The sequence below is a fragment of the Hibiscus syriacus genome, unplaced genomic scaffold, assembly GCF_006381635.1.
Source record: "Hibiscus syriacus cultivar Baekdansim isolate YM2019G1 unplaced genomic scaffold, ASM638163v2 tig00001349_pilon, whole genome shotgun sequence".
Lineage (NCBI taxonomy): Eukaryota > Viridiplantae > Streptophyta > Magnoliopsida > Malvales > Malvaceae > Hibiscus > Hibiscus syriacus.
Window position 1 is genome coordinate 770,655 of NW_024061867.1, and position 138,160 is coordinate 908,814.

The following is a 138,160-nucleotide window of genomic DNA, read 5'->3' on the forward strand; positions in this document are numbered from 1 at the left end:
AGGCCGAAGACTTTGTGATGAGATGAACCCTTCAGTTAACTTGATAAAAATGATTATAATGATAAGTTGTCCCTCTAAAGTAATTGGTTAAACGCCCCGGCTTTATGGATTCAGCTAGCCAGATAACGGTAAATTAAATCGAATTTATCTAAGCATAAAGTTTCGGTAAAATGGACTAAGGGAATTAAGGAACACCTGTTATAGTCAATTTCACACGAGCACTCAAGAATTTCATTTTTAGACCGATATTTTTGCACTGCCTTCGTTAGAGGAGCCTACAAAGCTTGAACAAATGGAAGATTTCAGAGGACCGAAATAAAAGGTCTTGTAATTGATCATGCTAGTTGCGTTATTTTGTCCGCACCCAATTGAAATACCAAAGCATATTTCGATATTTAAAAAAAATGACATTTTGGGTTACCAAAACCTTAGAAAGGAGGCTAACCTAAAGCCAACTCATCCATTTGAACATTTGTCAAAGATTTGTAAATCTGAAAGCATTAAAAGAGCTCTTGATTCCTTTGATATTTTTTGAACTCACATTTACAATTTGATTCAATTACGAACAATATTTTACAACATTTTTATCACGTCTCTCTCCTAAAACAAGAAAAAGGAGAAAAACATTTTCAAGCAGAACAGTCTCAGATATGAAAGGTCTGTAAAGCCAAAGCTCGTGAAGTAAATGGGGCACGATCCATTCCAAGGACCTGATTGACAGACAAAGCACGAGACTCCATCCAGAAGATAACACATAAATCATTCATATTGCATGCATCTTAAACATACTTAGGTGCATCACATTAATCATTTTAGCATACACGTTTTTACAGCTTTTAGAGTCAAGTTTTGACTTCAGGATGAAGGATACTCGATTCTCAAGCGCCTTCAAAGAAGGATGGTGGTTGATTAACTCGGCAGTAAGAAGCTACACCTCAACCGACTTGACATCTTAGAACCAATTTCAGATAGGTTCGAGAACCAGTTCAAAACAAATCCAGTTCGCACACAAACTCAACCATGAGTAGTATGTTTCCAGTTAACACTTTCAAGCCAGATTTCAATTCCACGACGGAAGATATCCGGCTCACAAAATTTGGCGAAAGGGGCCATCATTCATTTAAAGGAAATTTACAGCACAACTTAAGTAAAGAAAAGTTGTCTGTCAACAAACAACTTTCCAATTTCATTCAGAGTCTATTTCAACTTCGCAGCGAAGAAAATTGGACTCCAGACAACGCAAGTTCAACTTCACGACGAAGGGACCGCTGGTTGTCAATAAACAATTTTCCACTTCTAGAGCCAATTTCAACTTCACAACGAAGGATATTGGACTCCAGACAACGCAAGTTCAACTTCAAGACGAAGGGACCGCTGGTTGTCAATAAATAACTTCCCAATTTCAGAGCCAATTTCAACTTCACAGCGAATGTTATTGGACTCCAGACAACGCATGTTCAACTTCATGACGAAGGGACCGCTGGTTGTCAACAAATAACTTCTCAATTTCAGAGCTAATTTCAACTTCACAGCGAAGGATATTGGATTCCATACAACGCATGTTCAACTTCACGACGAAGGGACCGCTGGTTGTCAACAAACAAATTCTCAATTTCAGAGCCAATTTCAACTTCACAACGAAGGATATTGGACTCCAGACAACGCAAGTTCAACTTTACGACGAAGGGACCGCTGGTTGTCAATAAACATTTTCCCAATATCAGAGCCAATTTCAACTTCACAGCGAAGGATATTGGACTCCAGACAACGCATGTTCAACTTCACGACGAAGGGACCGCTGGTTGTCAACAAACAACTTCTCAATTTCAGAGCCAATTTCAACTTCACAACGAAGGATATTGGACTCCAGACAACGCAAGTTCAACTTCACGACGAAGGGACCGCTGGTTGTCAACAAACAACTTCTCAATTTCAGAGCCAATTTCAACTTCACAGCAAAGGATATTGGACTCCAGACAACGCAAGTTCAACTTCACGACTAAGGGACCGCTGGTTGTCAATAAATAATTTCCCAATTTCAGAGTCAATTTCAACTTCATAGCAAAGGATATTGGACTCAAGACAACGCAAGTTCAACTTCACGACGAAGGGACCGCTGGTTGTCAATAAACAACTTTCAACTTCACGACGAAGGATATTCAACTCGAGAAGGCTATCTGCCAAAGACCCTCGAGTTCGATTACACTCAGCTTCGAGTGCACATCATTTACAGCATAGCTCAAGGCTAAGAGGGTTATCTGTCACCAAAAGACCTTTGAGTTTGACTACGCTCAGCTCTAAGGCACATCATTTGCAGCATAACTTAAGTCGAGAAGGGTTATCTTCCAACCAAAGACCTTTGAGTTCGACTACGCTCAGCTCCAAGGTACATCATTTGCAGCATAGCTCAAGGCAAGAAGGGCTATTTGCCAACCAAAGACCTTCGAGTTTGACTACGCTCAGCTCCGAGGCACATCATTTGCAGCATAGCTTAAGTTGAGAAGGGCTATCTGCCAACCAAAGACCTGACGAGTTCGATTTCATTCAGCTCGATGACAGCGATAAATTGCTTTCTGGAAGAATTTTCAAGCCGAAATCTTTAAACCGAGAAGAAGACAAAGGCCCAATTCCAGGAAGCTCAATCACATTTGAGAACACCAGACAAAAACTGGTTGTCTTTTTCGTCTTTGCCCTATTCTTGCTAACACAAGAATGTGCAAAGAGGGGCAGCTGTAGACACCCGTTTTTGACTGGACTTAAAAAATATATTATATTATTATTATTATTATTATAATTACTTATTATTATTATTATATTATTAATACTATTAATATTATTTTTGCAGGTTTATTTCAACAACAAACTATCCCACCACTACTCCAACTAACCCACTAAATCCCTAAAAACCCGGCTAGTGCAACCCCGATAAATTCAACCGAAAATGGGACTCTGGGGACCCCTTTCTCTAAATGCGCACCACCCATAGTCTCTTGTAAACTAGGAACAACAAAAAACCACCACTTTGCCAAGCAATTTTTAGATTATAATTTTCTTATATATTCTTCACGTATTTGTTGAAACAGGGGAGGAAAGAGAGGAAAAGGAGGAAAATGAGCTAATTGCTCTCCACGGTTTCTTTCCAAATTTTCTGTAGTCAAGTCGGATTCATTTCCTTTTCCTCAAGAGCTTTGAAGACAAGATATCGAAATGTGATCCAGTTGCCTTTTTTTCTTTGGTTTGATCCAATTTTTCGTTGCTCCTGGAGCTTGACAGAGGCGGTAGCGTTCCACAGTCATCCAGCGACCGTAAGCATCCTAGATGATCGACTGTGGAGTTTGTTCACCATGTTCGACCGTAAGCTCAGAACTCTCTCACCGCGAAGAAGAGTCGCTCAACTCCTCCAAGAGAAACCTCACCTGAACCAATATCGCCACCATCTGCCTCGAGCTTCTTTCCAACTCGCATCACCGCATCAACTCTACAGCCATCAACTGCTCATTCACCTTGAAACGTGTTGGTGTTCACACGATTTCTGAACTTGAAGCAACGAAGTAGAGGGGAGAACAGCAGAAGAAACAAATACATTAACTTCGTGATTTGGCCCACCATTACAAGTCAAAATCTCTCCACTATATTTTCTTTGCCTTTCTAATCTTTCCACACATTCTTGAATACACGTGGAGAGACCTGGCGCAAGCATAATGTGGAAAGTGTCACTAAGTGCATTATTACAGGATTAATTGATTTAATTTAATTATTTATTTTTTTGATTTTAATGGTTAAATTATATGTTTTAATTTCTATTTGATATTTATTTTATTTTATTACCTAACATTTTTTTGACTTTTTCAGTAGTAATTTCAATCGATCAAAGGTAAGCAATTCGAATTTAATTTTTAAATTTCGATTTAAATTTTAATTTTTTCGCAATTAAGACAACCGAAAAATTAATTGGTACCGAAAGGGCAGTTCAAGGGTGCTAATCATTCCTTGACTGTAACCGACTCCCGAACCCGACACATTTCTGGTAAAATGCAGATCAGGTAAAAAATTGAGGTATCCGATCAACCGGTTTTATTCTTAAAATGAATGATCGGTGGCGACTCTAACCCATTCATTTCAAGTCGAAGCCCAAGTCTGGATCCAACCGAAAGACAGTTCCGACACATCCCGTTACAGAAAAACTAAAAAAATGTCCTCCTTTCTCTATTATTTATCACTTTCCCTTTAATTCCTTTTAGTCTATTCGTTTTCACAAGAAAAACCCCATGTTCTTCAAACTTCTTACTCTCAAAAGGTTGGACCTTTTAACAGTTTAATCCCTGTTCTCTAATGTAAGTTACTTTCACTTTTTGGGTTTTTCTTCCCATGAAAAGGAGCAAATGTTTTAGCTATGTCTGCTTAGTTTTTGAAGGAAGTTGTAGTTCTTCTTTCAACTTGGTTTAACTTTCTCTTGTATGGCAATGGCTTTAGCTTTTGTCTGTTTCTTTCTTTATTTTTCTTAATCATGTGAGTAAATCGTTCCTTGGGGTAGTGATTTTGATCACGATTGGTGTTAAAGATATATAATGAGTTGCTGAGGTTGAGACCTGGTTTTCAGTTCCCATCCTGCTTTATTTCTTTAACATGAAGCTTATCCTCCTTACTGTTTGGTAAGCAGTAAATTAGCTCGCATTTTTATCTTTTCCTTTCAATTTATGAGCTTGATATTTCATCTTTTTTTTTTGTTCTCTCTCTCTCTCCATTGTTTTCTCATGTTGGTTGCTTGTAGATTATTGGTTCTTCATTTTCCTCTCATGATTTTGTGGCTGTTTACTGTTTTCTCTTTGTATCTCTTTACTCTTAGTTGCGGCTCAATTTCATGAGCTATGCGTGTGTGAAATTCGATTTATATGAATATGAACCGTGGGGAAACAAGTTCTTCATTGACATATTATGATCTTTCATATATATTGTTCTTTCTGTCTTTTCATGTCGTATCCAAGATCCATATGGCTTTTAACTGTTCAGTTGTCACAATTGGAGTTTCACAGGCGCTTTTCTGCTATTCTAGCCTTTGCAATTTGCATGGAGTGTTGATCTGAAGGCAAATTCAAGTATATGTTATTCGAGGTAAATGCATGGATCGAAGGGATGCTATGGCGTTATCGGGCTCTGCATATTACTATATTCAACAACGAGGAATAACTGGATCCGGGACAGGAACACAGACCGGAGTACATGAATCACCGGGCATTCATCCGTTATCGAGTCCTAATGTTCAATACCAATCAAGTATTAATGCCACTACTATTGGAACAACCTTACCCGTAGAAACTTTGTCGGGAATGTCTCCTCATAGTGTCAATGTAGGCATGTCTCCTACGGTGCCGGAGCTGTCCTGCGACACATTGAAACGTAAAAGAGGAAGACCTCGGAAGTATGGACCCGATGCAACTGTTTCACTAGCACTGACTCCTGCATCAGCTACTCATCCTGGAACGATAACTCCAATCCAAAAACGGGGAAGAGGGCGGCCGCCGGGTACCGGAAGGAAGCAGCAATTGTCTTCCCTCTGTAAGTTATTTTCCCATATGTTTGTAGCGTTTAACATTGCATGCTCAGCCTTATATTTAAATAGGAATATGCCTAGAGCTGACGAGAGTTTCGGATTTTAAATAACTCTACGAGTGACACCGACATATATGTTCAAATGTGGAAGTCTTCATAACTAACAATTCATCAATTTCTGCAATCTAAAGATCAATAACATGTTATATCTTGTCACGGCTTGCAGTTTATCTCTGTTTCTCAGTGCTTGATTCTAACATGTTTTGTTCTTGCTATGTGAATGATGTTGCGATCATTAAATTGTTTTGCCAGGTGAATTGCTGTCTGGTTCAGCTGGGATGGGTTTTACTCCACATGTCATCACCATTGCGATAGGAGAAGTATGCGATTTTCTTTTATTAATTACGCCTCAGACTCTACCCTCTAAACTAAATATACAAGAAACTAGGATTCTCTACGCCTAGCATTCCTTGCTATTATTCTTCATGGCTTTCTTTGTAATAAAACGTTGCTGTCTATTTGGCTGTGCATGAGTGTATTAAGTTTTGTTTCGGTTTTCGTTGTTTCTCTAATGAATAGTAGATGTTTCGTCTCGAATCGATACTTTTTGAGGTATGAATTGTTTGAATGTGCTACTACATTTATCAGTAGGTTATCTTATAATGGAAGAAAGTTCTTTGTTCTTGTGAATTACTTTTAACTTTCCCTGCAGGATATTGCGACAAAATTGATGTCATTTTCACAGCAAGGGCCAAGAGAAGTATGCTTTTTGTCAGCCAATGGTGCCGTCTCAACTGTTACTCTTCGTCAACCTTCATCGGCGGGTGGCACCGTTACATATGAGGTTTGGCACTTGACAACCAGACTCTTGCTTTGTTTTATGACAGATATGTGTCCAATATTGTCTAACTGGTCTGTACTTTTCGTTAATTCTGTTTAACAAACTTCTCATTTCTGATACGTTAACCTTAATTCCTCTGAAATTCTTGTCCTGATGCATATCTTTATTTAAGAACATATTTTTTTCTCCTGTCCATTTTGATTTCTATAGGGACGATTCGAGATATTATGTTTGTCGGGGTCTTACCTGTTGTCAAACAATAGTGGCTCTCGCAATCGAACTGGTGGTCTTAGTATTTCTCTTGCTAGTCCTGATGGCCGTGTCATTGGTGGTGGTATCGGAGGGATGCTAATCGCAGCAAGTCCAGTTCAGGTAACTCTTTGATCTGTGACTGGTATCTATGGTCTGAAACAGTAGGAAGCCATGGTAACTCCATTTCGAAGTTTAAATCATATAAACTTGAACTTGAAACTGGTGATTGTGGGGAGCTTTATCTGGGATGGCTCAAAGACAGAGAGCAAGAAAGGGGGAGGTCAAGAAGGTCTAAAGGGCTCAGATGATCAGATCGTCGACAATGTAGTATCTCCACCCGGCATTTCACCGAACCAAAATCTGACTCCGACTTCGGCTGCAGGGGTGTGGCCGGGGCCACGATCGATGGATATGTGTAACAATAGCCGTGTCGACATCGATCTAATGCGTGGATGATGAAGACGACGACTCTTTTCCGTAATAGTTTCACGAGCAATGTAGATGGTTTGCCGTTGATTGTGGGATATGTTCGTAACAATAGCCATGTTGACATTTATGTTGGTGTTTTCCTCTAGTAATTTTGTTAGGGCACTCGGAATCCAAATTGCAGTTGTGGGGTAGAGTTTTGACAAAGATGAGATATTAAAATAAGATGAATTAAAAATTGTTCTCAAACTACTTCAAATTTACAAAATGACCCATTAAAAGTTTTTTTTATCTAAAGTTTAAAGATTAAAATAAAAATTATACTTTTTTATTAACATGGCATCGTTAAATTAATGACAGTTAGAATTGTTCATGAACGGTTAACCACTAATGGTTCGATTGTAGGTTAACATGTAGTTAATCTATTACAATTATTTAAAAAAAACACACAATATAAGGTTTTAAAGTTTCATAATTCATATTACAAAAAATATAGCACTTAAGACATTTAAGTTGGTATAAGTATGTACATCTTCTAATATCTTAGTACCTAACAATATACACATAATTATATTAGTGTAAGTATATTTTTGTATTTTCAAAGAAATAAAAAGCTAAAAATAATATATATATATATATTAAGTTTTTTTGTATAAATTTTTATTAAAAATATATAAATTATAAATATTAGAAAAATATGTATTAAGTTACCTTTGAAAGGATATAGTTTTGTACTTAACCCATATTAATAAAAAAAAATCAAGTCGGGCAATAATAATAACTATGTATATTAGTTTTATCATTAATCACTCAACGAAGACATGTTTAAAATTTTATATTAAACACTTATGGTCCAACATGTTGATTTCAAATTGTGAAAGAGGACATATCTTTGATACTCAAAATCAACATATTTGGTTGTAGTTTTTTTAAATCGTTTAAGTTTTTTCAAGTATTTAAATATAAAATTTAAATATACATTTATTAAGTGATCGAAGATAAAATTAATATACATGCGTTGTCGTTATCATTAACTCGATTAGTACTCGTATAAATATGTATCTTTGACAGTTATCGGTCGATCATATCATTATGTTAATAGAAAACAAATCTTATACAACGTACTCGTATCCTACGTAACATAAAATACTATTATTTCGAAAAATAATTGAAACAGACCTGAAAAAAAAAACCTTTTGTCATGGGTAATTTTTACCAGTAAAATAACCGATAATGAGATGTATATTATTTGTAAAATAAATTAATAAAAAATAGTTTCCAATGACAATGTTTCAGCATTTAAGGAAGGAATGATTTGATTAAGTTTAAGAAGCTAGACTTGTCCATTACCAGGAAACTTCACCTGCCCTTCATGAACTCTTCAATGTATAATGCCTTTTTGACTCAAATGCCGCCCGAGACCAATCAGCATAAGAAAATGCCGAGTGTTGCGTAGAAGGCGAAGTTTACACGACATACACGTGTTCACGGCCAGTGTCGGCCAATACGCCGGCAATCCTAACCCTCAACAGCTTCCAAGAAGGCGGAGATGGCGGCGGCTCATCGAAATGCGACAATCAATTTCACTCGGATGATGAACCTGTGGTGGCACTCTCAACGGGATGGTTGGGCCAGAGCCAGTCGTTGCGATAAATTTATTAACATCAACGGGAATGGAAACAGCGTGAGGGCGTTGGTGGTCGATGAATGTGACTCTCAAGTAGGGTGCGATGATGAGCATGCTTATCAACCACCGTGCCGTAATAACAGCGTAGATGGCTCGAAAGCCGTGTGGACGGCTTTGGGAGTGCCGGAAAACGAGCAGGGTGAACTAGATGTTACTTGGTCTGATGCCCAAGTAATCAATCTCGCCGTATTGAATAAATATCCCCATCAACTATTAGAATAAAGCTTTCATTATATTTCAGAAACACTCCTGCATAAAGGCAAATACATTTCTCCTCCTAATGCACATGAATATGATAATATAGTGGACTCGAATTTGATATCTCAAAATTTTCAAAGCATCTACCATTAATGCGAAATTTGGTTATATTAGTGTTAAGTCTAACGTAGTCGATGAATGTGATTCCACGATTGGCTGCGACGATGTACATAGTTACCAACCTCCATGAGGTAACAGCATCGTCGATGCCTCTAATGCGGTCCGGGAAGCCTTGGGAGAGTCCGAAGATCAGCGGGGTGGATGAACATTCACTATTCAGATGCATGATTGATTGTCGACATATATATTTTACCTGTGTTTAAAGCAAAGTGAATAAGGATATATTAGAGTTTATAGCAGACAATATAGGAACAATTTCTTGCATTTAATTCCAAGCCTTACAGATCTGATTCTTAGCATATATATATAACACCACAGAAAACAGATCAGGCTTTACAACCATAGCTGGACTACTAGAATCCAAAACTTACAATTGCATGAAAACAAATCCCCGTTACCTTTTTTACAACATACTATCTGTCATTGCCGGCAATCGACGGAAAAAGTTAATCGGCGCCGCCGGTGTCTTCTGGCGAAACTTGGGATGTCTCATAAAGTAAAATCCAGCTAGAAGAGAAAACACCTGGAAAGGTGTCACATACATTACAATGGCTGCTGCAAGGCAGAATATCATAAATATGGTTGTAGCACGAGGATCCCGCCAACTTAAGAGTGCCTGAAGACGCTCGCCTTGACTAGCTATGTCGCCCACAACACTCTGAATTTTCCCTGCCACACTCCTTAAACGATCGTATCTCATCCGAACTAGATTCACGCTCTTTGTTGCAGGAAAGGTCTCGAATTCTTCATCTAGTTCGTCAGGAGAAACTGCATCCGCGCACGAGAGAGTTGTGTCCATGTGGGGAGGGTACCTTGGCCGAAAATGATATCTCCATGCCCCTATCATAAACATGTATAGGAAAACTGTAGGTAAAATCATGTCCGGGAAACAAACTAGCATTACAAATAGAAGATGCACCAGCACTGTTGTAACAGGGTTCTTCCACTTGCAAACATCACCAAACCAATTTCCGACTGCGAACAATCCCGAGAAAACCGATGTCAGGCGCAAGAAGTTTGCCTTGCTGCGCCTCATGCTCCAAAGATGAGCTTTAGTATCAGACATGTATTCAATTACTTCCCTCTTGAGAGGTGGTTCAGCACGACCGAGCCGAGCCGCAACGATATTCACAGCCTGATATCGCAACATGTCCTGCTGCATCACAGTCAATGGCTTTTTGTAGTGCATCTTTGGCAAAAGGGGTCGTGAGTATTGAAGCATCATATTAAGCATCGATGTCGATGAGAACCGTATTGCCAAATGAAGTTCACCCATTTTCATGACACCAGAAGATTTAAGAACCAGCAGGGGGTAACTATGTGTGTAAACACGACCAGTTTCCAGAGTTGATATACGAATCCGGACCTTTCCGATTTCAATATCCTTGTTTCCATTCGAACCACCTATCTGACTGTTATCAAAGACTCCCACAGTGAGAACGGTGGCAGTATCATGAACTTCCCATGTATACTGCTCGTTGTACTTCGGGTTCAGGCTATTTACTATGGTTCTAGTTCGAACCCACTTGTGGCCATACTTCGCCACACAGTACGTATCCGAGATGCCTCTCCCGTCCCTTGTTTTCTTTGGCTGCAGCCTATCAGCATTCAAAATTCCAAGTTCCAGAACACCAATTGGTGATTTCCAGAGTTGCTTTGCCGTTGGCCGGAGATCACTGCTATACTGTGTTGACTCATCAAGCACGTGATATCCTCCATCAAGACAAGCAGAAACATGAAGCCTACTATGAAATTTATCCTTCTTTGCACGATCCTTATCCATTGCATCCGGTAAAGATTTCTCCAGGCTGTACCACTGAGGATGGATAACTCGGTCATCGGTACGCCTGCCAACAGAGCTCAATGGTACAACGATCATTCCCATGGTCTCATCCTTATTAGGTCCGACACGATCTTCGACCGAGTAAATTAGATGATCTTCAAAGGGTTCTGAAGCAACAAACATGGACTGCTCGTTCCAGACTGGATTCGAGTTTCGAGTTTGAACTGATTTTGTCTTCCAAGTCTGGTTACCAATCTGAACCTTAACAGATACATCAGGGAACCTGCCCTTGTCAGATGGAACAAGGTCTTGTGCCTCGATGACATTAACTCGGACATACCACAATCTTGGAGAGTGATAAACTTTTGAACGGAGATATGATGAGTCAATTGAAGTGGTATCACCAGGAGCAAAGGCATCCGAGTGCAAGGCTTCTGGAAAAGCTTCATCAGCCTGTGTGCCATACCAAACGGCAAGCATCAGTTCTCCTTTATTTTTCTCTCCTTTCTTGTCTTCGAGCCGATACCATTCCGGCGCCAATGGACTATCCGGTGGAACCCTCGCCGGAACCTCATGGAGATCGAATCGAACGATCCCAACAGAATCATCTTTCACTAAATCCTTATCCTTGAGAAGAACTTCCAACACAGATGACTGCTGCGTTTCCCTTGAAAAGGCAAACACTTGATTCCACTCGGGACTTTTGTTCATCACATAATGCTTTGTTTTTCCTTTGTAGTTTCCAACTTTTACTTCAACATATGGATCGAGGCTGCCTGTCATATCTTTTGCAGGAAGATCTCGGGCTTTCACCACTCGTACAAAAAGGAACCTCATCTGTTCAACAAGGTCATATGTGCTCGGCCTCGTTGGCTTGTCTCCTCGTACGACTCTGCCTCCGACAATTCGTCCTCCTCCTAGGACCGGACTAGTCTCTTTAAGAGCATAATCAGCCGGTTGCGATGATGAACCGGAGACCATGTGAACAACTTTAGCTGCCTGAGGTTCAGATTTCATCTCATGTACTCCATAATTCATTTGTTGATGCTGGGGTGGTACGGGGGGAGAATTCTGCTTTTGCTGCGAGTTGTTTGCATTCGGAAGACTATGAAATGTATGGCGTTTATCAGTTTTCTCCTCAGGAAATGAAATAGGGATATCCAAAAACGATTCCATGGCAGGAAGTGGATTCGACGGTTTGATTGAAGGGTCATCGGTTAAAAACACTTTCAAACCAAGCTCGCCATTTGCACGGGAGAAAATGGTTCGTTTCTCAAGAGGGTAGTGCAAAACGACGGCATCGGAGTATGGTACGAAAGATGTTCCGGTGAGGCGGACCTTCCCGAGACAGGCTTTCGAGTTGTTTGCTCTGTTATGGCTGTGAACATAAGCTTCGAGATGGAGCTTGATCAAGTTGTTCGGGTCCGAGATGTTGAAATAGAAACTCTCGTTCCACACCGGATTCAGATCGTTCTCTTTAACAGTGGTGCGGAATCTCTGGTCGTCGAAATGAAGCTCCACGAATGGATTGGATGACCCTTGCCCATCTCTGGCTATAAGGTCATGGGCGCCAACCACTTCGACCCCTAACTTGAAACTACCCATGCTTTATCTTGAAAATGGAATAAGAAGTAGAAAACTAATGGTTCAACAACGACGAAACGTGCATCATGTAAAGAAATTGAATTCCCAGGTCCAATTCTGGAAAAACTAGAGCTATAACATTCCACAGAGAAAAAAGTTGGAAATAATTCTATAAAAAAAAACTCTGAAACTAAAGCCAGATTCTCTGAGGATAACAAAGGAAATTAAAGAAACGGAAACCAACCTTTGATATTGAGGTTGAAAGCTTCGGTTAGGAAAAATGAAACAAAGGTTGAAGATTAATTATGAGCTGCTCAGGAATTTAGGTGAGAATGCGATCGGATATAAACAATTAGTTGACTGAAAGGAGTCTTCGGGGAAGAGTAAAATGGTAACGAAAATGAAAAAAACAAGAGAGGAACAAGAGAGGGAAAGTTGAAGGTTTATTTTATTGATTTTTATAATCAGTTTCAATTTGCTCTCTGTTTCAGTTTGTTTTCTCTATTTGGCCGTTGTAATCGTATAACTTACGGTAAATCATCTATTTAGTCGTTTATTTATTATTTTTAGGGTAAATTAATGAACAGTCCCTTTTTTATCTGATTAGTTTTGATTATCGATTCAAAAATTAAATATGTTTGCTCTCTTACGTTATCGATTTATTCGATTTTAGTTCCTTAATCGTTAACTCTCGTTAACCTTTTAACTGGAGTGTTATGTGAAAAGAAAAAATCCACGTGTAAGAAAAATAAAAAAAAAATCTTTTGTTAACGGGTTAACGATGGGTTAACGGAAGTTAATGAATGATGGATTAAAATTGAACATATCGATAATGTAAGGACCAAACACACTTAATTTTTAAACCAATAATCAAAATTGATCAGATCGAAAACATAAAAAACTATTTGCATATTTACCCTTATTTTTATTTTTATTTTAATCATTTAATTATTTCTTTTAAATTGTATCTAACGTTTTATTTTATTTATATTTTAATCACCTGTAAAAGGACGATATTAATGTGAGATGACATAATACCTTTTATATATTTTTTAATTTCCACATCTGTTCTCTTTTATTGATAATATCGTAATATATTTTAAATGATTATAGTCAAAATATGGTTTATCCTAACGAAAGATGCAACGAGCAAAGTCATGATGTTTAGTGATCGATTGAAAGAGATCGCTGATTAAAACTTTTAAATTCTCATATATTTTAGATATTTTATTTATATTTTTTTATTAATAATTTATTTTTATCACTTAAAATTCTATAAATTTATTCTCTTAAAATATTATAAATTCACTTTTAACATAAATCTTCGCATCTATCTTTGGTGTTTTCGTGTTGGTCTTTAAACTTGTGTTGATAGGAGTTACTATGCTTGAGAGTTAAGTATGTTTAAATATTAAGAGTTAAATTTTTAGAGTTATGATTAAATTATAATAATGTGTAAAAGTTAAATACAAAATTATTATAATGTTAATATTATATACCATCACTTCACTCATTATTTTTTAGTTTAATCATTGGTATTTGATATATTGATCGATTAATTTGAGTCAAATTTTATAAAAAAATTATTATGTGGTCACTCATTATTTCTTAACAATAGATGATCAACTTATAGTTTCTTATAGTGGAAAGATGGAAATAAAAACATCTTATAATCATGGGATTATCTATGTAGTTTACCCTTGACTAAAAATATAAGTCCAACATGACTTTTGGATTGGATAAGCCGAAACATTTTATGGGACCGTTAGGCTAATTGGCTGGTGAGGTTTACAGTTTCGGAGCCAACCAAATTTGATTATTATTTTTAATTAATCACTGATATCCGATTTATTGACTGATTAATTTAGTTCGGGTACTGCATAGACGAGTACGATTTTCCCAACCCAGTTTGCTCTATTGACAAATATCATAATTTGAACCATTGACCTTACTTAAGAGACCTAATACCTAATTCCACTGGACTATTTGATTGTTGGCATCAGATATATATTTGTATATAAAATAGTTATCTGCATCACATGTCCTCAAAGTATAAATCTCATTTCAAATTAATCCCTAAACTTTTAAATGTTTGAACTTCATCCCTAAACTATAACTATTATTCTAAATTAATCCTCAAACGTTTGAACATTTCAATTTCATTCCCAAACTATAATCTGCATTCTAAATTGGTCCCCAAACTTTTTGAACATTCCAATCTCATCCTGAACTATAAGTGTATACTAATCACATCCCTTGTCAATAAAATCGTTAGGCCAAGTTATATTTGTATATGTTTTAAAAAACATAATTTAGGTTACACTATTGTTGAAACTGATTAGAAATTTGGATGAATTTAGGGATGAAGGTAAAATATTCAAAAAGTTGCAGGACCGATTTAGAAATAGGGCCATAGTTTAGGGTTTAAATTAGAATATTCAAAAGTTTAAGGACTAATTTAGAATAAAAGTCATAGTCTAGGGATAAAACTAGAATATTCAAAAGCTTAAGGAATGATTTAAAATAAAAAGTATAGTTTATAGACATATGATGCAGTTAACTCTATAAATATAATAAAAAATTTAATCAGTATAATATTATTAAAATCATAATATTAAAATTTGAACTAGATTCATTTTTGAAAGGATCAAACATCTAATCTTATTAAACTAATTTATAGTTATTGTTTTACTTATTTTTTATAAAGCAAAAATTTTAATTGAATTCTAAATGTAAAGGTCGGTAATATAATCATATTTATATATCCACATCAAATATATAATTAGTATATTTATATATGTGTGAAAGGAAACCTAAATTAACTAATTAGGGTAGGAAACATCAAAATATTTTAATAAGTGGACTAATTCATGTAAAATTTACAATAATATGAATTTGATAGAATAAAGACTACACGCAATCAAGATTGGAAATATAATAAATAATATATCAATTCACTTTATTTTGATTATTTGGAAAAGATTTTTTTTTAAAATAAAGTTTTTTTAATAATATTTATAACATTATTTTTAAAAATATTTTTAAAAAGTCATGTTTACTTTATTAATAAAGAAGCCTACTTCTCATCAAGTCAACTTTATTAACATATAATTAACTTTTGTAAAATATAAGGATAAAATCAAAATTATATGTTAATTTTTGTTAAATGTGTAATACTATCCATAATATTTTGATTTTTTGTAATTATATATATATGAAATTTCTATTTTATTTAATATTTAAATTTATTTTTAAAACAAAAATAATAAACTCAAAATTAACATTTTGTGTATTAAAATAAATTAAAATCAAAACTATAAATATAATAACGTTAAATAAATATTGTAGATCACATTATATATCTAACTAATTTTTTATATAATTTTAATATTTATCCAAAATAATTGTTAATTAATAAAATATGGTTTATGGCACTTACGTAACTTCACTTGTTGAGCTTATCCCAAACCCTAATTTCTAATTAATAAAACGAAGCAAGAATGCGATGGAAAAGAAAATTCAGATGTCTTTGTCTGAAATTTCCATGCAGTTTAGTAATTGACTAATAATCATTTTTTATTGTTAGTCTCCATCCATTGAAAATTTTGCCAATATACACCCATTTTAGAGGTCAATTTATGTACACTGATTAAACACCAATTTAAACTTAGTTATTTTTTAGAATAAAATAGATATTAATATAATATATATTTAATGTGAATGATCATTGGTATCGTAAATTATTATACTAATACAATTAACTACCACAGTAATATTAACGGGAAATATTATATCATATATACTTACAGTCATGCTGAGTCGTCACTCTTAAAATTTAAAATTATTTTAAAAAAATAAATTTCAATTATTTATTACCGAACGATGATTTCTTAAAAAAAATTAAAGAGCAAGATTTTCTTCGTTGCATGGTATGAAAACCAACACATAATTTCTCTTCCCAAGCAACTGATCGTTACAATAATATTGTACCTTTATGGTATACATGTATAGGTCATATGATGGGGCACGGGTGAGGAGTAAGATGCTTTATGCAAGCTCCAAGGACAAATTCAAGAGACAATTGGACGGGATTCAGGCCGAGTTGCAGGCGACCGATCCGAGTGAGATGAGCTTCGACATCATCAAATCCCGAGCTCTTTAATTCCTTCATGCAATAATCTTCATTGATTCTGACATACTATAACATCCCAAGTAATATCTATAGTTCAAATGGTGTGATCTGAAGGTAGGAATCCCCTGTTTCTGAATGCTGCTTTCAAAATCCTAGTATTTGAATACAATACTGTCTTCAATGGCTGAACTAATTAAAGAGATTTGGTTCTGTATCTGTCTATTGCTTCCTGTTGTTTAGTTTTTTCCAATATTCAGTCTCCCATGTCTCCACTGGCTTAGTTATTTTCTCTTTTGCGTCGAGAGACGCTTGAATCACTTGAGGTTCGTATGGGGGAGGCAATGTACATGGAAGTTTATCACTCGGAGACTTCACCATCGACTGCACCATGAAGTCCTTCCATAAGCCTTTCTTGGAGCAGGCTGCCGTTTCGGCGCAGACCCTTTGAGCTTTCGGAGGTATCGTTGGTTTAAATTTCAAGAGTTTTGAGTATTCGTTCAACATATGGAACATGTAGTCGTACACATATCGCCAGCATCTCTTCGATATATTCGCTTCCCGCTTTCCCTATGGTCTGTGCCTGCAAGTTCATGGGGTTGAAAGGGTTTCTTTGCTGCGAATACGTGTTTTCAATTAATGCGAATACATACCTCGCGAGTATGATCATTGCCCCAATCAACTGCAAACTTAAGATCTCTGCATTTGTTCTTGCGGTGGACCGGCCAGAAATGTCTCATCGGCACGAGGCTTCTCTAGAAGAAATCGTAGTACCTAGGCTTTACCATCAAGGTCACACTATCGCATGCCAATATGTATTATTCACTCACAGACCATGTCGCTCCCTCTATATAAATCTTATATCTTGATAACCATGGCACCACAGCAAAGTTCAAAATCCCATTAGACTCAAAATCGTAATCTAGTTCTCTAACAATGAGAAAGAAAAGGTTTTCATAATTCATATACCTATGGGTGCATTGATCTTCCAATTTAGATTGCTGGAAACCATGTCCGATTTCTTTACGCCAATCCTGTTTATAAACCCGAACATTCCAGTCGTTTTTATCTGAAAGGTTGCATTTCATAAGGTCTACCCTATCTGCAGCAACGTGGGGGTTACCCTTCCAGAAGGCATAAGGCTCCCTCTCTTCCCACTTGATCTTCTCCCTCCCTTGCTTTATGGCCCTCAACATTTGTTCCCATGGCAGTATCTTAACCTCTGCCCTGCCACAACAAAGTATACTAAATACAATTAACAAGCTAATTGCAGTATACTTTTGGCAATATCATGGATGGATAGGAAATTTCAAATTCTCGGATAATTTAGATTTTTTATATATTTTTATTGATAATCTGGATAACGTTTAGCAGAATTTACCATCCCCAGAAAGTCCAGTCAGGGAACACAATGTCCAGAGCCGCCTTCTCTCCGCAGTAATGAAACACCGGTGGCGGCAGCGATGGAGCAGTGGGTCCTTTATAGTCTCTTTTTATGATCCAAGTCCTGTCTCCGGTGAAGAACAAAAGGTCTAAATCAGGTACTCTTCCAGGGTACAACCTTAGGAGCTGCAAAATGCCCCATATTGTAAACTCGTCCCTGGTTTGAAAAGCCGGTCTGTACTTCTCCACATAAGCGTCTCCGTTGACGATCACGAGCCTGAAAGTCTCACTCGGAATTCCCCTCTCGATCGCGTCTACTATTATCCCCGAACTTCTCCATTGCTTTAAATCTTGGTGGAGCCAGCGGAAGTAATCCGGACAAATTTCGGTCGTCGATTCTTCGGGCTCGAACACCGATGGGTAATCGTCCGGACATGTGTGGGTTAAATAATGTGCATTAGAGCAGTTTAGAGGATATTCAATCATCTCGTGATGAATTCTAGAACTCGGTGAAGTAAAAATCGCCTGGCTAAATGAAGTCCCCCATATCATAGGTTGAGAAACAAATCGACAAAAAATGAATTTGCATCGATCTTTTTATTAATAAGATTCAAAATATAGATATATATTAAAATAAGGAGAGACTTACAATATCCACCCAATTAAGCAGATCTGCAAAAACAACGAGGAAGAAGAAGAATATGACAGTAGCAGTCGTCGAGACCAATCCCTTAAGGCCGTAAAGCCAATCACCATTGAAAAACAACACAATCTATTAAATATTTTTACGATCAAATATATTTTAGTCCATTTCGTAAAAATACCATCTTTTAATTAAGAAACAATATATATATATATATATATATATATTACTATTTTATAACTTACGGAACAATTATGATTCAACACGTTGGAAGGCTTTTTATCATGCATGCGACTTAAACAAACCCAACAATACGGCCTTAAATATTTTTTTAATACCGATGTGATTCTTGAGATTTAACTTTGACCACTTGAACTAAATTCAGCAAACCCCAAGTCTCTGTCTTAATTATTTTAGGCCTATCAAGAGAAGAAAAACGAGATAGTATATTATCCACATGTCATGTTTGCTTTGCTTAATCAATCTATTTTAACTCTGTTAGAGCTTATGTATTATACTAAAAATTTATTTACTTCCTTTATTATTAAAAGGAAAATTTTAATATAATACCGGGATTTACTTTCTTTATTGTAAAAACCATGTGTCCAAAAATGATACGTGGTTCGATGTCATCATTTTGGACACGTGATAATGTCAAGTCATCATTTTGGACAGATAAGAACGTCAGCGTGATAAATGTTGATCGTTAGTTAACTAACGATTTTCATCCAATTATGATACATTTTATCACAAAATAAAATGTTGGAGGGTCAAATTGATCTAAAAAGAAAAAGGATCAAAGCGACTATTTAGTAAACATTAGTGATATTTTCTGGTATTATGCCTTTAATCTAATAGATTTAATCAATTTACACAAGTTTCTTAATGGTTCAAACAAATGTTTTTAATCATCAAAATAATATTTCAATCATCGTACTAAAAAATCAGTTCGAAAAATTAATGATATTCACCACCGATATATGATCTAATCTCGATTGAATATTAAAAAAACCTATTAGAAGGACTATCATCCCAACTAAATTTGTTCTATCCATAAATGTAATAATTTTTTTTTCTATTTTTTAGAATTTTTCTATTTTTATTATTTTCATCTTTTATTGTTTTTATTGAGTTTTAAAAATTTTCTAATATTTTTTTTTATATTTTCCAATAATTATTTTAAATATTATACAGTTTTTAATTCAGTCACATATAAACTTATAAAAAGGTTAACATTTGTTATTGTTTACTCCGTTTACGGACTAAATTACTCTTTATTTTGAGAATGATTAATTTATTTTAGGCAAAAAGATATTGAACTAAACCCTAACTTAGAAACAAACCTAATATGATTCTTTGACCAACATTTTTCATCGTTAATCATTACAGTAATAGCATGTCAGTTCACGGTAATGATGTGGTTCTTCATGATGCTAACATAACAGTCCATTTATCATGTTTGAGTTACCAAATTAGTCAATCTATTATGCTACCCGTCATATTAATCTTTCGCCTTAGACTGTCACGTCAATACTATGAATTGTCATGTCAGTCAATGAAGAAAAAACGTTAGTCAAAAGATTACATTGAATTTATTTTCTAAATTAGAGGGTCACATTGAGAAAAAAATAATACGATGGATTTTAAAATAACATTGATTTATGATGTCTTTTTGTCTTTATTTTATTTATAAATTAACAGGATTCTAAAATATATTTTAAATTTAATTTTTTTATTTAATTAATCGTGGGTTAATATTTTGAAACGATATATTTTCTCTTTTAAACCTATATAGATTAAAATACCATTTTAATAACAGAGGGACCAAAATAATTTTTATAGTATAACAAAGGACTTTTATAGACTTTATTTGAGATAAGGCTTATGTACGATAGTTTTGTTTAGTCAGTTGCGACATTGATTTTAATGTTGATTGTCACGATTGATCAATATGAAGTTTACTTGAAATCTTGTTGATATTATCTGTTATGGACCTTCGTACTGAATCTGGATGCGTGATTTTACGCTTGTGGATAGTTTTTCACAATGCTCAATTCTGATTTGTCGTTCTCGGTAGTCTTTCAATAACTTAATTTGCTTTTGTGGTTTGTTTGTCGATGCAGTTAAATTTATTTGTATATATTATTGTTCGAGTCTTTTTGTTAGATTTTTAAAATTTTCTGTGTATGATCCTTATATAATCTAAAATAACTAATTTCAGTATAGTTTCAGATATTTTCACTTTTGAATAGCACTAGCGACTTCTATTAAAAAAATGTGCGGAATACCAACTATTTCAATTTAAAAATAAATAAATAAATTACCAAACAAATTGGGCAAGTTCTTAAACTTCGCAGCAAGAAAACTGGAAAAAAAAATGACAGTTACCTAATGTTTTATACAAGCTGACAGATAAAATATATCAGACAAATTGTGCAGGTGCACTTCCTACTGACTGAACATCACAAAACTGTTCTTAAAATACTTAAAAAATTCAATGATGCTTCAAAATCTGTCGCGTAATTGATCAAGGATTCTTCTATATGATTAGTGTAATGATCTGAAATACACCAATATCTTCTTAATTGGCTAAACTAATTAAACAAGCTGATGAAAACTATCTATTGCTTCTTATCGTGTAGTTTCTTCCAATATTCAGCCTCCCACATCTCCACTTGTCTAATGTTATTTTGTTTTGCGACGAGAGAAGCTCGAATGGCTCGAGGTTTAAACGGGGGAGGCAATGCACATGGATGTTTATCACTAGGAGACTTCACCATCGACTGCAACATGAACTCCTTCGCTAACCCGTGCTCTGTGGTTTCGGAACAGACCCTTTGTGCATTTGGAGGTATCGTCGGTTTAAACTTCAAGAGTTTCGAGTATTCGTTCAACAAATGGAACATGTAATCATACACATTTCTCATTGACAACATCTCTTCCATAAATTGGCTTCCTGCTTTCCCTATGGCCTGTGCCTGGTGAGTGTGACTATTGCCCCATTCAACTGCAAACTTAAGATGCCTGCATTTGTTTTCGCGGAAGATAGGCCAGAAATGCTGCATCGGGACGAGGCTTCTAGAGAAGAAATCGTAGTATCCGGGCTGTATCATCAGGGTCATGCTGTCGCATGCCATTATGTATTTCTCACTTACAGACCACGTCCTTCCTTCTGCATAAATTTTGTATCTATGTGTGCATTGATCTCCCAAATTTGAATGCTTGAACCCTTCTCCGATTTCTTTACCCCAATCCTGAATCAATAACAAACCAGAGAGTTACATAGTTACCTCCGATTTCGGATTCTGATTCGAAAGTTACCTGCTTATAAACCCGAACACGCCAGTCAAGTTTATCGGAAACGTTGCAGTTCAAAAGGTCTCCCCTATCAGCAGAAGTAGGGGCACCCTTCCAGTGGCCATATGGTTCCCTGTTTTCCCACTTGATCCTCTCAGCCCCTTTCTTGATTGCCTTCAATGTGTCCTCCCATGGCTTAATATTAACCTCTGCCCTGCCACAACAGAGCCAACATGATTAAATTACCTAGTTACTTGCAGTAAAATTAAACATTAGGCCTATGCACCAGAATTTACCATCCCCAGAAGGACCAGTCAGGGAATATAATATCCAGAGCCGCCTTCTCACCGCAGTAATGAAACACCGGCGGAGGCGTTGCGGCCGAGCGTCCTTGGTAGTCTCTTTTCATGATAACAGTATTGTCTCCACAATAGAACACAAGTTCCAAGTCGGGTACTTCTCCAGGGTACAACTTCAGAAGCTGCAGAATGCCCCATAACGTGAACAAATCTCTGGTTTGAAACGACGGTCTGTACCTCTCCACGTAAACGTTCCCGTTGACGATCACCAGCCTGAAATCCGCCACCGGAATTCCCCTCTCGATCATGTCTTTCGTAATTCCCGAAGCTTTCCATGGCTTTAAATCCTGGTGGATCCACCGGAAGTAGTCCGGACAAGTTTCGGCCGATGATTCTTTGGGCTCAAAAGCCGTCATGTAATTAATGAAACTGGAGCAGTTGAGAGGAAATTGAATCTTCTCGTGATGAATTTTCTCATGATGAATTTTAGAACTTGGTGAAGTAAAACTGAACGGACTTACAACATCCATCCAAATCAGGGCTGCAATAACGACGAGGAAGAAGAAGATGATGAACGAAGTAGTCGTCGTGACGAAACCCTTTACTCGTCCGAGTCCGACCTTTGAGAGCCAACCTTGACTCACTTCATCGCCATGAACAACTTTAACATGCTCCGCCATGGAAGCTACGTAATTGGAGGTATCAAAACTGAGATGATCAGCTGGTGAAGACAACGGAAAAAACAAGGTCAAATTTTAGTATGGTCTAAAATATTTTTATCAGTTTTTTTGAACATATTAATTCTGATGTAATGATTTAAACCAAAAACAAGTGATTATTGACACTTGGAACTTTGAAATTAAACTGCGCCGACCCTTAGTTTTTGAATGTTCTCCGAAACAGGGGATAAAGGTGACGAATTACTGACACAGATTTGAAGACTATTATAATGCAGCCATTGGCTTATTCAACACTTTCCAGGCCAATCCGGAGAGGAAACGAGACGGGATATCTATACAAATGTCAAATTTGCTTTTATTATGTATATGATTAATTAAACAATATAGGGACTAAGCATTGAGGTCCCGTATCAGTTTATACGATACATGAATCTGATTTTTACAAGTTAAAACTTTTTAGCTTATTAGGATTAACAACTTTTACAAACATCATACTTTTCTTAATTTGAATTATAGATTTAGTCATCAAGTTTATAAAAATTCGTACTGATTTCTTTAATGAATTTGACCCAATCATTTTTTCAGCTAAACTACTCTAATTTTAATGAAAATAATCATTAGATTATTAAAATTTTCACTTCATTAATATGACGACTTACGTGTATTTCATCCGGGATGAGATACTACTACGCCAACAAATAACTTTTTTTTTTTGTTACAAGTAAATAAAGCCCACAGGCACTACTCCATAATTATCTTGTCTTTGTCCAACCAGTGTTGTATTCCTAATTCCCATCTGGGATCTGGCTTAGAATGCAAAGACGAGGGTTGCAAGAACGACAAGTCTAGCTAAAGCATCAATGACCTCGTTCCTAGGGATGGCAAATGGGCGGGTCGGGTGCGGATACCCCCTCCCCCATTCTCATACCCACCTAATATTTTCCAATCCAGCACCCGCCCACCACCCATGATGGGTAAAAAAAATTTCAAATCCACACCCGCCCACGCGAGTACATCTCAAATCCATCCCCACATCCACTACCCAACTAGAGACATACCCGACTAGACCCGCCTAACAGCAAACGTAAGTTATACCAGGCAACAAAATTCCGGTATAAAACAGAAAAATTCGCAGAGGTACATGAATAAGGCTGCACATTGACACCCTATTTCTCGGATTCAAGATTAAAAGATGCCAATGCACGGTCGTGGCATAGGGTTTCGATTTGATCTATAAACTAGTTGCCAGTATAGTACCTAGCTCCAAACATTCCTTCGGAGTATTTGTTCGTTAAATGGCTTCCCAATGCTTTCATCACAGCTCGGCACACAAAATTTTAGGACGCAATAAGCTCAATTCCTAATATTTGCCTTTGCTTTTCCTTTTTCATAATTTCATCCACATCTGGATCCGCTTCTTCTAGCCATTGGTTTCCCCATGAATGGACGGGTACTCATCGTTGCTCCAAACTGGGGTCAGCAACTAACCGTTTGTAAGGGCTCAAAACAGGTTTAGAATCCCTTTGTCTTTTGACGCACATATATTGTCCGAGAATTATAATTTCTTCATCTTCGTTGTTGAAGTCTTTTTGCTCTCCACTCTTGAACCGAGGGACACCGTCTTTTGATTTCATCTCTTTCCCCACACCAGCAACTAAAAAGGCTTATACAAATCTAAGCAAATGATCCAGGATGCATAAAATATAGCTCGGTGTTTGGATCTTTACCTTTGCATTATACCAATCCAGAAACAGAAGATCAAAACAGAACTAAGAGGATTAGATCTGAAAACTGGAGTATTCACCTTACGACAAATTAAAGCGGCCACAAACAACTTTGATGCAACAAATAAGATTGGGGAAGGTGGTTTTGGATATGTGTATAAGGTGACATACAACTCTACTATACGCAGAGGAGACCAGAGTAAAGACTAAAGAAGAGGAAGAAGGCGTACCTGAATGAGCTAAAGACCAGAGTTTAAAACTTAGAGAAGAAAACTATCAGAATATCGATGCGCTAACCAACAAGCAAAGCACGAGATTGTACATTCATAAACTTATCCCTAATATTTGGTTAAATTATAAGTTATATCTTATACAATATTAAGATTTATAAATTAGTCTCTAAAATTATACATAAATTCATAATGATCCAAAATTTAATGGATATTTAGTGGGTGCGCGGATGCGGGGCGGGTAAGGTCTCAAACCCATCACCCGCCCACTACCCGCGACAGGTACCACTTTCTAAATCCACAACTGCCCACTACCCGCTAAAGTTATACCCATCCCCGCCCCAATTGGAGCGGATACAGTACTGAATCCACAAAATTGTACCCGTTTGCCATCCCTACTCGTTCCTATTGCGAGGGATGTGCGAGATTTTAACCTTCCAATATCGTTGTAACACCCCAAAGTAGGGGTCAAATTATGAGTTTATGAATCTTATGGACAAATTTAGAAAATGTAGGAAATACAAGGACCTAGTCCATAATGTACCCATTTTATGTTAATGTTAAAAAATAATCCCCCTCCCCGATCATCAGCTGACCCTCTTCGCCGCTGTCCGACCACCTCAACTCAGGCTGTCACTACCTATAAATTCACCTTCGAACGGTGAGCAAAACTTGATCACCCTCATGTCGTGAAATGTTATCGTCAGCCGTGAATCGAAGATCAAAGTATCGAAGAAAACCCATCGACTGCCGCTTGTTTTCTATCGATTCCGGTTGATCAGCCCGGTCATTTACCTCACCACCGGTAACATTGGGTTCACCGTCGTCGTGCGCTCCAAACCCAGCCAGTGAGTCACCGTATCGTCGCCGTTTCTTTCACTGATCATAGTTGGGTAAGATCGGTTCTATTTTAGGTTATTTGGTTGGGTTGATTTTGTTTTTAAGTTGAAATTGATGGTTGCAATCGATGCTTGATGAGCTAGGGAGTAATCGGTCGCTGACCAACCATCTTCTCGCCGACTCACGCGCCCTCACGCGTCGTCGGGTGCGCGTGGGGCTTGTCCACGCTCCAAAGAAGTCTCCATAATCGATCCAGTAGGTCTGGACCGACTTGAACCAATCAACCCTATTTGAACCGAACCGAGTTAACCGTCTTCCCGACCCGTCTAACCCAACCCGACCCGCCTGCCTGATCCGTTGACTTTGGTCAGAGTTGACCGTTGAGCGGTCAGACCGTTGACTTTGACCGAAAAAGTCAAAATTTCCGAAAAGACCTATTTTATGTTTTTTGACGTCCTGAATTTGAATCCGAAGTTTGTTTTGCCAAATTCGCACCTGGTAAGCCATTTTTTAATGCTTATCTTCGGATTCAAGTTGGTTTCTAAATTAAGTTTAGTTTCTGACGTAAATTCGATTGCTTTGTATCCGAGGAATTATTGGACGTTGAATTCAAATTTGAGGGCAATCGAATGGAGTTTAAATGGTCGATCGATATGGCATGGAAATCGAGGTAATACTCTATTGCCTTTTGTATGTTTCTCATACTAATTGATGAATGGTAATTGCATGAACATAATTGATTGATACATTAGATGTATTTAATTATCAGTGGACTCAGACGTAAAATTTGAATAAGGACAGAAAACGGTATAAGACTCAGACAACCCGATAAAGAGAAATTAGAAGATCAATCGAAAAAATTATAACTTCAATGATCCAATAATAAATGAATCGATTTCAAGATCTATGAAGTTTGATAAATTCTCTTAAAAGGTTAAATACTGGGATTAACTAGATATGAAGTTACCGAAAAGAGAAAAAGGGGATAAAATTATGAAAATGACATTGTAATGGAAAAAGAACAAGACTTCTCCGGATGGCGAAGAATAACTCTGAAAGGATAAACTTGACTAATTATCAGTAAAATTGAATATGATCGAATTGAAAGTAATTACTTAAATGTCCTTGAGCTTCGTAATAACTATAATGATCAAAGGAGCAAGATACCCTAAACACTAAAGGAACTATAATGCATTCAAGCTTGGTTTATCAAAAATTATGTCACTAACAGATTTGAAGGAAATGAGGATGATACGCTTAAGTGTTAAGCATAATGGATGGCTATGATAATAGAGACAACCTAAGATTGCATATCTTGATTTACTTGAACTTTGGAATTATCGAAATAAATTTCGGATCTATATTAGATTTATAGAAATACCATAAAGTGTAAATGACCAAAATGCCCTTAAAGTGTAAAATGACTTAAAGTATTTCCAAGACTTAAAATGACTAATACCCTTAACTCTGAAATGAATAAATCAACCTCGATTACCAAAATAACTTTATTATATGACCAAATTGAACTGAAAGGAAGTACGATATGTATCCAAATTCAGAAACGTTTGAATTACTCTGGAAAAAAAAACTCTAAAGTGACTGGGATAGACATGACTACTAAATGACCTAAGTAACCTTAAATGACTTAGGACTAAGTGAGTGACTTGAATAAGTTTGGAAACACTGATGAACTTACATCATGTATTGTCCTTATGGGTTATTAACCACGAATTATAGTACATCGATAATTCCTGATATTGCTGTAATATAGAAATGAAATAAAGACAATTGGAATATACGTTCGTCTCCTTAAGATCTATTACTCGGTGATTTCTGAAGATGATCAACGGTCAAGAATTATTGGTATTAAAGATTGAATACTCTGGAAGGGCAATGAATTGATCAGTCAACATGCATTAGTTTTGAGAGTTGTTAGCTCGAGTTATTCGATAATCCGGTAGATCGGCACAGTTTGAAAATGTCCTAAATATTCGTTTCTTCCTTACCAACTCAAATCACTTTGTTCATATCTGATCACACAAATAACTCAGATGCAAAGGATCATGAATACCTCATTTGGTTCAATTGGACTTAAAATCCTGATAGTTCAATTCATAATCTTGAATACCTCTGATTGTTGAGTAATGGAATCACTCATGTCATACTTGAAATGTTAAGTAACTATGATACGAAAAGATTATGAATACCTTCCTGATCACCAAGTAACTCATAAAAATATCGGGATCCTCTAGTGTGTTCCTTATGTGACATGTAAATGTTTTACTTGTTTTAAAACGTGATTTTCTGAAATCACTTATTTAATGATTTATTGGCGTATGAACTATGACTACATGGTATATGTTCTCTGGTTACATGTTTTCACTGAAAGATATGAATTGTTCCTAATTTATGGAATCATGGAATTTAGTGGTTTATGAACTATGGTTTCCTGTTTTCACGAGTTATACTCGAACTGTTTTATTGGGATATTATATGGGTAGACTGAGTATAGAGGTAAAGCTCTTATCAAGCTGGTAAATCCTTACGGACCTAAGATGATCATTGGGTAGGCTCTCAGGCCCCAAAGCACTCACTTGGGTTAATCATGGGACTACTTATTGTGTACAGGTGGAGATCAGCTATATGATTTATTTCATTATCATGGTTATGACATATTACTGGATCACGATCCAGATATTACGATTTACAGTTAAAATTGATTTTTACTAGATTTTTATATGGGCAGGATTCTGGAGTATGGAGGTACAACCCTGATCCAGCTGGTAAATCCTTACAGACCTGAGGATACCTTTGGGTAGGCCTTTAGGCCCCAAGACATTCTCTTAGGTTGGTCCCCTTTGTTGTGTACTTAGGGTAAGTCCTTATGGATGCAGTTATGGGGAACTACATAGTGGAGTTTGGTTAGAGGGTTCCACTATGGTTTTAAAAGATTTATATTTTTTCACTGGTTTTGATTGGAACACACTAGATATCCTATTCGATATCCTGAAAACTTGATAATATAAATGTTTCTTATGAACTGAGATCTATATAGCTTCTACTCGATGAACTACCAGGGGAACTCTAGCTTATTCTGAAAACGTGTATACGTCTGATTCAATAAGGAATCTTATTGTTCTACATTTATCTGAATGTCTTGTAGCATCAACTGGTAGTATTGTATTACTGAGCTTTCCAAAGTTCACTATGTTACTCACCATTTCAGGTTAAAAGAATTGTACCAGTGTATCTATTGACTTCAGTAGGGAAGTTCCACCGGCATTGCTTGCGGAGTACAGTGCATGTGATTAGGAGACATGTAGGTTGTAATTTATTTTGCATATGAGTCTAAAATTTGTTTTATTTATGAATATTGGTAAATTTTACTTGTGTAATTATAAATGATTTTATGATTTTACATGTTTTAATATAAATTTTATTTTTCTGAGATTTTATAGTGGGTCGTTCCAATGGTCCTAATGTGACACCCTGAATCGGATCGGATCACTGTATCGGTATGAGGGGTTACAGTCGCTCCAAGAGTTCCCTGATCCGATGAATAATCGAAGGGTCGTACGAATTGGCCGGTTCATTAAGGGATTTGACCACAACATTATCGGTTTCAAGCTTGATATTCCTAGAACCGCTATCCCACGCTAGAGATAGGCCATCCATAATCGCCCAAAGCTCGGCATGAAGGATTGAACATCGACCGACGTTAAAACCCAAAATCCACTTGCCTTCCTTGTTACAAATAACCCCGCCTCCATCTGCAGAGCTAGAAACTGGCATGACCGCACCGTCCGTATTAATTTTCAACACCCCATGAGTTGGACGCTTCCATTTTTGGTTGGTTTGCCGGATCGTAGGCCTGTTGTGAAGAGAGGGCGAGCTATGGCGAATGAGCCTTGCCCACGATAGCGTCGCTCTGATGATCTCTTGCTTGGATCGGACTTGTCCTTGGAAGATGAAGTAATTTCTTTGCTTCCATAGCCCCCAAATCAAAATACCGAAACAATGTCTCCAGTGAAATTCAGGCCTGTCAAAAGCAGAGTTATGAAAAAAGATTAGATTTTAACCAATCAACTAAAGGTAGGGAGAAGAAGACGCTCTGTGAATTTCAGGAATCATCGTTTCCCAGACATGATTAACTAGATACTTGCAGTAGAAGTAAGCATTTGGGTTTTCTTCTTTTACCATCCCCAGAAGGTCCAGTCAGGGAATATAATGTCCAGCGCCGCCTTCTCTCCACAATAATGAAACACCGGCGGCGGCGGCGGCGATGGTTTAGCAAACAGTCCTTTGTAGTCTCTTTTCATGATCACAGTATTGTCTCCAAAAAAGAACAAAAGGTCCAAGTCCGGTACTTTTCCAGGGTACAACCTTAGAAGCAGCAGAATGCCCCTTAAAGTGAATAAATCTCTGGTTTGGTACGACGGTCGGCATCGATCAACATAAGCTGTTCCGTTGGCGATCACGAGCCGGAAAGCGGCGCTCGGTACTCCCCTCTCGATCATGTCTTTTGTAATTCAAGATGCTTTCCATGGCTTTAAATCTTGGTGGATCCAACGGAAGTAGTCCGGGCAAGTTTTGGCCGGTGATTCTTCGGAAATAAACGCCGGCGTGTAGTTAACTGAATCGGAGCAGGCAAGAGGAAATGGAATCCTCTCGTGAGGAATTTCAGAGGCAGTAAAACTAAATGGATTCCCCCGTATGATTGGCTGATAAACAAGTAATTTGTTATTGTAATAAAAAATCGTTTTTTCTCTTCAAAAATTAATTCATAAAAGAAAGAATTATGACTCACAAAACCCATCAAAAACAGGGCTGCAATAACAACGAGGAAGAAGAAGAATATGAAGGTAGTCGTCGTTGTCACGAAACCCATGAAGCGTCCAAGCCCAACCTCTGAAAAGCAACCTTGAATTACTTCATCGCCACTTTTACCTTGCTCCGCCATGGAAGCTATATTCACGAGGTCACGCAGAAAACCAGGGCTTCAAGACGAGTTCTTTTTAGAAATTGCAGCAGTGTTCTTGAGCTGGTAGAAAGGAAAGGTGGTGTTTCGGGTCAATACATAAGTCAACGACGACGACGAGCTTTGAGGAAAGAAATTCGGGCCTCAATTTTTTGTTGTTGTTAAAGTCTATATGCTCTTTACTTCTCTACAGGGAGATAAAGATGAATGAATTGGTAACAGATTCTTTAGAGAATAACTCTGTATTGTCTTGGAACCATTTTCTCAGTTCTTTAATGAAAAATTATTTTATTAACCTCTTCTATCGTATCATTCATAATTTTAAATGATTATTTACTTTCATATTTACATAAAAATCCTAAAAATATATGAAAATAAGAATAAAAAAATTAACTTGAGTGGTGGTTAGACATTGTTAAGTATGGCTCATAAATATACCAGTAAAGAGGACAGGAGATGGAGCGGAGTGAGCGAAGCGAACATCAACTGTCTTTACAAAGAAAGTCTCGTTGTGGGGTTATGAATTATGTGGGTTGGGGGTGCGGGGGCGTAGCCCCCGCGGTACGGTACAGGGTTAATTTTGTAATTATGTACCAGGGTTTTCTATTATAAATAGAGATGTAACCTAGACCTAAAATATCATTGAATAAAAACTTCTAACGCCGCCTAGGCACCGAGGACGTAAGCACATTGTCGAACCTCGTAAAATTCTCGTGTTCTTTTGTTTTCTTTACCCGATTTCGTCAACAGACATGGATAATAGAATGAAAAAGATTAATTATTTGGTACATGTGGAAAACTTGTGGAGAGGAGAGTTACTGACAAGTCAAATAAGTAGCTTGGATTGGAGAGTCTGAAATGCATTCATCTATATTTTTATTGAAATAAAATTTTAACTTACATCTCATATATATTACTTGGTTAAATATATAGTTTTTTTTTATTAATACGTGTTTAAATTATTTTTTTAATTCATTCAGGTGTATAACGTTACAATTCTAACAATCGTTAAAAAAGTCTGTTAAGTGACACATGTTACAATTTGATAACCTTTAAATTTTATTTTTTAAATAACATAAAAACTTTTATTTTTGAAAAACCTCAATTTTTCCAAAATACAAAAAAAAACTGGTTATTTTCGGGGAGAACTTAACAGAATTTAACGTTTCATTGATCAAAACTTAATAAAATGATAATATAAGTGTAAAATTTAATATTTTTAATTTGATGAGCAAAAATGTACAAAATAAAAGGTAAGTGACCATTCCAATAGTTTACCCTTTAAAAAATTAGAAAACCTGGTTAGGATAAAAGGCTACCCCCACCCCATTCCACTTGGGCCAACAGTTTAAGAAGCGGTCATGCAAATTAGGCCTAAATACACGATTAGGTCATGGGACTTTTAGCTGAGGCAGCCTCACCTTTCATCTACTAAGACACAACTTCAATTCCACTATTAAAATTTAAACTTTATTATTTATATTTTAAAATAATTATTAATGTTATATAGGAATTTCAATCGTAGCTATAATTTGATACACAAATTTTGATTTGGTGTGTTTGTATAGATAATTTTTTGTTTTAATTTAATTATATCCCTTTTAAATGATAGATATATCTGGGCTTGTTCAAAGTTATGTTTTAATCGATTGAACTGAAGTTTTTTTTGATTAATCGGTTAGTTAATTTATTGTTCGGTTGGTTAATGATTAAGAAATTTTTAAACTTTGATTATCAGTTAATTCGATTTGAAATCGATTAATTAATCGAATTAAACAAATTAATCAAATTTTTAATATTTAATATATTTAGGCTTAGGAGTGTTTAAACTTCGGTTTTAACCGAATTAACCGAAATATTAAATATATAATATATAATATTTATAAATTTTGGTTAATTAAGTTAATTGGCTGATTAACCGAACTTTATTCGATTAACAATTTTTTGATAGTTCGATTCGACTGGTTAACCAAAATTGACCAATTGAACACATATATCTATTTATTTTTATAATTAATAATTATAGTTATTTATTTATACAATATATAAACATATTAAATCAATGATTTTAATATATATAAAAATTGAATACTTTTTTATATAATGAAACAAAATTAAAATTTTAGTGTAATTTTAATATTATGCATAAATTATATTAATTATACAGATTAGTAATATGCTAAACTCAAAATGCAATTCGTCGACGTTGTTGGGAAAATGGCCAACCAAAATGATTGAATAATTTTAATATTAATTTTTTTTAAATCTTATATTCAGACAATTATATAAATAGAAAAAAAAAACAAATTCAGTCCAGCCAAACTAACCTTAACTGGAGCAGCCTTACCCCACATCTGCTCAACAATTTTATGCAAATAACCGAAATTCGGAGTAGCTCCAACAAATTGCCCGACCAAAGCAAACTTACAATCCTGAATCCCTTCTTCAAACACATGACGCGGGGGTTTCACAACGAAAGAACCTTTAACCTCCGCCGGGGGGAAGAAATACAGTTCTTGTTCATTTCCTGCCGCAAACAACTTCCTCCAATCCGTGGACGAGTCACCAGACATAGCCCAAGAAAACCCTAAGAAGAAGACCAGCAAGAACAACAGAATCAAGAAAATCAAAAAAAGGAATAAGTTCGAAGTGCTCTCTTTCATTGACCCTGAAAGCTTATTGGTGGACTCTGGAAGGAAGCAGAGAATTGTCTCCCTTGGTGTTGATAAAATTTTTCAGGACTTGAAACTTAAGAAAAAGGAACATGTTAGTAATGTTAAAAAACTGGAAGAAAGTGGTGGTGCTTCTTCCTCATCCCATGCTTTATGTTGATTTGCTTCTAGAACATAAGGGGCTTTAATAATCCCCTTAAGCAGAACAAAGTTTTGCATTGGGCTACTAGTTTTTAGATTGGTGTTTTGTGTCTTTTAGAGACGAGAGTAAAAGAGGATAAAACAAATACTATTCTTAAGCAGAGTTTTGGTGATTGGGACTCGTGCTGCAATTACAATCAGGCTGTCAATGGTCGTATTTGGGTCCTTTGGTTGAAAAGCTTGAATTGTACTGTCTATTCGATATTTGATCAATGTGTTTCAATTCGAGCTATTGTTGGGGGTAAGGTTCTTTACATTTCAGCCATATATGGTTCGAACGATGGTGTTCTTAGAAGGCAGCTATGGAATCAACTTTGTTTAATGGAGAATTCTGTGGGCAGTGACCCCTGGCTGATAGAAGGCGATTTTAATGTCATTCTTAATCTTGAGGAAAGTTCAGCCCCTGTCAGTGCTACCTTGATGAGTGACATTTCCGAGTTTCAAAATTGTGTTGAGGGGCTGGGACTTTCTGATCATTCTTACATTGACCCCTTGTTCACGTGGTCCAACAAGCAACATGACAGCTTCCTAGCCCGTAAGCTGGATCGAGTGCTCACTACCTCTGGCTGGTATGAATCTTTTACAGACTCTGAGGTGGAATTCCTGGCTCCGGGTGATTTGGATCATTTCCCTGCCTTTGTCTGGTTACATAAACATGCTCCTACTGCTAGGCCTAAGTCGTTTAAGTTTTTCAACTTTTGGGCCTTGCATCCGAGGTTTCTGCAAACTGTGAAAGACTCTTGGCAGACCCCAATAGATGATAATCCAACTCAAGTTTTGTTTTTAAAGCTTAAGAAACTCAAATGTGGTCTCAAGGATCTTAATAAATTTTACTTCAATGATATTTCGAGTCGGGTAATGCAAAAATGTGAGGAGCTGTCTAAAATTCAGTTGACAAACTTGAATTCTGGTACTGCTGGTATCTATGCTAATTCGAAATGTGAAGTTGAAAGAGAGCTGAAAATCCTCGAGGAAGCAGAACTGCTTTTCTATAAGCAGAAGGCTAAAACCAACTGGATTAAGGAGGGGGATCAGGGCACTCATTTTTTTCACTCAATGGTTGCAGTAGGAGAAAGAGCAATACCATCAGAGTGCTCTTTGATCAGAATGGTAGAAGACTGTAATCTTTTGAAGACTTGTCTAGTGAGGTAATTGACTTCTTTAAAAGCTAGCTTGGGAAGATTGACCCTAATGTTAAGGGTTACAATGTTAACACCATGAGGGACCTACTTGGGTACTCATTACCTATGGGAGTTGTTGACTCCTTGTGTAGAGCAGTTTTTGATGAGGAGATAAAGGAGGCTTTATGGGGTCAAGGGAATGACAAATCCCCTGGACCAGATGGATACAATCCTTGCTTTTTCAAGAAAGCTTGGTCAATTGTTGGTGAGGATTTTAAAGTTGTTATCAGGTATTGTTTTGAAACTTCTTTTGTTCTGCCATCTTTTAATGCAACTGCTATTGTCCTTGTACCTAAGATCCCCAACCAAACTCAGTCAAGGACTTCAGGCCCATTTCATGTTGTTCTGTGATCTATAAAACAATTACTAGAATCCTAGTTAACAGAATGTCTGCTGTTTTTCCTGGAATGATAACAAACAATCAGACTGCATTTGTCAAAGGGAGAAGTATAGTCGATAATACACTCTTTGCTCAGGAGATTGTTAGGGGGTATGCTGGAAAGAATAATTCCCCACGGTGTGCACTAAAAATTGACCTTCAAAAGGCCTTTGATTCACTTAGCTGAGAGTTTGTTATTGTCATTCTTCATGCTTTGGGATTGCCTGTTAAATTCATAGATTGGATCTGTGCTTGTTTCACCAACCCTTACTTTTATATTGTGCTTAATCGGAGCCTTGTTGGTTACTTTAAGGGTGCTAGAGGGGTTAGGCAAGGGGACCCCTCTCACCATACCTCTTTGTCCTGGCTATGAGTGTTTTATCCAAACTACTGAACACAGCTGCTTTGAAGGGGATTTTCCATTTCCATCCTAAATACAGAAAGATAAATTTAACCCATCTTTGCTTTGTTGATGATCTCCTCATATTTTGCAAGGGTACTATTGACTCTGTTATGGGTGTTCAGCCTGTCTTAGATACAATTTATTTGCTATCGGGGTTGAAGCTTAATTCTAGCAAGTGTGAAATGTTTACTGCTGGTGTGCCTGCTGAACTGTGTGCTCTCATTCGTGAGGTTACTGGTTTTAAACTAGGTGTTCTCCCAGTTAGATACCTTGGAGTCCCTTTGGTGACTAGGAAGATTTCAGTCAAGGACTGTCAATGCCTGGTAGATAAGATCAGAGCTAAATTGAATTCATGGGCTAATAGGCACCTAAGTTTTGCTGGAAGGCTATAGCTCATACGTTATGTTTTGTTCAGTATGGCCAACTTGTGGTGCAGGCAAATGATCCTCCCTCAAGCCATTATCAAGAGAGTTGAGCAGCTCTACTCTCGTTTCTTTTGGATAGGGGCTGATTTGTCTGCAAATGGTGCTCGGGTTAATTGGAGATAAATATGTCTGATGAAGTCTGAAGGGGGGCTAGGCATTCTTGACTTAGGGGGCTGGAATAAAGCCTGCATGGTGCTCCTTATCAAGAAGTTGCTGGCCAATGAGGGCTCCCTGTGGGTGGCATGGATCCATGCGTATGTGATTAAAAGCCTGGATTTTTGGCAGATGAGTATTCCCTAAAATGCCAGCTGGTGCTTTAGGAAAATTCTCAAACTGAGGCATGTTGTCTCTCATTTATTTGTTGGCCCTGGTAGCAACCTCAGTACTAGGAGTGTATGGGAGAACTTACGTTTGCAGGGGCCTATGGTTACTTGGCACAAACTAGTTTGGTTCCCAGGTCTTATACCTAAGCATAACACTATTTTGTGGATGGCGGTTCTTGATAGGCTTCCCACTCGGTCGAGACTTATTCGTATGGGACTGAATATTGATAATGCCAATTGCTTATTCTGTGGCACTGAGCCTGAGACTCGTAACCATCTATTTTTTGGATGCGGTTTTACTAGGGATCTGTGAGGAAATGTTCTGTCATTATGTGGGATCATTCGCCGCGTGAGTACTTGGGACAGAGAGTTGACCTAGGCTTCTCAGTTTCTCAAGGGTAAAACTCTCATTGTTCTTTTGCTGAAGTTGGCACTTGATGGCCATGTATACAACATCTGGAGGGAGAGAAATAACATACTATTTAGGGGTAGAGCTAGACCAGTGGGTGAAGTGCTAAACGACATCTGTGATTCCATTCGTATCCGAATCAACGGCTGGTCTATTAACAGAGTTGATCGGAGGAATGCTGCCCTCTGTTCTAACTGGAGCATCTGAGCTAGCTGCTGGGTTTTCTTTTCTTGTTTCTTTGTTGTCTTTAGTTGTGTTATTTGCTGTTTATGTGACTCTCAGTCTCTTGTAGCAGGTTCTCCTGCTTTCTTTGGGTAATGAAATGGAATTATCCAAATTATATAAATAGAATATATATATTATCAATGATTAAAAAACATTTTAAACATATATTATTCTTGTTTCATTAACATTTAATTAATTAAATTATATATATTTAAAATTTAAATTATTACAATAAAAATAATTAAATTATAATTTTGCCAATAAATTAATATATTAAATAATAAAAGACGTTAGATTACTCGTAAAATTAGAAAAGTTTACTACAAATATTTTCTCACAGACAAAACAAGCACGTGCCACTATGCTCTGGAATTAACTGCTCTACGTCGTCGTTTTCTGTTAGTAGACATACGTGGCACACGTTTAACCGTTTTACCTGTCCGCATAATGGAAAGAATACTGACCGTTGGATCAACCAATAAAAAAGATTTTATATAAGAAAAAACAACAGGGTTTACGCGTGAACTCAGCGTATGAGATAAGAATTAAGAAGTCCAGAGTGGATTTATAGTTTGATTTAAGCGAACGTTGCTAATATATAATATTATTCGGGAATTTTAAGAGCATGGTTATCACTTAATTTCTAACGAAATTTTCGTTTGTTTTTTCACAAACACCGATCATTCTAAATTATGGCCGAGGAGGTGAAGAAGCAGGCTGAAGCTGAAACCACGGCGGCTCCACCGCCGGCAGTGGAGACTCCAAAAGCTGAATCTGAAGAAAAAACCGTGTCTCCACCGTCAACGGAGGAGAAACCTGCAGAATCGAAAGGTCTTGCGCTAGTTGAGAAACCTGAAGAATCGAAAGCTCTGGCAGTAGTTGAGAGTAAGCTTGGCGATCACCTCATCGTGTTTGTTTTTATATGTAGTTTCATCTTTCAACATTCAGATCATGAAATTCATATGTTTTTTTAGAGCTTCATTTGGTTGCTTAATTATGCCGGAAATCAACACTAGTCCATAAATTTTTGTTTCTTTTTCGGTAATCTATTTTATTTAGAGTGTTTCCCCCCCCCCATTGAAGATGAATTTATTTTATTTTCTGGGTGAAGTAATCTTTTCTTTTAAAATTTTGTGTAAGTTAAAATTAAACATGATCATTTCGTACAATAAAATATTAGATTTCGAGTTCCCATATTTTTTTAGTTAAACATAGTATTAAAATCTCTTACTAGTACCAGCTGATCTGGAAAACAGAGTTTGACATACATCCTTACTTTTAACATTTATGAAATTTTCTTTTTCAGATTTCTCTGTGTGTGAGTTTTCTGTCTCTCTTTTGCTTACCATTTATGAAATAACCAATGATTGTTTTGCTGCACAGTTTCAACCCTAGAAATGACTCAGTTTCGAAAAGTGAATGTTTAATTAATTTTTTTATATATTCAAAAGATCATACATCTATAGTTTTATATTTATCTCTAAACATATTTTGAGAAATTTTAGAAAAGTGAAGTTTTCTTTTTCGAGCCATATTATTCATTTACTTTTCTCAGATCATCAAAAATATTTGCTGCCTCGAATCTAATTTTTCTGTTGTAATTGGGTTTATCAAATGTGAAACACATCTTTACACTGGTGTGATAACACGTTTTAGTATTCTAGTAGAATATATGATTTGGCTGGCAAGGTGCTCTCCTGATCAGTTTAACAATATGTTTTTTGTAAACATGGCCCCTCCATTGTCATCATGGGCATCTACTAACTTGATTATGCTGCCTTTTTTTTCATAATCTTCAGGTGAAAGGTTAAAGTTGCTTTGAGAACATAATTTCTACTGTTGCTATACCTTTTCTTATTATCTAGCTTTCAAAATTGAAAAAGAAACCTGAACCATATAGTATTATTATTCTTGATGAAGAATTATAGTTTTAAATTCTTTCTGCATTGATAGAAATTCCGAGCAATCCTTAATTCCGTGTTTAGTTTTTGAGTAAGTTTTTTCATACTGGATTTTTTCAATGTACTTAAAAAGCCCATTTGCTATATTTGTTTATGTATTAAGGTTAATCTAGACATGCTAATACGTTGAAGTATCTTGTGTCACAACTTTTAACTTTACACACTCGTCATTAATCATTGCTCGTCACTCTTCTGGTGGTTCTAACGTTATTTTCATCTTGACAGAGGCTCCGGAGCCTGAACCAAAGAAAATTTCAGGAGGATCACATGATAGAGGTAAGTGTTCAAAATAGTTCTTAGATACCACCGCTTTATTATCATCACATACAGCTAAAAGGAGGATGCTTATCTATAACTTGTTCTATTCTTCAGATGTTGCCCTTGCAGAGGTTGAAAAGGCAAAAAGGTTGTCATTCATCAAGGCATGGGAAGATAGTGAAAAGGCCAAAGCAGAGAATAAGTAAGGCCAAATAGCCTCTTTCAATTTCCATGATCTTCTAGAGGAGTTTTAACTGTTAAATAATTTATCAACATAAAACTGGTGAGCAGGTCCCAGAAAAAGCACTCTGCTATTGTAGCATGGGAGAACAGCAGGAAAGCAGCTCTGGAAGCTGAACTGAAAAAAATTGAGGTAACTGGCCCTACTATTTTGCTTATTTTTCCATCCATACTGGCCGTTCAATGTTATTTACTTTCAATGCTATGTTACACTACGTGGTAACATGGAAAATGTGGAATTAGAGTCTAGAGTTTTCGCTCTAGATCAGCTCTTTGGATATGCTTGGGGGGATCATTTATCATTCGGGTGTAATTCTAACGTGTTGCGAATATCGGAAGGAACAATTGGAAAAGAAGAAAGCAGAGTATGCAGAGAAAATGAAGAACAAGGTGGCTTCAATCCACAAGGAAGCAGAAGAAAAGAGGGCATTGGTTGAAGCTAAACGTGGAGAAGAAGCTCTCAAGGCGGAGGAAATGGCGGCGAAATACCGTGCCACCGGACAAACTCCTAAAAAGCTCCTGGGGTGTTTCTGAAGTCTGATGAATCAAGTGTAAGTTTTAGCTGGTTTGCCCACTTTTCTTGTAATTGTGCCTTCCCGTTTTCATCTGTATAGTTGTTGTCGGTTTCTATGTTTGTTTTATGTTTAAACATTACGAAGATTTAATCTTCCGTTTTTCATGTGGGTCACGGAACCGATTGAAGCATATATGGAATGCAACGTTTTTCATTTCCGTGCAAGAAAACGATTGTCGGTTGTATTGGTTTTGTATCAAGAGCTTACTTGTAGTTGTAATTCATAATATTTTTATCATAAATAATATTAATGAAACTATTTTGAAATAATAATAACATTTTTATAATAAATATTTAAATTTAGAATTCAATTTTTAAAATTGATAGAAACTAAACCTTAACGCGGAAGTTAACACTGAAAAAAGGAATGGGAAGGTAAAGTATTTTTCATTCAATTGATCAAGTATAATAAATGTGGTAAGTCCAAAGGATAGACTAAAAACAGTGGTCAGTGGCCAAACTGAAAAGGACGTTTGGTTTGGTGTTTGGAAGTTGGTGGCTTCAAGACTTCTGGGTCATTCTATTATGGAAACGTAACACTTACTGAGAAACGAGAATTCTACATCACAGATGATGTACTACTTTCTTTTGATTATTACATATCTATTTCTGCTGTACATTAATGTCTTCACTCACAAACCGTGCACTTAGTAGCACCACACCCTAATCACAAATTAAATTTTAGGATAAAATACACAAATGATCCCCGACTATATAATATTATTTTGTCGAGTCTCTCGGCTATTAAAAGTTACGAAATGGTCCCTTGACTATAGGTAGGCCTGTAAACAAATCGAACGAACACGAACGAGGGTATGTTCATGTTTTTTCATTTAACTTTAACTGACCAAACGAACGAAATTTCTTGTTCGTGTTCGTTCATTCCAAAATTTAGCTTGTTCGTATTCGTTCTTGTTCGTTCGTTGAAATGATAAACGAACACAAACGAACGAACACAAAATTAATTAGATTTATATTTGAGAAGTGTAACACCCCAAATCCCGAGTTAGTAGTTCTGGGCTAACCCGAGGGGAGTTAATTAAGCCCACTAGACTTATAGAATAGCTTGGACCAAGTTAAGGATGGAATTGAGCTTGGGTTAGGCCCAAATGATAGGAAAAGGTGGTATTTTTATTAATTGAGTGGAAGAGGAAGGATCAAAAGGGATATTAGGTCATTTTTATTCCAAAAGTTGATTTATTTTAATTAGGGATGATGTAAGTGACTGAACCACTCTCTCTATTCACCCAATTTTCATCATTCCTTGTTCCCTATCTTCTTCCCCTTCATTTCCATTATTCTCTTTGCCCAAGAAAAGTATAAAAGTGAAAACTTGATAACCCTACAAGCTCATTTCAAAAATTTCAAGGTAAGAATCATAATCCTCTCACCTCAAGCTTTCATTTAAGCTCATAATCTCATAGTTTGATCATAATGACCATAGGTGGGGGTTTAGGGAAATAGAGAATTCTAACTCGTTTTTGGTAGATTTAAGTTCATGAAAGTGTTCTTAACCTCATTTTAGTCTCATAAACAAGTTAGTAACTCATTTCCCATGTTATGCTAGTAAGGGAGATTGGAAAAGGTTCCAAAACCAAGGATAAGGAGAAGTTATCTCTTGGTTAATTTGTGGACGTTTTCATCAGCTTAAAGGCTAAAATAACACATTTCTAACCTTCTTATACCATTTGTGGGTCATTAAGTGCATTTGCTTAGCTAACACTAGTTTATGATATTCTTGAGCATGTTCATGGTAGATTCTAGTTGAAGCGTTTTTAAGTATAAAAAATGACTTCTTATGACCTCTATACACCTAAAAAGACTTAAACATCTACTAATGGCCTTAAAGGGGAAAATGGGTAGAGTTAGATTGTATCTTTGTGCCAAAACATGACATTTTTGGGTTCAAGTATCGATACTAGAAGAACAGTACCGATATTGTTTATTAGTTAGCTTGAAATAAGGGAGTTTTGAAAGGGTAAGTATCGATACTCATCCATAGAGTATTGATACTATGGGTCAGGTTTCGATACTCACAGGGTAGTATCGATACCGTTTTTAGATTTTGGATTCCAATATCCAATTTTGATACTGATACTCAAGGGCATATCAATACCATGGCGAGGGTATCATACCCTAAATAAGAGTATCGATACTTAGTTATTTTTTCAAACATCTAAGTCATTTTTGGTATCGTTACTCGGGGTAGTATCGATACCCTTATATAAAAGTATCGATACCCCATATAAGAGTATCGATACTATAAGGTCGGTACTGATACCCTCGTCCAGAGTAGGGTAAGAAACCTTTCTCATCTCAAGTAGGTTAGTTTAGGGATTCAAGGCCATCTAAACTCCATAAATAAGATTTCATTTCAGAACAACACTAATGATTATAATTTCATCTAGAAACGATATGAATTAGGAAATCATAAAACTAACTTGTATAATGCTCGGGGAACAATCAGGATACCCTGGTTACTCTAGAAGCTAGGTAAACATTTGCGTGGTAGAATGTCCAGACAAATCTCAATTACTGCACAAGGAATTTCTTTATCGACTGGGCATAGATGCCCCCAAGTACTCGTATGGAGTAGGTTGGTTGGGTGAACTATTTCGATGTATAAATTTCGGATCTCACCCTAGGTAGGCTAGAGGGGTGTGTGTCTCTAAGATGTAACGAAACCCTCCGACCATACCATGTTGCCCACCTTTATATGTATGTATAGATTTGCATTTTCATATGCGAATGTTAATGTTGCAAGCATGATCATCGAATGGATGTATATAATATAGTTTGGTTATTAGTCTGACACTGAGCTTGTGAGCTCAGCGTTCAAAATTTGTTTCCATGTACAGGTTCTTAGGAAGAGCGTTTAAAGAGCTTATCGCGCAGCCCGCCTTCTAGACCACATCATCTTTTTAGTACGTCTTGAATATATTTTTAGAGGACATGTATTGTATATGGACCTTTGGTATTCGAGTCATAACTGTATTTTGAAACAATCTTTGAAATTTGTTTGGCTATATTTTGGGGCTCCCTATCTGTAAACTCAAAAACTATTATTTTATCATTTTTTGACTTTGATAGATGATTTGCACGTGATATTTATAATTGTTTAAAAAGGAATTTTTTGGTTAACCACTTCAGTGGTTTCGTGTAACGCACTAATCTGTCGGTCTTTAGATTGTAGTAGATTAGGACGTTTCAAGAAGAGTTTTTTTCTTTCCAAATAATTTTAGGATTTATATTTTATTTAATTGATTTGAGTATTTTTATTTGGGTTTAAAATTAATTGAGTTTTAAAATATTAATGGGTTTAAGGTTAAAATTTATTAGGTCTTAATATTTCAAACGAGTTTGGAGATTGGGCTAATATAAACGAACGAACATAAATGAACAAATAATCGAACGTTCACGAACATAATGAACAAACGAGTCCTTTGTTCGTGTTCATTCATTTAATTAAACGAACATAAAATTTTTTTCATGTTCGTTCGTTTAATAATAAATGAACTTCCCGCCAAATAATTCACGAGCAATTCGCTAAATGTTCAATTCGTTTACAGGCCTAATTATAAGGTGTTGCTTTGTTGAGTTTCCCAACTATTAAAAGTTATAAAATAATCAACCGACTATTCATTATGTTTTAAATTTGTCATTTTTCATTAAAAAAATAACAACAATATGAGTTGGATGTTAATTTATTGTCTGAGATATGATAGCCGTTTGAGATCCTAAGATCAAATTTTATCATATCTCAAACAACAGATTAACATCCAACTCAGATTGTTGTTAATTTTTTAATGAAAAATGACAAATTTAGAACATAATGAATAGCTAAGTGACCATTTGTAACTTTTAATAGTCGAGTGACTCAACAAAGCAACATCATATAATTAAAGGGCCACTATATAACTTTTGATGGTCGAAATACTTAACAAATCAACACCATATATAGTTAAGGGACCACATGTATACTTTACCCTAAAATTTGTAGGAGTTAATTACACCGCACCCTAATCAAAAATTAAATTTTATAATAGTTAATTACAACTGTTTCTAAATTATTGTTTTCATTTTAAATTATTTTCTAAAGTTTTATTTAAAAATTATAAAACTCATTCTAAATGAATCTTAAAAACATTTTAATTTCATCTCAAACCATGATCTTTATTCTAAATTGATCCCTAAAATTTTTAACATTCTAGTTTTATTCCTAAACCACCATTCAGTCTATTAATAAACTATCATTATATGTTAATCATATTCTGTGTTAACAAAATCATTAATTGTCATATACAAACTGATATATATTATATAATAATACTATATGACAAACAATAATTAATATTAAAATTAATAAAATAACAATTTATCTTTAAAACACAGAGAATTATAACATATTAAATAAAACAAAAATCAAATAGCCTTTCAAATTCATTCTTGTTAATGATTTCAAAAACATTGTACAACATTAATTATCATTTATATCACACTATATTATTACATAATTGTTTGAAATTTATTTTACAAGATACATGATTAACATACATCGATAATTTTGAAGATGAAATTGAAATATTAAAAAGTTTAAAAATTAATTTTGAAGGAGGGACATGGAGTGGGAGCATGTGATGCAATTTACTCGCTTTATAAGCACATTCTAGGTCTTGCTAGAAACAAGAACACCCGAATGAAAGTAGGAAAGTGGAAACTAGCAATGTCTCAAAACAAATTGAAAATGGGAATGAGAGAGAAAAAAAAGGCAAGCCAAGTCATTTATTTTTAAATGTCAGATAGATGCCTTTTATTTATCCATACGACAAAGGTGAGCAACTGCACCAACATAAAACAACACATAAGTTCCTTGCACAAAGCTACATCCTTTCCACCATATGATGAGACTACCATAACAGTACCAAACATATGTTAAACTAAATCGAAAACAGGAATTCGAGGAATCGATAGAAGATTACATGCACATACAGTAGCAATAACAGTCTTCTACCAACACTTAACATGGCATCCATCTGCCAGGGCAAACACCTTGACTGACCACCTTCATTAACCCTAATAAACAATGCAAACCATTGTAGCATATAAATTGCACAGGTACAACAAGCAAAGAGATCTTTTGGTGGATGTAATCTAAAACTAGACACGTGTGGTTGCTCACCGTCGATTACCATCATAGGCTGAACAGGAAACATCTACCATTAATCATCGGCAGTAAATTGCCTGATCAATGTGTGGAGGTATTTGCTTAATTTCAGTTCCAAGTTCTTGTTCAATCCTATACCTGTTACAAAGGACCACACAAAATTTCAATAAACCAGGAGAACCTCGATGTATATAGTACCATGGATAAGTTGGGTATGGTAACATACAAGTTAAAGCGGTCCTCATAAGTGATCAAATTCACAGCCAATCCAAGATGACCAAACCTTCCCGATCGACCAACCTGCCCATTAAAAGAATATCCGTGAGGATTACCAAAAAGAATGATATGAACATTGCACCGCGCAAGAGATAAAATATCTTAACCAACATACTCTATGAAGGTATGTTTCTGAGTTCTTGGGGAAGTCAAAGTTAATAACAACGTTAACAGCTTGGATATCTATACCCCTCGTAAAAAGATCTGCAGAAAGTACAAATACAATGTTAGGAGATTATTCTTCAAGACGACTATCACAGAATGCTTATGAAGAGTAAAATCCTATTCAGCACATGCATCAGGAATTGATTATAAGGCACGTGAGGTATGTTGCTCAAAATAAAATTAAAATTAAAGCCAGAAACATTGGGTTCAAATTAGTTATTTTCTACCAAAACAGTAAAAGAAAGTACTTCAAACTATCAGCTTAAACCATGGATTTACTTGTTAAAGAATCAAACAGCAGACAAGATTAGCTCATATCCCAAAAATACACAGCACAGCATAACATACCAGTACAAACAAGGTTCCTGCATGCACCATTGCGGAAATCATGAAATACTCTGTTACGATGGTCCTGAAGCATTTTTGCATGGATATAAAAGCAAGAGTAGCCAAGTTCTGTAATTTTCTTGGCCAACAACTCCACCCGATTTACCGAGTTGCAGAAAATGATTGATTGGTTTATTTGCAGCTGGAGATAAATAAATATCACAACTCATCCAAACAAAGGTAAAGAGAGAAAAATAGATAAAGCTTTTTATAACATCAAACCTTAGAGAAAAGAGTATTTAGGCAATGAACTTTCTGTCTTTCTTCCACAAAGGCATAATATTGAGTAATACCCTTCAGAGTAAGCTCATCCATTAGATTAATAATATAAGGCTTTTTAAGGTATCTGTCTTTAAAGTCCTTGACAGTAACAGGAAATGTAGCTGAAAACATCAAAATTTGACGATTCGCTGGAAGAAATTGTATCAACTGCTCTATAGATGGTTGAAACTCCGGAGACAGAAGTTTATCTGCCTGAAAGAAACCAAAACACACAAAATCAGATAAAATGCAAAAAGAAAATCGAACTGAAAGAAAACATGCAGAGAAACTACCAAATTATTACCTCATCCATGATAAGCATTGAACAATCTTTCAAAATGCAAACACCTTTTTTAGCAAGGTCCAGAATTCTCCCAGGAGTTCCAACCAGCAAGTGGACAGGTTGATACAGTCTCATGATATCATCCTTGAGACTGGTACCTCCAGTTGTGACCATGACTTGAATTTGTAAATGCTTCCCAAGCTCTTTGCAGACTTGTGATGTCTGAAGAGCCAGTTCTCTTGTTGGAACAAGTATGACAGCTATGCAAAAAACAGATATTCAGTAAAAAACAACTGAACGGATAATGAAAAATCAGAACTCAAGTGTGGCATTGTACACACAAAAAGACTGGGGAAAAAAGGTAGATGGAGATCAAACCTTGAATAACATTGTTATCTTGGTCAATTTTTTCCAAGGTAGGAATGCAAAATGCCGCTGTCTTCCCAGTTCCATTCTTGGCTCTAGCAAGAATATCACTTCCAGTTAAAGCAATAGGAATACTCTCTTCTTGAATAGGAGAAGGCCTTTCAAAACCCTTCTCATATATTCCCATAAGTAGTTCACGTTTTAGAAAATAGTCCTCGAATTCATTTCCTTTGGTAGCTGTCACATCCTGGAATCAATTTAATAGGCAGATAAGCTCATAAACATGTAAATAGATGATTTGAAACAACAATAAACACCAACATACTACCATCATGCCTTGTAATGAGATATATGTCACAAAAATAAGAGAATATGGTACAAAGGATGAAATTGCAAGCCTAAACAGCACTAACAGAAGGCCACAGCATAAAAAACCCCAGTTATCAGTTCCCCAAGTTAAAAACTTCTAAATTTATACATTTATAATACGAATTAAAAAATAGTAATCCACTTGTATCACCAGAATAACATAAGAAAGCATAAGAAAGCAATTTTTCCTTCATCATTCTAAGGAGCTGAGAAGAATTTTTAATATTTCATGAAGGTATGAAGATGATCAAAGTGAAATACATAAAATCATTCAAGAAATTTTAGAATCATAATTCTACAATGTACAGTATCATTAACAAGGAAGTAAATATTCGACACCAGAACAGATATCATTTACATAAATACCTCTGTTTTGTAGCGTGTATCTTGCGGTGGCATCTTTAGCCTTGCCTTCCAATCTTGCGAGCTGAAAGAGGATGTAATAAAAGATGTAAACAACCGTGAAACCATAAACAACAAACCTGATACGTTTATTAAAGGGAAAATTAAGCATAGAAAACTCAATTTGTGAAAAATCAAATAAAGATTAAGTTACCATCCACATCATGTGCAAGAGAAAATTCCAACTCATAGTTAAATAAAATACTAACAGTCTAAAGCAACAAAAGCAACCTTTCTCTGAATAATCGAGTCCTTCCAAACAAATGGAAAGTTCAGTACTAAATCAAACCATAGAACTATTGCATAAGATGACTACAATATTCAAAAACCTGTAAAATCGCCTTCTATTGAGAGAGAATGCAACAAAACAATAGAAACAAAGATTTTTCGTATCTCGAAATAACAAAAAAGATGAGAATAAATGAAAAGGGACCTAGAGTCGACGGCTTCGGATTGCACGGTCTTCTCGACCTCGTCGACCACATTAGAGTCATTGCCGCCGGGCAATTGGTTTCGTCTGAGCCACAGCTGTTGCTGGTGATGATGCTGCTGCTGCTGCTGTTGTTGAAAATGCTGGTGATTCTGCACCAAATTCCTCTGCACGTACTGCTGTTGCGAAGGCCTGGACTGAAAGCTAGGGCTCGCGTTCACTCCGCCACCACGGCCAGCACCGATCCCCGGTGGATACCTCCCTCTACTATTCATATCACAATCCTAATCTCCTAGAAACCAGATTCGAAAACCTAGATAAACCGAAATCTATACACAACTAGCCAAACAAACCGCAAAGCTAGGGCTTCTCAGAAAGGCGGTAACGCCTTAAATAGTGGCAAAACCGAGGGTCGTTCTAGAGCACAAGAAAGAGGCTACGCTTTGGTAGCCGAATCAAAATAAGGGGGGCTTAGATCACAAATTTGAGTGAAATCTCAGAGATCTATCAAAAACAAGGAAAAATGAAATGATTTCTGGAGAAGAAATCGAATGATTTGGGTTTTGGGATTCCTTAATTGTTTGATTTTTGGTGGCTAAAGGAAACAAAAAGATGTTAGTTTTTAGAACGAAATTAGTAGAAGAGACGAGACATGAGGTTGATTCTTAGTCGCTTCCGAGTTTGTCAAGAAAATTAAATCAGGGCATCCAGATATTTTTTTCGAAAATGTTTATATTTATGAAGTACAGGATAAAGTACACCGAAGGTCTCTAAACTATGATCAAATAATTATTTTGACCACTGAACTATAAAAAAATACACAATGATCATTAAAAATATCAAATTATTACATAATAATAACATTTGATAAATCTAATGACCGTTATATAATATTTTGATAAAATATAATGATTAAATTTGACGAGCTTAATGATTATTCTGTAATAGTTTAATAAATTTAATTAATGTTTATAATTTTTTTGAAAGTTTAGTGACTAAATGATCATGCGATCATAGTTTAGGGGCGTATGGTATCTTTATCCTAATTATATCGCTAACAACAAATAACCCACCTATTTTTAAGAGATAACACGGCTTGTAAGTATTCCGTATTCCCCTCAAAATGGGATTAAAAATGAAGTAATTAAATTATATAAACGAATGGCATGTACAATGTTTAGTGATGGGTTAAGAAGGAAGGTTAGGAGGGAAGGTGCTTGGTGAGTCGGGAGGGAGTGGGGCTCATGAAAACGTTGGTGAGTCGGGAGTGAGTGTAAAACGTCGGTGCATCTTTATATATTTTACTAGTATTTGATTGAAATAGTTAGATGAATCTGAATATAAAAAAGTAGGGTGTTTATACTTAAGTACAGAGAGAAATTAAAAAACAAGAGGTGGAAAATATTTCACTTTTTGATATCATCCAATCATGCGCAGAAAACATCATGCGCGCGGGAATTAAAAAGAAAAAGAATCGATCGTCTTCTTTCCTTTTCTTCCTTTGTATCACGACTACTCTTCGGTTTCGTCTTGATCGGCCGGCGCATCATATTCTTGATCAGCTCGGTTGTTTTCAGCGAAGTCGGTGGAAGAGGAGGCGGAGCTGTTCCTCCTATGCGCGGCAGCCTCGAGGACGTGGGTGTAGTTCCCTTTCACCATGAACAGCTGTGCGAAGTGGTGCTTGCAGTACAGCACGCCGTCGAGCGACGCGTACGACGAGTGGGTCAATGGACATCCGCCGTGAGCGCACCGGAAGCAATTCTTGTGGTACAATTCCCCTTCCATTGTGACCTTTTCCAATGGATACACTGTCTTCTCGCAAGCACGGCATTTGTCTATAGTTCCGGAAAACATGGATGAAAGTTTGCTGGGAGTCCTCGGCTGATCATCTTTCCTGTCGTTCTTCGCTGTAAAAAGGTTATAATCAAAGAGAATTAATGTTGTTATTCTTAACCATGCAGCAAAAATGTAAATAGTTTTAAGAAAATTTAAGGGTGAGAGTAAATATAAATTGTACCTGATTGGAAATTCTTGCTGAAATTGCCAGATTCCTTAAATAGTTGTTCAAAATGAGTCCTGCAATACAGGACTCCATCCATGGAGGAGTAGGTGGACATCTATGAAGGAAAGAGATAAACATATTCAAATTATTAAACTCGTTTTTCGATTTCATCGAGGATCGTTGTTCGAGTTTGCAGAATCAAAACATGGAAACATACCTCGAGTTTGCCCTTGCAATGGGTGCATTTGAAGCATGTTTTATGGTAAGGGGCACCTTCAAGGGTCATCAATTCCACAGCGTAGACAGTCTTGTCACAAGCCTTGCACTTGTCCAAAGTTCCTGTGAATGCCATTGTTGTTGGTCTTTTTTTTTTGGGTTAGAACTTGGCTTGTGGCTTCGGTTTTGTCGATGGAACGGAGGAACTGTTGGGCAAGAACAAAAGATGCAACTCGACCACCCCGGTTTGTGGTTTCTGACAAAACGAGAGCTGATGATCGGAACAGCTGTGTTGGGTTTGGTTTTTATTATATATAAAAAAAGAGGGTTCGAGGGATGGCGAGAATTCTGATGGGGGTTGAGCTGGTTAATTGGCCGCACAGGTGATTGGAGATGCTTAAATTTTGGGACAGGTTAATGTACAAATTGTGGAGAAAAACCTGGGCCTTAAGCTTTTGACCTCTTCTTTCTTTAGTTAATGGAGTTAGTGGTGCTCATGTCTGACATGCACAATGATTTTAATGACCCTATGTTATCCCACTATATCATAAAATAATCCATCTACCATCCAAACCAAATCAAAGTATGCGTACTATGGTAATCTCTGCCCCGATTTGAAAACATGCATCAATCTTTAAAAAAATAATTCTATTATTAAAATTATAATATCTAACAAGGAAGACCCTTTCATTTGTTCCTTCACTAACAAAGCAACAATCTGAATAGCATTTGGAACACCTGATCTAAAACTCAGCAAAAATAGATACCAAGTAGCTTGAAGAAAAATACAAAATATAATCTTATGGAAGCTTAATTCATTGGTTTTAAGATCACTTTAAACTGAGAATCTGTCTGTAAATGATTTCAATTTGAGATACAAGCTGATACATTCATTAGCTAAATCTTTCATCAAAAGGATGATGACACTTCCTTTCTAAGGAACAAAAGACCTGAAGGGCCATTATTTGGCAGCAATGCTAGTCTTGCAACATTTTCAGCTCCTTCAGCTGCAGTTAGGACCCCAAAAGTGCAAGTTATATCGGTTTTAACAAAGCCTGGGCCAATGGAATTGACTAGGAAACTTGGGTACTTCTTTCCTAGAATCCTGGTGTAGGCATTCATTGCTGCTTTAGAGAGTGTGTATGCTGAGAAATAAGTAGGCCATCCTTGATCTTTCAGTGGTCCTTTTTTGAAATCTTCAAAAAACTGTTTTAAAACTTCATCCAATTGTTCTTCTGTAAGATTTTCTGCATCACTCATCACTTTCTTGGCCCATTGATTGGATACATTCTGCACAACCATGGCAGAAGATGATTAAAAATTAAAACTTCTTTCAAAGCTTATAGAGTTGTTTAGCAACTAATACTTAGGCAACTATGGGTCCAAATGAAAAGATAGCTGTCACCCACATGCTGCAATTCAACATGAAAAAGAGAGCTGTCGACTGAACCCCAGCAATCTATACTATGCTGAGAGCCGGTGGCGGGATCACAGAGCCAGGAGAGACTCGGATTGGAGCCGTAACACACCCGCATTGTGGCCTATGTTACATAGGTAGGGTGTTCAAGCACAAAGTGTGCAAAACGCTCACGTCTTTGCAAGACCCCCATCCAAAGCACTCTCGGCTCTGTGAACCTAGCACAGGGAGGATTCGACCATCTGCCCGACGAACAAAATTTCGTGGATTTCTCCCGAAAGAGGAGGGAGTCCCCCCAACAAATGTGTATATCATGTACCTTCAACAACCCCCTAATAGGGGAAACATTGACAATCCTGGGGGAGGAGGATAACTGGAGGACAGGAACAAATGCTTCAACCATTCTTTTTGCACCAAGTAGTTGGCTTCCAAGCATTCTTCTGCCAACTCAGATGTCTGAGTTGCAATCTCAAACTGACTGGCTTGCTCTTCACTTGGCTGCATGATTTAAGAGTAATCCTTCCTAATTCATCTTTTGTTCTTCACCACAGATAAAAATTTCATCATAAAATAAATGATTTTACAATTTATCTGTTTTTTCTCAAACCACTAATGACTATCCCAATTCCAGATCAGATCTTATGTCTACACTTGTACGAACAGATTAAATTACTTACAAAGTAACCAGCAAGTTGAATGGCTTCAGCAAGAGCTTGCTGGTGCAGAACAGCTCCAAAAACGCCAGCATTGTTATCCAAAGCACCGAGTTTTCCGAATTTCGATTCGACATAATCTGCAAGTGAGGCAACACTAGAAGGGTCTGTTACATCAAGTTGATGAAAAACCACATTATCAGATAAACCGGAATCTTTGAGTTTTGCAAAAGCTTCGAGTCCCCTTTTTTCATCTCTAAAAGTCAAAACCACAGTTATCCCTATTGAAGCCAGGTTCCTGCATAGCTCAAAACCGATTCCCTTGTTTGCTCCAGTTACGACTGCAAACCTAAGGCAGAGAGGAAGATTTTGATGGAGGTTAAGAAATTTACATGTAGTATCAAAGAAATATGATGGATATGATGGAAGTTGTAGCTTGAAGGGTTAGTTCACTCTGGGCTTTATTTTTAAGTGCGCACCAAAAAGTTTAGAAAAGAAAAAAAAACATGGTTGGTAGTTAGGTAAATTGTCACGTTAACAATTAATCATTGAGTTTTAAGTTATGTAGTTATTTTATTATTATTAGACTCTTTTGTCTTTTATTTATCAATGATATATAAAATTATTTAAAAATAATTATGTAATAGGTTTTTTCTTTTTTTTTAATAAAAAATATAATTTTTCGGTTATTTCTTTCAATTAATAATTGCACGCCATTAATTGACATTGGCGATAAAATTGGTATTAAAATTTCACATTTTATATCTCTTTTTTTTTTTCCTTTTTAGATTATTTTCTTTACAAAATCCACTTTAAATTATTAAAATTTATTTAAAGTTCAATGTTTAATGCTTTTATCATTTTTATTATCATTTGATAAATTAATTTTAAGATATATTTTAAATTCGAGAATGTCCCTAAATCTCAAAATATTTTTTTGTATTTAATTTTATGAGTTTTAAAGAGAATTTGAAAAAAAATTAAATTGATAAAGTGTTTGAGAAAAGTGATGCAAATTCATTGATGCTTAGGGCAGCTACAAAAAATGTGAAAGAATGATAATTTATAACTACAATTAAAAATGAATGAAAATATTCTAATTTTAATAAAAAAGATATGAGATGAAATAAAATAATATTCTTAGTTTTCTCATCACCATCAACTTGTAATATTATTTGGTTATCAATAATTTAACGATTTAAAAACAAAATTTTAATAAAAAAATTAATGTTAAATTAACTTTTTTAAATCAATAACAATTGATGTACATATTAAAATTCAATATTTTTTTATTAATCTAGAATATTTATAAGGTATAATATATGTTTAAATGCCTTTTAATCATTAAATAATAAAAATTCATTGTCTTTATAGTCTCTGATGCTCGAACTTAAGATTTCTAAAGATAACAAAATTCTTTTAAGACTTTAACCACTTATATAACATGTGTTACCAACTTTCAATAACTAACCGTATAATATACCCTTATAGTTAACAAATCTTATATATGTACACTAATATACCGCAATAGTTAACAAATTTAGTCGGCAGTATGGTTTTTTGTTTTATTTGGGCCATAGATTTCAGGTAAAATCAAGTTCATCCGAAGGGTAATTAATTTCAAAATATTTAAAACTCACTAAATAATTTAAAGTTATTATGCCAAAAAATGTAAATTTATTAAAAATTATAAAGCCTGGTTTATTTATATTCTGCCGCTGAAGCAGGGGCCGAAGAAATTGACCCAAATTCAAATCAAAATTGTGTGAGGGAAAGAGAGACTACTTCTGTTGAACAAGTGGGCTGTAATTAGGGTACCACATATGGGAACGTACGTATTTCACCGTCTCCTCCTGCACCCATCCATCCAGCGTGAATATATAATCATCTTTAATTTCAGGATTTTGTTAGTCTAACTAGAACAAAAGTAACGGAGAAAGAAATTGCATACTTCTGACATGCTGGCCAGATCTCTAGGACCCACTTGTAAATACCCTTCAGCCACTTCCTCTTCAACAGCAGCTCGGACGACAACTGCTCCAACCTCAGCTGTGATATCTCGAATACTGTAATACCATACGACCGTCAATGTATTGTTAAAACCGTAAAGTGAACATATGATATATATTTCACACAATACATTTATCAAATACATATAATTACACTAGTTAGATGTTAGGTTTTACAATCTCGCAAAAACTTTTAGCAAATTTAATTTACAACTTTTTCATTTTTATGTACACATACATTTATCAACTACATCACATTATAATCTGCAAGTCTAGAAAAATTACTTATTACATTATAATCTACAAGTCTAGAGAAATATAATTTTATCTTATTGTTTACATCACCAAATTTAACTTGAAGATTCAACTTTGATTTCTAATATATATATATATAACGGTAATGGTTTATTTTGGGTGTATGAACAAAGAAAAACAAGTAGACTTTTTACCACTTTTGAACACGGAAAAGTCTCCGGAGAGCCAAAGAAATATTACCTATTGACAGATGGAAACAATATGCCCTTTTGGATTTCTTCGTCGGTCATATAAGATGCAAGGCTGCAATGCAAAGGATAGCATTTCATTCACAACTTCCATAACAAGAAGGGAAGCAACTATATAATAATAAACACATTCATACCGTTCAGCAGCAGCTTGCAACATTCCATCGGTTATAAAACGAGCACCAGAGACCAAAGCTCCCAAGCCAATCCTGGATTAAAATCAACAATGGTTAAACCGAAGTTAAGATCGAAATACAGTTAACGAACGAAAGGACAGCGAACCAGAAAATAACACCTACCCTGGGAACAGGTACATGTTATTTGCTTGATTTACATAACCCACTTTGCCCTTACCTGTCAACACTAAAATGATTAGAATGTAATAATAGCCATAACTGAAAAGAAAACCCACAAACACGTGCTGTACATTGCCATAAACGGCTTGTAAAAGTATGATGCTATATCTTTCAGACAAGATATGGAGGATACCGAGCTTGACATCTTCAAAAGGACTTCCACTGGCAAAGATCATGTTTTCTCCGGCATACTTAAAAGCTTCAGTAGCAGTGCATTCAGCTGTTCAGTTTAAACGCAAACAGATGTCAAGACGAAATATCTAGTTTTAAAAGGAAAACCATAGTGCATGGCAAGAGCAGGACAGAGAAAACAAACCATTCATTGTGGGATTTGACATAGCAAATATAGCAGGTCTACTTGAACCAGATTCACGCATAGCCTTGAGCACCTGTTTTTGAGCCAACAAAGCGGAGAGGAACTCAACACAATGCAGAATGTCAACAGTAATCAGAATTTAAAAATAAGCATAAACTGCACCCCAATAACAAAATAAATGTCATATGTAATTGAGATATATAGAAAAATAGGAATTTCCACCTCTTCACCGAACACACCGCCAACTCCAGACAAACCAAGAAGCACATCAGGTTTGACCTTCTTTACCTGAATAAAATTCATGACAATTAGGTTCTTATATATGTAAAGAACAGCCATGACTTGTTAAAGATTGTACTTATAAAAAGGAGTATCATAACATCAACCTTTTCATCGTTGAACAAAAAGATTCAACTTATCACTTCAATTATACATGTTGCCCCTCATGCACTAATATTGAGCTTACCACTTCAAGTAGAGAGTCGCCATCTTTAAGTTCCCCTATCTGTCCAGGATCTTTAGCAAATGGTACCGCTGTCGGATCAAGATTCTTCCTTCCTTTAGTGATGAGACCCTTAACCAACAACAAACAATTAGGAATGTATGTATGTACCCACCACATGGAGTACGGAATTAATAATACCAGAGGGTCAAGTGACAAAGTAGCAAAAACATTTATATTCCTAGTGTCAAGCCATAAGCACTTTGTACTAGCAGTAATAAATTAAAAGGGGGAAGAGAACTATGAATGAAGTAGATAAAATATAAAGAAACCTATATATAATTTTTCTAGTAGAACTTTTTGACTTGTTTAGTTCATGAACTCTCCATCTTTTTTACACGAGAAAGGACGATACATATCTAGAAGAACATAAAAGGCTTTGCTCAAATAGGATGAAAAGTACTAGAGTACAAAAAACTGTACATCTTTATCAAGTAGGAAAAAGTTCTGGGAAGCTGTTTCTGCTTTTCCTGTCATCTTTGCAACAGCTTGCACGGCCATGGTAAGAACACCAAGCCCTGCACTGGATGCCAGACAGAAAAGTGTGTGTGTGAGAAATAAAGCAGAGATGGAATGGGCACAAAGGAACAGTGGAATACTTGTGGTGAGAGAATGAAATCCCGAGAATTATCTATAAGTTGGCCATTACCTTCCAGCTCCCACCACAACAATCTTTTGGTTTGGAAAGTGATCCAAAGGCCGACCTTGTGCTCTTACAGTTCCTAACAATCCAGCAAGTGCAACTCCAGCAGTTCCCTAAAAGACATTAGATAAGAACAACTTCCTAATACTGGTGGCATTCATAGTGATGCTGCAGTATCTGCATTACACAAGAAACTAATCCAGTCCATAAAAGTAACATGCTGAGCCAAGTGCTCACCTGTACGTCATCATTAAACATGCAAAACCTTCTCCTATAGCGTTTCAGAGTTTCAAAGGCCCACTTCATTTGAAAATCCTCAAACTGAATGGGGAAACCATTAAATAAACATCAAGCTACAAGCATAAAACAAACCTCACTTCTGAAAGAAAGAAACCTGTATAATAGCCTTAGGCCAACGTGTTAAAACTGCTTCAATGAACTCATCAATAATTGATAGATATTCTTCCCCTTCTAACCTAGGTTGTCTTAGTCCTAAATCTGTCCAAACCCAAAAAAAAAGTCGAAAGAAATCTTAACAATCTGTCAAAAAACAAAGTAACAGAAAACATTTCATATGTTCCAGTCTATGAGGGAATAACTACATAAGAACAAAGTAATTAAATACATATTTTACTCACAAAGTGGGTCGTCAATTAGCTTTAGATTGTTAGTACCAACATCTAGCATAACCGGGAGTATCTGTCAAAGACATATTGATTGAGTTATTAAAGTTATAACACAAGAAAAGAGAGTTGACATAGCAACAAAAAGTTGAAAACGTAAAATACAATAATAACAGGGAACAAATATTTTCAGCTAGATATAAACCAAATGGTTGCAAATAAGCATGAATATAACAGTCTAACAGAGAGCTTCAACTGTTGGTTAAACATATCAAATACAGCCCACATCCAAACACAAGTATGAAAATGATCGCAAATGGTTGATACAGGCCAAATTAATCGGTGTTAAGTACCGATAAGAATGTATAACTCAAATTATATAGATGACAGATATGAACATACATGCAAACACGCACAAAGAAGAAGAAAGCATAACCCATACTCTCTGTGGGTTGAGACCGGCAGCTGCAACATACATATCAAGTTTTCCGATTGGTATTCCAATCCCATGAACTCCAAGGTCACCAAGACCAAGAATTCTACTGCCATCAGTCAAGACTATCATATCAACCTGTAAAACAGAAGGAAATTGAATTTAATATTAGATCTTCGTGCAATAAGCAAAAATTTGTAACCTGCAGAAGCTTACCCTTTGAGCAGGCCAATTATATATCATAGACATCATCTCTCCTTTATCCTTTGCACTGAAATACATTCCTCGTGGGCGTCTGAATAATCCAGAATAATTTTGGCATACTAGTCCTACAGTTGGGGTGTAAATTATCGGAGCAAAATCTTTGATGTTGTCAATAAGAACCTGAGGCAATATTCAAGTGATGTTCAGAACTTAAAAGTTCTGTATACATATTAGAAACCGGGACAAGCAAAGAAACTTACTCGGAAGTACAGTGTTTCATTCCTGTCATGCAATCTGTTCAAAATCCTCCATTTCGCTAATGCAACAACGCTAGTATCCGATTCGTTCTGTGTATTTTTCTCCAAGGTGCGATATGATTCAACTAGCGATTGAAAAAAGTGTCAAAATTAAGGCTATTGTTAAAAATTAAGATAAGATCAACCAGGCCAAAATATCTCCTAAAAGACAATATATAATAGAGAAAAATGATTTTCAATTTTCAAATCCAAATAAATATTTACTATCTAAATCAGATCAGATACTAGCCTTTCATTTACTCAAATCATAGATACTTATATATTGATTTCTACCTTCAAATTGAAAGCTTCTTAATATAAATCTAAGACTGCCCTGAAAATATAAGTAGGGATCAAACTTACTAAAACGAGCATATTGCTGCTCAAATGATATCACGCGTGGCGGAAGGAGACCACGAAGCCCCAGTCTATTCTTTTCAGTCAAAGGAAAGCCAGTGTCCTGAAGTTTAACAAGAAAAAGAGAGAGCAATAAGAAAACAATAAGACAATGGAAAATAATAAAAAAGAAATTACTTCTAAGTGCAAATATAACAAATTCATCAGAGATCATATTTAGAAAAAGAGATTGCTAAAATAACCTTGTTGATCCAAGGATCATGAAGAATATCAGCTCCACGCTTGTGAATAATACAAGGACAAGGAATCATCGATGAGAAGCAACGTCTCGATCGGCTCAGTCTCGACGCCACAAATCTCGCCAGATTCCACATTCCGCGCTCCATATTTCAATATCCGAATTCACCAAAAAAAAAAACTCACTGATAAAAATATTGCAAACGTAGAGTGGTGGTTTTGTTCTGAACGTGAGTTCAGTTCAATATTTATATACTAAATTTTGATGAAGAATTATTCACTTCTATAATCTTGTTGTTCTCTCTATTTATTGATGATTTTATTTTTGTTTGGCTTAAGGTCGTGTGTGTGAGCGCGGAGAGTATATGTGGAAGCGGAAAACAGTTATAATTGTTGGAAAATTCTCAGTGTTTGGGAGAGAATGCGATTTGGTTGGACCGCGAACGCTTATTTGGAATATGGACCGCAATTCTAACTTTAATTTATTTTATTTTTCCTAAATTTTGAGATATCGTTTTTACTATTTAAATTCTCATAATTTTTATTTATAATATTTAATAAGTTGTTTTCTAACAACGTTATTTCTTTTATTGTTGTACCTTCTTATTATATCAAGATCTTTGAAGAACTTATATATAATAGGGGCCCCGAAAGAATATTTTTGAACATAGAAATTTTGAAGTCTTACTGATAAGTTATGATTATTTGACATGATCTCTAATAGATCTACGTGATATGTCAGACTCAAAAACAATTAATAGTTGATCACAAAAATCATGTCAATCTACGAATAATCATTATAATCTTAAGTTTGATATCAGTACTATGAATCACTATAAAACTTATTGATCAAGACTAAAAGAATGACTATAACTTTTCTTCGCTCATCATCTTTTACTTTCTTATAAAGACAGAGAACTTGAATATGATCAACAATAGTATTATCACTGACTACCACTCTCATTCTAAATCAAAAGAGATCAACGCTCGATATAACCCATTTATTTTTATTCACACTTATTAACGAACAAAAAAAAAATCTCACTAGTGAAAATAGGCCTAAACAATTATGATATAGAAAATATGAGAAATCCAATAAAAATATTACAAATAAAACGGTTTAATATATCAATTGACATTTAATCTTGATAATTTATCGGCTAAGTACGTCGATTCGCTTGATCTTGAAAATTTGAATGCTGCAGCTACGTTGGTCACCAAAACTTGATACGTGTTGCTTCTTGTGGAACTCAAATTCTCATGAAAAAACTGATCTTCCTCATCTGAACAATTCTTATCTCGATTGGATTCATGATGTTGGATTTGTTTCTTCTTCAAAGGAGTGTCTCGTGTTTTATTCTGTCGTCCCAGTGATCAAAAAGTGTACTATTTATGCTTATATTCAAGACGACAGGAGCCATCTCTGCGGCGCTATTGTATGCGGTTCAAAAGCATGTGCATTTAACTTGTTTGAAGGTTTAGGTGAGTTTGAGTTTGAAATAGAGCCAGAACTTAGCTTCAAACGATTTGATGCATGACTGGCAGCACCTTATCTAGTTGCCAAGGTGCAGCTGGTCGGCTCCTGTGGCAAACTATTTATCCTTCAAAGAAAGTTGACAATCGACACTCGATAAATGAGAAAGGGTTTTCAACTTGCCTCTTTATACGACCTTTCAATTGTTGGGTAACTATTCGACATCACCCTCGGTAATGGAACAAGACATCAACATTAAAGACATTGCAATCTGTTTCACCAAACCTTTGGGTTTCATATGACGAGAAGCTTGCAGCCTACGTTAAGATAGCTGATCAAATGAATTTTCGAGCAGAATGCAAATGAAGAAATGAATTTTCACCCTCAACTGTCCGATTTCACATCGAGCTCCAACGGGATCATTATTCGCTCAAGTTTTTATTACAGCTCTGAAGGTATCTGAACAAATGAATAGCTCTTAGGCCTTAGAACAGAGAAATGAATGAATTCTGGGTACAAGTTTTATACTTCAATATCCAGAGTTTCATATTTAAAACTAGTTCAATAAGGCTATACAGATGTTCTTTAATAATCAACAACAAATACCAGCAAAACACAAATTTATACTCCTTTTAGATGCTAAAGTAGTTCAAAAAAAGGGCAACTATCGGTGTTACTAGAATCACAAGTTCGCTTCAGAGGCAAGTGTCAGTTTAACACCATCTTTAAATGGAGTAGGTGAAATATTCAGTGACTGAACCAGCTTGGTGATATCCATAGATATATCAGCAGGGGACATGACACCACGGTCAACCTGATAAACCAAAAAGTTGCCGCAAACGATCCAAGTTCAAAGGGAATAAGCTAAGAGAAAAGAGAGAGCATGGTAAGAATTTCGGGATCATGCAGTTTATGCTTATTGCATGTACAGAAAACCTATCTAGAATCAGAGAGCCTTATAGGAAGGATGAATCACTAGACCATAAATTAAAGAATAAACTACAGCATACGACAAAGTTCGGTGGAATAAGATTTTTTTTCCCTTCTTTTCTATGGCTTTTGTAAGGTATACTTACAGATGATGCATATATTGGTTTAATTAATGACAAATCATGTCCTCTAATCTGTGCCACAGCCTCAGCCATTTGAACATGGGAAACCCTGTCCGGTCCACCAACATTTAGTAGCAACTGCATTTTCTTACCCTCTGGGATAAGTAACATAAGATCATAATCGCTATGTCATATATATGTGTGTGTGTATACGAAAAAAGAAATCCCGATGAAATTGTCTTTGCAGAAGTAAAAGAAGAACAAGGACTTGCAAAAGGGAGCAACCTCCGTGAAAATGAGGAAATGGACAATAGATGCACCAAAAGGAAACAAACCAATGGTAAATAAGCAAGTTAAGAATGATTAATGCTATCAAGCTAAAATCTTCCTTCACAATTAAAACTATAAAACTAGGAGACGCGGAAGGACTAAAAGAGAAGCTCACGATATTTTATCAGTAGAAGTACGGATAATAGCTTCATACCTGATAACCATTTCTCAATCAAAGTCCGGATGACCGCCACAACATCCTTGACATACACCGGGGAGCGATACTCATCATAAAAGAACTCCACTTTATCTCCTTTGGAAAGGACACTGTCAATCCACTGCAACATGCTCGGTTATAAATCACAGTTTAACAAAATAATCATGAATGGAAACATGCATAGTGTATTGCTAGTGTCATTGTGTACTTAACTACTCACAAGGGTTATGACTCAAGAGTTATGTAAATCAGCATGGATGTTTTTCCTTCCAAGCAATGTCTACTTAATCCCTAAATTTATTTAGCTGAAAATTGGAAGATTCAAATCCCCTGATATTTTTTCTACATGCATTTTCAGTTATCATCATATACAAAACAACAACTAGTTATGTTTTTAGCCAAAAAAAAAGGGGAAAGGATAAGCGTTTTCAGACCTGAATAGGAAGAGATTTAGGAACAGGTGATACAGTTCGTGGCCCAAATATAATACTACTTAGAATAGCAAAATTTGTCCATTTCTCAGAGATGAACCGCTCAGCTGCAACTTTTGATTTTCCATAAACATTAACAGGAAGAGCTTCATCTTCTTCCTTGTAAAACGATTTCACTCCTTCATACACCAATGAATAAATCCAACATCCAAAAAGAAAAAAAAGCACTTCCAACTCAGACATTATATCAAATAAATAGAATTCATTAAAAAAACAACAACAATTCACCGACCTTGATCCGTTGAGAGATGAATAAGAAGAGTAACGTCATTTTGGGTAAAGCTTGATAATCAGTTTACAAGAGAAGTAGGCACATTGATAGATGTAGCGGCATCAGGGTCTTTCTCGCAAGCGCGTGGAACCGATAGAGCAGTGCAGTTCACAACCACATCACGCTGCCATTAAACAAAAAACCACAAGCTTTAAAAAAGAATTAGTGGCTGTGAAAGAGATCGAAAGGAAGGGAACAAAACCTTGCCAAATTGGTGAGAAATGAAATGGAAACCAGCTCCTGCCTTCAAATCAACGTGGAAAGCGAGAGAGCCGGGGAAGGAATCTAGCAGAGGTCGAGGAGGAAAGGAGTTGTAGGTGAATGCCAATTCATATGGGGTGATTCCTTGTATCTCTGAAAATCCTTGCAAGAGATGTTGCCCCAAGTAGCCTGTACCGCCCACTACCAACACTTTCTTAGTGCCCATTTCTCTCTTCCTAGATGACCCCAATTTCGGGTTTGGGTTTTTTTTTTTCCTCTCTTCTTCTTCTTCTTCCTTTCGGGTAGGAAGTTTCGTCAAGGCTGGTACCGTTGGTTGGATTCTGGAGATTTAGCGAAGGAAGCTTCTTAAATTCTTAATCACTCATCACTATTCACTGTCGCTTTGTGGGATAGCTATTGGATTGCACGTGAGTTCAATGTTGTAATGAGTCTCTGTCTCGGCTAAGACTGCCTACTGGTAATAAAATAAAGGGTAATTTACGTAAAAGTCACTTTAACTATATTCAAATGCTATTTTAATTATTAAAATTTTAAAAAATTATAAAATATTATTTTGATATCATAATAAGTGTAAAATTTTTATAAGTTTAATAACTATTTTATAATAATTTGTTACAGTTTAAAGATTATTTTATATTGTTTGATAAAATTTAATATTTTTTACTAATTATTTTTTAATTTTAAAAGTTTAACAATGAAAATGGTCATTCAATAATCTCAGGTATACTTTATCCTCAAATAAAATGATTTTCGAAAGAAAATCCTTACGGCTATGCATACAAAAGGATTATTTATTTATTTCACTTTCATATTTTTCTTTGCATTATTCAGACGTTTAGTAATCTGATAATATTCTGAAAGAGACAATGAAATATAATTATGTGACTTAATTTCATAAAGCTTGGACAATGGTACAAATTTTACTTCACGAAAATTTACAAGTCCGAGATTAAGGCCTATGTTTATAATGTTACATGCCAAGTGAAAAAAACAGCAAAAAAGAGGGACAATGAATTGATGAACTTGTACAAAAGTAAACCCTACTTATAGAACACCAAGAAGAAACACAAAAGCTTTTGCTTATTAAAGCACATAAAAGTCTCTTGAAGTTTGATGATATGAAGTTAACTCTGCATTTCTCGGTATTGAAACTTTCTACACCTTTCTCAGCTACCCTTGGAAGAAGCTTGGGACTTCTCAACGAGAAACTCGATTTTCTGGCCAGGCATATGGTATGAAGCATTAGTTCAAGGGTTGAAGAAAAACACATTAATAAGAAATATATATATCTTGGGAGTTCTGACATTCATTTCTGGGTCAACTAATTATTCTCAGAACCGACTATGCCGACAACCCTTTTCTCGGTACAATAAAGAGAAATGAGATGGTGCAAACCTTTACTGATTTAGTGACTTCATCAAGTTTTTGCATAAACAACTCTCCAGGCATCATTGATCTTCGCTCCACGGAAGAATGACGTGGTGAAGCTGATGTCTGAAAAACATATGTAACAGCAATTAGTAAAGCATGTATCCGGCTGGGAAATAAAACTATGAAATACTAGCACAGATGGCATGCAGAAAGGAAGCGATTCATTTTTCATGCCGTAAAACATATTTACTAGCATCCTTGTATTTGTTCTTGGGGAATCTTGTTTAATCCAATGTTTTCCTACAGCAGTGCTTGATACACGACATAGTTATCTTTTGTACTCAATACTCATGCTTGAATATTAAAAAAAAATTGTGATATTCCCATCAGAAACCACTTAAGCCTACTTTCTCCTATCAGAAGAGAATCTAAAAACAATCTATTACCATATGACCTTACAAGCTTGATGGCAAAGCTGTGGATTTACAGGGTCAATCTTTTTTCCAAGTTCTATAACTAAATTGGAATTTATTGCATCCTAAATCCAATTGACTTGAATAGGAAGACATATTATAGACCTATCCAAGAACAGGTATTTTCTCACGCTTACCAGAGAAATGGTGTGATTAGTTATAAATTTTAGAGGCTTCAATTGATCAAACTACCTTCCAACTTTTGGCCGGTGATCTTAGAATAGGCTGCCCTTCTGTGAATGATGATGTCATTCGAGATACAGTTTCCACTTCACCTGTGACAGTAGAAAGTTTCCAACTTTTACCAACCTCCTGTATAGCTTTTGCAGCTTCTCTTACAATGACCTGCAAGATATATGAACTTCTGATTTTCAATCTCCATAAGGATGCCTTGCATGCACAACAGCAATTCAGCAAAACATTTTAAACAAAGTTCATTGTAATTGTTTATGAGAATGAATCTCATCATTTTCCAAAGATTGTATGCCAGGGGTATTTTTAAGAAAAGAAGAAAAGAAAGAAAAAAAATATAACATAAGAAATCAGTTCCATTGCCTTTCTAAGAAGTGCAGGGTTAGCAACCCCTTGAACCTGTAGTTCATCAACAGGTGCCGCTTTTCCATGGGCTATGCTTTCAACTCTGAAAGTATGGATACCGTACACTGATTGCAACCAGCCTGCCAAAACCAAACATATTAATTAGTCTTCTGAAGGAACCACTGTACTGAAAAGTTTATATTGGCCATGTGCTCAAATAAAGACAAAACAAGTTAAGAATCAGAATAGAATAAACTTATTTTATTCACAAGACTGTCGAATTCCACATCATTAAGAATGGCCAAAGGATTAAATATTCAATGATTCATGGACAAAATGACAGTCAAGTTTTGTCAATCAAATCAGTTGCAGCTCTTAGGCAACAATAAATGGAAAGGGGATCATAATACATAGTATCGTTCTTTTACCTTGATGAGAAATCAATAAGAAACTTTCACTTGCAAAATTATCCACCACAGAGAGAAAGGAAACTAGGGAAGTAATTAGACAAGAAACCAAATATCTATCAAGTGCAGAACAAGTACCTTGTTCAATTATAATATCAATGACCTGGGAAAGAGGTACATGCTTCTCTATTGTTATTTTGCCCCAAAAGGGTATGAAAGAAGGCCTCGAAACCTTCAAAATAATAGCATAGAAAGGATTAAACTCAAAGTAAACTTATTTCTCATTGACAACTACCAAGAAGTTTATGTAAGTTCAGACCCTATATCTTTGTGCCTTAACTTTATATCCATACCTCATAAACTACTTCACTAGGTGTGACATACAGCTTGCGTGATGAAATGTCCTTTTGAAGCACGTATCTTCTAAAGGGCAAGTAGAGCAACATGATGATGCCAACACCCCAAGCCAAAACCAGCAATAACGATATAGAAACCCATATAATGGTGTCATATTGAAGATAATTTCTTGCGAGTTCTTCAAAGGAAGCCACATACAAAATCGGTTGAGAGCTGTCTAATTTAAAGTCATCTTCCAGCGCTTCAGGATCAGCAAGTAGCTGGTCCTTTGACGAACGAAGTTCAGATAGACCACTAGCATGACCCAACAACATTCTCTTGTGTGCACAAACTAAGAACAGAAAAAAAAAACACAAACCATCAAAACTAATCCTAAGTTCAAAAAGTACCACAAGTCAAAGCAAAAACAATAATATTCCTTTCAAGCCAAGAGAAACGAAGAAAAAACAATGTCAAGCAATAAAAAAGTTCCCCAAATATAAAAACAATGTCAAGCAAATAAAAAGTTCCCCAAATAGAGTAAGAAATTTGCACTGAATCACGTCACCAAATTTCAAAAGTGTTACCAGTGGTCCAGTACTTTGGCTGGAACTAACTACTTAGCTAGTACTTCCTTTTTCAAAAAACAGGAAAGAATTTCGGGAACCAAACAGCTGGTATAGATTCGAGACACTATAAAAGCAAACGGCAAGTAAGTTGAAACGAGAAATGTTAGAGAAGGAGAGATACTTCATATTACCTGAAAACCCAGGAAAATGTTTTGGAAACTCGAACGTGAATAGAAAAAAGAGTTGGAACTGAAGTTTTTAGGGTTTTGAAGTGAAATTTCCAGTATTGGGGATTTAGTACAAGGGAAGAAATTAGCAGTCTACGGTTTGATGATGATCATAGAGCTACACTCCAAACCCCCAGAACGGCACCAAACATTCAATCGGAATGTGCAGGACAGAAATGAGAATCGATTTGGTGTGGATAGTCCTATGTTATTTTTGCATACGTGGCTGACACACTGATTATATTTCCACGTGTATCGTTGCCTTTTTTCTTTGGACCCACCACCACCTATAAACCTCATTCGGACATCCTTAATTAAACTTTGGGGTTAATTACATGATTGGTCACTTATGTTTTTGTTTTGTCCATTTTCCCACACTGATTTTAAAAAACATAATATATAGTTACATTTGTTTTTATTTAATTAATAGGTGATCACCATCAGTTAATTGTCATTAAATATTTTGATATAATCACAAATTTGATTCTTATTATTTATATATTCTCTCAATTTAGTCTTACTTTTAATAAATTAAAATAAATTTAATCCTCTAATCGAATGTGCTAAGTGTCATTGGTACCACGTGTCATGTCACGTGTCACCATTCGGTTGGAGGACTAACTGTTCAAAGTATTGGTGGAAAATAAATATATTAAATTAAAATAAATTTATTCCTCCAACCGATTGGTGATGCATGTCACTAGTGACACGTGGTATCATTCGATTGAAGGATTAAATTTTTCTTAATTTATTAAAAGTATGACTAAATTGAGATAATATATAAATAATAGGGACAAAATGTATGATTATATCAAAATATCATGTCACCTAATATGTTAACTGTTAACGACAGTTAACTCGTAGTGACAACATCTTAATTAAATAAAAACGAAAGTGAACATATCTTAATTAAATATAAATGAAAAATGACCATATATTATTTTTTTGAAATGAGTGAGTAAAAGTGGACAAAACATGAAGATAAATGATAAACCATGTAATTAACCCTGGATTTTGTTCTTAATTTATAAAAAGTAAAAGGATTAAATACATAATTGATCACAAAATTTATTTACTCTAATCCACTTTAGTCTTTGATTTTTTTCCATCACTTTTTATTATAGATGGAAGAAATAGTGTCAAGATGATTGGATGACTAATACTTTTAATTTAGATGAAAAGTTATAATGATAATTTTATAAAAGAGATATGAAATAAATAAACTCATGAAAATTAATTAATAGTATTAGAGATCGGGAGAGTGTCCTCTATTCATCCTTACATGTTTGATCATTGAATTTATTTACTCTTATTCACTTTAGTCATTGAATTTTTTCATCACTTTTATTATGGATAAGAGAAATATTTTGAGACGATTGAGCGATTCATTTATTTAATTTGAACAAGAAAATTATAATCGATGATTCTGTAAAAGATATATGAAACAAGTGAACTCGTGAAAATAATTAATAGCATTAGAGTTAGGAAGGTGTCTTTCTTTTCATCCTTACATAATGATTTATATGTTGGTTTATATAATCGTTGATTTATACATCACTTTTATTATGCGTGAAATAAATATTGCCCAGACAATTAGACGATTCATCTTTTTTTAATTTGAACGAAAAATTATAATAGGTGATCCTTTAAAAGATATATGAAATAAGTGAACTTATAAAAATAATTAATAGTAATAGAGATCGAGAGAGTGCCTTTCTCTTCATCCTTATATAATAATTTATATATTGATTCTTACATATTTGATCAGTGGTTTTATTTACAATTATTCACTTTAATCATTGATTTTTTTCATCACTTTTATTATGGATGAGAGAAATATTGTCGAGATGATTGAACGATTTATTATTTTAATTTAAATGAGAAAATTATAATCAGTGATTTTGTAAAAGAAATATGAAATAAGTGAACTCATGATGATTTTCTATTGATTTTTTGCGGTGATATGACCTAGGTTGTAATAATTATCTATATTCTCACAAAGTAAATAAATATGGTTATGAAGTAGTGGACTTGAGTTTTACATTATATGTGAGTTTGTCGGTGATAATGTTAGAGGATTGTAATTAGTTGAAAGATATGTAATTCTGAAAATTTTGATAAACGAGAAAATTTTGATAAACGAAAAAATGACAACGAAAGTATCGGTACTTGAGAAGAATTTTCCCTCAATAAATGCTGTCCAGACGCCTTGAGTACCGATACTCGGGTTTAGAGTATCAGTATTGCGTGCAATCATTACAAAAATATAGCCGTTGAGAAGAGGGGAATATCAATACTCCATATAGAGTATCGATACCCGTATTTATACTCATAGAGTATCGATACGAAAATCACCTACTGAAATCGTGTTTATCAAAAACTTGATAGGAGTAACAGTACTAGTATCGGTACTTCAGTGTATTTTTATACACTAGTATCAGTACTGCAATATATTTTTACATTGGTATTGATACAAGTATCGGTACCACTTGAACAATATCAGTGATATTCTTGCAGTATCGATACTCTAGTGTTAAAATTTGATTTTTGACTCAATTAAAATTCAAAACCCTTTGTAAAATGTTTGAAAATTATTTCCAGTATATGACTTGAATTTTTCAAAAGAGTAATAAATAATTCTAAACTTTCTAACTTTGAAAATAGTTTCTATATTCGAATAGTTGAATCGAATATAAGCTTAAAAATCGAATTAAAAATAACCTTAAAATTTCTTTAAACTTATTTACTTTTGGTATATCAAAATCTCAAAGCATGGTTAAACAAGCACTGAAATGCTAGGCAAAGGCAAGGATTTATTCAAGCTGGCTTCTGGTAAATTTTTAACCCTAAATTTTTTTTATATGTACCTGCCTTACGTAGAAATTTAATAAGTGACAGGCTCTTGAATAAGGCAAGCATCAAGTTAGTTTTTGAGGCAGATAAACTTATATTTTTCCGAAATGATGCTTATGTTGGAAAAGGTTTTCTGAATGATGATTTATTTGTCATAAAAACTCAACTTAATGAGAATAAAGCTACTACTTCTGCTTATACTGTTGAGACTATTGATATGTGGCATGCTAGATTAGGACATGAAAATATTCACTCTTTAAAGAAAACCGATAAAAATGAATATTCTGCCTAAACTAGACATAATTGGCTTTAACAAATGTGAGATTTGTGTAGAAGCCAAGCATGCTAAACCTCACTTTAAAACAATTTCTAAAAGAAATACTCAATTGTTAGAACTTATACATACTGATCTAGCATACTTTAGAAACTCTGAAAGTAAGGAAGAAAAACACTATTATATTACTTTTGTAGATGATTATTGGAGATACACAAAAGTATATCTCCTAAGAACTAAAGATGAGATTAAAAACTTCTTTCTTATTTATAAGGCAGAAGTTGAGAATAAGTTAGATATGAGAATAAAATGGGTTAGATCCGATAGAAGTGGTGAATATGGATCAAATTTCTTAAAAAAGGTGTGTGAGAAGAATGTCATAATTCACAAAACTTCTACTTTCTATTTCCCTCAACAAAACAATAAAGCCGAGAGGAAAAACAAAACTTTAAAAGAGATAATGAAGTCATTGTTGATAAGTTCTGGGTTAGGTGACAACATGTGAGGGATGTCATTTTATCGAAAAATCACATTTTGAATCGGGTACCTCATAAGAAATTAGATTCTACTCCATACGAATTGTGGAAAGGCTACGCTCCAAATCTATAATACACGAAATTGTGGGGGTGTCTGGCTAAAGTGGGCTTGACGGACATTAAGAAGTCCATCATCAGTCCTAAAACCATTGATATAGTGTATGATACAAAAAGTGCCACATACAAGTTCATGTGTTTACAAGACTACTATATTTGTGAATCTAGGGATGTTGTGGTCTTTGAAGATACTTTTCCACTAAAGAAACCTAGATTAAATGAGGAAACGCAAATAGAAAAATCACCATATACTTCTTCTAGTGTACCTGCTAGGGGTTCTCAAGAGATTTAATTTGAACCTATAAGAAATAAAAGACAAAGAACTGAAACATCTTTTGGATTAACTTTATCACTTCCTTTATTTATGAGATAATGATTTAGACTCAATATATGATCCTATAGCTCAAATTTTTCTGTTAGATGAAGATTCTAAGACTTATGAGGAAGCTATAAGATTTATTGATTATAGTTTCTGGAAAAGCACTATTAATAATGAACTATAATCAATAATGTCTAATCATACATTGAAATTTGTTGACTTGCCTAGAGGATTTAAACCAATCAACAACAAATGGGTATTCGAGAAGAAACTCAGACCATATGGTTCGATCCAGCAGTACAAGGCAAGGCTAGTTGTCAAAGGGTTCACTCAAAAGTTTGGCTTAAATTTCTTCGATACCTATTCTCCCGTAACGAAAATCTCAATGATCCGTGCATTATTTGCACTAGCCTCCATTCACAAGTTGCAAGTACATCAAATGGATATAAAGACTACATTTCTGAATGGAGATCTAGATGAGAAGATCTATATGGAGCAACCTCTTGGCTTCAAGACTCTTGGCATGGAAGTCAATATGTGTGACTGAAAAAGTTACTTTATGGTCTGAAGCAAGCTCCTAAACAGTGGTATGAAAAATTTGACAAAACTAGATTGAGTTTTGGTTTTGTTGTGAATGATTTGGATGCATGCGTATATTCGAGGATGTTTGGTATTGATTGCATCATCATAAGTTTATATGTTGATGACATGTTGATTTTCAGTAATAACATTGAGTTCATTAACAAAACAAAGAATTTCTTATCTACTAAATTTAAGATGACTGATTTGGGAGAAGTCGATGTGATCTTAAGTGTCAAAGTTACCAAAACTTAAAAGGAATTTTCTTTAAATCAAACATGTTACATTGAGAAACTGTTAAAGAAATTTGTCAGTTTTGATGTCATCCCTGTTCTAACTCCTTAAGACTCTAGCATGCATCTCTTTAAAAATAAATGAAGTAGTGTTTCCCAAACCGACTATGCTAAAATAATTGGAATCCTAATATTCTTAATGAACTATACTCGACCTAATATTACCTACGTTGTGAGCAGACTTAGTAGATATACTCATAATCCAAGTGGTAAACATTGGGTTGCTCTTCGACGTTTACTCAAGTATCTTAAGGGTGCGATGGATTGAAAACTTGAGTTTGTTGATTATATTGCAGTTTTTAGAAGGATATTGTGATGCCAACTGAGTTTTCTAATAATGATGAGCAACGATCTCGTGAAAGTATGCGAAGCAAACCTGTATTGTTCATTCCACTATGGAGTCATAGTTTATAGCTCTCAACTTAGCTGAGTAAGAAGTCGAATGGCTCAGAAATTTATTAGCTGAAATTCCATTATGGGGAAGACCGACTCCTCCAGTCTCCTTACTGTGTGATTCACAAGCTGCGATATGTGTGGTCAAGAACCAGGCCTTCACCAAAGGGGCTTACTACATTGGGAAGATGATTTGGAGCAAAGGCTACGGAGAACTATTTAAACTAGTACATGATCACCAAAATGAGCTCGCTGGTCTTGAAGTTGATCTATATGGCAACGGAGAGGTCTCCGATCAAGTTAAGGAAGCTGCTAGCAAGCTGAAACTGACGCTTAGAGTGCTTCCTGGTCATGATCACGCCGATCCTTTATTCCATGAGTAAGCCTCATTTGGTTCTCACACCGTCCTGCCCCCTTTTTTTGGTCCGGGTGATGAATGAACCATAATTTTTTCCCTTGTGTTCCTATTCAGTTACAAAGTGTTCTTGAATCCTAGCACCACAGATGTTGTTTACACAACCGCAGCCGAAGCATTGGCCATGGGAAAGATTGTTGTTTGTGTCAATCACCCGTCTAACGACTTCTTCAAGCAGTTTCCAAATTGCCGAATATACGACGATGAAAACTGTTTCGTTGAAGTCACACGCAAGGCACTGAGTGAAGAGCCTGTCCCATTGACCGATGCACAGCGACGTGAGCTATCTTGGGAAGCAGCCACGGAGCGGTTTTTAAGAGTTTCTGAGCTAAACCAGGTCCCCACAACAGAAACGGAGAAAATATCATGGAAGAAATTTGCATCGGTCTCCTTAAACCTGTGGAAAAACATATAGGACACTTCAGCATATGTTCACCATCTGACCTTAGGATTCGAAGCAACGAGAAGAGCATTTGGTGCAATTCCGGGGAGATTGCAGCCGGATGAAGAGCAGGTAAAGAACTTGGGCTGACCAGCTGATTGAAAGTTGAATCATTCTTTGTAAATTTATTTCAAAACATATTTGGAATGCTATCAAAATTCATTTAATGGCTACGTTTACTTTGTAAATTATTTCTCAACATATTTCGACCAATTTATTTATTTAGTGTTTGATTCAGTTCATCCTATATTTCAGGGTAATCGTATCCAAAGTTCATCCTGAACTACTAGATTTATATCTTCGATAGTGTTAAAAATAAAATGAGGCGTTTAGATTAAGTAAAAGATATTATTATTATTATTAAATGAATAATTTTTTTCGAAATCACGTTCCTCTCATTTCATTAGGTATTAGATAATACCCTCTCATTTGGACAATAATACTCCCTGAAATAATGTAACTATTTCAAAATGATTATAAATGTAAATCTATTTTATTTATTTTTAACGATTTAGGAATTTTTTTAACACTTACAAAATAATATGATGCATATAAATAAAAAGTAAATTAAAAATATATCAAAATTTTATTTTATTTTGATTATTTTTACGTATGTCTTCTATTCAAATTTTATTTTTTTTATATGTATTATTTATAATTAATTTTCATGAAAGGATTTTATATTATATTTTTAAAAATATTTTCTATTAATTTTTTCATATAAATTTATATGATATTTTACTGTATAACTCATACTTGTAGCATAAATAAAAAGTGTAGAAATTAACACATACTTACATCAGGCTAAGTATATGCATCTCTCAACCTAAAAATAAACACATACTTACATTGGTGTAAGTATGTACATTTCTCATAAAAAATATATTAAATTATTTGTGTATAAATTTTATTAAAAATGTTAAAATTAAAAATAATAGAAAAAATATATGTTCGATAAGCTTTAATGAAAATATTTTGACATTAATATTGAGAATTAAATTTGTTAAAAAATACATCTAAAAGATAATTTCGTAAAACATACATTTTTTCTATCTTTTATTCATTCAACCAAACATTGTAATCATACATTTCTATCAAACAAATCAAAAAAGGTAATACAACATTTCTAATAATATGTCAAGTAATGTAACATTTCGGTAATGTTTATACAACATTACCAAAGATAATCTTACATTCCGTGAACCAAATGACCCCTACGAGTAATATTAATACTACTTTAGGTAATTAAAAGTGCCTACGATAGTATTCATTTTATTATTACTTCTTATAAATTAAATAAATGTATTATACATTCATATTGAAGACACCAAATTTCGTCCACTAAAATTATATTATATAATATATTGTTTTCATTTACAATTTATATTATATAATAAATATATATTTATTTATTTGGGTTTAATTACATGTGACAGGTCCCACAGAAGACCATTTACAAGATCCATTACACGTGGCCCAGTAGTGACTCGATTTGGATTAGGGTTTCCCATCTCAGCATCACATCCTTCCCTAAGCAAGTTCCCTCGAGCGACGCATCATCACCCCAGCTTCTTCACGCCTCCCAGCGATCGATTTTCATGGCAACAACCACCAAATCAACAATACAAAAGCAAGTTAGTCCCATTGGACTCGGAAAGAAGCCGAAGATAAAGGAAGCAATTTCAATTTCAACAGGAGTCTAGCACAAACTTAAAATAGGCTTTTTCTCATAGTATAAATTCATGTAACCACGCACAGTACAGGGGGAGGAGGGATACAGGAAATATTCAGTTCGATACGAGAGAAAAAAGGGGAGAGTAGGATACAATAGGGAAGAAGAATACCACTGTATTTTCGACAAATAAAGAATCAATAAAGCATTTTTTTTCAATCTCTTTCTTCTGGTACAAATTTGGTTTGCATATTTTTTATAATAGTGAAGATCAACATGTAAAAGCAATAGCTTAGTGAGGGAGAGAAGAACAGAACGTGAAACAAAGAGAAGGGAAAGAGTCTTCCTGTTTGGCCGACAACGGCAATCAGTGGACGGCGGTGACGGATGTCGACAATGAGCGGCGGACCAGGACCAACATCGATCATCGTGGTAGCTCCAGCCCCAACTTCCGAAAATCGGACCAGTGTAGAGAAAGCTCTCTCTCTTTCTCACACGATTTGAGAAAGAGAATGAATGGACCAATTTTTCTTAATTTTGGTTCACACTCAACTGAACGTGCCAAACCATTCCAGGGTGTAACCCACTTAATTTGAAGAAGTCTGCGAAAATCATTTTCTCGGTCCTCTAATTTTCTCCATTAATTTGATTTAGTCAATTTTACCATTTTCGTTTATTTAACTTAATTATTCAATTTTATTTTAGAATGTTTTTTTCTATATTTATTTTAATTTATATTATTTAAAAATTTTAATTTATGTTTAGCCTTTAATCTAACATTTTTCCTTTTATTTATTCTCAGGTTTCTTTCGAGCAATATATAAACTTCTCACTTCTCAGTCATATTTAATTGGTTTTCGATTTTATTTAGAGGCTAATTATTTATTTATCGTATTGTCTTTAATATTTGTTTAAGTTGTTGTATTGCTTCATCTTTTAATTCTTTTATCATTGTTTATTATTATATTATCTTTACTTAATATCTTACCCAATTTCTTTGTTTGTTTGCTATTTTTAGGCCCCATATAATATTCCCAACCAATTCAGAGAACAAAATCTCAAAGATAAGGTAAATGAATAGGAAAGCCATTATTCTGGTTTCTGTTGCGTGAGATTAAACAAAATCTCAATTGGTTGTAAACTTTGGGTAAAATCTCGCCATGATCCCTCAATTATTATGAGTTTCTTTTTCTTTTTATTTCATTTATCTTACTACTTTTAAAATTTTAATTTTATTTTGTTTTCCCTTTGATTTATTTAATGTTTATTTTTTTATTTTTACTTTTAGGGATTTTTTAATCAACCACATGTAAACAATTCGAATAGAATGCTTTTAAATTTTAATTTAAATTCTAGTTTTCGCAAATAAAGACAACCGGTAAATTAATTGATACCGAAAGGGCGGTTCAAGGGTGCTAATCATTCATTGACCGTAACCGACTCCCGAACCCGACACATTTCTGTTAAAAACGCAGATCATGTAAGATGGTGTCCGACCCACCTAAATTCGTTTTAAAATGGTCGGTGGCGACTCCTAACCCAATTCATTTAATCCAAGTCGAAGCCCAATCCCGGGGCCTAACCGAAATACGGTTGCGACAGCTTGGCGACTCCGCTGGGGACAGGTAAGTGAGTCAGGCCGGAATTAATTTTCGGTTGTCTTTTTATGTGAAAACGGTAAATTTAAATTTTAATTTATTTATTCGATTTCAATTATTTACATTTGATTATTTTTCAAATAAATAGTTGTACTGACGTTTTTTGATGATTTCAGATTTTTCAAAATTGTCATCTCTAACTCTATACCCGAGCTCCGAACCCTTTTAAGTGGGGGCGAAAGTGACGCCTTCGTGTGAATTTATTCACCGTATGGGCCTAGCAAGTAACCTTCAGGATTCATATACCTTATGTCTTCGTGTGAATTTATTCTCCGTATGGGCATAAGGGAATGTTTCCTCTCGAGTTTAACTTAGTCCACACAAGCTTGTAATGGGCTTAGGACTAAGGGTCTGACAAGCCCAAGGGGGCACCGGCAAGGAGAACTCGAGTACCTTTTTTCTAGAACCTAAACCGGGAGAGTACAGGGAATTAGAGCCCATCCCAAAACCTCATTCCAAACCCTAGGCTGCTTTATTTCATGCTTTATTTTCTGTTCAAAGCATGCGAACTAGACAAATATGCGGTTAGGATTTGTGTGGAATTAGCATGCGGGATAGAGATCATGTCCGAGTATGAATACTAAGCATGTTCGGGTAGATATCATGTGGGGTAGGATTTTTCATTTTATTATTTTGATTTACCTCACTAACTTTTTTATTTTGTCCTCTTTTATTTTGTTTTTGTCATTCGCATCATTTAAAAGAGGTGTTGATCCACCAAAAACGTGTTTGTTAAACATGAATAATTTGTATTAATGGACAAATGGGTTGTAATACAAGAGATAAAAATACAGAGGACAGTCTACAAGGTGATTATGTGTCACATTCAATCCAGAAGACGGGGTACCTGCAATCGAAGAATATGTCACTTTGCTACATTGACTCCGAATGGACCGGAATTTACACCGAGCACACTAAAGTCAAATTTTTTAGAGGCAAAGATTGCAGGGGCAAGATGAGGAAAAAGTTACTGACCCGGAGATTCCTTTTGAAAACTACGAGAACAAGATGAATTCCAGAAACAAGTCGATAAGCTTCGGATGGAGGGCTTCAATGGCACTTTCGTTAGAAACAAGCTCGGCAGAGAGTGAAAGTCGGAGATGCAGTCCTTCGAGGCAAACAGCTTGTCACTTGCACATTTTAGCCAAAGGAGCCTGAACGGTTCGACAGGGTTTTCAACTGGTGACAGACGAAGGAAGAAGACTAGTCAATATGTTAGAAGCTGTCAGGATATTTTTGTCTCTTAAAAGATAAAACATTTTTGTCCCAATAAAGGTTATTTATAATAACAGACATGTTTTTGGATCAATGCCTCGAACATCTCATGCATTTTTTCATTTTGCATTTTGCATATATATTCATTTTAAGCATTTTCATAAACATGAAATTTCTTCACGGAGGGTTCGATGAAGTGGTCTTAACCACATGACACCACAGGGAAGTAATATTTTAGCAATTGAAGAAAAAACTGAAATCAGTACAATGAGAGCTTGATCAGTTGGTTATATGACTAAGCTTGCCAGGATGAGCTGAGAAAAGAGTCCACATATCCTGAGGGCTACGATGTTGAAGTTGTTTACAGTTGCCACATAGGATGCTCCAAACATTCCTCTGAGAACTATAAGGCGCTGAAGCACAAGATCTAAAACCGAATGGATTCAAGGGCACAGACAGCCGAAGAAGGGGGCATGGCATATACCAATTACACTTAGAGCATTGTTTTGTTTGAACATGTCTTTGATCTTTCATGTTTGCTTAATCTTTTAGAGGATTGAATTTATGCTACTTTCTAAGGTGGAGCGATTGAACAAATCTTAATCTTTAGTTCTTCGAATATTAAATGAATTAAGGATCCTTTTAATTCTTCAAGAATTATAGATTTTTGACATATGACAAGATTAGACCTTTCTTATCCTGTCTCAAACCCCAAGATAAAATACCTCGATTCTTTACCCAAAATAACTCATGGTCATTACCAAAAAGACCAAATTTTGACATTATATCCCTTTGAAATTCTTGAACATTACCTTTATCTTTTTGATACACCCACACCTTTCTTTGAGTCAATAAGATCACACCACCGTCTTTTTTAGACTCAAAAATAACCTTTCTTACCATTAAAACCCAAGGCATTGAGTTGTTCATTTTAACATGAGCATTCTTATAAAGAACTAACTTGGGGCATCTCGCGGGGAGCCTGAACATTGAGACATCTGGAAAAAAGAAGAAGAAAAATTCATTCGAAATAATTCTATCATGCATTAATTACACTGTTTTCATGTGAATAGAATTAATCTTGAAAATCTATCCCCCTGGGGATACCTCTTCTGTGAAGATTTACATGTATGAAATGATGAACGATTTTCTTTCGTTATCCCTTCACAACATGAGAAAAAAATATATCCCTTGTGTCCCCTTTTGAGCCTGTAGTATTTTTCTTCTGATTCAACCCTAACCAAGGATCACCCTCCACACTGGGGGGCAAGGTGGAAGAAATATGCTCACATGAGCGAAGACATTGATTCAGATGAGATACCAAAAGGTGGACCAAATGGCAAGTGCGAAGATCCAATCAAGAACAAAAAAGAAAAGAAGCAAAAAAGCAAAAAAACAAAGAAAAAAGAGAAACAAGAACAAAAATCAAAAAGAAAAAGGGACAAAAAACACATGCAAAGATTCCCTAAAAAATGGCACATCAAGCTTCAAACTATGAGATTGATCAAGCACAATCATTCCCAAATCACTGAATCACTTCACTCGAAGATCATAAAGCATCAAGAGAGAGAAACATTTTGAGCAAGATTGAAGGCATCAAAATGAATTGATCCTTGGTTCAACACCCTTAAACACTTGTTTGGGCCTATTTATCATTTTTTTTCATAACCATGAACCCTGACCTACATTACGTGCCTTAAAAGTCTCTTCTAATCATACATGGATTTCTAAATAAAACAGAATATCTTCAGATTTCATCCCGCCCATCAGGATTAATCTTTGTTTGCAAAAAACAATGTAATTAACGCATGATAGAGAAAAATAACAAAGGGGGGTTCAAGACGTAAATTCCAAATGACGTCTTGAAACCAAAGGAGGATTCAAGTTGAAAACCTGAAAAGGCGGCTCGAATATAAAAATTGTGCAACTGAGGCGATCACACAAATTCCTTGATAAGGCATCGCACAATCCGAGTGTGACAACGAAGGTTGGGAGTCAGATAACACTTCCAGCAGAGAAACATGCAAGCTACCCCATCAAACCTTTGAGCATCAAATGCCAAACCTTTGAACATCAAATGCCAAACCTTTGACCAAACATAATAACCTGAGATTTTTTTTTATCCTTTCCTTACTTAACCATTTCCCAAAGATAGCTTTGATCTTGACACTTGTCAAATGGCTATAATTTATTGAAGGATTAGCATTGTAATTAATTCTTTGATATCCGATGAACTCTAGTTTTATGATTCGTCTCAATTGTAAAACCGTGAAAGTGACAATATTTTCAAAACTTTAGATCAAACATTTTTCAAAACTCTTTTAATTGATATTAAAAGAGAAAGAAAAACATTTTTTTCAAACAAGACAGTCTCTCTAGAGTGGATCTTGGTAAATGACATGTGACTCTTAGACACAAAATTCATGCTCAGAATCAATGCTGAAGCAAGAAATAAGGAACATTTGGGGCATCTTTGGATATTCAACATCAAATATTAAGGCATTTTTGGATATTGGGGCATTATTTAGGGATTCAACATCCTAATGCAAATTATCAGACCTTTTTCAGAAGATAAAACATAACCAATTCATGTTACATGCATCTTATGCATACAGTTTAGAACATCATATTTGTCATTTTTTCCCACATACATAATTTTTGCAGCTTTTAGAGTCAAGTTTCGACTTCAAGATGAAGGATACTCGATTCAAAAGCATCTTTAAAGATTGATGTTGGTTGCTTAACTCAGCAGCAAGAAGCTACATTTCAACCAATTTGACATATTGAAAGATCGACAGATCTTAGAATCAACTTCAGACGAGTTCGAGAGCTAATTCAGAACCGATCCAGTTCGCATTTTCAAGTTGGATTTCAACTTCACGACGAAGGACATCCAATTCCTGGCTCAACTTCACGGCGAAGGGGCCACCCACGGTTTCAACTTCACGACAAAGGGAATCGTGCCCACCATTGCCTCTCTTGAGACAGTTTCCCTTGAAACAAACTTTGTCTCCCTTGAGACTGTTTCCCTTAGAAAAACCTTTGAAATCGTTTCTCTTTGAAAAAGTTTCTCTTGAAATATAAACATTGAAAACATTTCCCTTGAGATGAATTTTGTCTCTCTTGAGACAGTTTCCCTTGAAACAAAATCTTTGAATATGTTTTCCTTGGAACTAATTTCATCTCCCCGTACGACAATTTCTTTTGGAACTAAGTTTTGTCTCTCTTGAGACAGTTTTTCTTAAAACAAAATTTTGTCTTCCTTGAGACCGTTTCTCATGAAACAACAAATATCTTTGAGATCGTTTCCCTTGAAACGAATTCTATCTCTTTCGAGACAACTTCTCTTGAAGCATCATTTGAACCGTTACACTCAGCTCAGACACATACTTGGGATGGTCGAGAAGCATTTTTCAAATCAAAAAATAGAATGTGCACATCAGATTTGAACATTTGAAGAATTAGAGATCAGGGATCAAAACTTGAGGATTCCAGAAAAGCAACCGGAGATCAAGATTTCAATCCTGAGCCCAAAAATAACATATGTTGCATATGCATTTTAGGCATACCTAAGAGCATTGCATCCATCTCATCACATATATGCATAACTTTTTCAGGTTTTTGCTAGAGTCAATTTTAACTTCGCAACGAAGGATATTGAGCTCAAAGCTACACAATCAACTCGAGAGTAGATTTCAACTTCGCGACGGAAGATATCTAGTTTGAAGCCAAACTTCACAATACTTGGATTTCAACTTCACGACAAAGGATATTCAAATCAAGGCTCAACTTCACGACGAATGGGTCATCCACGATTTCAACTCCACGACGGAGGATATCGTTCCCACACATCCACGATTTCAACTCCACGATGGAGGATATCGTGCCACTCGAGATAACACAAGTTCAACTTCACGACGAAGGGACAACTGGTTGTCAATAAACAACTTCCCAATTTCAGAGCCAATTTCAACTTCACAGCAAAGGATATTGGACTCCAGACAACGCAAGTACAACTTCACGACGAAGGGACCGCTGGTTGTCAACAAACAACTTCCCAATTTCAGAGCCAATTTCAACTTCACAGCGAAGGATATTGGACTCCAGACAACACAAGTTCAACTTCACAACGAAGGGAAGGCTAGTTGTCAACAAACAATTTCCCAATTTCGGAGCCAATTTCAACTTCACAGCGAAGGATATTGGACTCGAGACAACACAAGTTCAACTTCACAACGAAGGGACGGCTGGTTGTCAACAAACAATTTCCCAGTTCCAGAGCCAATTTCAACTTCACGACGGAGGATATTGGACTCGGAACAATGCTACTTACTTGGATTTCAACTTCACGACGAAGGATATCCAATTCCAAGCTCAACTTCACGACGAAGGGGCCACCCGCGATTTCAACTTCACGACGAAGGGAATCGTGTACACAAGCATCATCCATCTGTCAACAAAGACCTTCGAGTTCGACTACGCTCAGCTCCAAGGCACATCATTTACAGCATAACTCAAGGCTAGAAGGGTTATCTGCCATCAAAATTGTCGAGTTCGATTCCATTCAGCTCGATGACACATCAATCGCACTACTTTCCGGTTGCAGTCAAGGTTTTCAAGCCAAGAAGAGGACCTGGGTTAGCCGTGCCTTAGTGACAAGCAACCATTTTCAAGCAGCATAGCTTAAGTCAAGAAAAAGCTATCTATCAATGAAGATTTCTGAGTTCGATTCTGATCTAAGGTCTTTAAACCGAGAAGAAGACCGAAGGGCAACGAGAAGCCACGTGCTGATTCAAATTCCGAACTACGGCTTCAATTTCATATCATTTCAAGATGAACTCGACTTCACGATGAAGGAGTTGTCTGCAACACATCAGCACCGAAGTCTTCAAGTCAAGTTTCAGCTTCACAACGAAGTCTCTTGGGCTAGAAGACGACCCAAGAACTACCTTCTAATACTCTGAGTTCACGATGAGGGAGTTATTTTGTAAAACTAGTCTTAATATCGGATTTCAACTCTACGACAGATGATATTCGATCTGGACAAAATTTGTGTCTTTTAATCTTTGCTCTATTTTTGTTTCATGATAATAAGCAAAGAGGGGCAGCTGAAGACACCAAATTTCGTCCACTAAAATTATATTATATAATATATTATTTTCATTTACAATTTATATTATATAATATATATATATTTATTTATTTGGGTTTAATTACATGTGACAGGTCCCACAGAAGACCATTTACAAGATCCATTACACGTGGCCCAGTAGTGACTCGGTTTGGATTAGGGTTTCCCACCTCAGCATCACATCCTTCCCTAAGCAAGTTCCCTCGAGCGACGCATCATCACCCCAGCTTCTTCACGCCTCCCACGCGATTGATTTTCATGGCAACAACCACCAAATCAACAATACAAAAGCAAGTTAGTCCCATGGGACTCGGAAAGAAGCCGAAGATAAGGGAATCAATTTCAATTTCAACAGGAGTCTAGCACAAACTAAAAATAGGTTTTTTCTCATAGTATAAATTCATGTAACCACGCACAGTACAGGGGGAGGAGGGACACAGGAAATATTCAGTTCGATACGAGAGAAAAAAGGGGAGAGTAGGATACAATAGGGAAGAATAATACCACTGTATTTTCGACAAATAAAGAATCAATAAAGCATTTTTTTTCAATCTCTTTCTTCTAGTACAAATTTGGTTTGCATATTTTTTATAATAGTGAAGATCAACATGTAAAAGCAATAGCTTAGTGAGGGAGAGAAAAACAGAACGTGAAACAAAGAGAAGGGAAGGAGTCTTCCTGTTTGGCCGACGACGGCAATCAGTGGATGGCGGTGACGGATGTCGACAATGAGCGGCGGACCAGGACCAACATCGATCATCGTGGTAGCTTCAGCCCCAGCTTCCGAAAATGGGACCAGTGTAGAGAAAGCTCTCTCTCTTTCTCACACGATTTGAGAAAGAGAATGAATGGACCAATTTTTCTTAATTTTGGTTCACACTCAACTGAACGTGCCAAACCATTCCAGGGTATAACCCACTTAATTTGAAGAAGTCTGCGAAAATCATTTTCTCGGTCCTCTAATTTTCTCCATTAATTTGATTTGGTCAATTTTACCATTTTCGTTTATTTAACTTAATTATTCAATTTTATTTTAGAATGTTTTTTCTATATTTATTTTAATTTATATTATTTAAAAATTTTAATTTATGTTTAGCCTTTAATCTAACATTTTTCCTTTTATTTATTCTCAGGTTTCTTTCGAGCAATATATAAACTTCTCACTTCTCAGTCATATTTAATTGGTTTTCGATTTTATTTAGAGGCTAATTATTTATTTATCGTATTGTCTTTAATATTTGTTTAAGTTGTTGTATTGCTTCATCTTTTAATTCTTTTATCATTGTTTATTATTATATTATCTTTACTTAATATCTTACCCAATTTCTTTGTTTGTTTGCTATTTTTAGGCCCCATATAATATTCTCAACCAATTCAGAGAACAAAATATGAATAGGAAAGCCATTATTCTGGTTTCCTGTTGCGTGAGATTAAACAAAATCTCAAGTGGTTGTAAACTTTGGGTAAAATCTCGCCATGATCCCTCAATTATTATGAGTTTCTTTTTCTTTTTATTTCATTTATCTTACTACTTTTAAAATTTTAATTTTATTTTATTTTCCCTTTGATTTATTTAATGTTTATTTTTTAATTTTTTATTTTTACTTTTAGGGATTTTTTAATCAACCACATGTAAACAATTCGAATAGAATGCTTTTAAATTTTAATTTAAATTCTAGTTTTCGCAAATAAAGACAACCGGTAAATTAATTGGTACCGAAAGGGCGGTTCAAGGGTGCTAATCATTCCTTGACCGTAACCGACTCCCGAACCCGACACATTTCTGGTAAAAACGCAGATCAAGTAAGATGGTGTCCGACCCACCTAAATTCGTTTTAAAATAGTCGATGGCGACTCCTAACCCAATTCATTTAATCCAAATCGAAGCCCAATCCCAGAGCCTAACCGAAAGACGGTTGCGACACATATATTAAAATTATTAAATATAAGATAAAAGTTAAAAGTTTTCTTAAGAGTCGGGAATGTTTGATCTTAAAGACTGATAGTCTGATACATGTGACAAAGATGACGATAGTTTGGTACAAATGACAGAGATAGTCATGTTGTAACTCCTCCAAATTTCTTTTGTAAATATTTCTACTTTTATCCTTTTGTATTTCAAATTTTGGAGTTTTTAAAATTTTATATTCTTCGATCAACTATGGCCTATTAATATAATCAATGATAGATCACGTGATCTACCGTTAAATATGTTATTTGACAAAATTGTTAGTTAAATATATTTTTTGATAATCATATTTATTTGATCCGTTAACTTATAGATAACTATCATCATTTTATGTACGATACAATACCAAAAATTATATATAAATCATCATCTCTCATACGATTGTCCATTTCCGAGCAAACATACGTGACACATTAAAAGGAACTAACAACTAGAAACTATCAGTACCGCATTTATTCCATCAACAAGTCACGGTTGGTAGTGTGTTTTGTGTGGGCATCAAACTAGGCTCCACTATTCATTGCTTCCCGAGGCCCAGGGCCTGCGGTATACTAAGTTCTTTACTAATAAGAAGTAAAAGCCACTGACGTCGTCGTTTAAACAAATACAACACCGATGGCAGCGGGACAACCTATTGTTCTTCAAATACCCAGTAACGGCTGCTCTCTGGGGTTCCATCCTACTAAACATTGCCATTCATGGCCTCAAAATTCCAAATACAGCTCATCAGCTTTTACTCCTATTCGTCGTATTTATCATTGACCATTCATGAAACCAAGCTAATCCCAGTAAAATCAAAACTGTGCTCTGGAGGAATCAATTTCTTACCTTATTAACCATCACCTCCCACGTTTTTCCCTCTCTACGGACCATTTCAACACGTGTTATGGCGGCAATCTTCTCAATGACCTCCATATTAACCCCAGATTCCCCAGTCCAATTCTTCACTAGAGACCTTAATTTCATTAGACTACTGAACTCCGGCGGCAATGGCTGATGGTAAGAAGCTTCAACAATCATTGCAGGAAATCAGTGTTTCTGATGTTCCAAAAACTGAAATTGAGGTATATAGTGATATATTAGTTGGTAATATGGAATGGGTTTTCGTTTAATTGGTCCATTACCATGTTCAATTTTGCTCCGGAGACCTTAATTTTTATAGACGTTTGAACTTTGGACATCCCATAAACTGAAATTGAGGTATATAGATCATGTATTAGTTGATAATATGGAATGGTTTTTGATGGATTTGTTTAATCGGTTCATTAAGTAAACTCAACTTGCCCCTGTTCAATTTTGCACTAGAGACCTTATTTTCTTTAGAAAATTGAACTTTGGTAACAATGGCTGATGATACGAAGCTTCAACAATCATTGCAGGAAAGCAGTGCTCATGACATCCCAATGATTGAAACTGAGGTATGTTAGGATATGTTTTGCTTTAGATGATATGACATGACATGCATGTGTTTGTTTTTGCTTTTACTCGTAGACCGGTAATACCGATAACCGTTGGTAGAAGTTGGTAAGTCAAGTGCATTGATCGAATACTAGCATGTTTTCTGAAGCTTAGGGGGTACTTTCTATTAAGATCTGTTGGTTTTAGTCATATATGTGGAGCATCTTAGATTGCATGTTCATCTGCTCATCGCCAATCTTGTTCATAACTAGCACGTGTCCTGTTGCTTGTATAGTTACACTGATTAATATATGTCGGTTTGATATGAATAAATTTGGACACGTGAGGAATGATTCTTGATTTTACCCTTTTTATTATGATTACGTCATGTTAAGAACACTCGATCTAGTAATCTTGTTATTTATGACGGCAAGTGGTATGTGCTGAATATAGGTTACCTTAACTTTGTTCGATATGGTGAAAGAGAATCTATTGAAGATTGCCTCATTTACGTGACGTCACATGCTGATCGTAAGCTGACGTGTTCTCTATGGTCATAATTGAACTGTAACGTAACGTATTTTAACTTCTTAATATTGAAGCTAGTACAAAACTGATCAGCAAACACAACAGGATTTGAGTCAAGTGGATCCATATAGTTATTAAGCCAATGCAAAGGATGGAATTCCTCAACAGCTGAGGGCTTCCAGTACTGTTTTATATCAATGTGTATGTATTAGGTCTCACGGTGATAACAAACACATAATGTGCAGTTAACAAAGCATCGACTTAAATTGGTGAAACAGAAAAATAGCTTTGAAGTTGATTTATGATAGCACACAAGAATCTGGTGCTACTTTTTTTTCTCAGTTTGCACTAATATTTGCCTACTTCAGTTCCAAAATCTATTTTGTAATAATTCTTCATCAGCAGACTTGCATAACACGTATGTATGGTTTCAATGCATCATCATCTGTTCATTCCGGAAAACTATATGTCAAACTTGCATTTCTCATAGGTCATTGTACAACTCTTTGCAAGGACTTTAAAACAATGACATCCCTGCTCCCTGGATACTTTAATTTTCATTTCACCTAGTTAATGATGTTTTCTCACACATATTTCTCTCTTTCTCTGTCATTGACTGAGTGCTTTTGTTTTGAATTTTTAGGAATACTTTCCAGCTCCTCTGGTGAGTTCTGAACGTCCTGAGCTCTCGCGAGAGCCAGCTCCTCTGGTAAGTTCGGGAGAACGTTCTGATCTCTGGAGAGAGCAACTGCGTAAGTATATCTTAATCAAAGAGGAGCCGACACACCTCTGTCCACGCTGCAAGGAGATAGGGCCTGGTCTTCATCATTGTCCTGATCAAGTCCTTTGTCTGACGGCAAGTTTCATATTCTATAATTCCTTTCAATTTCCTCAACATACTCGTTATCTCCTCCTATTTTGCTTAAACTTTGTCTTCTTGATTTCCAGATTGCAGAAGAAGGGAATCCCCAGCCAATCGTCCCTAAACCCCCAAAACGAAAATACCAATGCAGTCGCTGTGGTCAACAGGGACACAACCGCCGCACTGTTGTTTTCTGTCAGATTACAGAAGAAGGGAATCCCCTGCCGGTGATCCCTAAACCTCCGCAACGAAAATACCGATGCAGTCGCTGTGGTCGACATGGACACAACCGCCGCACTGTTGCTTTCTGTCTGATGACAGAAGAAGAGAATCCCCAGCCAATGATCCCTAAACCTTGGCAAGGAATATACCGCTGTGGTCGACGTGGACACAACCGCCGGACTGTTGCTCACTGTCAGATTACAGAAGAAGAGAATCCCCAATCGATGGTTAGGAAGCCTCCAAAAAGAAAATACCGTTGCGGTCACTGCGGTCAATATGGACACAACAGCCGCAATTGTCATTGACCTGTTTCCTATTAAATAGGTTGTCTGTGTTTTCTGTCATGCTGAACTTTTGAACATCTTTGTTTGCTAGGCATTTCCTTTGTTTTTTATTTTATTTTAAATAATCTTGACAACGGAGAGTTATATCTGTGGTTGAAATATCATCTGTGCTGATGACAGCACGGAATATGACAATAATCACCAATATAGTGGGACTTTTTACCAATTATTTAAGCTCTTTCAAGCATGTTAGAAGCTCTAGGGTAATGCTAGCCATGTTTAAATTAAATTCCAAACATATATGGAAAGAAAATGGCATAAATGCATTTTTCCTTTTGAGCAAAGGAAAAAGTTATTACTAGGTTTCTTTATAAGATTGTACTATTTATTACCAAACAACATATGACAGCATGACACCCTATCGAGGAACAAGATCGACATGGCTTGCTGCTTTTGATTTCCTTCTAAGAGCCTTATCTTTGTTACTCTCTTGAACTCTGCTCAGCTGCTGATGGAAACAGCATAAATGAAGCGGAAAGAAAATCCGGTTGAGCACTCTCTTTCAGTCTGGTACATCTCACCGCACTTTAATCAAGCTTTCTTCCTGCATGAGTATGTTGAATGCTTAATAATATCGTTCTAGTGATGGATTGATTCAGTTGATCATGTTGACTGTCTGTATTTGTTATGTAATCCCTTGAGTCGCTTCTTTTACTTTAGGCATGCATGTTGCGCCTTCGTGCGAAATATTAAGAATGCAGATCTTGTGTGTTTAATGGTTATGAACCTGCGTTCCGTTTTGTCTGAACTGACAGAACTGTGACATGGATGATGGTTTATAAAGTTTTGACTCCTTTATGTGTGCAATATTCTTCAGAAACCTAACAGTGGATCGACTGTTGTTAGAAGATCGCAACGTGCTTAGTCTTCAGCTTGGAGTCTGAAACTCGAGCTTTTCATCTGCTCAAGTACCGGTCAGTTCGAACTTCTTTTGATCCATTGTATTATTACTCATCCATGATTAGCTTATAACACAAGGGTTGTATGTTTTTGTAGAGCCTCGGACTAAATTGGATGCAAGCACACTACGAGACAACAATCCTTAAAAGATCATTTGAGACTTGGTTGCTGGATTTGCTTCAGTTTCTACTTTAGGAATTGCCATTACTCTACTCATGTTCTCACTTTAGCATATAAATCTGAGAAAGTTATGGGTGGCCAATGGTTTTGATGTTCTGTTGTATTCGACTTTGACATATCATATGCGGTTGAGTTGAGAAAACCCGAGCTTCAGATGATTCTGCATCGGAACTGCCGACGGTCGAGCTTGTGGATGGAGGTGACGAGTCCTCCATTACATTCAGATAAGCAACCCGGGAGAGGTGATGTTAAAGAACAGGGTTTATAAAGGCTAGTGTTGAATATTGATATCTATGCACAAATCTCCAAGACATATTTTGTTAAAATGAAAGCCTCCATAATTCAATATTTGTGCAGCATTAAGATTTCTGCATATATTTTTATATATTTTTTGCATATTCGTTTTTATTTACGTGTGCGATTTATAATTATTCTTTTTAGTAAAATCGAGATAAAATTTAAATTTAATTAATTAATTAATTTGCACCAAATACTTGGATTGAAATAAAATGGTGTTTTTCTTCAATCATATCTTTTTGGACGTTTAAAGAACTCAAATGGTTATGCAATTATAAATTGTTTGAAATTTGATAACATTGTACGTAATACTCAAATACTTAGATAATTATATAAAATATTTCAAATAATTATATAAATTTATAATTACAAAAAATATTATTAAAATTGTAATAATTTATATAATTTAACATTTTATGAAATCAAATATTACATCAAATGTTAATAAAATTTACACAATGTTATCAAAATTGTAATAATTTACATAATTTAATAATATATTTGTGAAATCAAATAGTACGTGAAATATTAACAAAATTATAAATAATTATGTGATTTTATCTTAAAATTAATTTTTCTTAAAACTCCTTGGCGAAAGGTCTACGTTAGACCGAGAGAGTAGAAATTTGATCCCTTCCAAATAAATTGTTGAATGACGTATCAACAGGCGCCAACCGTCTCAAACAAATGACAAAGCCCTCCTCTACTTTTCCAGCTTCTTCAGATGGTGCCACCACGACGGAATCCGATCAGAGATCTCCGCCGCACGCGTCCAGGACCATTCGTTTCCTAGAAAGCGTCGGAATTTCCGATCCCGAAGTGGAAAACTACAGTTCCAACGACTTCTACTCCGTTCTCTTATGTAACCACCTCAAGACCCACACCGTCCAACGTGGCCACGTCACCTGCGTCACCACCGTCAAACCCCCTATCACCGTAATTCTTCTGGATTTATTCCCATGTTATACGAGGGTTTCTTTTTTCTTATCGATTTTATTTGGTTCTGTTTTGCAGAATTTTTTTGGCGGGTTACATGGAAGTGTAGTCGCAGCGATAGCGGAAAGAGTGGCGATCGCCACAGCTAGAACAGTGGTGGGTGAGGATAAGGACATTTTTCTTGGTGAATTGGCCATATCTTATCTCTCTTCTGCTACCATCAATGTGAGTTTCTTTCTTTTGGCTTTTCAAAATTCTAATATCTGGTTTTGGTTAATACTTATTCCCAGTTGTAGTTTCTATGAAAATAAGTGGAACCTTGATTGTGATCATTTGTGAATAGTGATTATGCCTGCCAACTTGTGTGTAAATGATGCTATGAACAGTGGCGAAACAATTCAATTTTCAGATGTTAATTAGAGCAAATGTTTTCTATATATTTATGTCATCATACATTCATAGTGATGCTGAATCCATGTGAGACGAAGTTAAAATCAAATATCAAAGAGATTAATTATCTAAGCTCGATAACACTGATTCCACGAAACCGTGAATCCTCTCGTCAACACTACTCATCAACAGTTTGATAATCACAATATTTTCGATCAATCATCTCATATGGTGTTTGTAAATGTAGTGATAGTATCATCTCATATATGTTTACAACGGTGCAGGCAGAGTTGATTATTGATGGATCCGTGATTAGAAGTGGAAGAAGTATAACTGTAATCGCGATCGAATTCAAAATGAGCAAGACTGGGAAACTGGTCTACAGCTGCCGTGCTACCTTCTATAATTCACCCATTCCCAAGCTATGAAGTTTGCACTACTTTGGGGTTCTGCTGATATCTAAAATTTTCCTGTAAGATTTCTGGTTCTACAGCGAAATTAATATTCTGTGTTACTTGATAGTATATATAATTCTTGTTAAAAAAATAACGTACACTAATAGGATCCTAGTATTCTCCGAGTTGGTTCCTGTACTTGATAATATCTCATCAAGTTATTCATCAATTGTTAACAAAGAGGGAGCCTAAAATTGACTCTGGTTAATGAATGCGGCTTCAATGTCATAAGAAATGGAGATGCATCAAACTATTTGAAGTGCACGTTTCATTTACTAGTCTTACAGTTTTGTTCATTGGTGAAGGCAATATCCAAATGCTTAAAAACTAGGAGGAAATTGATGTACATACCAAAAACCTGCATCATCATAGTGCTTAAGTTTTCTTAACGCATCTGATCCACCTGTTTGTTTAATCCTAGCTTGCCGGCCAGCAAATACTCTTCTGACTGAGTTCTTACAACAATATGCATGTATCGGCCAAACTGATCCCGAATGATAAAATTCCTAAGAAACAAGAAGATAATAATGCACCGGGTTAATTCAACAATGTATATGGTGATTGATAAGATGTTACCAAAAGAGTTGTATTAATGGACCTACAGGTAATCTGATGACTTTACCAACCATATTTCTCATGAAAATATGGCATTAACGAATTCCTCTGCATCAAACGGTTGAAGGTCTTCAACACCTTCACCGACACCTACAAACTTCACAGGAATCCCAAGCTCATCAACCACACTGACCTGTGCAAGGCAAGAACATAGATTAAAAAAATCTGAATTGGAAGTACGGAAACAACCCTCAATACCATCCCACGCCAACTCAAAACCAAAATAGAAACTGGTTTAAGAGAGGATACCACACAGCCCCCTCTGGCAGAACCATCAAGTTTCGTCAAAATAAAACCAGTTATTCCAACGACCTGACAACATTGAATGTTAATACAGCTGAAACAGCAACTAGGTGCAATAGTAAGATATTAGCATTTAACAAGTCTTAGTATCTTGATGAAGGCAAGAGTAGGAAGAGTGCCTCATTGAACTCTCTAGCTTGAGGAAGCATATTCAATCCAGTGTTCCCATCAAGAACTAGTAATATCTCCTGCAAATGTTTTGGTATTGCCATAATTAAGGTAAGTCTTGGCTATAAATACGAGAATTTGAAAAGATAAACACATCAAAATCATCATCCTTGAAGCTACTTTTGAAGATACTACAAATAGCTAGAGCTAAACCATAGAAACTGGTAGTCTGGTACTAAAACATCACTGAATTTCGTGTCTAAGGAAACATGCCCATGACTAAGCCAGAAATGATGACCAAAGTAAATGAAGATGTGGAATATTGACAGATAAAGTAATGTATCAAACATGTGCTTTGTCTGGACAGAAGAAGAAATGCAAATATCTCTCATTGCCTGACCATTAAAATGATTTCAGGGCCACGAAAAAATTGAGCTTACGTTAGGTGCACCACGAATAACTTTGCCAACAGCCTTCTTACATGCTATCAACTCTTCCATTAAGCTGTAGTTAGTGTGAAGACCTGCAAAATTAATAAAGCACGCCAGTGATAAACAGCTTAGAGGCCGAGACAAATCAACAAGAATACAAGAAGAAGGTTTCATAATACTTACGTCCGGATGTGTCACACAAGACAACATCAAAACCTTCATCTTTACCTCTTTTCACAGCCTGCGAAAGCACTATTCAGAAAGGACTTTAACATCACAAGTTAAAATTTTTGTTATGCATGACACAGTAGTAACAATCAACAAAACACTACATTTGTCTCCTTCCACTACACCCCTTTCAATCCTAAAAGGAACACTTTCATTAGATGTTATTTTTGTCTACCTGATGATGCTTTGGAATTTCCTTTTTCAGCTACAACTATCTCACAACCAGTTCGCTCAGCCCATATCCCTAGTTGATCACTGGCAGCTGCTCTGAACGTGTCGCCAGCTGCTATCAGTATCTGCCAAGATCTCAAACCGTAAGATAAAACGTTACGCAAAAACTATTTATGAATAAACATGTTTACAACTACAAAGGCCTTCATCACATTGTAGTAGCTAAAGCATTTTATGCTTTTTAGCATCTCACGTTTGCCCCTTCATTCTTTAATCTATAAGCCAGCTTTCCTGCAAGGGAATCACTAATTGAATTGGATCATTTTATAATGAAATGTCAAACATCAATTTGTTGAGATAAAAGTTGCTCATAACTAAATCTTCCCTAGACATATAAACTAGACAAAACTCGCAACGATAAAAACCCACTAATTTGGTTTACAGAATTCCATTCACAAATCTCAACACTCTTGCCCACAGTATTAAATTGTGGCAACAACATAGTGCATGTGCAACGGCTACATCGTGACATTTTTCAAGGTCACCACGACACCACATCCACAATGTGAAAACTTAGTTATTTTTAGGAAACAAATCACGATGTAATATCCGTAGCATCCGCGACCACAATTCAATATTATGCCCTTACCACTAGAACAATTAAAGACTTCGCTTTATAGACTTACCAAGTGATGTCGTCTTGCCACCTCCATTAACACCAACAATCATGATCACGGCTGGCTTCCTGAATGCATTAGAGGGTGTTCAGCAAGGAAAACAAACAACAGCAGTTTACAGCAGGATAGATCATGAAGTAAATTCAAAATCTGAAACACAAAAGACCTGAATCCAAGTTGAAGCTCGGTTTTACTTCCCTTTGCTGTTAAGAGATCCAACACACTCTTCTTCAATGCATCCTAAACCCATAATTAACTCACATTTTTTCAATATTTATATCATAAAATAAAACACTCCACTAACTAAATTCAACAAAGAATGCAAAAATATTGGACTTCCTGAATTAACCTTTATTTCACTTCCTGATTTAAGTTTTCCACTTAGAATATCCTCCCGCAAGCTCTCCACTATTTTAATAGTAATTCTTGGTCCAAAATCTGATACCAACAAAGCCTGCACTCAAATTAGAATAAATTTATTCATTTTCCCACCATTTTAACTGCTTTACTAACACTTTGCCTGTGATGTTTAAACTATGAATAGAGATGAGAAAACCTCTTCAAGTTCATCAAGGACACGATCGGTTTCTGCAAGGTTCCAGTATAATAAGAGCTCGTCGATGACGGAGAGGTTGTCTCTGGTTTTGGAGAATCCCGAGAAGATCTTTTCGACGTCACTCTTGGCTTTTTCCTTGATTAACCGGCCGAGTCGAGTGAAGAACCCGGTTTGACTAGCAAGGATTTTGGAAGGGGAACCGATCGGTCTGGCTGTTGTGAAAGGAGTGAACCGGGTTCGAGAGAAGTTGGAAAAGAGCGGCGACGGTGAGGGTTTGAAAGTAAGGGAGAAGTGAGTAGAAGAAGCCATTTCTATGGCTTTCGGTATACTGAATTGTTTGAGATGAAGGCAAGGGACTTGAGTGGATAACATTTTACTAACGGCGTCGTTTATGCTGCAACAGCCTAATACAAGCGGATAACTGGGGTGTAGATTCATCGGATAAAATTACGTTTATCTTCGTTTATTTATTTTTATAATTATTTATATTTAGTTTGTGTTTATTTATTTTTTAATATTATATTTGTTTACTTATTTTTAAATATATTTATGTTCGTTTATTTATTATTTACGAATATATTTATTCATGAAATGCTTATGTTTCATAGTTTAAACTTTAAATTTTATCACATATTCAATTTAATTTATACATTCATCAATATTTAAAATGTAAAAAAAATAAGATTATAAATAAGTTATTAAACGAGTTTGTTCATGAACATAAACGAACAAATCAATAAATGAACTTATTCTTAAACATAAACAAATTGAATATACTTTTATCCGTTCATTTATTAAATGAATATAAATAGTTATTCGTATTCGTTTATTTAATTTAATAAACAAATATAAGTAAATCTTATAAAAATGTTCCCAAATATTTTATCAAACATTGAGTTCATTTACACAATATTTTAAAATAAGGGTAAATTATTTTAATTGATCATTTAAGTATTTAATCATTTTGTTTTTATCATCGATCTTTTAATTTTGTCAATCAGATCACATAATTATTTAATTTTTGTCAATCAATACACTAGTTGTTAACAATTGATAAAAATAATGACGTGATAGTTATAAATTTGACATAAATAAAAATTTAATCTTTAATATTTACATATTATATCAATCTGATCCTAATTTAAATTTAATTTAATAAATTAATCATATAATTAGGATCTAACATATGTCAACACTTGATTGAATTTCTTAATTTTATTTTATTTAATTAAATAATTTTTCTATTCAATAAGTGGTGACGCATGTTAATAACATATATAGAATATGTTGTAGCATACGACGCGATGAAGAGACTAGTGCAATGGTAAGGTATGGTTTTGCCATGCGTTGGACGTGTATTCAATCTTCCCTAAACTCAATTAAACTAATTTATTAGCTTTTGATTCCATTAGTTGGTGATAAGTGTCATTACTTGATTTGATAGAAAAATTATTTAATTAAATAAATTAAAATTAATAAAATATCATTCAATCAGATATTGGCACATGTTAGATCATAATTGAATGATTAATTTATTAAATTTAAAGATAAAGTATATCATTGACCACTTAATTATTTAAATGTGTTCAATCAAGCTACTAGTCGTTAATGGTTGATAGAAATACTGTTGTGGCCATTAAAAAAATTGACATAATTATACATTTAATTTTTAATATTTATATATTTTATCAATTTGGTCCTAATTTAAATTAAATTTAATGAATTTAATACTCTAATCATATTGTGACACATGTCACAACACGAATAAAAAGTATTTTTTTAATTTAATTATTTTATTTCTCATCCAATCAAATGATAACACGTGTCACCATCATATTAGATTGGAAAATTGGAACAAAAGAAAAACTCCCAAAGTGGGGAGTTAAAGGGAATCAAACCTAGGAACATTGGATGATAAGCCAACTCCCAAACCACCATGCTAGGATCATTACTTGGTTTCAAAATGCAACATATAATGTATAAGATATTGTAATGAACGTGAAAAAAAAAGTTAAAAAAAGAAGTAATAATCTTATATATATATATATAATCATTAAATTTATTTTTGTAACTTAAGTGATAATTTTAATTTTCTTACTAATAATTATATGTATATACATTAATTTATTTTTATTAAAATATTTATGAAAATATTTTAAAATTTTAACTAAAAATTATTTAAAATTTAAATTATTTGATAAATTTAACAACAATTTATATATATATATATAATCAAATTATTTTTTCAAATTATATAACAATTATTCATTTTTAACTTTTTTTTCTCATTCATTACAATATCTTATATATTATGTGTTGCATTTTGAAATCAAGTAGTGCGCCTAGCTTGGTGGTTTGGGTGCTGGTGTAACACGCTAAACCCGAATAGGCCTAAGGTGCCATATTGGGATGCCGAGGCACTCTTAAATTTTAAAACCTGCTCATTTTCTTTTCAAATATACTGAATGGTATAAATAATAAACATAAATAACAGTAATAAAACATTTTATAAATTGGAACTCAATGACACATAATTTAAATCAAAATAACACAACTTTGTCTCATAAATATGAAAATATAAGTAAAGTCCTATGAATACATATGCCCTCTAAGCTACGGTACAATACTCTAAAGGAGATGTTGGAAGTCTTGTTGCGACGACGCTCCACGAACTACTCAGCTACTGACCTACCAACAGAAAACATGCGAAGGCCGAGCTTACAAAGCCTAATAGTATAATTGCTAATTTAGAGCAGCATTACGAGTTTAATAAACTTAAGCATGCTTAGACATGGCACTAAATAGTATGTACAAGCATGATCTTAATCAAGTGCTACCTACTTAGGGCTTAATTGTTCTATCAATGAGGCAGGAGTCTCACGTTTTCTTTAATCCTATGTTAAGGGCCTCACCATGACTATATCACTAAAGGGTCTCTAACCCAAATGAGTATATCTTATATGCATTATCTAAGTATGACATTGACATTCCTGTGCATTATCTAAATGTAACACTAACTCTGTTATGCATTATCTAAATGCAAGACTGACTAGTATATGGTCTCACATAGCCATCAGACACTAGACAACTGATGATATCACACTCGACTAACCCACCTATTGTGAGAGTTAGGCCTTGTACTCGAACTAGCCATAACAATGCCTTGCGTAATTTCTTAAGTGTTCTCAGATATCCTATATCAATGGACGATCGTCACCGCCTGAACTAGACTGATACGACTATATATGCATATCTAAGGCCCAAAGGTCACACAACCATTGACATCATTAACCCATTCCTCGTGAGTGGTCGGGCCTCGCGCCCTGACAATGTTCTACTAGGACAACTAGGGTAGCCTAACTACACATTAATGTAGCTCGACAACTAAGGTGAGGTAAACCCTTTAATAGTTACTATCTTCCTCGTTCTCTTACCTAGAACGTTGTGTGACGATTAATAGTATGAATTCATGGTTATTAGCTCGTAAGGGTATTTTAGTCATTCATTGTATCTAGTGAAGTCTCTATGTATTTCATAGTCTTACAATGATTATTGCATTTATTGTACGCTGCTTACAACGTTATCTGGCCTGATACCTTACTCAGATTTACTATTGCGTAGCGAGTCTCTGATCACTCCTATCGTACTTCCTTTTAATACCCCTTGAATTAAAGTATATCTTACACATCAGTGGTTCGTTGATGTTCTTGAAGACTTCGCTTTACGCCATTACTGAATCTGGCTTACTCATTGAATCGTTTGTCAGTATATTTCTTGTAACATTCATTATTCTGAACTATTTGATTACATGCTCGACTAAATATACCTGGGCGTATTACGCTTAGTAGTGATACCTAAATTGTAACCCACTCTTATGAGTGTTTCTAGGCATGCTTGGTCATTTATGTCCTGTTGAGTTAATCGATTGACGGAATCGGCCAAGAGGGGGTGAATTGGCAATAAATATTTTGGTGGAAGCTTTTGCAGAAAATTGAAAGAAATTGCACAGCGATTTAGAGTGGTTCGACTTTCTCAACCAAAGTCAACGTCCACTACCTTAGCTATCCACACTAAGGATTTTCCGCAAATTCACTAATTTGTCTTTTTTTTGAGGACAAAGAGTAACCTTACAAACCCTCAAGAATTATACCCCAAATTCTTGAGAACATTCTCTCCCAAAGAGAACAATACAAATTTGCAAACTTACAAGGAAATCATCACAAGGTAGATTGTTTGCACAATTCTAGAACAAAGAAACGAACACTCAAAAATGAATACAATTGAACATAATAAGTGTTTTTGAAAGCAAAATGAATATTGAATAAAAAATAGGCTTGAAATGCTCAAACTTGAGGTTTGATGCTTTCTCTTTGATTCTCTCTTGATTCTAGTTGCTTGATATTTCTTATTGTTGATCAATGGATTCTAAGCTTGCTTAAATACACCTTGAATCACTTCTGAATGTTGGGGATCATTAATAAAGATAATATAGCCGTTTTAGTGTGAAATCAATTAATAAAACAGTTTGGAGCGTGGGGGGAATTGGTACCCCTTGAGGGGAATCGGTTCCCTAAGTGTAAAATTCAAATATTTCGACCGTTGAACAGTCATATAGTTTAAGCTGCTAAGATCACAATCAAGAGAAACGTTAGCCATTAGTTTCATAATCAATATTCATAATTAATGTGACATGGAAAAATTGGTCATATATCTAACATGATGTAAATGATGCAATAATGAATAAATTTAACCACACCAAATATATAAGTTCAAACATCCAAACAAATCCAAAGTCTAAAAATCCACAAAATCAAACATTCCAAAATATTCAAAATGTTGAAACAATAATCTTTTAGTTCAAAGTTCTAAAGCTAAACACAGAATCAAACATCAGGATCAGGAGGAGGAAAACGAGCTCGCATAGCGGCCATCTCATATGAGAGTGCATCAATACGTTCATTCATCGAAGCATTGTTTGTGCACATCTCTCGGAGAATTTCTAATTGTTGAGCTCCCATTGTGGATAAATGGGACTCTATAAAAGTAAAGCGCGAATCCATGGTAGCATATCGGAAATCGAATGTCTCCATAAAAGATTGAAAATATGGAGGCATTTGATGCGTTTGTTGTGCTTGCTCCTCGTGCTGCTCCTCAGGCTGTTCAGGCTCATCTTCGACTTCATCGATGTCTCGCATTAATTGTTCAAGCTCGGGATCGTCGTCATCTTCTGGTGGAGCTCGTGAAGAACTAGCTCCCGGATTATTTTCAGAAGATCAAACCCATTCACCGGTTTTCTTATCCTTTACCCATCCCGCTCTCGTTAAGGAAAGAAGATTAATTTGTTTCTTTAGAGGAAAGGAGACATCTAGGCTAACTCTAAGCCCGGCTTTAGAAAATAGATTACTTAAAGTGCAACCGTAAACTAGAGATGAACAAAGTTTCTTGTTAGGAACAAGATTTACGGTTTCAACAATTTCAGCAAAAATGATCTGAGGTAGGTTTATTTTAATACTGTTTTCGAAACAATGTAACCACCAAAGATCCAATGCTCTAAGAGTAGAATAACAACCTCCGGATGGTCGAAACCACCAAGAAATCATTAGATGAAGAAAACGTTCATGAAGGTCTAAGACACTCACACTATCCCTTCTTTTATAACGAGAACCTAAAATTTGTTTTTCATTTGAAATACCATCGTTATCTAATCCTAATGCCTTGGCTATGTAAGCCGAGTTAATATGTAAGAATTGTCCTGAGAGGTAGGAATGAACTTCTATGGTCTCAGTTTGAGCTCGGTTTTTGATACAAACGACATTAGAATAAAAAATACGAACAAGTTGATGGTAAACTATAGGTTCAAGGTCATAAAGTTTATCGAATTTCCACTCTTGTAAAAGAGAAAGATATTTAAAATTAATATCTAATATAGCTTGACGAGAAGGGATACGTTCTTCTTTAATTTTGTAAGAATCAAAATATTGATAATACCAAAAACGATGATTTCTGAGACCATGATGATTGAAGCATAAATTTTGAATAGTTAAATTGGGATCAACTGGATTAGGATTAGGAATTGGAATTTCAGGAATAGGAGGAGGATTTGGAGGTGGATTTGGTTGACGGTGTGAGCGACTAGATGATGACCTAGCACGTTTAGGATTGGACATGGTTTAGGAAATCGGAATATAATGGATAACCTATAATTTAGAAAACACATGTATGCAATTCAATCAATCCCAAAACTCAATTGAGTCCTCAATATTTCAAGGTTCTCTTAATCAATCCTAATGGGCAATGTTTTTGAAAACTATTGAAAAATAAGTTTTTGAAAAACTATATATGTATAGTTTTCATAACAATTAAAACACAATAATTTGAAAAACTTTTTTTTATTTCAAAAATTTCTAAATTTTTGGAAAATTCTTGTGTTTTTGATGAAATTAGTTGTAATATCTAGTTTCTAATCACTAAACAATCAATGCCCGATCACTATTTCTATCTAGAACTAATTAAAACTAGTTATATGTTCAAAATCAATGAAATAGAGAGTTTAGAAAAATTTACCTTGAAAGATGAGTTTGAGTGGATTTTGATGTTGTTTGCATGATTTTAATGATGTTGGCAGGTTTAGAAGATGATATTTGAAGTGAATTTTGATTAAAAATGTTGATTTGAGGCAAAATGGAGATTTGAGAGAGTAGAGGGGAAGAACGGCGGCAATGAGAGAAAGAAGAGGGTTTTAGGATTTTTGGGTGTTCTGCCCGTGTTAAATTCCAAAACCCCAGGGGGTATCGATTCCCCTAGGGGGAATCGGTTCCCTTTCAAAGGGGGAATTGGTTCCCTCATGAGGGTGTCGATTCCCTCGGTACCAAAATGCTAAAATCCGATTTTAAACACACAAAATGCTAAATTAACTTTCTCTAGTGGTATTGGCAACTCATATATTGAGAATTAATCGGGCAATGAAAAATTAATCATGTTCAAATAATCAAATTAATCTTTAAACTATATTTGAACATAAAGTTAATTTTCATCAAGAATCATAAACTCCCCCTAACTAATAGCAAGGAATGCAATCAAAAAATTACTATTCTAAGCATTTTTCATTTAGTCTAAAAAAATGCTAAAATTATTTTAAACACTAAGTGAAGATAGGTTGGTCAAACCTAATTCTCTCCTAAGTGTCCAAAATCTTTCCTTGTCTAAAGGTTTTGTAAAGATATCCGCTAATTGGTGCAAAGTATCAACAAATTCTAGAACTACATCTTCTTTAGTGACATGGTCTCTAATGAAGTGATGTCTTATTTCGATGTGCTTAGTTCTAGAGTGTTGGATGGGATTTTTAGTGAGACAAATAGCACTAATATTGTCACACTTGATAGGAATAATACCTACTTCAATTCCATAATCAAAAAGTTATTGTTTCATCCATAAAACTTGTGCACAATAATTACCAGCTGAAATGTATTCGGCTTCAGTGGTAGATAATGCAACACAATTTTGTTTCTTTGAAAACCAAGAAATCAACATATTTCCAAGGAATTGGCTAGTACCAGAGGTTCTTTTCCTATCTAATTTGCATCCTCCATAATCCGCATCAGAAAAGGCATGCAAGCTAAAGCTAGAGTCTCTAGGATACCAAAGTCCTAAACTAATAGTGTCCTTAAGGTATCTAAAGATTCTCTTAACAGTTAGTAAATGTGATTCCTTAGGACATGATTGAAATCTAGCACATAAGCAAACACTAAACATAATGTTCGGTCTACTTGCAGTTAGATAAAGCAAAGAGCCAATCATTGACCTATATAATTTAACATCTACACATTTACCTTCTTCATCTAAGTCAAGCTTTGTTGAAGAGCTCATTGGAGTGTCGTGAGGTTTGCCATTTTCCAGTCCAAACTTTTTGAACATATCTTTGACGTACTTAGCTTGATTGATGAAGATGACATCTCTTCTTTGCTTGATTTGGAGTCCCAAGAAAAATGGGAGCTCCCCCATCATGCTCATCTCAAGCTCACTTTGCATTAGCTTAGAAAATTCTTGGCAAAGAACATCATTAGTAGAACCAAATATTATATCATCAACATAAATTTGAACTACTAATAAATCTTTACCTTTATGCTTTAAAAACAATGTAGTGTCAGCCTTCCCTTTTGAAAAACCTTTTTTAATTAAAAAATTTGACAATCTTTCATACCAAGCTCTAGGAGCTTGTTTTAAACCATAAAGCGCTTTTGTCAATTTAAGAACATGATCTGGAAATTTTGAATCTTCAAAACCTGAAGGTTGTTCCACATACACTTCTTCCTTTATAAAACCATTTAAAAATGCACTTTTAACATCCATTTGATATAATTTAAATTCATGAAAACATGCAAATACTAATAACATTTTAATTGCTTCCATCCTAGCTACGAGAGCGTATATTTCATCATGCCCTCTTCTTGAGTATACCCTTAAGCAACAAGTCTAGCCTTGTTTCTCACTATATTACCACTCTCATCAAGCTTATTCCTAAACACCCATCTAGTACCTACAGTAGATTTATTACTAGGCCTTTCAACTAATGTCCATACTTTACTTCTCTCAAATTGATTTATTTCTTCTTGCATAGCCATAATCCAATGTTCATCATTTAATGATTATTTAATATTCTTAGGCTCTATGCATGAAATAAATGCAACATAATTACAAATATTTCTAAGAGAAGATCGAGTTGTTACCCCTTTGGATGGATCACCTATAATCTCACCATCCTTGACATAGTTGTACTCTCTTGGATAAGATGCTTCCCTTTCTTCAATGGTTGGATTCTCGAGGGGATCATGAGTTTCCTCATCTTTCGTTTCTTCATTTGATGATGATTCTCCAACGTCATGTCTAATGTCATTTATATTTATAATCCCTACATCATCGTTAACACAAGAATCCTTCCTCGGAAGGGGATTATCATTGAAAACAATATGTATAGACTCTTCTACAACTAAAGTTCTTTTATTAAATACTCGATAAGCTTTAGAATTTAAGGAATAACCCATAAAAATTTCTTCATCACTTTTAGCATCAAATTTGCCAAGGTTTTCTTTACAGTTGTTCAAAACAAAACATTTACATCCAAAAGGATGAAAATAGCCAATGTTAGGCTTTTTATTTTTGAAAATTTCATATGGGTTTAAAATTGGCCTGATCATTACTCGATTTACAACATAACAAGCAGTATTTGTGGCTTCCGCCCAAAAATATTTTGGCAAATTATTTTCACAAAGCATGGTTCTAGCCATTTCTTCTAAAGTTCAATTTTTCCTCTCAACAACTCAATTTTGTTGAGGGGTTCTAGTTGCTGAAAAATTGTGACTAATACCATTATAATTACAAAACTCAGTAAATCCAAGATTTTCAAATTCAGTGCCATGATCACTCCTAACACTAGTTATAGAGTAACCTTTATTGTTTTGAATTACTTTTGAAAATGTGATGAATTTTTCTAATGCTTCATCTTTAGTACTTAAGAATAGAACCCAAGTATATCTAGAATAGTCATCTACCAAGACAAATGCATATTGTTTTCCACCCAAGCTAGTAGTCCTAGTTGGCCCTAAAAGATCTATATGGATCAATTGTAATACTCTACTAGTTGATACGTCATTAATGGATTTAAAAGAAACTCGCTTTTGTTTTCCTTTAGCACAAGCATCACAGATTTTATCATTATCAAATTTAAGCTTAGGCAACCCTCGAACTAAATCACCTTGAATTATCCGTTGCAAAACACTCATACTAGCATGTCATAGTCTCCTATGCCATAACCAACTATCATGTTCATCCTTAGCAACTAGGCATAAATTAGTCATATCAATAGAATCTAAATGCACCATGTATATGTTTCCTATTCTATGACCAACAAGCATAATCCGATTAGATGCAATATCAATGACTTTACAACCATTAATATCAAACATGACATTGAATCCCTTATCACAAAATTGACTAATACTCAATAGATTATGCTTTAATCCAGTCACATATAAAACATTCTTAATTTGTATGGAAGAGGTATTACCAATAGTACCAATACCTTCAATGTGACCTTTTGAATCATCACCAAAAGTCACTTCTCCTCCATTTTTGGCGTTAAGCTCAATGAACCGGTTTTTGTCTCCGATCATGTGTCTTGAGCATCCACTATCAAGGTACCATGAATTTGGATTTGTTTCCCTTGCCTTGTAGCAATGCTCCTTTTCCTACAAACATAGATTAATTTCTAATTTTTGGTACCCAAATTCTTTTGGGTCCATATTCATTAGTTTCCAAAATCCTAGTCCCCTTAGGTATCCATTTGTGTATGATATCCTTATCTTTAGTAGTAATGAGTCTTTAGGAACCCATATACTTCTAACGATTTTTCTATTAGAGGTTCTTTGGGGACCTATATGATTGTAGTTTTTAAAACTTTTTCTAACAAAGTTGGATTTTGAATTTTCTCCATTTTCAAAACGTTTTGTTCGAACTTTATCAAAAGAAGTTTTAAGATCATCAATTTTCTTTTGATGATCATCATTGACCTTTGAAAGTAAATTTTACAAATCCAAAATTTTCTTTTCAAACTCTTCTAGTTTGATTTGCAAATCTTTGATTTTACTTTCAAGATCGTTGTTGGTTTTGGATATGAGTTTATTTTCATTTTTCAATTTTGAAACATCATTTTTATATTTTAAAAACAATTTCTCATAATCCGAAGCCAACCCATTATATTCCTTTAATAACTCATCATAGGATAAATCATCAAAATCAGATGAGTTAGAGGTTACCTTAGAATCTTCCCCGAATGCCATCAAGCACAAGTTTGCTACTTCTTATTCCTCTTCATCGAAACATTCTTCATCGCTCCATATAGCCACATGAGCCTTGTGTTTATTCTTTGATTGACCCTTTCTCTTCAGTTGTGGGCAATCATATTTGACATGCCCCGGTTTTTTGCATTCATAGCAAATGATCGGGTCCTTCTCTTTTGGTTCATTTTTGAGGCCTTCATTTCGTTTGAATTTTCTTCCTCGGTAAGGTCTCATCATTTTTCTGAACCGTTTGACAAATAATTTCATTTCCTCGTCATCGTCATCTTCATCCGAATCACTCTCATCTTTTGTGGATTTGAGAGAAACTCCAATGCTTTTCTTCTTCTCCTTCTCCTTTGGAGTATCTTCAATCTTATCAAGGTCCACCTCATCTTAAAGCATCATTTCATGAGTGAGGAGTGAACCAATTAGCTCTTCAAGAGTTAAGGACGTTAGGTCTTTAGACTCGATGATTGTCGTCTTCTTTGATTGCCACGATTTTGGGAGGGAGTAGACTAACTTCCTCACAAGCTTTTTATTTGAAATGATCTCTCCGTATGATTTAAGACCATTGACAATCGTTGAGAATCTATCCGTCATAGCTTTGATATCTTCATTTGGTTTCATCCTGAAATTTTCATAGTTATGTGTTAGAATACTAATTTGAGATTTCTTTACCTCATCGGTACCTTCATGAGTGACTTGAAGTTTGTCCTATATTTCTTTGGCGGTTGTACAAGATGAAACTCTTCCGTATTCATCTGGTCTAAGAGCACAAAATATGATATGGATGGCTTTGGAGTTGAGCTAGAATATTTTTGTCTCTCATTCACTCCATAATCTTGGATGAGTGAGAGGCTTAAAGTATCATTCTTCTACGACATTCCATGCTCCCATGTCACTTGTTTGAATGAAGTACATCATCATATTTTTCCAATAGGCATAATTAGCCCCATCGAAGAAAGGAGGCTTGTTGACGGGCATCAAATCGAGACCGGAGTCGAAGTTTGAAGTAGAGGCCATTGATGACTTTGATTATCGATGTAACTCTTCCCGAATCGACTCAAGAGGTGATTAAACCTTCAAATGAGTTAGTCTCTGATACCAATTGTTGAGTTAATCGATTGACGGAATCGGACAAGAGGGAGTGAATTGGCAATAAAAATTTTGGTGGAAGCTTTTGCAGAAAATTGAAAGAAATTGCACAGCGATTTAGAGTGGTTCGATTTTCTCAACCAAAGTCTACGTCCACTACCTTAGCTATCCACACTAAGGATTTTCTACAAATTCACTAATTTGTCTTTCTTTTGAGGATAAAGAGTAACCTTACAAACCCTCAAGAATTATACCCCAAATTCTTGAGAACACTCTCCCAAAGAGAACAATACAAATTTGCAAACTTACAAGGAAATCCTCACAAGGTAGATTGTTTGCACAATTCTAGAACAAAGAAAAGAACACTCAAAAATGAATACAATTGAGCACAATAAGTTTTCTTGAAAGCAAAATGAATATTGAATGAAAAAATAGGCTTGAAATGCTCAAACTTGAGGTTTGATGCTTTCTCTTTGATTCTCTCTTGATTCTAGTTGCTTGATGTTTCTTGTTGTTGATCAATGGCTTCTAAGCTTGCTTAAATACACCTTGAATCACTTCTGAACGTTGGGGATCATTAATGAAGATAATATAGCCGTTTTAGTGTGAAATCAATTAATAAAACAGTTTGGAGCGTGGGGGAATCGGTACCCCTTGAGGGGAATCAGTTCCCTAAGTGTAAAATTCAAATATTTCGACCGTTGAACAGTGGGTGGAATCGGTTCCCTCCGAGCATATTGGAATTCTCGGAGCCAAACCATTCAGGGGGAATCTATACCCCATTGGGGGGGAATCGGTTTCCTCTGAGCAATCTGGAATTTTTGGCTTTGAAACGGTTCGAAATACTTTGTAAAATTATTTTGAAATTGTTTTAAGATTAAAACTTAATTTTACACTTGAGTAAGGATTAAAAATGACTTTTGAAAGATTTAGAGTAATGATTTGATATTCGAATAATTATATCGCATATACATAGAAAATCATTTTGGAAAATCTTAAAATTCATTTAACTTAATTTGTTATATCGAAATATTAAAATGTTTTCAACATGTCCCTTGCATACTTTATTCTACCATTATGGATTAATCGTAGGTCTTACGGGCCATAAACCGGTCAAATATAACCTTCCAATGTGCGTAGTATCGATACCCTAGGGTCAAGTATCGATACCCCTATGAGTATCAGAACCAAAAATGCATTATAATGATGAAATTGAGTCCCGATCTCGAGACCATCACCTTTGGTATCAAGATTGAAGAGGCAGTATCGATACTTTCACAGCAGTATCGATACACCCTGCCTGAAATCCTTAATTTTTGCCCTAATTCATCTAGTATCGATATTATTCATCCTAGTATCGATATTTGAACCCAAAAATGGTTTATCTAGGCTGGGGAAAATGCCTAAAATCACTCCTAAGGCCATAGTTTGGTTTCCAATCATGTGTTGAAACTTTAAGGAGCTAATTAGGGTTATAAAGTGTCTTAAAACACATATTTTACATCAAATTCATCATTTATGGCTTAAATCAATTATAAACCCTAAAATGCTCAAATACTCAAATCCTAACAAATCTTCATATTTAGGAAAGCTTTAATACCACAAAGGATTAGAAATACACTACCTTGAAGATGGGATCCCGAAATGAAGCTCCTTAGTTAGCCAAAACTCCTTTTATTGGTGATTTGGATGAAAACCCAAACTTTTCTATAGTTAGGAATTAAACCAAGACTTGATTCATTGAAATGGTGTTGAACGAAATTGAAGTCTGACAATGGGCTCAAGATCTTACCTTTTTGTTGAGGTGCTTGGGAAGAATAATAGAGAATAAATGGTGGAGAAAGGAATAAGAAATGGAGAAGAAATGGTGGAGAAAGGAAGAAAAAATTAAGATAAAGAGATAAAAAGTCTCCATCTTTTAAAAATGGGATAATTATACTTTTGGTCATCCCATATCTTTCCAATATTCAAAAATATCTTTTTTATGGCTAATTGGGCCCAAGTGTAACCCAATTAAGTCCAAAGACTTAAATTATTAACTTTATGAGGTCCATAGATCTCTTGGGTAAACCCGAAACTACTAGTTCAAAATTTGGGGTGTTATAATTGGCTTATAATCCTTTGTTCCCATGTTCGATTCCCCTTAATTCTCCACTTTGGGAGTTTTTCTTCTAATCCAATTGTCCGTTCAATCCAATGGTGACACGTGTCACCATATGATTGGGTGGAAAATAAAATAATTAAATTAAAAATACCTTCACTTTTTGTTGTGACACTTGTTACAATATGATTAGAGGATTAAATTTATTAAATTTAATTTAGATTATGACCAAATTAATAGAATATATAAACATCAAGGAACAAACGTATAATTATGTTAATTTTTTAATGATCACGTCAGCATTTTCGTCAACCATTAATGGCTAGTGGCTTGATTGAACACATTTAAATAGTTAAGTGGTCTGATTGACGAAATAGAAAGATCGATGGAAAAAGTAAAGGGCTACATAATTGAGTGGTCAATGGTATCATTTACCCTAAATTTAAATTAAGATCAAATTGATATAATATATAAGTATTGAAGACTAATGTATAATTATGTCAATTTTTTTAACGACCACATCAACTATTAACATCTAGTGATTTAATTGAAAATAATTAAATAATTAGATGGTCTGATTGACAAAATTAAAAGATAAATAATAAAAATAAAATAATTAAATAATCAATGATATAGTTTAGCCTATAATTAATCCTTTACAAACTTGCTTCCATGTAAGTACGGAGGTTATTTCGTTGGCACTTACCAAAAGCAAAAAGTGGAAAATAACCCACAAACGTCGCTCTCTGACACGCGCAGAATATTCAAGCCTTTTAAATCTGACTATGATTTCGAAGCCACACGGTCAACACTGAAGCACCCTCTCTCTTTCCGCCGCCTTTCTCGTCAACTTCCTCCCACCACCTCCGATATAAACCCTTCCTCATCAACCCTTTATTCTCATCAGCCGTCGCCTCTCTAATTTTCATCAAACACCCAATACCTCGCTTCATTCTTCTTAACATTTGCTTCTTCTTCTTTTTCATTCTATGGAGACCAACTCTCGCACCATGGAGATCACAGTTCTGTCAGCAGAAGATCTGAGAATCGACAATAAATCCATTAAAAACAACGCTTTCGTCGTCGTTTGGACCGACACTTATAACTACAAGACGACAAAGATCGACGCAGAGGGAGGGAGCTTTCCTTCATGGAACGATAAACTAGTGATGCCCGTGCCTATGCACACGCCCTTCGTTACCCTCCAAGTCAAATGCAAGGCTTCAAGCGGCGGTGATAAAACAGTCGGAATCGCAAAAATACCGGCGACTGATTTCATCGGAGGGTATTATCCCGAGAATCGTTTACAGTTCTTGAGTTATCGGTTGAGAGATTCGAAGGGGCTGAAGAACGGAATCGTTAACGTTTCCGTTAGGGTAAAAGAGGCCTTACAAGGTTGTTCTTCACAGGCTGCGGCTTCTGGGCTTGGAATCGCCGTCGATGGACGTAAAGATTCGGGAGTCGTTACTGGGATTCCGATTTGGAATGGCTATCCATCTGGTTCTTTGTTTAGATGATTTTCATGGAATTAGATTGAAACATTTTTTTTTCAAAGTCGTCCAAACATAGTCGCAGGATGTTTATAAATGGAAATTTCTTCCTTTGGAGAACAAGGAACACATGTTTTTTTATTCTTGAAAATGTTTATGCGCGCACACGCAAAATTAATCAGAATATTATAAAAGTAATTTATTAATTGGCTCCCGACAAATCAAACAATTCTTTGTTAATGATAATTAAGAATTGCTTATAATATTGATTAGAGTTATAGTGCATCATCCAACAGCAAATCTTACAAGTGTTACAGGTTCAAATCAAAACATTCTTTTTGCTATTGAAAATATAGGATTATATAAATTAGGTTTAAACGTGCATTCGCTCCTCAAATTATTTAAAAAAATTAATTAAGTATTTAATTTTTTTCATAGCTAATTTATCTCTTAAATTAAAAATCATTTAAAATTAAGAATTACAAAATTAAATCAATTAAACTATTTGATCATTTTTAATCTTAATAATTTTTATTAGATATTACTATCACATGCCAAAATAAAAATTTACAATTTGATTTTATCAAGTAAAATTTTAAAATGAGAAAATAACCTCAGTAACAAAAAATGCCTTATAATATACGATTTTAACCAATTTTTTTTGGATTTGCCAAAATGACCAACTAAATCGCAATGCGATCGATAATTCGAAACGCGATCTCCGGTATCGCAAATCAGTTTCCAGATTCGCAACGCGATTCTGACTATCGCATTGCGATTTTCCAAATTCGAGTTGCGATTTTCCGACTATCGCAATGCGAATATGTAAATCGCAATGCGAGTATGACTATCGCAATGCAAGTATGACTATCGCAACGCGATTCTGACTATCGCAACGAGATTCTGACTATCGCAACGCGATTCTGACTGTCGCAACGCGATGCTGACTATCGCAATGCGATTTTCAAAGCGCCATTATTATCGCAACGTGTATTTTTTTTCAAATTCCAAACACGAATATTAATATATCGGAACACTGAACTGTCCACAGTATATCCCGTAATCGCAACTCATAACCTAAAACCCTAAATCACAACTCATTCCCATCTCCATCTCTCACTCTCTAAGGCGACGTCCGTCCCCATCTCCGACGAAATCACTCCCCATCTCCGGTGAAATCCGTCTATCTCCATTTCTCAGAGCCACCCTCACAATCATTCACGGTCAGAAATGGAAAATCAACCAAATCAACCACCGAGGGTTAGTTTTTTTAATTATTTTTATTTTGAAATTTTTGCATTATTATTAGGTTTTTCATATTGAAATTGATGATAAGTTTACTGGTAATTTCAATAATAGATTAACCATTTCATTTAGATTGCTTATTAAATTCATTCGATTGCTGCCAACACTGCTAAATTGTTTAGTCTTTAAACCCTGTGAATTTAGTATTTTTCTTTGTTTTGTCTTTTGGTTGAAGTAATGCAATCCATTCAAGTTTCAATTTTAGTATTTGAAACCGAGAATCGCAACGCGAAATGAAAATCGCAACGTGAAATGAAAATTGCAACGACAGAATCGAAATGCGATTTTAGTTTCGCGTTGCGATAGTCAAATTCGCATTGCGATAGTCATTTTCGTGTTGCGATTTTCATTTTCGTGTTGTGATTTTAAGTTTCAGAAACTATTCTTCTTCTGCAAATTGAAACTTGAATGAATTGCATTACTTCAACAAAAAAACAAAGACAAATACTAAATTCATAGTGTTGCAAATTTAAGTTTGAAGAATAAACTACTACTCTTTATGTTTATTGTTCTTGGTATATCTTCACAGTGTAGTTTTTGGTATATCTAACTTGGTATGTTTATTGTTTTTGTAGAACTTTTATTCAGCTCAATTGACCTTAAGAAATAAATTAAGCCTGGCCAAAACAATTGTGTCGAAGCTTTCACCTGCACAAAGAAAAATATTTGAGGATACTTGCTTCGGGCCATGGCTGAAAGTACAACATCCGGGTGGAGATGCTATGTTGACCCATATGTTTCTTCAAACCATGACTAGCGATCTACCAGAGACTATACAACGTCGTGATGAAGAAATATGGTTTGATTTTCCACCGGCGTATACGTGTTTTGGGCGGGAGGAGCTTTGCTTAATCACCGGTCTACGCTTCGGACACGATGATGTAGATCGGTACACTAGACATATTACCCGCCTATCATGGTTATCCCGGGTTTTTCCTGAGCTGTCAATAGAGAAGCCGAATTTACACGTGGAAGACTTGAAGAGATTATTGAATAAGAAAGATGGTTTTACTCGGATGGATGACGTTGATGTTGTCCAAGTATGCCTTCTAATACTTTTGGATGCCGGCTTTTTAGGCAGAGAGGCCAGACAACCTATTCCTAATGATTTAATTAAATTGGTAGAGGACTTAAATGCATGGAACCTGTTTCCGTGGGGTTCGTATCTATGGAAAGCTACATGGAATAAGTTTTCGTCTGCCTTTGATGATCGAAAAAGTTTGCGTGGCGATGGTTCCAAATACACTTTGTCAGGCTTTATTTGGGCCTTTAAGGTAAGAATTTTTATATAATGTTTCCAAAATTATAATTAATTATTATTTAACAATTACTAATGTTTGTTATTATATTGTTTGTAGATTTGGATATTTGAGGCCTTTCCCGCCATGCAGACATATGCATTAAAAACTTCTAATGATATTCCTAGGGCTATTTCCTGGAAGAGGAAACGAACCTTGCAGCAATGGGAAGATTTACTACCATATACGACTATAAATAATGTAAGTTAACACAAATACTACCATATGTTTATAAACAAGTTATTACTAGTACACATTTAACTTTGTTTGAGCTTTTATATTGTTAGGAGTCCAACACTCCATTACAGAGGCTGACACCCACGGAAGCTGAGCTTGCCACTGATTGGTGGTAAGCTAGTAAGCGTTTTTTTGATGGCACGGATGATGAGCAGCCTTCACTTCGAGAGCCATCTTCTCACCCAGAGCCATCACCTGATCGACCCGACTATACACCTCCACAATGAGAGCCATCACCTATTCTGTCACATCATCGAGCCTCTTCTCCACCATCACCTCATGATAGGCGACCGGCAAAGATGCCACGATGTTTATCTCCCTGTTCTCCACCTCCACCTCCACGGGATGAGTTAGGGGAGTTACGTGATGAGGTCAATGCCTTGCGTGAGGAGGTCGGTACTTTATGCGATGACAATGGTACATGGCGTGTTGAGGTGTCTACTTTACGTGGTGAGGTAGCCGCTCTACGTGAGATGGTAGTATCGTTGCAGAATGAGGTTCATACTCTACGCAACGAGGTAAGTTTAATATTTTTCATATTTAACTTGATGATAAATTTACTCGTAATTTCACTTAGATTAACCATTTCACTTAGATTAACCATTTCACTTAGATTGCTTAGTAAATTCATTCGGTTGTTGCCAATACTGCTAAACTGTTTATTCTTTAACCCTGTGAAGTTAGTATTTGTTTTTGGTTGTCTTTTGGTTGAAGTAATGCAATCCATTCAAGTTTTAATTTGCAGAAGAATAATAGTTTACTTTCGCAACGCGAAAATGACTGTCGCAACGAAAGAATCGCAATGCTAAATGAAAATCGCATTGCGATTCTCTCGTTGCGATAGTCAAATTCGCGTTGCGATAGTCATTTTCGCATTGCGATAGTCATTCGTGTTACGATTTTAAGTTTTAGATTATATTCTTCTTCTGCAAATTGAAACTTGAATGAATTGCATTACTTCAACCAAAAGACAAAGACAAATACTAACTTCACAGTGTTGAAAATTTAAGTTTCAAGAATAAACTACTACTCTTTATGTTGTCGTTGAACCTGGACTAAACCTATATGTTGTCCTTTTAAATGTTTATATAAGTTATTACTTCTGGAATGTTATCTGATGCATTTTGTAAACAATGATAAAATAATGACTTGGGTGAATACCGTGTAAGTTTGAAATATATTTGTCTTTGTTTTCACTGTTTAATATCATGTCTGTTTATTTACTGATTTATGTATTAATTTATTTTTAGCGGTCCGCTACGGTGGATGCTCTACGTTGGGTTTTTCTTGCAAGACGGAGTTCACGCATCAGACGGCGTGCACGTGCCATTAAGTCTCCGTTCACCCCAATAGTGCGAAGAATTCGTAAGAAAAAGTCCGACTCACCTGTCATCGTTCAAGAGGCCTCCCCTATCATTCAAGAGGCCCCTATCATCCCTCAAGAGTCCCCTCCCACCGTTCAAGAGGCCACTGTCATCGTTGAAGAGGTCCCACCCAACATTCCAGAGCCCGATTCACACGGCATAATATATCGAATTATTAAGAAACCCCCTCACGTGCCGGACATGATGGATGACTGTTGGCTTTCGTATAAGTTACCGGCCAGTACCATTCCGGCAGATGAAGTGGAGAGGAAACAACTACCAGAAACAATTCTGGATAATACCCTTTGGGCTAAGACCGCAGTTGATTTTTATCTACATGAGCGGAACCAAGGGTGTTACGCTGACATATACAAACTCAACAATGATATGCATTTGTTGATTGAACGGTCTTGGTGGGGTGTGTTATTAGGGGTTGAAGACAATGACTATTTCGATGGGGGGTAAGTCTTATATTTCTTCTTATATTTCATTTTGATTAATTTTTTTTAAATTTATGTAATTCACTAATATATGTCTTTTTTTGTAAAACATCATATTGATGCATGAGTGTCACTTCTTCTAATAGTAAGGGATTTGAAGAAAAAAAAAAAAAATATGCGATATACAATTATGCCGACGTCTTTTCACGTAGTTCACTTGAAGAATCAACGACAGGAATCATATGTGTTGGCTAATGGACAAGCTAAACTTTATCCTGCACGGTGGGAGGTCGATAAGGTTAGTATTTATTTTTTTAAATATTTTAAAGGTGTTCATAAATAAGTGCGCAATTTGAATTATTACTTATGATTGCAGGTGTTTATCCCTGTTTTGGAATGTACTCATTGGCTTCTCGTCTAGCTTCAGCTCCCATCCCTGAAGACAATAGTATATGAAAGCATGATAAATTACATATCATTATCTGATTTGAGAGATATTATTAAGGGATAGAGCTCTCATTTGGCTAAATTCTTGGATGCGATTAATTATTGGACTTATTCTGGAAACAAAAAGCCAAAGAAGTTCAATGTTATAGTTATCAGAGACGAGACCGCACCACAACAAACGCCGGAAGCCAGAGGGGATTGTGGTCCTCTCGTATGCATGTGCTTGGAGCGTTTGACGACAGGAAGTACGTAGTTTCTACCTCCCACCGATAGAGATAGAGGTGCAGTAGGCTTGTGGTTTCGGTATTTTATGGCTAGAGCGATATATTCGAGACGCTGCCTACCTGCATCCGCGTTATAAAAGTGCCCATAAACAATTTGTAAGTCAAATGCAAGTGTTGTTAAGTACCTAGAATTCAATAATAATTTGATGTTTTTTGGTTTTAGATGTGTAGAAAGTGTTATTTGAGCAAATGTTTGGTTTCTGCAGGTTAATCCTGAAGTGAGCTGCGTGAAATTGATGTATGGGTGCATAAACAACTGTCTGGGGTACACTTTTTTTATTTTTTAATTGATTCTTAAAAGTCTGATTTGTTTAATTGATGAGGAAAATAAGAATTATTATCATTTTTTTCTTGTTTAATTGATTTATAAAAACTGATTTGTAAAAGTTGATTTGTTTAATATTGATGTATAAATAATTATTATTTGTGCTTGTTTAATTGATTGAAATGTAAATGTTGATTTGTTGATTTCAATCTGCATCATATTGAAGGCAAAAAACCTGTTGGAGGTACACTTTCGCAACGCTAAACTCAAAATCGCAATGCGAAAGACAAAATCGCAACGCGAAAGTCAATTCGCGTTGCGATAGTCTAATACGCTTTGAGATTTTCTCGTTGCGATAGTCAAATACCCATTGCGATAATCAAATTCGTGTTGCGATTTTCTCGTTGCGATATTCAAATAGCCGTTGCGATAGTCAAATTCGCGTTACGATAGACAAATTCGTGTTGCAATTTTTGCGTTGCGATAGTCATATTCGTGTTGCGATAGTCAAATTCGCGTTGCGATTTTTGAGTTGCGATAATCAAATTCGCGTTGTGATAGTCAAATTCGCGTTGTGATATTCAAATGAATGTGTAATAAGTGATAACAACTGAACATATCATAGCAATGTTCAAACTCAAGTTACTAATACATGCCTAACTGAAAATGTTAAAAGTTTACACATAAAATACACATAATAGTCAAATTCGCGTTGCGATATTCAAATGAATGTGTAATAAGTGATAACAACTGAACAGATCATAGCAATGTTCAAACTCAAGTTACTAATACATGCCTAACTGAAAATGTTAAAAGTTTACACATAATACAACGTTTGCATTTAAAAATCACCTAAGTTAATAGTCCCAAAAGGTGAAGCCGGTTGTGGTTGGGATTTTGATTTTGATTGCGATTTTTATTGCCTTTTTCTTGACACCATATGAGCTTTGGATTTTGATAAGGATCCATATTTTGGTAGAGGAAAAGATGATTGTGATGCACTGGTGAACCACATGTCAACCTTGTATGACCACTTTCCTTGCACCGACTACATGTCGATCTCTTCTTCTCTTCACCCTTAGATGGTATACGATCGTGACTTTTTGGTCGGCCAGGTAGCCTTCTGTCTATGGCTGGTGGCAAAACTGTTTGTAAGTCATCTGGTATGTCCCACTCAGAAAGATGTGGAATAGGGTAGATAATCTCGGCATAAGTCTATCGATATACTTCTATAGTGTAGCAATCCATAGCGTATGCGCTTGAATCATCTTGGTTTAGATGAAGAGCAACTTTTATAACTTGCCCACATGGATAACCAGATGTTTGTCATTTCATACAACTACACGTCTTTGCATTTAGATCGACAAGCCCATTTAAGTTATTATCCAGTACTTCAAACAAAGTGTTTGAACATGGTTCAACTCTCCATAACGTTGACTTCACAACACGTTTCGTTATCTTTTTTTCAGTCCATGGTGTAACACGATGTTCCAATGTTCCTGTAAATTTAAATAAATAATACTTAGTAAAATATATGATAAGTTACGAATTTAAAGAAATAATACCTGCATGGTTTCTTTTTTTGTAGTACCACTATTGAATAGAGGCTCGAAAAAACTCCATTAACATAGTAATGGGTAATTTCCGGGAATGACGACTTAGAGCGTTGATTGATTCTACACTATTAGACGTCATGAAACCATATCTTGCTCCAAGTTGATGTACTCTTGACCATCTTTCAAACCCGACATCTTCTAGTGTTTGAGCACACTGAGGCAAAACACGTCTTAAACAATTTATATGCATATTAAAATCCACTTCCCGATAAGCTTTTACAGCCTTCCAGTATGTCCATTTGTGATTTTTTATACCAGCAGATCTTGATTTTATATTTCTATATAAATGAACACCACAAAGTCTATGAAAAGCATCTGGGAAACACCTTCTAACAGCATTGTCAATTGAGTTTGCCCTATCGGATATGATCGTCAGATTGCTAATAGGACCTATGCAATCCCTAAGATGCCCTATAAACCATGTCCATGAATCAGAGGTTTCAGATTTGCCAACCCCGTAAGCTATTGGCAGTATCCCATTGTTAGCATCCATGGCTACTGCTAATAAGTTTACTCCAAGGTATCGATCTTTTAAATGTGCTCCATCAACTATAATAACTGGGCGCATGCAAGTAATAAACGAACGAATCTACAAAATCATATACACAAGAAATATAATCATTTAAATGTGAAATGCATGTAACTAACAAAAATGAGTCAACAAAATTATATTGATTTACTAACCGCAGCACCAATGGCGATAAACAGCAACTCAAAGCGTCAATCTCTATCTGTTTTGATATGAGTTACCGACCTAGGATTTTTCAGCTTTAAATTGTGACAATAAGCCGACAGTTGGGCAAACGATGCTTCTGGCGACCCCCTCAACAATTCCAAGGCATAACATTTGGCTCTCCAAGCTTGAGAATATGAGATACTAATCTTGAACTGAGTATTCATGTCAGTCATAATTTCATGTCCCCGATATACCCTGCCATTCAAAAACATTAACTCAGCCAGAAAACCACCCAACACCTTTTTGTTTGCCTGTCTATGGTGAGGAAAAACTTGGGTTCTTGAACATGTATGTTTATCAATAAAAGTCCTAAATTAAAACATTTCACAATCTTTTATCCTCTTTGCAATCATACGCCACGTACAGTTTTTGTCAATCATACACCTTGTTTCAAAACGATCTTTGCTTGATTTGTTAACTTTTAGTTGATAACCATCTTCCACACATTTCGTATAAAAAGCTATCTTCAAGTCTTCCTTTGCATCAAAACAATCATCTTTCTTGATACGAATAATTTTTGTGTAACAATCAACTGCTATTTTTACCAACTCTTCTTCCGGTATCTGAAGTAATTCTGGCATATTCTAGTTATACTCCCGTGACATTTTCTTTGGGGACTTTTCTTCGGGGATTTCTTCTTCTTCTTCTTCTTCTTTTTCAGGGTTATATGAATAACAGAATGGATGTTCAACATATTCATTCACAGTCATAACTTCCTCCTCGTTATCATCAACAACATCTTCCTCGACAGCGGTTGTTTCATCATCAAAATTCAGGTATTGATCAATATCAAAATCATTACACGCAGGGTCTGTTTCTTCTTCTGAATCATCATCAAAATCCGAGTATTGACCAAGATCAAAGTCCGGGTATTGACCAAGATCAAATTTAGAATACCGACTAGTACTCATAATTTTTTCTGTTGGCTCATCATCGTCTAACTGGTTAATACGAAAACCGGAATTTGGTGCTGAAAGTTTATTGGGATTTGGATTAGGGAAAGGTTGTGGGTTTTGAGATTGTGTTTGGTATTGGAAATGTGGTGAAACAAAATTTGCTTGGTGATGAAATTGTGGTGGAACCATTAAATTTTGAGCACTATAAACTGGGGTTGAAAAACTTAGTTGATTACTACCCGCTACTGACCCAACTTCACTACTTCTAGGTTCAACAACATACAATGTAACATCATCTTGCGAAACACTAATGTAAGCAATGAATCGTTCAACATCTTCATTGTCGGTTAACAAATAAACTTTACCTTTTCTCTGATAAGATAGCCTAAATCCACTTAAGGGCTCTAAATTCAATTTATTTGCAACATGTAACATTAGAGTTTCATAAGTTAACTTTTTTAATGACAGTTTTAGTTGAAGATTCATGGGTAAAGGCATATATTGTAAAACACCATGAACATTCTCCCATGACCCTCCAAAACACAAATCTATCCAAACATGATCAACATTAGATGATTTCATTATTGTAAATTAATTTACTAAACAAAGGAGCTGCGAAACTAAAACCTGTTGCCGGATGGGGAAGGATGTCGTTGGATATAAGAACGGATGTCGCCGGAGAGAGTGATAGATGGAGATGGAATGAGTTGCGATTTAGGGATTTAGGTTATGAGTTGCTTCTGCTGCGTAGTTATATACCCAAAATATTTGTGTTGCGAAACTAAAACCTGTTGCGAATTTGAAATTCAGTGTTGCGACAGTTAGAATCGCGTTGCGATAGTCAGAATCGCATTGCGATAGTCATAACTGCATTGCGATTTACATATTCGCATTGCGATTTATATATTCGCATTGCGATTTACATATTCGCATTGCGATAGTCGAAAAATCGCAACGCGGATTTGGAAAATCGCAATGCGATAGTCAGAATAGCATTGCGAATCTGGAAACTGATTTGCGATACCGGAGATCGCGTTGCGAATTATCGATCGTATTGCGATTTAGTTGGTCATTTTGGCAAATCCGAAAAAAGTTGGTTAAAATCATATATTATAAGGCATTTTTGGTCACTAAGGTAATTTTCTCTTTTAAAATTATTAAAACTCTAAAATAATAATTTTATGATAAAATTAATCCTCTTTATGATAAATAGTAGCCCTTGGTGAAAAGACTTATTAATAATAAGTTATGTCACTTGATTTAAAGTTACATTCATTCAATTATACCTATTAACTTTTCAACTAATCCCTTCATATCAAATGGTATTAACTCTTTGTAGATGTTCGGTTTTGTCCGGGGCCAAGTCGGAGCAGACCCGAAGCAATGAAAGCCCAATGATCCAGCAGAGAAGCCTCCAACCCGCGTGAATACTCCCTGGAAAACAAGAACAGTTATGGGGGTTAACAAGTTATCAGAAGTTACCTAAAAATGGGGTAACCACTGGAAACTAAAGAGAGGGGGGATATTAGAGGAGATTACACAGAAAAACATAAGGGGGGATTGGAGCCGAGAGAGACCATTTTTTTTAAGAGAAAGGCACGAAAGATTGTCTGGATTTTTGGTTGTTTTGTGTTACAGACAGAACAACAAATAAAAACAGTGAGTGTAAACAATATTCTTTTCCCTTGTATTCAAAGATCAAACGGTTGTACAAAAAGAATTTGAAAATCAAAGGAAACAGAGGAGTTCCCTCATTTCGTCGAACCAAGACAACACATGGAATCAACAAGGGTATTTATTTTATTTTCATTTTCCATTGCTTTCATAATGTTCTTGTGTGTGTATGTGTTTTGAATCAAACCCAAATCAAAAGCGTAAAGGAATAGCGGTATGTTTACCTTAGAAATTGGGGCCATTTCCAGTGCCATGGTTACATCCTTAGGGTAGAAGCTTGTTAACTTAGCATCTTTGAGTCGATTTAGGAGATTTCGTTTGAAAGAATGATCTAAAAAATATGTATATTATGAAAATATTAGAAACGAAATTTGTCCATTAAAATGAAAGCTATAATGAAATTTTTACCTTACTTCTTCGTCGATATACTTCCTTCCATTGTTGGGGCTTTGAGCGATGGAGGGTGGTGATGGCTGTTTTGCTTCGGTTAGGGTTTTGTTCAGGATGTCATAGAACGTAGGTGGTCGGTTTAGGATACTAGGTCGGTGAGTGGTGGCCAAACGTCGGCCATGGGTTTTTTGTTTTGGAGAGAGTTGCGCAGTGGATGGCAGCCATGGAGGTTCTGTTTTAGGTGATATGCAATCGTGGGGAAGAAGAAGGGAGAGAATGGAGAGGGGGCTCGGGTAAGTTTAGTTTTAGCAAATTAGTTTAGTTTTTTTTTATTAGTTAAGTTACATAATAAATTTTTTTGTTAAATTAGGATTTAGTCATTGAAAGTATTTGGGTTAATTACTTTTTGGCCATCAAATTTGCTTGGTAAAATCAGGTTTTAGTCTCCAAAATTTAAGATTATTTTACACTTTAGTCACCTTAGGATTGTTTTTGAATTTAATCCTTTGTGTTGGTTCTGATTTAGATATTTTCTCATTTTTAATTTTAGTTGTAATTTTATTGGGTTATTTAGGTGTAGATCCCTTGTTATTTATGTTTGTTTTTATTTAAGTCTATGTTTTAATTTTTAATTCGTATGTGTAATTTTGTATATATTTAAATGTAGTCATTTTTTAATATATATATATATATATTAAATTTATAGTTTAGCATGTCATGTTTTCGTTTTTGTATTTAAGTCACATTGTATGTTTTTTTATTATTTTTGTTTAATTGATTTTAGCATGATATTTTTTTCACAATTTGCATGATAGCCTTATTTGCATAACTCGACATATTCATAATTGGATTAAGGGTAATATACTTTTAATTTAAAATTGTTTTAAGTGGGCAGTCATAACTGATTTGAGGTCCGCTTTTAATGATTTTAAAATAAAAGTATATCCCGAAAGTGAAACCAAAAAAATTGATTCGTCACCTAAAATTTGGGAACGAAAGAAAAGGAAATGTTCGTTTATTTAAATTTATCGAGAAAATGTTGTTATAACTTTTAAGATCTGGTCTCGATATTTGTAAATAATCAAACATTCTTTATCTTTCTAAAACGACTCGGTAATTTTAATTTAATTTATTTGAGTGCTTTTGAATGTTTTTTTTAAATTTATATCTTTGTTTTATGGGATCAAAAATCAAATTACGTTCTCATTTGTAAAGTTCAATGCAAGGACGTTAATTAATCGACTAGGTACCGATTTAGGGCGTTGTGGGGGTGCTAATCCTTCCCCACACGTAACCGACTCCCGAACTCGGATTTTGGTAACGCATACCTTAATTTGTTATTTTAATTAAAATTAATTTTTATTTAAAATAACAAGCATTTTTGGGTGCCCAATCACACCCTCGTCAAAGATTGGTGGCGACTCTTCAAACCGTATTTTTCGATCGTAAAGGAAATTCAAAATTTTTCGAAACGAGAGGTCTTTTAAATCGCATTTGTTTTTAAATTAAAAAGAGATAATTAAGAATTAATGTGGTTTTCAAAATATCACCTTTTCACCTTTTGAGAAAAAAATCGTTTCGACAGCTTGGCGACTCTGCTGGGAGTTTTTTTTAGAGAGTCAGGTCGATAGTCAATTAATTAATCGTCTTTGCAATTGAAAATTATAAATTCGTTTTGATTTGGTTTTTGATCCCTTGCTTGGTTTTTAATAAGTTTTGTTTGTATTTTGATTTTTTTTAATTTAATTCGATTAACAATTAAATAGTTGTACTGATATGTTTGCTAATGATTTCAGAATAATTGTGTTTAGGAATTAATTTTGAGTGTTTTTATTGTGTTTTTTCGCTTTTCTTCACACACTGCACAGTTGCATTTTCATGACATGAGCTAAAACCCCGCTCCGTCCTAATTAAGTAGGAGTGAGAGACTATGCCCTCGTGTGGTTTTCACCTCCGCATGGGATAGTGGATCGATCCTGGAGCTCACGCCTTATGGTCCTCGTGATGGTAATCACCTCCGCATGGACATAGGGAGGTGTGTTCCCTCGAAATTGAACTCGATCCCCTAATGCCTGTGATGGGCCAGGATCGAGGGTTCGGCAGCCCAAGGGGGCACCAGCAAGGACAATTTGAGAACCTATTACTTTAGAACCTAACCCAGCATATAGTGAACGTAGAGCCTGAACTTAGGTTGAACCAAACCCGAACCTTAAGAATCTCGTGAGGAGGGTACACAAGGAAAAGCTTTTTTTGAGTTATTTATTTTCATTTTTCGAATAAATGCATGCGAACTAGATATCATGCGGTTAGGTTTATTTTTTGAATAAGCATGCGAACTAGATATCATGCGGTTAGGTTTATTTTTGTGAATAACAAAGCATGGGGGTAGATATCATGTTGGGTAGGATCTGGTAAAGCATGATTGGGTAGCCAGCATGTGAGTAGGATTCTTGAACAAATTATTATCCCGATTTAATTGCTTTATGTTTACTAACTGATCTTTTGTTGTCTTTGCTTTATTTCTTTTCTATTTTGCATTGCAATGTCCATTACATGGTGTTGATTTGGGATTGATGTCCATATAGAAGGCCAGTAATATGGAACGAAAGGCTCAGAAAGAGGTTGTAGACAATGTTGATGTTCTGAGGTGGTCGAAACAGTCCCAACTGACCAATGGGGACAGCGTGATGCCTGGATACGTGTCGGAGTTATTTGGTTATACTAACATCAACGTGCGTCAGAATGATCTAAGTGAGCTAAAGGAGATATGGGGAAGATGGACAGTAGCCGATAAGGAGATGTTTTATCAGTTGTACGGCGATATTCCTTATCTTCTGGATGTTCCTATTGACCGAAATCTGTTTAGAGCGTTGGCGCAGTTCTGGAATCTGGCTTATAACTGTTTCACATTTGGTAGAGTGGATCTGACACCAACAATAGAGGAGTATCAAGCTTTGGTCCGTTGTTCGAGGTTCCAGATAGATAGAATATATACCAAGCTGCCAGTCACTCCTTCGTTTAAGATGAAATTACTATTGATGATCGGAATGAGTGAAGATTGGGTAGTCAGAAACATTAAGAAGGGAGACAGTGAGTGCATCTCTTGGGCTGCTCTGAAAGAAGTAATTGCTCATCAACCTGATAAGAGAAAGAAGCTTGACTTGTTTGCTTTAGGGATTTATAGGCTCATTATTTTTCCAAAGGTGTTAGGATATGTAGACGTATCAGTCGTTGACCTGTTTGAAAGATTAGACAAGCACGTAGATCCTGTTCCAACCATTCTAGCTGAGACGTTCCGGTCTTTGAGTTCTTGTAGGCGCTAAGGAGAATGACGCTTTATAGGATGTGCGCCTTTGCTACTAGTGTGGATTCTGAGTCATTTCAAACATGTTGAAAGAGCACCAGGATGAGTGTTTCTAGAGGGGTTTTCGCCTTTGAAGGATTTTCTTTCTAATGAATGGCCTGGCGGCTTCACCGAAGAAAAATGGATGGTCATCTTCAAGGATATCAGAGATAGTGATATTTTGTGGCGAGCTTCTTAGAATGTCTCTTCGGCTATACTTTACCGATGTGGAGAGCGAGATTGGGTTTCTTTGCCAGGTATATGGGGTTCTGTTGGGTATGCACTGCTACTAGTTTCCAGACAGTATGGGTCAAGGCAGTTTATTCCAGCCACATGGGACTTGGTAGGGTCAGATTTTGCATTCAAAGGAGATCAGTATAAGGGTAAAGTTAAAGGGGTTGCTGAGGCCTGGAAGCAAACTCGTCGTGTGAATCTGTTCACTTATGATCTCGAGTTATCTCAAGAGTACGAGCAGTGGAGAAGCAGTCGAGTAAATGACAACATCCCGATAGTAAATCCTGAAAATATTCAGCCGGTGGAGGAACAGTTGAGAGTGGTGCCATCTCCATTAGAGTTAGCTAAGCGCGATTTTGAAGCAGAACGGAGATAATGGAGAATGACTTTGCAGAAGCTAGAAGATGAAGTGTATCAAAAGGGATTGGAGATAGACATTCAGAAGAGTAGAGTAGATCGAATTGAAAAAGTAGAGAAACAACTTCGGCTAGACTTTGACGATCTTCGGTCAACTTATCAGCGAATGGTAAAAGCTCAGACAGGTTCTAGCTCGAGTAAGTCATCTGTCGAATGGAGGCAAGAAGTGGCAAGCCTCAAGAGAGTAGCCGGAGAGAGTCAAGAAGAGCTCAAACAAAGCAGACACCAAGTGAAGATTTTATCAAAAGAAAAGGATTCTTTAGAGCAGCGGTTACAAGAGAGTCAAGCCCATAACGAGAAGTTGAAGGGGAAAATTTCAAGTTTAGAGAATGCATTACAACGATACCGAAGCATGGAAGGTAGATCAAGCCGTGGGGAAGTTGAAAGTCTGAAAAAACAAGTGAGTGAGCTTGAAGCCATGGTTCAAGATTTTCAGAGGCAAGCAAGTGAGCTATCGATAGTTCCTTATGAGGGGGATATACAGTGGCATTTTCGATGGGAGTGAGCTCAAGCGAGAGTTAAGCAAAGAGAGGACCTTATTTCTTGTTACCTAGGACACGCGCGGAGAACAACTCAATATTTGGTCATTTTATATGAGGAAGCTGCTGATGTGACTGAAGAACTAGATCCCGAGGCTGAAGAAAACCAGAAGATCGTGGAGTTACTTGCACATGTACAGGAAATATGAGAGATGGTGCTGATTTATTTGTGATGTGTTTCAACTTTGTAATTGAACGTCGTTCTAATATAAAGAGTTGTTCTAAGGAGTCGTTCCAAGATCAATACCCTGTATTTTACATATGCATTTTAGTACATTTAAATTTTTGCATCACATTTTATTCATTCATAATCATATATTTCATATTCTTTAATAAACAATAATGTTAACAAAAGGACTGTGTGACAGAGGAATACTGGAAAATCCCAAGCATATATATAGAACCAGGAAGAAAGTTATGGAGGACAAACTTGCCCAAATTGAGAAGGCTCAGTTGGAGTTACAAGATAATATCAAGAAAATGCAAGAAGATATGATCAATGCCCAAAAGGAGATGTTTGCCAAGTTTATGAGTATGTTGACAGGAAGAAATCCTGAACATGGGAAAGACCCTATGCCAGAAGGTGTAACTGAAGACCCAATTTATCCTCCAGGGTTCACCCCAGAGCAATCTCAGAACGTTCAAGGGACTCATGTTCATGTCGGGAAGGTGCACATTAATCCAGTCGGTGCTTCTGTTAACGTACAGCCTGGATCTAGTTCGTATTAGGAAGAACATCAATATCATCAAGTTCCGGACCTTGATGAATAAGCCAAGAAAAATCAAAACAATTCGCTGGAAGAGAAATAGAAACAGTTAGAAAGAGAAGTCAGAGCCATGAAGGAAGATACCAGTGTCTATGGATTCGACGCAAAGGAATTTAGTCTAGTTCCTGATTTGGTTTTGCCTCCAAAGTTCAAGGTTCATGACTTTGAGAAGTTTGATGGTACCAGGTGTCCCTCTGCGCATATCACGATGTTTTGTAGGAAGATGAACGGATACATAGAGGACGATCAATTGTTAATGCACTGCTTTCAGGAAAGCTTAACTAGATCGGCAATCCGGTGGTATAACCAGCTGTGTAGAGCTAATATTAAATCGTGGAAAGACTTGGCCATGTCCTTTATTGAGCAATACAAACATGTAAAAGATGTTAGGCCCAACAGGATGATGTTGCAAGAAATGGAAACGAAGTCTAACGAGAGTTTTAGACAATATGCTCAAAGATGGAGAGATATAGCGGTGCAAGTCCATCCACCGTTGGAAGAGGAAGAAACAAATATGCTTTTTGTCAATACCTTAAGGGCTCCTTTTTTCTCGCATCTTATCGGCAATCCTTATCGAAGTTTTACTGATGTAGTTATGGCGGGAGAAATGATTGAAATGGCGGTTAAGAATGGAATGCTCGAGGGAGGAGAGTATAGTAAGAGGCCACCAACGAGGAAAAAGGAAAACGAAGTCAGTAATGTGAGGCAATACGATTCTAATAACATCATTGTTTCCCGTCCTTAAGGAGCAGGGTCATCAACACAAAATGACAATAGACAATGAGCAAGGGACCAGAGGAGAGAGAGGCCTCAATTTGACCCCATCCCGATGACCTATAAGGAATTGTTTCAGATATTGTATGATCGGTATATGGTTTCGCCGTATCACATGACACCAATGCAACCTCCTTTTCCCAAATAGTATGATGCTAGTGCTCAATGTGAGTACTATGCGGGGAATCCTGGGCATTCCATTGAGAATTGTACTGCGTTTAAGAAGGTTGTCCTAGCTTTAAGAACGAGGAATGTTATCAACTTTGGTGACAGTGAGCAGCCGAATATAGCTCAGAATCCGTTGCCAAGCCATGCAGGGGCTGGAGTTAACGCGATTACTGAAGAGAAAAGAAAGAAAATTGTAATGAATGTTAGTGATGTGGTATCACCCATTAGTTAGGTGTGGTGCCAAATGGTCAAGGTAGGATTGTTGAAGCCCAGTTTGATGGGTGAACAGTTTAATAGTGGAGAGGTATGTCAGTATCATAACAGTGAAGGACACAGTATTCAGCAATGTCCTGACTTCCTATCTTTGGTACAAGACATGATGGACAATAAAGAAATTGAGTTCTTTAAAGAGATTGCTGAAGAAGAGGAAGCGAAAGTTTGCGCTTCAGAAGGATCATCTAAAGAGGTTTACAATTCTAGTTGTCCCCTAATCATTACTCCCAAGGATCGATTGACTGAAAAGGTAGCTCCAAAAGTGGTTATTACACCTCCATCTCCATTCACATATTGGGATAATAAACAAGTGCCTTGGAGATATGATTGCCAGATGGGAGATGTAACAAAAAAGAATGAGGAAGTAGATGAGGTGGGACACTTTACCAGAAGTGGTAGGTGTTATTATCTTAATCCACCTAAAGAGTCTGAGAAGAAGGTTGCAGTTGATAAGGGGAAAAATGTCGATATGCAGATAAAAGAAGATGAGCCTGTTATCAATGAACCAGTAATCGAGAGTGAAGCGGTAGAATTTTTGAAATTTCTGAAGCACAGTGAATACAATGTTGTGGAACAGTTACACAAGTTGTCTGCCCGTATTTCTGTTTTATCATTACTTTTGAGTTCAAAGGCCTATAGAAATGCTTTGTTAAAGGTTTTGAACCAGACTTTTGTTCCGAAAGAGTTGCCCATTGAAAAGTTGGACCAGTTAGTTTCCAATATACAAGCTGATAATTTTTTATCCTTTTCTGAGGATGAGATCCCTTCTGGGATGATTGGTAGTCAGAAGGCTTTGCACATCACAGTTAAATGTAAAGGGCATGTGTTGTCCCGGGTCTTGGTTGATAATGGTTCAACTTTGAATGTGATGCCCTTAGTGACTCTAAAGAAGCTTTCATTAGATAGTACACTTATGAGAACCTGTCAAAGTGTGGTTCGAGCTTTCGATGGGACTAAAAGATAAGTGTTGGGCAAGATTGATGTTCCTCTGACTATTGGTCCAACAACTTATGAAGTGGATTTCTCGTAATGGACATTATGCCTACGTATAATTGTTTGTTGGGAAGGCCTTGGATTCATCAAGCCGGTGCAGTTCCGTCCACATTACACCAGAGACTGAAATTTGTGATCAATGGAAGGTTGGTATGTATTCATGCTGAAGAGGACATTATTGCTTTTGTTTCTACTACTGCTCCGTATATTGAAGTTGATGAGCAAGTCGTCGAGTGCTCTTTTAGATCGTTGGAGTTTTTCAATGCTACGTTCGTGGCCGAAGGTATGAAGATACCAAAGCCTCGATTGTCGAATTGTACCAAGATGGGGCTCAAATTGACTCTTGGAAGATGAGCGAAAGTTGGAAAGGGGTTAGGTCGATAATTGCAAGGACCAATGAATCCAATATTCCCTATTACTAAAAAAGATCTATTTGGTTTGGGGTATAAGCCAACTCCGAGGGATAAGCTAAGGGGAATTAAGAAGGGTCAGGAAATGAGAAAGGCCAGATTGGCTGGTGAAGACCTTAGCTGGGAACCCATGACCTTCCCGCTGTTGAGCATCATTTTCATATCTTGAGGGTATATATTTCAAGGGAATTCAAGGAACACTAAGGTGATGGTTGAGAATGCCTTGGGAGATTTAGGCATTAATGTTATAACTGATGGTGAGTTCGAGGAAATGAGAGCTATGGGCATTTATCTTGCACCACCGGGCTTCGTGTTGAACAATTGGACCGCGGAAGAACTGCCTGTAGTTTACAAATCTTTTACAGAGTAATGCACTGGAACTTTCTCCCTGCTGTTCATACCCTGGGGCAATAGGTGATTTTATGTAAAGGGTTAAGCTGTTTGTTTTTTCTTGCTTTCAATAAAAAATGCATTCTGTTAGTTCCAAATGGCAAACATTCTCCTATGCATTTCATTCATTCATTCTTTGTTGTATATATTTATGTATTTATTTATTTCTATTTATTTATATGGGAAAAGATCCTCCCATATGTATATATGTATATATATCTTCTCTTTTGTTTTTCTTTCAGGAACTCAGATATCAATAATATGAATGCTAATGACTCTGACCCGGATATTAATTTTGAGAAGCCTATATGTCAAGGGGAAATCGAGGATTGTGATGATGATGAGGGATGTGAACTACCTTCTGAATTGCTAAAAAATGGTGGAAAATGAAGATAAGCAGATTCTGCCTCATAAAGAGTCTACTGAGATTTTGAATTTAGGGACAGATGATGATAAGAGAGAAGTAAAGATGAGTACCACTCTGTCAGTTGGAGGTCGACAAGATTTGATAGAATTGCTTCGAGAATACAAGGATGTGTTTGCTTGGTCATACGAAGATATGTCGGGTTTATATACAGAACTGGTTGTTCACAAACTGCCAATAAAGCCTGGGTGTAAACCGGTACAACAAAAACTGAGAAGAATGAGACCCGAGATGCTGCTCAAGATTAAAGAGGAAGTGAAAAAATAGTTTGATGCCGGGTTTCTTAAAGTGGCCAAATATCCTGAATGGGTGACGAATATTGTCCCAGTACCGAAGAAGGATGGGAAAGTTTGAAAGTGTGTCGACTACAGAAATCTCAATCGAGCTAGTCCAAAAGATAATTTTCCTTTACCACATATAGACACTCTAGTGGATAATACTGATGGAAATTTTTTGTTCTCTTTTATGGATGGTTTCTATGGTTATAATCAAATTAAGATGAACCCTGAAGATATGGAAAAAACGACGTTCGTTACCATGTGGGGAACGTTTTGTTATAAAGTAATGCAGTTTGGACTGAAGAACGCAGGGGCAACATATCAAAGGGCCATGGTGACGTTATTTCACGACATGATGCATAAAGAAATAGAAGTTTATGTCGATGATATGATTGTCAAAGCCAAGATAGAGGAATAATATATTGAGAATTTGAGAAAGCTTTTTAAATGACTAAGAAGATGCCAGCTAAAACTCAACCCAAATAAGTGTACTTTTGGGGTGACATCTGGGAAGTTATTGGGATTCGTAGTAAGCCAAAAAGGAATTGAAATAGACCCATATAAAGTAAAAGCTATTCAAGACTTGCCACCCCCACGAACACAAAAAGAAGTCAGAGGATTTTTGGGGAGATTGAATTATATAGCTCGGTTTATTTCACAGTTGACTAAAACGTGTGGTCCCATATTCCGCCTTCTTCGCAAGAATAACTCAGGGGAATGGAGTGAGGATTGTCAAAAAGCTTTTGAAGCAGTGAAAAGATATTTTTCGAGCACTCCAATCTTGGCACCACCAATCTCAGGCAAACCATTGATTCTGTATTTGTCGGTTTATAGAAATTCAATGGGGTGTGTGTTGGGGCAACATGACCAAACTGAGAAGAAAGAAAGGGTTATCTATTATCTCAGCAAGAAGTTCATTGAATGTGAGACTAGATACTCACCCATTGAAAAGGTGTGTTGCGCTTTAGTATGGGCTACTCGAAGGCTTAGGCAATATATGTTGTATCATACTACTTGGCTTATATCGAAGCTTGATCCCTTGAAATATTTAATGGGTGTGCCTTTATTATCTGGAAGATTAGCTCGTTGGCAGATCTTATTGTCCGAGTTTGACATCCAGTATGTAAACCAGACAGCAATTAAAGGAAGTGCTATAGCGGAATTCATTGCAAGTAGGGCTTCGGAAAAATATGAGTCGTTGAGCTTTGATTTCCCATATAAGGATTTAATGGCCATTTCGGTGGAAAAAGCAGTTGCATCCACTAGCAAATATTGGAAGTTGAACTTCGATGGTGCTTCAAATGCCATGGGACATGGAATCGGGGCAATTTTGGTCTCACCAGAATGAGAGCATTATCCTTTTACCAGTCGGCTTAATTTTAATTGTACAAACAATATGGCCGAGTATGAAGCTTGTGTTCTGGGTCTTAGAGCTGCTGTTGAACGCAAAGTAAAAATGCTCAAGGTGTATGGGGATTCAGCTTTGGTAATCTACCAACTCAGGGGAGAATGGGAGATAAAAGATTCTAAGTTTGTAGAATATCGTAAGTTGGTTATGAAACTTGTTGAAGAATTTGAAGAAGTAACTTTCAATTACCTCCCCAGAGAAGAGAATCAAATGGCAGATGCCTTAGCCACACTGGCAGCAGCGTTTAAGATGAACGAGCATTCAAATATGATGCCCATTGAAATGAAGGCTTATGAGTATCCAACCCATTGTTTTAATATTGAAGAGGAAGAAGATGGAAACCCCTGGTATTATGATATCTTGCAATATATAAGGTATCAGAGTTATCCAGAATAGGCCACTGAGAATGATAAGAGAACCATTAGAAAAATGGCATCAGGGTATGTGCTTGATGGTGAGACTTTATACAATAAAAGTCTAGATCAGATCATGTTAAGGTGTATTGACACGAAAGAAACCAAGTTGATTCTTGAAGAAGTGCATGAGGGAATATGTGGTACCCATGCTAATGGGCATGCTATGGCTAGGCAGATTATGAGATTTGGGTATTATTGGTCAACTATGGAAACAAACTGTATCAATTATGCCTGAAAATGTCACAAATATCATATTTATGGAGATAAGATACATACTCCTCCTCATCCGTTGCATGTAATGACAGCTCCGTGGCCATTCTCAATATGGGGCATGGATGTTATTGGACAAATTTCGCCCAAAGCTTCAAATGGTCATCGCTTCATCCTGGTAGCCATAGATTACTTCACCAAGTGGGTAGAAGTAGCTTCTTACGCAAATGTTACTCAGTCTACAATATGCAAATTCTTAAAGAAGGAGATCATTTGTAGATATGGTTTACCAGAGAGGATTATTTCTGATAATGTGTTGAATTTAAACAATAAGATGATGGACTCGGTCTATAAACAGTTCAAAATAAAGCATCATAATTCCACCACTTATCGCCCAAAGATGAATGGGGCAGTAGAGGCGGCTAATAAAAACATCAAAAGACTCATAGAGAAGATGACTGAGACCTATAAGGATTGGCATGAGAAGTTGCCCTTTGCTCTGTTTGCTTATCGAACTTCAATACAGACTTAAACTGGGGCAACTCCATTTTCTTTGGTTTATGGGATGGAAGCTGTCTTACCTATTGAGGTGGAAATTCCCTCACTTCGAATTTTGTCAGAGGTGAAGCTCAATGAGGCAGAATGGGTACAGGCTAGGTATGACCAATTGAATCTGATTGAAGAAAAGAGATTGAAAGCTATTTGTCATGGTCAGATGTACCAAAAACGTATGATACGGGCACATGGTAAGAAAGTTCACCTTCGAGAATTCCATGAGGGAGATTTGGTGCTTAAAAGGATTTTGCCTGTTCAGAAGGATTTCAGAGGAAAATGGATGCCGAACTGGGAAGGACTGTATGTTGTCAAGAAAGCCTTTTCTGGGGGAGCTATAGTCTTAACCGAAATGGACGGATCGGAATTACCCTATTCAGTGAATTCTGACGCTGTTAAGAGATATTTCGCCTGAAAAGAAATGAAAAAAGAGAAAGAGAAAAAAAGGAGAAAAAAATAAAAATAAAAAAGGGGAAAAAGAGAAAAAAGAGAAAAAAATGAAAAGAAAAAATGAAAAAGAAAAAAAAAAAGAAGAAATAAAATGAGGGTTCAAGATGAAAACCCGAAAAAGGGCGTCTTGGAACCAAAGGAGGTCTCAAGTTGAAAACCCGCAAAGGGCGACTTGAGTTTTGTTTAAATTCAGAATTCGTGCATGGTGGAGGTTCTGAATTGATTTTGGAAGTGGAAAGAGCTCTTGATATGGTTAGTAACAATGACAGCTGGCGATTAGGGTTGAGACCAAAGATTAATGAGTCTCGAGGGAAATAATCAGGAGAGAAATTGAATGCACATGAGATTCAATACTGGTTTAGGACATCCAACGATGGAGATTTGGGAGTTTAGAAGTAGCTTCACACTCTTAAGCATCATCACAATTTTGGAGATCCTTTTGACAGAAGCTACACTCGAGACATTCTAACGGCGTGCCAGTTCAAAAGCATTTGCATTATTGATATTTGAAGACGCCTACTCTTTTGTTCTTTTACTATTTCCAGTTAAAAGTTTGCCATGAAATTACCTAAAAAATCTTTGCATATATTCTAAAGCTGATAATGGTTTTAACATGTAAGCTTGTGTGGTTATGGGAGGTTAAAACTTTGGAGTTCGTAGAAAATCTCAGCCATTAAAAGATGACCCTAAGAGATTGTTGTTTGTCAAGAAGTTGGTCATGGATACTGGCCGGTTTCAAGAAAGAAAGGAGTCAAGGTCATGTTAAGCCGAGAGATATGTAATTGAGATTGTCAACTGGGGTGAATTGATCAAACGTTCTGTGCCCAAGATGAAGTCGAGTTCTATCAAGATCAAAAGGAGATAGAGTTCATTCGAAGAAGAAAATGCATCAAATTGCATATTTGCATACATTTAGGCATGAATAGGATCATGGCACTCATAATTGCATGATGACTTAAGCATTTGCAGGTTTCCCAATGATAGTTGAAGATTGAAGATATTGAAGCATCGAGATGAAGATAACTGGTCTTGAGATTTTGACAAGAATAATGTTCATAAGAAAATTGAGTCAAAGTAGATTCAAATATCCAATGGCTTTCAGACAAGTTTTCATGATGGAGATGAATTTTTAGAAATTTTCTCAAATTCTAAATTTTTGAATATAATATTTCCAAGCATATGTTCATGATTGATAATGTTTGATTTTCAGGTTTGACCTTCAAAATAAGTCAATTTTAAGCCTTCACGAAAGAGCAGTGAAGCAATTAAATCTATAAGCCTTCACGGAAGAGTAGTGAAGCAAACTCGTTTGTTAAAGATTGAGTCCTATACTCTCTGAAGGAATAGGGAGCAGACCCGTTTGTTGAAGATTGTTCAAGTCCTATACTCTCTGAAGGAATAGGGAGCGAACACGTTTATTGAAGATCGAGTCTTATACTCCCTGAATGAATAAGGAGCAGACCCGTTTGTTGAAGATTGTTCGAGTCCTATACTCTCTGAAGGAATAGGGAGCGGACACATTTATTGAAGATCGAGTCTTATACTCTCTGAAGGAATAGGGAGCGGACCCGTTTGTTGAAGATTATTCGAGTCTTATACTCCCTGAACGAACAGGGAGCAGACACGTTTGTTGAAGATTGTTTGAGTCTTATACTCACTGAATGAATAGGGAGCATACACGTTTGCCAAAGATTGTTCGAGTCTTATACTCCTTAAAAGAATAGGGAGCAGACCCGTTATTTGAAGATTTTCAAGTCTCGCTTATACTGAAGTAGCTGAGAAACGGATTAATCTTTTGAAGTTCTAATGGTCGGACAAACTTGATCATCTATTGATCTTTGCTCTATTCTCATTGCACGACAATGAGCAAAGAGGGGCAGCTGTAGATGTTCAGTTTTGTCCGGGGCCAAGTCGGAGCAGACCCGAATCAACAAGGGTATTTATTTTATTTTCATTTTCCATTGCTTTCATAATGTTCTTGTGTGTGTATGTGTTTCGAATCGAACCCAAATCAAAAGCGTAAAGGAATAGCGGTATGTTTACCTTAGAAATTGGGGCCATTTCCAGTGCCATGGTTACATCCTTAGGGTAGAAGCTTGTTAACTTAGCATCTTTGAGTCGATTTAGGAGATTTCGTTTGAAAGAATGATCTAAAAAAATATGTATATTATGAAAATGTTAGAAACGAAATTTGTCCATTGAAATGAAAGCTATAATGAAATTTTTACCTTACTTCTTCGTCGATATACTTCCTTCCGTTGTTGGGGCTTTGAGCGATGGAGGGTTGTGATTGTCGTTTTGCTTCGGTTAGGGTTTCGTTCAGGATGTCATAGAACGTAGGTGGTCGGTTTAGGATACTAGGTCGGTGAGTGGTGGCCAAACGTCGGCCATGGGTTTTTTGTTTTGGAGAGAGTTGCGCAGTGGATGGCAGCCATGGAGGTTCTGTTTTAGGTGATATGCAATCGTGGGGAAGAAGAAAGGAGAGAATGGAGAGGGGGCTCGGGTAAGTTTAGTTTTAGCAAATTAGTTTAGTTTTTTTTTATTAGTTAAGTTACATAATAAATTTTTTGGTTAAATTAGGATTTAGTCATTGTAAGTATTTGGGTTAATTACTTTTTGGCCATCAAATTTGCTTGGTAAAATCAGGTTTTAGTCTCCAAATTTTAAGATTATTTTACACTTTAGTCACCTTAGGACTGTTTTTGAATTTAATCCTTTGTGTTGGTTCTGATTTAGATATTTTCTCATTTTTAATTTTAGTTGTAATTTTATTGGGTTATTTAGGTGTAGATCCCTTGTTATTTATGTTTGTTTTTATTTAAGTCTATGTTTTAATTTTTAATTCGTATGTGCAATTTTGTATATATTTAAATGTAGTCATTTTTTAAAATATATATATATATATATATATATATATATATATATATATTTTAAATTTATAGTTTAGCATGTCATGTTTTCGTTTTTGTATTTAAGTCACATTGTATGTTTTTTTTATTTTTGTTTAATTGATTTTAGCATGATGTTTTTTCACAATTTGCATGATAGCCTTATTTGCATAACTCGACATATTCATAATTGGATTAAGGGTAATACACTTTTAATTTAAAATTGTTTTAAGTGGGCAGTCATAACTGATTTGAGGTTCGCTTTTAATGATTTTAAAATAAAAGTATATCCCGAAAGTGAAACAAAAAAAATTGATTCGTCACCTAAAATTTGGGAACGAAAGAAAAGGAAATGTTCGTTTATTTAAATTTATCGAGAAAAGGTTGTTATAACTTTTAAGATCTGGTCTCGATATTTGTAAATAATCGAACATTCTTTATCTTTCTAAAACGACTCGGTAATTTTAATTTAATTTATTTGAGTGCTTTTGAATGTTTTTTTTTAATTTATATCTTTGTTTTATGGGATCAAAAATCAAATTACGTTCTAATTTGTAAAGTTCAATGCAAGGACGTTAATTAATCGACTAGGTACCGATTTAGGGCGTTGTGGGGGTGCTAATCCTTCCCCACACGTAACCGACTCCCGAACTCGGATTTTGGTAACGCAGACCTTAATTTGTTATTTTAATTAAAATTAATTTTTATTTAAAATAGCAAGCATTTTTGGGTGCCCAATCACACCCTCGTCAAAGATTGGTGGCGACTCTTCAAACCGTATTTTTCGATCGTAAAGGAAATTCAAAATTTTTTGAAACGAGAGGTCTTTTAAATCGCATTTGTTTTTAAATTAAAAAGAGATAATTAAGAATTAATGTGGTTTTCAAAATATCACCTTTTCACCTTTTGAGAAAAAAATCTTTTCGACACTCTTCCTCAAAATGTCATAACCTTTTGATTAATTTTTTCTCCTCTATAAATAGACTAGTTAAGACACAAATCTTAGAGACATGAGTTACATCATGCAAGGTTAAAATATTGGAATAGGAAAACACTTCGAAAATTCCTTTCAAATTCATTTTTTCCGCTGATAGAGAAAGGCAAGATCGTGTTCGACTGATCACTATGATTGTGTTCGACTGATCACTACGATTGTGCTTACTGTTATGGTCGTTTGTTGTTGTATCCTGGGAAACCGACGTCTAACGTTACTTAAAGCTCCGAGGAGAGGACCAACCTGTCTTAAAGAAATTGTTCATACAAGCCTCAACAAAACTTTCTCTTCTATTTATCTGACTTCGCTCATCCTCGATTTCACGTCTACATATGAGTAACCAATCTCATTTCTCTATTTTAATTCTTTATTTATTTTACTTCGTTCGATTATATAATAAATATTTGTTTATTATTATTATTTTATGTCTCGGATTAACCATTTTGTCTAACAATCTTAAGACATATTATTTATTATTTTAATGTAAGTCAAGCATACCATGGATAACAAATGAACCAATGGGGAAGTGTGGTCCGTGATGATTTTTTTTTTCAATCTGCAATTCAAAATTGGCAGAGACTGTTTAATTTTATGTTTTATTGGTCAAATCTTCAATTGGTGCATTGGTGCATGTCATGGAAGGATGGAATTGGTGCCAGATACTCTCAAATATTATTTATTTACTCTTTTGGAAATATTTAGTTTGCATAGTATAATAAATTGCAAATCACTTAATTTGTGTCTCTCCTATACGAGACCTTTGATCTCATTGTTACCGTAACAATGAACTACGGATTACCTACCTTTGAATTCAACAAAGAATAAAATTTTCAATTTACAAAATTAGAAAATGAAAAAGTGAAACTTTGGTGCTATAGAACAAGGCATCACAATTAATGTTGTACAAGGCTTTATATTTTTGTTTCGAGTTTTAATTTTATTAAAACATGGCATTTAATAGTTTCAACAAAATGGTGTTGATTATGAATTTTTGTTTCGGGTTTTAGTTTTATTAAATTTTTGCCGTTTAACATAAATTACTAGTTGTGATCAATATGGTACCGAAACAAAATTGTGATATGTTATAATAGGATTTTAATTCTGCCATCCAAAAGAATATATTTGATTTATTTTTTATAATTGAAATCATTTGAAAGTAACAACATTGTTGTTTAACAAAACTGGATGGTAATAAATTGAATTAATGTTCAATTTATTGTTGGAATAATTACGAATTCTAGTTTCGTGGTTTAAATGAAACATTAGATAATCCGATTAATTCACTTAAATCGTGATATGTAATGATTTTTCTAGACTTCGAATAAAATTCAACGATATCGATGATTGTGATTCACAATGAGAAGCATATTAAATTCTATGGATAGAATTTCAAAACATGGCAATGATGAATGTTACATTCGACCATGTTGAATATGATCATATATGTGCATGATGATCTTCCTATTATTAGAGAGGATGTGGTAAACGTTATTATCGCATTTAATACTGTTAAAGCTTGGAAGCATTCTAACTTCCTATGTTGAAATTACATCTTGAATGTATTATTGGATACATTATATGAAGTGTATAATATCCATAAGACGACTAAA

General features: G+C 35.5%; 13 protein-coding genes and 5 pseudogenes across 17 annotated transcripts; 8 read left to right on the forward strand and 10 right to left on the reverse strand.

Annotated features, from left to right (window-relative positions):
• Positions 1 to 4,246: 4,246 nt before the first annotated feature.
• On the forward strand, positions 4,247 to 7,185 carry LOC120126062 (AT-hook motif nuclear-localized protein 9-like). 3 transcript variants are annotated; one of them, XM_039144378.1, is made up of 6 exons: positions 4,247 to 4,334; positions 5,034 to 5,556; positions 5,863 to 5,930; positions 6,263 to 6,394; positions 6,602 to 6,762; positions 6,865 to 7,185. In XM_039144378.1, the coding sequence occupies exons 2-6, from the start codon at positions 5,121 to 5,123 to the stop codon at positions 7,097 to 7,099; spliced, it is 1,032 nt and encodes a 343-aa protein (XP_039000309.1). In that variant the 5' UTR covers positions 4,247 to 4,334; positions 5,034 to 5,120; the 3' UTR covers positions 7,100 to 7,185. The 3 variants fall into 3 exon arrangements, with proteins under 3 accessions (XP_039000309.1, XP_039000295.1, XP_039000302.1); XM_039144364.1 differs by lacking the exon at positions 6,865 to 7,185 and having other exon boundaries at positions 4,255 to 4,334; positions 5,098 to 5,556; positions 6,602 to 6,823; XM_039144371.1 differs by lacking the exon at positions 6,865 to 7,185 and having other exon boundaries at positions 4,266 to 4,334; positions 5,103 to 5,556; positions 6,602 to 6,824.
• A 1,085-nt stretch (positions 7,186 to 8,270) lies between these two features.
• LOC120125462 lies at positions 8,271 to 8,987 on the forward strand (annotated as a pseudogene).
• Positions 8,988 to 9,055: 68 nt separating this feature from the next.
• LOC120126084 (FT-interacting protein 3-like) lies at positions 9,056 to 12,902 on the reverse strand. The gene is made up of 2 exons (XM_039144386.1): positions 9,533 to 12,902; positions 9,056 to 9,327 (listed from the first exon to the last, which is right to left on the reverse strand). The coding sequence occupies exon 1, from the start codon at positions 12,520 to 12,522 to the stop codon at positions 9,538 to 9,540; it is 2,985 nt and encodes a 994-aa protein (XP_039000317.1). The 5' UTR covers positions 12,523 to 12,902; the 3' UTR covers positions 9,056 to 9,327; positions 9,533 to 9,537.
• Positions 12,903 to 16,663: 3,761 nt separating this feature from the next.
• On the reverse strand, positions 16,664 to 18,562 carry LOC120126104 (annotated as a pseudogene).
• A 2,692-nt stretch (positions 18,563 to 21,254) lies between these two features.
• On the reverse strand, positions 21,255 to 22,982 carry LOC120126094 (O-glucosyltransferase rumi homolog). The gene is made up of 3 exons (XM_039144393.1): positions 22,250 to 22,982; positions 21,978 to 22,167; positions 21,255 to 21,910 (listed from the first exon to the last, which is right to left on the reverse strand). Exons 1-3 carry the CDS (start codon positions 22,930 to 22,932, stop codon positions 21,278 to 21,280), a joined length of 1,506 nt encoding a protein of 501 aa, XP_039000324.1. The 5' UTR covers positions 22,933 to 22,982; the 3' UTR covers positions 21,255 to 21,277.
• Positions 22,983 to 30,684: 7,702 nt separating this feature from the next.
• LOC120125471 lies at positions 30,685 to 35,324 on the forward strand. Its single transcript, XM_039143910.1, has 6 exons — positions 30,685 to 30,770; positions 30,898 to 30,971; positions 33,184 to 33,504; positions 33,636 to 34,725; positions 34,851 to 34,988; positions 35,129 to 35,324. Exons 1-6 carry the CDS (start codon positions 30,685 to 30,687, stop codon positions 35,322 to 35,324), a joined length of 1,905 nt encoding a protein of 634 aa, XP_038999841.1.
• A 2,190-nt stretch (positions 35,325 to 37,514) lies between these two features.
• On the forward strand, positions 37,515 to 40,060 carry LOC120126115 (remorin-like). Of its 2 annotated transcripts, XM_039144406.1 has the most exons (6): positions 37,517 to 37,731; positions 37,768 to 37,807; positions 39,109 to 39,159; positions 39,256 to 39,343; positions 39,433 to 39,514; positions 39,721 to 40,060. In XM_039144406.1, the coding sequence occupies exons 1-6, from the start codon at positions 37,615 to 37,617 to the stop codon at positions 39,913 to 39,915; spliced, it is 573 nt and encodes a 190-aa protein (XP_039000337.1). In that variant the 5' UTR covers positions 37,517 to 37,614; the 3' UTR covers positions 39,916 to 40,060. The 2 variants fall into 2 exon arrangements, with proteins under 2 accessions (XP_039000332.1, XP_039000337.1); XM_039144401.1 differs by having other exon boundaries at positions 37,515 to 37,807.
• A 4,703-nt stretch (positions 40,061 to 44,763) lies between these two features.
• LOC120126130 (DEAD-box ATP-dependent RNA helicase 8-like) lies at positions 44,764 to 48,740 on the reverse strand. Its single transcript, XM_039144411.1, has 10 exons — positions 48,062 to 48,740; positions 47,593 to 47,653; positions 46,870 to 47,104; positions 46,513 to 46,751; positions 46,170 to 46,421; positions 45,909 to 46,089; positions 45,511 to 45,599; positions 45,346 to 45,419; positions 45,135 to 45,257; positions 44,764 to 45,028 (listed from the first exon to the last, which is right to left on the reverse strand). Exons 1-9 carry the CDS (start codon positions 48,331 to 48,333, stop codon positions 45,179 to 45,181), a joined length of 1,482 nt encoding a protein of 493 aa, XP_039000342.1. The 5' UTR covers positions 48,334 to 48,740; the 3' UTR covers positions 44,764 to 45,028; positions 45,135 to 45,178.
• Positions 48,741 to 49,570: 830 nt separating this feature from the next.
• Positions 49,571 to 50,511, reverse strand: LOC120126139 (LIM domain-containing protein PLIM2b-like). The gene is made up of 3 exons (XM_039144417.1): positions 50,278 to 50,511; positions 50,076 to 50,175; positions 49,571 to 49,965 (listed from the first exon to the last, which is right to left on the reverse strand). Exons 1-3 carry the CDS (start codon positions 50,410 to 50,412, stop codon positions 49,571 to 49,573), a joined length of 630 nt encoding a protein of 209 aa, XP_039000348.1. The 5' UTR covers positions 50,413 to 50,511.
• Positions 50,512 to 51,148: 637 nt separating this feature from the next.
• Positions 51,149 to 53,073, reverse strand: LOC120125482 (annotated as a pseudogene).
• A 1,006-nt stretch (positions 53,074 to 54,079) lies between these two features.
• LOC120126166 (NAD-dependent malic enzyme 59 kDa isoform, mitochondrial-like) lies at positions 54,080 to 59,004 on the reverse strand. Its single transcript, XM_039144442.1, has 19 exons — positions 58,831 to 59,004; positions 58,595 to 58,691; positions 58,196 to 58,317; positions 57,948 to 58,115; positions 57,741 to 57,869; positions 57,314 to 57,374; positions 57,070 to 57,173; positions 56,913 to 56,996; positions 56,682 to 56,788; positions 56,456 to 56,555; positions 55,997 to 56,104; positions 55,753 to 55,818; positions 55,531 to 55,603; positions 55,348 to 55,434; positions 55,158 to 55,212; positions 54,996 to 55,067; positions 54,851 to 54,913; positions 54,298 to 54,412; positions 54,080 to 54,199 (listed from the first exon to the last, which is right to left on the reverse strand). The coding sequence occupies exons 1-19, from the start codon at positions 58,972 to 58,974 to the stop codon at positions 54,128 to 54,130; spliced, it is 1,827 nt and encodes a 608-aa protein (XP_039000373.1). The 5' UTR covers positions 58,975 to 59,004; the 3' UTR covers positions 54,080 to 54,127.
• Positions 59,005 to 60,793: 1,789 nt separating this feature from the next.
• Positions 60,794 to 63,093, reverse strand: LOC120126176 (annotated as a pseudogene).
• A 598-nt stretch (positions 63,094 to 63,691) lies between these two features.
• On the reverse strand, positions 63,692 to 66,892 carry LOC120126147. The gene is made up of 7 exons (XM_039144421.1): positions 66,707 to 66,892; positions 65,964 to 66,298; positions 65,749 to 65,842; positions 65,222 to 65,343; positions 64,859 to 65,011; positions 64,218 to 64,316; positions 63,692 to 64,039 (listed from the first exon to the last, which is right to left on the reverse strand). The coding sequence occupies exons 2-7, from the start codon at positions 66,279 to 66,281 to the stop codon at positions 63,989 to 63,991; spliced, it is 837 nt and encodes a 278-aa protein (XP_039000352.1). The 5' UTR covers positions 66,282 to 66,298; positions 66,707 to 66,892; the 3' UTR covers positions 63,692 to 63,988.
• Positions 66,893 to 72,234: 5,342 nt separating this feature from the next.
• On the forward strand, positions 72,235 to 73,080 carry LOC120126157 (annotated as a pseudogene).
• Positions 73,081 to 85,173: 12,093 nt separating this feature from the next.
• LOC120126185 lies at positions 85,174 to 89,302 on the forward strand. Its single transcript, XM_039144453.1, has 6 exons — positions 85,174 to 85,612; positions 85,928 to 85,966; positions 87,118 to 87,330; positions 87,423 to 88,412; positions 88,720 to 88,816; positions 88,899 to 89,302. Exons 1-4 carry the CDS (start codon positions 85,538 to 85,540, stop codon positions 87,861 to 87,863), a joined length of 768 nt encoding a protein of 255 aa, XP_039000384.1. The 5' UTR covers positions 85,174 to 85,537; the 3' UTR covers positions 87,864 to 88,412; positions 88,720 to 88,816; positions 88,899 to 89,302.
• Positions 89,303 to 89,959: 657 nt separating this feature from the next.
• Positions 89,960 to 91,187, forward strand: LOC120126211. The gene is made up of 3 exons (XM_039144469.1): positions 89,960 to 90,215; positions 90,294 to 90,440; positions 90,890 to 91,187. Exons 1-3 carry the CDS (start codon positions 89,967 to 89,969, stop codon positions 91,031 to 91,033), a joined length of 540 nt encoding a protein of 179 aa, XP_039000400.1. The 5' UTR covers positions 89,960 to 89,966; the 3' UTR covers positions 91,034 to 91,187.
• Positions 91,188 to 91,438: 251 nt separating this feature from the next.
• On the reverse strand, positions 91,439 to 94,520 carry LOC120126194 (cell division protein FtsY homolog, chloroplastic-like). 2 transcript variants are annotated; one of them, XM_039144461.1, is made up of 12 exons: positions 94,150 to 94,520; positions 93,943 to 94,047; positions 93,760 to 93,833; positions 93,603 to 93,661; positions 93,170 to 93,207; positions 92,921 to 93,041; positions 92,701 to 92,769; positions 92,527 to 92,609; positions 92,098 to 92,166; positions 91,925 to 91,987; positions 91,663 to 91,808; positions 91,439 to 91,566 (listed from the first exon to the last, which is right to left on the reverse strand). In XM_039144461.1, the coding sequence occupies exons 1-11, from the start codon at positions 94,456 to 94,458 to the stop codon at positions 91,695 to 91,697; spliced, it is 1,104 nt and encodes a 367-aa protein (XP_039000392.1). In that variant the 5' UTR covers positions 94,459 to 94,520; the 3' UTR covers positions 91,439 to 91,566; positions 91,663 to 91,694. The 2 variants fall into 2 exon arrangements, with proteins under 2 accessions (XP_039000392.1, XP_039000389.1); XM_039144458.1 differs by lacking the exon at positions 91,439 to 91,566 and having other exon boundaries at positions 91,595 to 91,808.
• Positions 94,521 to 95,079: 559 nt separating this feature from the next.
• LOC120126221 (BON1-associated protein 2-like) lies at positions 95,080 to 109,731 on the forward strand. The gene is made up of 2 exons (XM_039144473.1): positions 95,080 to 95,100; positions 109,160 to 109,731. Exon 2 carries the CDS (start codon positions 109,170 to 109,172, stop codon positions 109,695 to 109,697), a length of 528 nt encoding a protein of 175 aa, XP_039000404.1. The 5' UTR covers positions 95,080 to 95,100; positions 109,160 to 109,169; the 3' UTR covers positions 109,698 to 109,731.
• The last annotated feature ends 28,429 nt before the right edge of the window (positions 109,732 to 138,160 follow it).

Excerpts from the sequence above, each read along its gene's own strand:
- LOC120126062 (XM_039144378.1), top strand. The coding sequence starts at position 5,121 with ATGGATCGAAGGGATGCTATGGCGTTATCGGGCTCTGCATATTACTAT. Across the intron at positions 6,395-6,601 it reads GTGGCACCGTTACATATGAG|GGACGATTCGAGATATTATG; the intron begins GTTTGGCACTTG and ends TGATTTCTATAG. Across the intron at positions 6,763-6,864 it reads ATCGCAGCAAGTCCAGTTCA|GGTGATTGTGGGGAGCTTTA; the intron begins GGTAACTCTTTG and ends GAACTTGAAACT.
- LOC120126084 (XM_039144386.1), bottom strand. The coding sequence starts at position 12,522 with ATGGGTAGTTTCAAGTTAGGGGTCGAAGTGGTTGGCGCCCATGACCTT.
- LOC120126094 (XM_039144393.1), bottom strand. The coding sequence starts at position 22,932 with ATGGCGGAGCATGTTAAAGTTGTTCATGGCGATGAAGTGAGTCAAGGT. Across the intron at positions 22,168-22,249 it reads GACTGGTCCTTCTGGGGATG|GGCAGAGGTTAATATTAAGC; the intron begins GTAAATTCTGGT and ends CTGTTGTGGCAG. Across the intron at positions 21,911-21,977 it reads GTGTTCGGGTTTATAAGCAG|GATTGGGGTAAAGAAATCGG; the intron begins GTAACTTTCGAA and ends TTATTGATTCAG.
- LOC120125471 (XM_039143910.1), top strand. The coding sequence starts at position 30,685 with ATGGAAGCTATATTCACGAGGTCACGCAGAAAACCAGGGCTTCAAGAC. Across the intron at positions 33,505-33,635 it reads AAAACTGGAAGAAAGTGGTG|AGACGAGAGTAAAAGAGGAT; the intron begins GTGCTTCTTCCT and ends TGTGTCTTTTAG. Across the intron at positions 34,989-35,128 it reads GATTTTAAAGTTGTTATCAG|AATCCTAGTTAACAGAATGT; the intron begins GTATTGTTTTGA and ends AACAATTACTAG.
- LOC120126115 (XM_039144401.1), top strand. The coding sequence starts at position 37,615 with ATGGCCGAGGAGGTGAAGAAGCAGGCTGAAGCTGAAACCACGGCGGCT. Across the intron at positions 39,160-39,255 it reads AGGAGGATCACATGATAGAG|ATGTTGCCCTTGCAGAGGTT; the intron begins GTAAGTGTTCAA and ends TCTATTCTTCAG. Across the intron at positions 39,344-39,432 it reads AAGGCCAAAGCAGAGAATAA|GTCCCAGAAAAAGCACTCTG; the intron begins GTAAGGCCAAAT and ends ACTGGTGAGCAG.
- LOC120126130 (XM_039144411.1), bottom strand. The coding sequence starts at position 48,333 with ATGAATAGTAGAGGGAGGTATCCACCGGGGATCGGTGCTGGCCGTGGT. Across the intron at positions 47,654-48,061 it reads TCCGAAGCCGTCGACTCTAG|CTCGCAAGATTGGAAGGCAA; the intron begins GTCCCTTTTCAT and ends ATCCTCTTTCAG. Across the intron at positions 45,420-45,510 it reads CAGAAACATACCTTCATAGA|GTTGGTCGATCGGGAAGGTT; the intron begins GTATGTTGGTTA and ends TTTAATGGGCAG.
- LOC120126139 (XM_039144417.1), bottom strand. The coding sequence starts at position 50,412 with ATGGCATTCACAGGAACTTTGGACAAGTGCAAGGCTTGTGACAAGACT. Across the intron at positions 50,176-50,277 it reads ATTGCAAGGGCAAACTCGAG|ATGTCCACCTACTCCTCCAT; the intron begins GTATGTTTCCAT and ends TTTCCTTCATAG. Across the intron at positions 49,966-50,075 it reads CAGCAAGAATTTCCAATCAG|CGAAGAACGACAGGAAAGAT; the intron begins GTACAATTTATA and ends ACCTTTTTACAG.
- LOC120126166 (XM_039144442.1), bottom strand. The coding sequence starts at position 58,974 with ATGGAGCGCGGAATGTGGAATCTGGCGAGATTTGTGGCGTCGAGACTG. Across the intron at positions 58,116-58,195 it reads ATGAAACACTGTACTTCCGA|GTTCTTATTGACAACATCAA; the intron begins GTAAGTTTCTTT and ends ATATTGCCTCAG. Across the intron at positions 57,870-57,947 it reads ATAATTGGCCTGCTCAAAGG|GTTGATATGATAGTCTTGAC; the intron begins GTAAGCTTCTGC and ends TCTGTTTTACAG.
- LOC120126147 (XM_039144421.1), bottom strand. The coding sequence starts at position 66,281 with ATGTTGTTGGGTCATGCTAGTGGTCTATCTGAACTTCGTTCGTCAAAG. Across the intron at positions 64,317-64,858 it reads CACCGGCCAAAAGTTGGAAG|ACATCAGCTTCACCACGTCA; the intron begins GTAGTTTGATCA and ends TATGTTTTTCAG. Across the intron at positions 64,040-64,217 it reads AAGTCACTAAATCAGTAAAG|AAAATCGAGTTTCTCGTTGA; the intron begins GTTTGCACCATC and ends ATGCCTGGCCAG.
- LOC120126185 (XM_039144453.1), top strand. The coding sequence starts at position 85,538 with ATGGCTGATGGTAAGAAGCTTCAACAATCATTGCAGGAAATCAGTGTT. Across the intron at positions 85,613-85,927 it reads TTCCAAAAACTGAAATTGAG|GAAAGCAGTGCTCATGACAT; the intron begins GTATATAGTGAT and ends CAATCATTGCAG. Across the intron at positions 85,967-87,117 it reads TCCCAATGATTGAAACTGAG|GAATACTTTCCAGCTCCTCT; the intron begins GTATGTTAGGAT and ends TTGAATTTTTAG.
- LOC120126211 (XM_039144469.1), top strand. The coding sequence starts at position 89,967 with ATGACAAAGCCCTCCTCTACTTTTCCAGCTTCTTCAGATGGTGCCACC. Across the intron at positions 90,216-90,293 it reads CCGTCAAACCCCCTATCACC|AATTTTTTTGGCGGGTTACA; the intron begins GTAATTCTTCTG and ends TCTGTTTTGCAG. Across the intron at positions 90,441-90,889 it reads TCTCTTCTGCTACCATCAAT|GCAGAGTTGATTATTGATGG; the intron begins GTGAGTTTCTTT and ends ACAACGGTGCAG.
- LOC120126194 (XM_039144461.1), bottom strand. The coding sequence starts at position 94,458 with ATGGCTTCTTCTACTCACTTCTCCCTTACTTTCAAACCCTCACCGTCG. Across the intron at positions 93,042-93,169 it reads TAAAGAATGAAGGGGCAAAC|ATACTGATAGCAGCTGGCGA; the intron begins GTGAGATGCTAA and ends AGATCTTGGCAG. Across the intron at positions 91,988-92,097 it reads AAGCTAGAGAGTTCAATGAG|GTCGTTGGAATAACTGGTTT; the intron begins GCACTCTTCCTA and ends CAATGTTGTCAG.
- LOC120126221 (XM_039144473.1), top strand. The coding sequence starts at position 109,170 with ATGGAGACCAACTCTCGCACCATGGAGATCACAGTTCTGTCAGCAGAA.